The sequence below is a fragment of the Colossoma macropomum genome, unplaced genomic scaffold (genome assembly GCF_904425465.1).
Source record: "Colossoma macropomum unplaced genomic scaffold, Colossoma_macropomum, whole genome shotgun sequence".
Lineage (NCBI taxonomy): Eukaryota > Metazoa > Chordata > Actinopteri > Characiformes > Serrasalmidae > Colossoma > Colossoma macropomum.
Genome location: NW_023494787.1, coordinates 36,570,569 through 36,714,747, shown reverse-complemented (window position 1 = coordinate 36,714,747; position 144,179 = coordinate 36,570,569). Strand labels below are relative to the sequence as shown.

Genomic DNA, 144,179 nt, shown 5'->3' with positions numbered 1-144,179 from the left:
AGTATATGGAGAATACTAAAAGTACATTTTTGTTTTACGTATTTTATGGAAATGCACTTATATGTTTTTATAGTTTAAGAAAATGTATATTTTCAAAGTAGCACATTTTAAATTATGTTGTAGTGCAAGGAAACACACTTAAATAAATGCATTTCTTGACATACTGAAACATAACAGAAGAATAATTAACTGTCATCAACTTAAGTGAATTATTTAGGAAGTATATTTCACAGCAGTCACTTTTAAAGTATACTTCAGTACATTTTAGTTGCAATATAACTCAAATGAACTAGCAATCAAATATGGAAATTGGTACACTCAGGAGTATACATTTAAGACGTGTTTTAAGTGTAGTAGAGTTTGTGTCTCAAAACCTGCTTAAGTTAACTTCAGTGCAACATAAGTTGTTCCAGTTTAGAACAGAAAAGCACTTTTAGGTGCTACAGATATATTTCAGCATTGCTTATATAATAATTAAAGTAAGTTGTGTTTAGTTATTTCAAAATAGCATGTTTAAGTGTATACTTTATGTGTCAAAAAGTACACTTAAATACATTTTATTTTTTGGAATGTATTTAAATTATTCAGTAAGTTTGAAATATAATTAAAATACCTTTAAAAACATTTTAGTTGCAGTATTTACTCAGTAAGTAGCACTGAAGTGTACGGAGCCCTGCTAGTGACATCCCATATAAATAAAAACAATGCATGGCCACAACTTAATTATCTTGTTCCCATGCCTTACTAAGTTGTGGCCACGCCTTATTTTTATTTACACAGGAAGTGACCAGCGGGGCTCCATAGAAGTGTATCGGTACATCCAGTGGTATATTTATAATACATTCCAACAGTTATATCTACAAATTACATACTTATATGTAAAACTTAAATTGTTAATTCTCAAAAAAACACTCAGAGGCACAATGAAATGCATTTAATATACATTTGAGCATAGCTTAAATGCAATTTAAATACACTTAAGGTGTCATAAGTTGTTCCAAAATAATAAGTATATATTAAAGTACTTATAAAGTGTAAAAAAAAAAGTAAAAAGAATATGTACTTTTCATAGTTAAAGCACTTGGCCAAGATAAATTGTTTTTATCAACTTTCTTTGCTCCCAAGATGTTTGCACAGTGCTGCACTTTCCACTCTGGTTCTCCAGCCCTTCCACGGGGTGGCAACAATCATAAGAAGTGCATTTCTGTCACCTTTGTTCATTTAAAGTATGAACACAGACAAAAACATCCAACACATAAAGGACAATTTTGTCAATTGCAATGAAATAAATAAATAAATAGGCCACGTTTACTCTGCCTTTCTGGCGTTATGACAGTTTTAGGGTGACAGTGTTTAACTTTGTCAGCTTGCGTATTGCTCCAGCTCCCTCTCTCATTACCCTGACATCTCTCTTTGTTTTCACTTGTTACGTGGCTGTGATCTTTTGTTTCGCCTCCTTCTCTAACCTCGAATCACAGGCAGAATTTGACTCTTATTGTTTTGTGTCACTCTTTTTCTTGCCTGGTCTAAAATGATTTTTCTCTCACTGTACAGTTTATCTTAGATGTTTTTACTTTGATCCCTGAATGTTTCTTCTGTCAGTGATGGTGGTCTTCTGTGCTAGTCTTTTTGTTTTTTATTACACTGTCTGTGACATTGACCTTGAGTGCTCTCAGAGCATTGTACTTGGTTTTCTGAAAATTGCTCCAATTTGACTGAAGTGTTGTTTTTTTCTTCGGCTTTTCTTCCTGGACTTTGACTGTTTGCTTTTCTGTGGCTTCGACAATGCTGAGCCTGGATATGTCCATTGATTTCCTGCAATGTGTGAAACTGTCTGCCTGCCTGGTTTTTGCTGTCAGTCATTATATGTCTATAGTAATTTTGGACATTAGACAGATGTTGGGTTACGCTGTGTATCCTTGTTGTGAAGGTGTGTCTGGAATGAAAGTACATCATTCTATCTCTCTCTCTATTTTTCAGGATGAGAAGAATCAGGTTCTCACCACCAACATTTGGCTGAACATGGTAAGCCTAAGCTTTGACCTTAATGTTTACACCTTATGCATGTGTGAATTACATTATTCTAGAGAAACTTAGAGTTGTTCACATTGGTGGTGATAGGAACCTGACATCTGAAGAGTTTAATGCTTCTAAAAGCTCCCTCAGAGAAAGTTATTACATGAAATGGTCAAGAATATACTGCCTGATGGCTGAGACATTGTTTTAGGTTAGTTTTGAGGTAAGAGTTTGTCCTAAAACCCTTTAAATGTATGTTAAAGGGGTACATGCAGGGCATTGTAAGGCAAAATGAAGAGTTCATTTGCAAAAAACGATAAGCACCATTCTTTAAAAAAACGAGCTGACGGTCGTGAGTTATTCTTAACATACAGCACATTCTGAACCCTGAATACATTCTGTCACAAAAGCCATTATTGTCCATTGTTGAGGCATTGCAAGTTCTTGTTTTATGGCAGAAACAGTCAAACGTCAGCGCTGTTCTTAAGCAGAACCCAATAAATCTTGTCAGTGAATCAGTGTGCAGTATTTGGGTCAGGTGACTCAACACTGCTGCGAGCTGTTTTAGGCAAAAACTCAATTGGCTTCCTTCTCCCTACAAAGTGCAGTACGTAGGTCTGAAATAAACAGCTGAACCGGACATAAAGTGCAAAATTTTATATATATATATATATATGTATAAGTGTGTATGTGTATATATGTCTATATCTATATGTGTGTGTGTGTGTGTGTGTATATATATATATATATATATATATATATATATATATATATATATATATTTATCAGTAGTTCAGACTTCGCATAATGGTGACGAATGTGGCTCTATAGCCTTAACGGATTCTGAACATTGTCATAATAGGCTGTATTATGAACGTAGTGATTTTATTCTGTAATAATAGGTTTAGGTAAGTGTTAAACTTCCTGTATATATATTTTTGGGGTTAGGAGGCAGTACAGTATTATTGGCAGGTGGACATTGTTGAGATAACACAGAGGGGTATATGAGTGGGTTACTAATCAGCGTGGTGCCCAGTTGAATGATGAAGAGCACTGAATGCCCTAGTAAAAATGTTTTATTGGACGATTAGCGTTCCTGTTCAGATATTCCAATATTATTAATGACAAAATAGCCTCATAGGTTTTTACCTTTCTAATGCAGAAATTTTGGTTTAATAACCATTTTACAGCATTTGTTGAATTCTATTTCTTAGGTTTTTATCATATTGACTTTAATTTTTTTGTCATTCGTTCATTTACTGTGCAAAAGTCAGAGACCACTCTTCATTGATTTAATTTCCAGTCAAAAACAACTAAATATAATATCTTTTTGCAGTATTTAGTGTGTCCACCCTTTGTCTTCATTACAGCTTCATTACTATTCTTTTAGGGAGACTTGCTTTTAGTTTTTCAAATAAATCTGCTGGGATATTTTTCCACTCCAAAGTTCAGTCTCAGAAGTTGGTTGCATTTTCTGCTTCTTACAATACAAGTAATCCCAAAAAACATTCAGTGATGTTGAGGTCTGGACTATGTGGTGGACTGTGAAATGTTTTCACAGTGGAAGGATGGAAAGAAACACCTGTGATTTTTTTCAGATCTGAAGTAAGAGTGGAGCTTGATTTTGTCCTCTCTCTCAAAGACGAAAGTACTGTTTAATTGATGGTGACAGTTTGGTGGTCTAAGCGCTCTTGCATGGTTGTTAGGAGTCTCTTTTTTTCTATATATTTCAATTATTTTTTGAACTACAGTTTTGGAAACCCCTGCGGTTGACATGCCATTTTAATTGGAAATTAATTAAATGAAGTGTGGTATCTGACTTTTGCAAAGTACTGTGTCTTTTAAATAGTAGTTTTTAAATAGTAAATTGTTGATCTACTGTGCATATAGTGTTTCCAGTTCTTAAATCAAATCAGGTGAATAGATGAACCTTATCATGTGCAATTAGCCTTTGTAGTTCTCATGCAAATGTTTCTAACAAAGCTACTGTCAGTTTGCCAGTCGATTTTATGTTTGGCAAAGTGCCAGTCATGTTTTGCAGGAAGTGTTAATGGCACTAAATGAATATAAATATCAGTTATAGTAAGCTTTCCTTGTAATTTGCAGCTTTTGTTTTTCTCTCTTTGTTTTTCTTTGGAATCAGTTTTTAGCATAACTAGCATGTCTGTCTGTGGTTGCAGCGGTGGTATGACCACTATCTACAGTGGAACCAATCAGAATATCCAGGAGTGAAGAACCTTAGATTCACCACCGACCAGATCTGGACACCAGACATCCTCCTCTATAACAGGTAACAAATGCACACACAAAAATCTCTAAGGAGGAATATACACCCACATGATTTCAGGATAACATTCCTCAAATTATTATTTACATCAGTTTATTATAAGTGGAGCTGGAATTCTTTGGAAGCTGGTTGTATTATAGTCCCTGTTTTCACACAATTACAGTATATTCCATGATTACAGCTAACCTTACTCCTGCAAGGGGAAATTAATGAAAGCTGTAAAGTTACTCAAGACCCTTTTGGTTGCAGCATCGCTAATGACGCACAGTCATTTAGATCTCTGACTGTAAAGAATGCTGAAAACGGGAGTGTAGCTGTGTGTGGACTGCAGTGTCTCAGCGCTAATGCAAACTGCAAAGCTAAACAGATGAACAGCCACAGATCAATGGGCCACAAATTTCGCCTTTGGGTAATACAGTTGTAGTGAAAACCATGGCTGTTCGGAAGTCGATTAACTGACTTTGCACTGGAGCTTCTCTTTTTTATCTTTTTGTTGAAAGATTCTGTGCATTCTGGGAGGGTTGAGAAATGGGAACAGTTGAATGAGAAAGTTCAGAGTTCAAAGTCTGCGGTGGGCAGAAAAATGACCAAGATCAGTCTTTTCAATGTGGTGAATGAACACAATAAACCAGCAGCTGTCAATATCCACGAGGGCACACAATGCTTTCAGAATTATTGACACCTTCGATAAAGATGAGCAGAAAAAGCTATAATAAAAGCAATGACAAAAGTTAAAGAAAAGAATACAATAAACCAACAACTCTCATAATCTATAAGGACATGCAGTGTCCCCTAAAATTTGTTTAAGATGAGAAAAAAAGCCATTGGAAAAACAAAGTGCTTTTGAGTGAAACGTTTAATTTTTGTATGTTTTTTCTTTTAGTATTTTTTTGCATAAATGAGGTCTCTGTTCCTGAAGGGCACTGTATAGAAATTTTACTGCCAGTACTACAGCACTGCCAAAACTGTAATGTCTTCCTCATTGCTACAGTTGATTAGATTAGACTTAAGACTTAAAAACACTCAAACATTTTTTCCTCTGAAAATGTACTTATAATACAAACCTCAGTTTCAACAAAGTTGGGACAGTATGTAAGATGCAATGATTTGTAAATCCACTTTTACCTGTGTTTAAATCATTTTTACCTTATTAAACATTTTTTATCTATTTTACCTCATCTACTACATTGTTTCTGTAAGTGTGCTCTCATTCTGAAATTGATGCTTGCAACATGTTCCAGAAAACAATTTAAGAATAGGAACGTTGTGAATTTGGTCAAAAAACATCTTAAACAGGTGGTACAATCATGCTTGGGTATAAAGGAACATCTAGGAAAGGCCTAGTCTTTTATGAGCAAGGATGTTTTGAGGCTCACCACTTCTGGCAAAAAATGCATCAACAGTTAAAGAACAACGTTCCTCAGTGAACGATTGTTTTCTATGTTTTTCACCGTTATCATTACACACCATTCATTGCTGCATGTTTAGACTGTACTAAGCACAGCGGAACCCGTGTGTCAGCAAGACCCAGAAATGCCTCCAACTTCTCTGGGCTCAAGCTCATCTGAATTGGACTGATGCTCAGTGGAAACATGCACTGTAGTGTAATAAGTCAACCTTTCAGATTGTTATTGGAAGTCATGGTCTGTGGGCCAAAGGACCATCCAGAATGTTACTAGTGTAAAGTTCCAAGGCCAGATTATGGTATGGGGGTGTAATAGTGTCCATGACATGGATAGCTTGCATATCTGTGAAGCCAATACTAATGCTAAAGGACTGTTCCAACTTTGGAACTGAGGGTTAGTGCATTTGCTTCAGTACCTGCTCATTGGTTTCTGTTATAAATGCCTTTTAAGTCAGGTACAGGACATGTTGAAATTATTGTCTGTCATAACTGAGTAAATGTAGATGGAGCAGACTTTAAAAACACTGGCATATTTCTGTATTTGACAGAGAGTAAGTTTGGCAGTGCTGCTGTTGTACTAATGGCTCTATTGCTGTAACAACTAGCACGTATTTTCTCACAAATTAGACACAGAATTTGATCTAACCTTTGCCACTCTGCTTGGAATGTTTATCCATCAGACTCTGTGTTCTCTCTTTTCTCACAGTGCTGATGACGAGTTTGACTCCACCTTTAAGACAAACGTACTAGTGAACTCCAGTGGCTACTGCAGCTACCTGCCTCCAGGTCAGTTCACGTCTACTGTGTGCAAGTGCAAACATACTGAAGCCATAGACTGTAAGGCAGCACAATACATAGTTTGTTAATTGTTATCGCAGTCTTGGCCTTTGTTACAGTTGGCTACAATATGAAAATGAGCCCACTAACCAACAGGTATCTCTTATTGTGTGATCTGACCAAACTGACCAATTACAGATTTTCACAGATGAGTTTCTATGGGTTTTTGTTGGAAGAATCAAGATAGTCAATAAATATTAAATAATTTTAGGCAAAGGTTTTCACTATTGTGTTTTTAAAATATTGTAAGTTATATTAGGAGGTGTGTAGAGTAGCTTAAACTCAGGCTCCAGTAAAAGTATTGTTACTTCTGTGTAATAATGATTTAAGTAAAAGTAAAACTGCATTTCCAAAAAACAAGTAGAAGTAAAAGTACAAAATCATCAGGCCAAAACGCTACCAATAGAATGTTTCTTATAGAACTACAGGAGAACTTCTTAGTACCTCCAGCATCTACTAGCATAGGAACCAAAGTTTGTATGGCACCATTATTTAGTTTTGGTGCAGGAGAAAGAAAAAACAAACTTCATTTTCAATCTAAGTCAATGTAATCAGACTTTTTTTCCAGGTAATTTTGTGCCATTTCTTTTGGTCCATTCATCATGATCACAATATGTAGCAGTCGCCAAAATGAAACGTTGTGCAGCCCTAATAGATAGTGTGGTAAAGTTCTCTAAGGACAGATTCAGAGATCTGAGCACTTAAACATCTGCAGCATTTATGGTGTATAAAATAAAGATGTTGAGATGATCCATTGGGCATAAATTACTGATATCTCCATTGCATAAGATACAGTGGCAGAGATAGGGACAAATTAAATATTACTGTAATGCATAAAGACGCAGTGTGGAAGTTAGACATCTGTAGTTTGGTGGAAATCTGAGCCTTTATGCAGGGCAACTGTGGTGCTTACATGCAAACTGAAGAGTATTTATAAAGAAGTGTTTATGTAATTCCTGCACAGTGTGCAGTGTGTTAGGAGCAGTTCAGATTGCAGAAAGCTGAGATTCATAAACATCAGTGTTTTATTGAGTGTGTTTTTCAGAGTTTCTTTCTTTATCGAGCCTGTGGTTTGTAGATCTATTGATGGATGCTGCAGCGTTATGTGTGTCTACAGTTAAATACAGAAAGTAAATCAATAGAAAATACACAGCTAGCTTTGTGTTTAAGAGCTGAACTGGCGTTGTATTTTAAAAGCAACAAATACCCATACATTGTGCACAATATATATTTGATTATTATTCAAGTTTATGCTAAAGCTTACTGCAGGGTTTAATTATGGGATTGTGACATGTAAAGAGCAAAGATGAGCTTAATGATCTAAACCAAACAGGGATTAAAAATGTGTGAAACATCTATTGGTGCATTGAAATTCATATTCCACACCTACTGAAGCAAAAACAGTAGTTGCTCTAGGCACCCACAGTCCAGCATCACATCATTAAAAAGCAAACCAGCTTAAAATAAACTCTCTCTCTCTCCTTCTCTCTCACTCACTCACTCACACACTCACACAACACACACATAGTTCAATACTGAAAAGCAAAGGATCTTTAAATAAACTCATGAACGCACACACAACCAACTCAGCATTGCAAGTAAAACATCTTTAAATAAACTCACACAGCCCCTCAGTCACACATGCTCAGACACACATGCTCACTAGATTGAGGAAATCTTCACTATCGCTTGTTTTGAAGCTCAAATGGATTTTATTATTTTTTTTGGAGCTTTATGCCTCTCATTCATATGAAAGGCCACAACCATGCAGACCCTCAGTGCCAAGCAAATCAAATGCCCTTTTGAAGTGAAGTCAAAGACCCATGGCAGACACACACACACACACACACACACACACATGTATGTATACACACATTTTGATGTACAATTACTGTTTATTTGCTGAATGTAAAATATTAGAAAAAAATAAAACATAAATTGTAGCATAACCCTATCAAAACTTTACCAAATGTTTCACTAGTGACAGTTTTAGCTCTTTTTGAGAATAATTCAAAAACGCTACCCTGTACATGACTAGAAAATGCAGCTTTGAACAGTTGTACACACATAAAATCAGAATATTTTTCATTAAAACACAAAAAAGTTTTCTTAATTCCAGGAAATGTGTTTCAGTAGTGACAGTTTGTAATGTTACACGCTTTTCAGACTTTGGGACATATTTACTTCCAAACAATGAAATCCAACTGCTCACCATATGGCCATGAGCAAAATGATGCAGTCTCACTTCATGCTTTAAACTGCAAGGGTGTAGCTAAAATAAGGCTCCGCCTCTGGACTAAAGTTCTTGTGTTTTGATAATGACATGAAAACGTGTGGCAATATTTTTGATTTAAAGATTTTAAAAAGATTTTATTTAAGAATTAAAGAGAAATCTGTATCTGAAAAAAATTAAAACCACTTTAAAAATTCAACAAGATATTTCTACAAACAACATTGCAAAAAAATGTAAAAATGTAAGTATTAATTTTACAAGTTATAATTTTGATGTTAGGCTTTTGGACAGCCACTTCTCAATAGAACATTCCCTATAAATGATGATTTTGTATATATTTAGCTTTTTGTCATCTCTATTTATGTCTTGGGTTTATATAGATCATTATATAATACTTGAAAATATATAAGAAACATCTCATGTTTGAATACCTAATTATATTTTAATAGTCCTTTCCTGTATGACCTGTCTACCTTTACAATAGCTGTGTATGTAACAAAATAAAGTGTAACATTAAAATGATTTTAACCAACCTTTTTCCATTTTGTCAAGAGCTTTGAGCACTGCAGTCTGTGTTAAAAGAAATGTCTCTTTGAATTAATACATTATAGAAATATTTTATTTAGTAGGAATGACAGTCAGCTGTACTTACACTGACTGGGCACTTCATTAAGTACATCTCCCTGTTTCTACACTATTTGTCCTTTTTATTAGGCTGATTTATCATACAGGTGCACTTTGCACTCTACAATTACAGACTGTAGTCCACCTGTTTCTCTGCATACTTTGTTGGCCCCCTTTTACCCTCTTCTTCAATGGCCAGGACCCCCACAGGACCACCACAGAGCAGGTTTCTTTTGGGTGGTGGATCATTCTCAACACTACAGTGTTGTTGGAGTTTTTAAACACTGTGTCCACTCGCTGTCCAGTTTATTAGACACTCCTACCTTGTTGGTCCACCTTGTAGATGTAAAGTCAGAGAAAGTAGATCTGTAACTACACAGTTTGTGTCTTCCTCTAATCCTTCATCAGTGGTCACAGGACTCTGATGGCTGGATGTTTTTGGTTTGTGGACTATTCTCAGTCCAGCAGCGGCATTGAGGTGCTTAAACACTCCAGCAGCACTGCTGTGTCTGATCTACTCGTACCAGTGCAACACACACAAACACATCACCACAACGTCAGTGCCACTGAAGTGCTGAGATTATCCACCACCCAAATAATGCCTGCTCTGTGGTGGTCCTGACCATTGAAGGGTAAAAGGGGGCTAACAAAGTATGCAGAGAAACAGAGAGACTCTGTAATTGTAGAACTGCAGTGGACAATGAGTATATATATATATATATATAAAGTATATATGTAATATGTATATATGTAAAACTTAACAAATTTTAAAACAAAAATACTGTTTATTTGCTGAATTTAAAATATTAGAATACGTGTGTGTGTGTGTGAGAGACCAGGAGATGGAGAGAGAGAAGAATCCTCTTATGCTTAATTCAGCCTTCATGTTTATTCATTAAGGGGGGAGGGGTATAAACAAAGTTTTTCCTAATGCGATGATCTGGTCTGGTGCCAAAGACTGACTCTCTCTCTCTTGCTCAGATCCAAAATTAGGGCTGCTTCTTTATATTTATTTATTTATAATTTATTCTATAACAAGTTTATGGGCTGTTGGGCTGAACACACACTGTGTTTGATCCCGAATCCGCATTTGGTAGTTTTTTATATCAGCTAATGTGATCAGATGCAGCAAGGTCAGGCACTCTGAATGTTTTTAACTCTGATCTTGGTCTTAGTCTGCATCTTTTTTTATTGTACAGCAGCCATCATCATCATCATCAGCCACATCACCCCCTTCTGCCTATAGATGCTTCTCTGTCCAAACGAAGAAGAATAGCCTGCTGACAGTGAACATGCCAGGATGCCTGGTTTTATTTCATTTTATCGTATTTTATGTGTATTTCTTTTATATACAGCCTGCGTGAGTGCTTCACACTTGCATGGATTGATATCTCTATGGCTTTGTTTTTGTTTTTTAATGTTTTATTTTTGTTGTTGTTTTTGAACTGCTCAGACAAATGAAAGTTTTCTTATATTTGCAATGCGTAGTTGCACACTTTGCGTCATCTTAGCTTTTTATTTCTTCTCTCTGGCGATGTAGCCTACTTAGTCTGTCTTGAAGGTGGCAGGAACAAAAAATATATGTTCTAGTGACAGATACCTCAGTATTAGAGATCAGAGACATTCTGTAAAACACTGTGTCCTCTGTGTTTCATCAGGGGCCGTTTTTTTCCCTCCACTATGCTGCCGTTCTGCTCTCTCACACAGCTGCTTTTCTCTTTGCCCTCATGCCTGCCCGCCCACTCCAGCTGCTTCCCCCTGGAGGAATCCATTTGGGCTGAGAGCGCAGCGGTGCTACTAGCTTGCTAGCTTTTGTCATTGATTAGGCTCTGATTTTGAGACACACGGTTTCCCCAAGGGCGGAATCAATCGCTAGCTGCAAAAATTCCACAAAATGTAGACGGGCTTTGCGGCTTTGCGGCTCTGAGGCTTTGAGGCTCGGCAGGGAACAACTGTGGCTAAATCTTGAAGTATTGATTGGGATCAAAAAAGCCTTTTCTACATGTTAAGAAAGCCCTAATTGCACCAGGATGAGGGACATGCTGTGTGCCAATCTGAAAGCAGAGGAGCCTGAACAGAGCTAGAGAGAGGGCCTGGGATTATAAGGGCTGTCACTAGTCTTCTGAAATGTGGTGACAGTTCTAGGGGTCTCTAGTTTTAGGGGAATACAAAAGGAAGTATGATACTTCATATCATAAAAATCATGCAATATTCATAAAAGTAGTTTCAATTTCTCAATGCATGACCCCTCCTCCCCTCTGCAGATTTAACAGATGACAGAACTTGATGAATGTGAGTATGAGGCTCAAAACTGTGAAAGAAATATAAAAGAAGAAGGAGAGGGATACTAGGGAGCAGTTCAGGGGTCCAGGTTATAACTTCCTTCTTTTTAATGAAGGTGAGTTTGTCAAGTATATGAGTGAAAGCCTGAAACATTAGCCCTCTGGCTGTGCAGGAACTGTAGCTAACATTAGCTAGCTAGTTATCTGCGCTCCTGAGCTTGCACTCTCAGGTTTATCATTACTGGGGTGCTTCTCATATCTGTAATTGTGCTGTTCCCTTTTCTTGCCTCTTTTCCTCGAGTCTTAGTTCCTCTTTCTAAAGGACAGGAGAAAGCAGGCTTTCTGCCCTTCCATTTCCCTGGGTTGTCCAGGTTTTTGGTTGCCTGTCCAGGAAAAAAGGGATTGTATTCCTAGACACAAAGCAAAATGTGCTGCACAGCAAATAAAGTCACTGTGGTGCTGATTACGATGCCAGTGTCTTTTTAACACTGCGGTATTTTCACTGGTGTCCTATGCAAGAGCCAATCAAAATCTACATGTAAATGAGGTTAAACACATCAAAGACCCATGGCAAGTGAAGCTCCACTTGGCTGCCAAAATGAATCTGATGAAAGAAATAAAAACAAAGAGATAAAGAAAAACAAAATTCTCAGAAACGGAGCTACAAACATTAAGGGAAGAAGCACTGGCAAATAAGAATGAACTGTTTTCTATGGATCCTTTTAACTGTGCATCAGAAAATGTTGTTGATATTAGAAAAAAGATGATGTATAGAAAAGTGATTATAGCTTCTTGAAGTCCAACTTTTAATTGTAGGAGTTATATTTCAGCATGTAAGATTTCATTTCTCATTGGTAAGAATTCAAGCCTTTTACCACCTCATTACAATTGCAGTAACAGTTTTTACTGACATGAAATAAACTTTAATATATGGTATTTTTTTCCATACAGTTAAAAATTGAATTGACATACTGAAAATCTGGCCAAACCAATTTAGCTTCCTATCTTGATCTCAGGAACTTAACTTGCAAAATTAAATGTGAAAATTGAAAAACAGAATTAAAAGCTAAAACTACTTGCAATAAAATCAATTCAAACATGTAATTAGAATTTCAAGTTACTCTTCAAATTATTTTTTGCTTATTTGGATTACAAGATCAAACCCACTTTCCAAACACAGGAGGGAGATTCGCCAAACACTGAATTTGTTGCTGGAATAAAAGGGTCACTTAAAGTACAGTGCCAGTTAAATCTGCCAAATCTGAAATCCCACTCATGCAAGTCTTCTTCTTCCTCATCTACAACAGCAGTTAAAAGGTTTACCGGGGAAGATTATTGGTGGTTTGCAGGATCGTGTCATGTTATGAATCACTACCGTCGCATGTAAATGAGATAAAAGTGTGGTTGTGCCTCCCATCGCACAAGCAGTAAAACACGCCGGTAATCCTCGTTTATGAATGAGCGCAATGCTAATTACTTAACGTCACGCTAAATCTGGCCATGTGTTTTATGAATTTGACCCAAAATGTTCAGGAAAACAAGCATTTTCGTAAATTAGTATTAGTAAATAGTATTAGTAAAGTAACTGAAAAGATTCTGGGCTGACCTTTCACATGAGCATCTCTGTTTGAAATTCAACCACCCACAGTTTAATTAACTTTCATAAACTTTTCACACTCCCATTAACTGGAAGCCTCATTGCTAATCGGTTCCTTTGAGCTCATTTAAAGAGCTTATACGTCCTTAAAGATTGTGAATTTCGATCGATTTCCCAGTCATGGGCTGGAGGACGTAAGACAGAGCAATCAAGGTGTCATTAGTTTGAGAGTTTGAGATCCACCCCTGGTCTACTGCTGGTTCCTATGTCCAGACTGACATCAATGGGGGGAAGAGCATTGAGCACTGTGCCCCCCAGACTTTATTTAAAGTGGCATCCATCAAGATCTCCATCGCTTCTTCTTTCTCCCACTGAAGATTCATTTTTTAAACATACTTTCTCTCTCAAAATGTTCATGTTTTTTCCTACTCTCTTTCACCTTTTTCCCTCTCAGTTGTAATAGGAAAGGGACCCTGAGTGTGAAAAAGATGCAATAAAATTGAGCAATTAATTATTATTAAATGTCCCTCTGAATTTGGGTTTCATATTATGGTCAAAATGAGATGAAGAAATGGCGCAGTTCATCACAAGAAGCTAAACACCTAAGTGGAGATTTATAGTTAGGTGTTAATCCAGGAGTGCTTAACACAGCTACTATTAGTTTGGCGTCAGACTCAGAGGACATTAGCACACGCCTCCGCTTGGTATTTTATTGTTTGCAATGGTCTTATTTCCACTTTACAGTCAAATGGATCAAAGGGCCATACTGTGCCACTCTGTGTTGTTGCAGACTTGTGAAACTGAGTACGGTTTCTTTTTCCCTCTGCTGTTCTCCGTGCTGCTAAGTTAGTGCCAGCAAATACTGAAAACTACACATGAGTGGCTCAGCAATGGCTAACAGGCTCAGTGGTAAAGAACACGTTTTATTCCGGCTGTCACGCTCCAGTCACTCGATTTTGTGATGTTATAGTCCCCATATGTCAAACATGCGAAATTATTTTAATCTCTATTAATATTAGCCTGTTTCATCATGAGCTGCACTTCAACCTCCACATATTCATGTAATATTTCAAGATTTTCTACAAGTGCCTATATTTTGCTGTCGCAATTTTGGCATATTTTGAATAAACAACAGCCAGTACAGGTCATAGCAAAATGTTATTTAAAAAAAAAAAAACGTTTTCATTTTTAATATGGCCCTTTTAATGGTTCAGTTTGAGACCTCTGCTCTAAATGGGTGTTATTTGAGCATCAGTTAGCTGGAACTGTACTGCGGTGGGTGGAACTTTTAGCTTGCTAACTAATGTTACACTAGTGATATCCTAGCCCAGCAAGCTACAGCTTAAAACATGACAGAAGAGTTTTTATTGTCTACACTTGTAACAGCAAAGCAGACGGAATCAAACCTGTACTGTGGTGTTTGAATCTGTAGGCCACTAGATAAGTTAACTAGGCTAGAGGACCCGGTTAGCATTAGCCTAGCTAGGAGGCTACAGATGCATACATGGCTTTATGTCCCTCCAACACCAGTCGCTCGCCTCCTAAGGTTTAAGTCAGTATCATATAAAGTTATGTCAGTAAAGCTTCTGTTATTCAGAATTGAGCCTCCTCAGTAGTGAGAACAGCTAGTAGCATGCTACTAAGCTAATTTAACCAGCTCCTGTCTCATAGAAAGAAGTGCTGTTTAACATTTAGCAGATGTTGCTAGATTAATAGTTTGACATTTATTGAATGGATCATGAATCATGTAAGCTTTGATTTATTTGATCACTGTGTGAGGGAACTGAACTTATTTAATTGTTTTTCACTTTCAGCAAGGCCCAATACTGATGTAAATGTAGCATCGGTTAATGAATAACTACACCATTGCATTGTCCCACTAAACAGTTCTGTGGCCCTGAGCACAGTTAGCAAACTGTGTTGAGAAAACTGTGCTGAGCACGGTTTGTAAGCGTTCCATGGCAAACTGTATGCATGTGGAAATGCCACTAGAACAGTTACTGTGATGAGGACCACTCTGCCCTACAGTGAAAAAGAGGCCATTCTCAAGACTATCATAAACAATAGTAGCAGAATATCTGCTACCACTTTACAATAAGGCAACCCTTATAAGGGTTTATGAATTGTTTAAAAAAGTTTATTAATTAGGTCATAAGCACATTATTATAACACATAAATTATTATTTCATGCAAATAAGAAGGGCATTTTATTTATATTTATTGAACTTCTGATAAAAGCTTTCTCTGATAATAAGTTGCTGCTGTGAGGCCAAGGTAGCATCCAGGTGCTTTAATTTCTCTGCCCTCTGGTTCTGAATGTTTATTATAAGACACATGCTTTGTTTCATGATGATTTTTGATGTTAAATTCATTTTGATGTTTGATGTTAAATTCATTACAGTCTCTCGACTTATGAGACGCATGCATTTGCTATGACTCTTGATGAAGAAGCTTTCTGATTCCCATCTCTCTTGAAATCTCACTGTCAACTGCACGTTTTGGCTGTAGTCATGACTAAATGTCAGTCAATAAATTAATTTACTGGTCTGTAAGAAAGCTCTCAAATTTCAGCTAACTTTGTTAACACGGCATGGTTTCAGTTTACATTACAGTTGTCATCATCAAGAAATCAAAAATTGCAGCACATTAGCTGGTGGGCCATGTATAATGCATTCAAAGTCTGAAGCTGCTGACCAATTAAAATCTGTCTATAGCCCAGGGGCCAGACTTTGGATGCTCCTGATCTAGACTGTTAAACATGAGCTCTTGCTGGTTACTGATCATACTTCTTCTCCATCAGTCAGCATTAAACTTGTCAGCTTCATCACATATTCATATTAATCACATATAGCATCTCACTGTTGCCTTTTTATATGTGTAATAATGTTTTTTTTTATTTTTAGGTGTTTATAACATAAGTAATAAAACTAGTTATAAACCATTCATAAACCCTTTATAAGGGCAGTTTTGATGTACAGTAGTACTGAATATCTTTCGTTTTTACTTACAGTGTGCTATCATGAATATAGAGATAGTGGATGGAATTGAAAACTATATAATTTATTTGCTGTGATTTTGCTGCCTTAAATCTGCAGTGCAAAAGTTTCAAATCAGTTGCTGTATTAACAGTTTTTAATATTATATACGCAATAATAAATATACAGTGTGGTTTCAAACATTGCAGACTATTTCCTAAAAGGTATTTTAGATGTTTTTGTCAATATTTCAGGAATTCTGTGAGCAGAGAAGTTATTAAATGGTAAATAATATACTGTAACGAACTGTTAATATTTTTTGCCTTTAGATTAGATCTTAATGTTGAATTCTGGACATTATTTTCATGAATCATTCTATACATTTATTTGCAAGCAAACTGGTTTATATCATTGAAAACATTGATTTCAAATGGTGGTGTATGAGTATAGACTTTATATAGACTTTTTAAAGAGGGTGGGTGGCTTCCTTGCTACGCCCCTGTGAGGGAACATAATGATGCAGAGCAATCTGAAGGCATATCATACAGATGTTGGTGAGATTTCAATCTGAGCGCTAGTGTTTTGCTATCTTCAGATGGGGACTTGAGGAAATGTGATATTCACAGTTCATTTCCCTCGGAGCAATCACAAAAACTGTGGCGAGAGTACGTACGCCGTTCTGTGAAAGGAGGCAATGGCTTGGCTAACATTTACCTTCAGCAATAGTATTCTCTTCTTTCAGCATGGGAAATAGAGCCAATGAGGCTTTCAGCACAAAAAACAATCTAACAATGCAGGGGGAAAAACAACAAAATAAACATACAGATGAAACAAAGGCAAAAAAATATTTTGTTGAGCCAGTTTGATCCACATCAATCAAATCCAAAGCTCAGAAAGCAGAACAAGATCAATATTATCATGTTGTTCGATGGTTGCGATCAATGTTCCTCTTATTCTGAACTGTGATTTGTGAAGAGTTTGGAGCATATTTAACCTTTAATATGGAGCAGAGATGAGAGGGGCTGTCAGTGTTGTATGCCAAAGAAGGGATCAGAGGTTCAACACAGGGGTGAATTATTCAGGAGCCTTCTGGAGCTGTCCAGGCCTGTTTGGGGACTGCGCTGGTTGGAAGGAAACCATAGTGAGAAAGAGCTGGCCTGGAAACATATTTTATTGTCTGCGCAAAGTGAGGGGACTTCTTTTTTGTTTTTCTGAACTGTGGAACGAGGGCTTGGTGGGCTACGGTCTCCAACTTTGAGACTGGACAGGACAAGTTTATTTATATAGTATATTATATATACAAAGGCAAAAAGGAGTTTCCAAAAGGAAAAATAAAGACAAAGTGCTTAAGAGTGAAAAACAATAAAAATAAAGTGCTAAAAAGATGGAGTGCAGTAGCTTAAAGAAATAGAACAGATAATGGAAAAGACGCACTGAGGGCCTAAAAGCAAAATATGATACAAAAAAGGAAATTAAAAACAAACTGCTTAAGTGCTCTTAAAGTGAGCTAAATAAAGATAAATTGCAGAAAGAATAAAGTGCATGTCTTGAGCTCAATATGTTTTTAACCCTTTAAATGGTCAGGGCCCACCAGCAAGTTTTATTATACACTTCTGTAACCTAAGAATAGCTGAGCCAGTTTGCACTGAAGTCTCTGTAGTTACTGAATAAATACGATGTAATAATCCTGGAATGTGAGTGAGTTAATTTTGATTTTAAAATCACTACATTTGTTACAAAGATCTTCTGGCAGTTAGTTCCAGTTCTGTGCAGCAGCTAAATGTTGCTTCTCCATGTTCAGTTTGGACTATAGGCTCTACTAGTTGTCCTGTGTCCATGGATCTAAGAGATCTACTCAGTTGAACTGGATTAGTTTTACTAAGGTGCTGTAATTTGACTGATTACTGACAAGATCTGTGGCAAATCTGCAGTGTGTTTAGTTTACGAGTCTGCTAAGTAATAATTCTGGAGCGAATTACTTTCTATTATTTATCAAACCCAGATTGGTTTCAGTAATAGTAGTCCTGTTCAAATTAACCTCACAGCTTTATCATTAAGTTTAAAACAGGACTACTGTAATCTACATTTTTGTTGAAGGCCTAATTAGAAGGAAATGGAAAATTAAATATCTTAAATTGCCTCTCAAAAGGCAGTGCTGTTTTGTGGGCCAGTATTTAGCTAAGATAAATGAGCCCACTTTACCATCCTAATTGTTCTATCTGACACTGAGGAAGTTTTTGTTGTTTGTTTGGACTAATTTTAATCTTAAAGTTGCAGGAAACTTAAACTTGTATGGTATTGAAATTGAGCAGTATATTAAACTTTCAGCAAAGTATGCAAGTATAATAAAGCATGGTTTAAAAAACAAAGATTAGGCAAATCTATAACTATCCATAACTGCTGTTGAGCGTTATTCTTATATTCTAATGAGCGCACTTGATTGACAGCCCTCAGTCCAACACTCCCAGCCTGCTATACCACTGAAACAGATCTAAACACAACATGAGTAGGGAGAAATGAGTGAAGTGGGCTCTACATTTAACATCTTAAAGAGGATTTTTTTTTTAAAAAAAACCGCATAATTCTGCATAATTCAAACACTGAGATGTAAACAAGGTCAGTCAGAGTAGTTTGATGTGAGATGGTTCATTGCAGAGAAACTTACAGTTTTTTTTTTTACAGTGGTGGTGATAGGAACCAGGCATCACCATGTCTACAGCAAAGATATAGCCATTTTATTAACTATACAAAATCTCCAGTGAAGCTACACATGTCTTCTGAGTTCTCATATATAATGTTGAAAAGAAAGAGAGAAAAAATAAGGGACTATTTTGTCTTACAACACCCTGCATGTACCCCTGGATTTAAAAAAAAAATAATGTAAAGATCTCTCAAAAGTGAATGTCCCGGCTGTGACGGTTCAATCCAGGCTATCTGGGGTAATTTTGTGAGATTACACACATACATTATCCCATACGACTCCGCCAGTCATTCAGTCACTGACTCAGTCATTCAATCACTAACTTGAATCAATCAGTGAGTCATGAACTCCAGTCTTCCTGGAATGTTTTTTAAAGTAAGGGGCACATTAACCCTCCTAGGGTGTCCCATGCCGTATACAACTTGAAACACCTCTTCTTACTTTATGTTTAATGTTTTAAATGTCCAGAAGCTGCCAGCAGGTCCACACTTCTATTTCATACTTCTATAACCTAATAACTCAGCCAGTTCACATTGCAGTCCATGTACTTACAGGATAATAGACCCTAGGATGTGATAAACCAGGGATATTAAGGAATTAATTATTTCTTATTGCACTTGAAAAGAAGTGTAGATTCTAAACTTTCAGACACTGCATTCCAAAGCCTCGGCTGCAGCCCAAATAGGCTGCATTCTCAGCCACTCTGTCATAGTAGGCTGTTCCAAAGTGAAGGACCCTTTGTATACAGCCTAGAAATACAGCCTACAGAGTGTTTTCAGAATGATTTCAAGGACACAACAGATGTATCCTTCCAAGCCTGTGGTTACTAACAGTTCTCTGACGACATGAAGGAAATAAAAAGCAGCACCACGAAAATGGTGGAAAACTGAGCCATTGGAGCATGTATTAAAATGTAAGTTGTTCACGTACTTGAATTTGTCTTCGTTACCTTATAAAGTGTAAAATGACTGATTAAAGCATTCGTCCATATATCGTATTTTATTTAGAAGTATTTGGGTACACGTAGTTTATTGTACTACATAAGAACATCTCTATTTTCGTTAAGAAATAAATAAGCAACAAACACAAGGCAACAGACTCCATTTTCTCTCACCAGTTCCCTCACGAGTTTCGCGCTGCTCTGGTGACGTCACCACACAGCCTCGTTAGACTTTTCCATTTGTGTGACCAATAGGCTACTAAGGAGGAGTCTTCATAGGACAGTCCTACCAAGGCCCCTCACTACCAATGCCGCAGCCTAGGCTTTGGAACGCAGCTTGTGTCACATTTGTGCTTGCAAGATTTATGATGATTTGAATTTGATTAAAAGTTATTCTTATGCAGAAAGAAAAACAATCCTTTACATTATTGCCATGGTTTAACATCAAAACAAATGGAAAAAAGATGGATTTACAGATTTTAACCTGTTCACACTGAATGGAAATCAAATAAAATTTCAGTTATTACCTTACTAGCTATGTATATATTTACACATTTGCATAATTACATTTCTATAATTACATAATGCTTATATATAACAAAATGATAATGTCTCTAGACGTCTGAGACTTTGAATCAAAGGTTTTAGTGAAGAATTGACAGAAATGATTTGTGTGCCCATTCTAGTCCTGTGATCGTGCATGAAGATACAAAGATCAAATGGTAATTTATGCATTTTGGCTTCTTAGATGAAAAGCAAACAGTTCTATTTTCCCTGATTTGTAAGAATAGCCAATACTTTACTATACAATTCACTATTGTGAGAAACTGTCATCCAGAATTAGGACTTTTTTCCCCTCGACATATTCTATAGAAGCCATGTGTTATACTTAAGAGCTACTTAGTCACAATAAAACTTATGACTTTCTGTCTCATAATGATAACTTTCTATCTTAAAATAATAAGATCTCATAATATAAGGCCGTCAAAATTATTCAAAGAAACATTCTTAAAAAAAACAAACCTTTTTTTCAAAGACACATTAGGTGTAGCATATTTTGAGGAAACACCATAGAATAGCACATAAAAACATGACGTACGTGCTGCATTCAGTGTTGACAGGCAGCCTGGACAGTTTTCTTTGTAGTGTCAGATGAAAAGCTGCATTTCTGTAAGGATCTCAATGTATCTGTGAGTTGTAATCTCCTCAGCGCACATGTCTGAATGATAGCTTTCTGTTGATCCAGCTGGACAGTTTTCTTTTATGAGTAAATACGCTGAAAAGATGTTCAGGTTCTGTTCTATTTATTGACATGAAAGGTAGTGAAATTCCTGCTGCTGCTGGCCACGCAGTAGCCTATTATCTCTGGTCATTTAGAGAATGCTCTCATTTCGCCACAAACACCTAAACACATAGATGGATGTTTCCCCGACGACATTGGTTTTCATGCCGCTGGCGCAAAGAAACAGAAAAGTGTGGTCATTTCAGAAAAGAGCACCTGTATACAAGATCTTATTTCATATTACAGCTTATTTAGCATAAGCGATATGTAGATTGTATGGTTTCTCATTCAGAGACATTTTCATTTCCTGTCTTTCCTCTCTGTTGGCCAGCCAGCAAGGAGGTGAAAGGAAAGCTGGTGAAGTAGATATTAGTCCAGCTATCTTAGCCTCCATGAAGACATCTGGATCTGATACACTTTTTCAGTGGAATTGAGTGGAAATGAATCTGACTGATGGAGGTCAGCATGAATACGAGAAGAAGGGCTTCTTGAAAGTCGTAGCATTTCACGCTAGCATTTTCAGAGGGAATCTGCGCTTCACACAAGTGGACATCTGCTTTCAGATACATTCTTTTATGAGGAACTGCATGAGAAAATGAAAAAGTTGGAGAAAATTAGTGAAAATTATTTGGACATTGAAATGGGAATTCTGCATACATCAGTTGTAGAAATGTAACACAGTCATTCTGGTGGTTTAATTGTGGTTCATTGTCTTTACAGGAACCAGAGGTCTTGATGTTTACAATGCAATAAGAGCCATTTTAATTGCTATCCAAAATAACTAGTGAACCTACCCGTGCTGTTTTGTCTTATAATGCCCTTCATGTACCTCTCTGCAATTAAGTTCTTTATGTTTTTTAAATACAAATATCTCAAAACTTTCAGACAAAACAGTATATCAGGCATCAGGCAGCATATTCTAACTATTTCACATAATAAGTTCCTGTGAAGACATCAAACTCTTCAGACGTCTGGTTCCTATCACCACCACTGTGTACAACTCGGTAAGTTTCTCTAGAACGGAACATTTCACACCAAACCACTCTGAATGACTTTGTTTATGTTAATGATATAATTATGCAGAAAATTTGAAATATCAGTGGAAATCCTTGTATTTGTGTTTGATTGAATACTCTTTGCATTTCTGCAGAAACTAATGTTTCAGCTGTAAATTGATTCTTTGCTAATCCTGTTCAACTTGAAATGTCAGGGCTGTGTGGTGGCCTCAGAATGCCTCCTCTCTTCAGTGCTGGTTTGTTTTCCTTTATACCGGGATGCTGTTTCAGCTTTTTGATGATTAAGAGTTTTTTAATCAGTGAAACTGCTGCGAGTCTTAAAAGCTTGTTGTTAATCATCAAAACAGCAATGATCCTTATGAAACCTTTAAAATGAAACTTGAGTGTTGTTTGTCGGCCGTGTTTGATATTTAGTCACAGTGCCTTATTGAGCTGGGTTGTTGGCTTTAGTCATCTATTTGATTAAGTCATCATGTGTGTGTGACAGTGTGTGAGTAACCCATAAAGCTCACTTTCTCATCTGAGGGTCACGTTCTCTGTGCTCTGGTGGTGGTGTGATGGAAAGAGTTGTACTTTATTTCTTTGAGCTCAAAATGACTTGCACTTTGTGGGAGCACTTGGTTGGATTCACTTCACATTGTAATGAATTGCTCATATGCAAACACTGAGTCAGCTTCTTGAAAGCTTTTTTAATAAAACAAATGTTTAAGAGAGACACACTATATGGCTAAAAATGTGGACACTTGATTATCACACTTGTATGAGCTTATTGGACATTCCATTCCAAAACCGTGGGCATTAATAGAGAGTTGCCCCCTCTGCCCAGAGTTGTGGCTGTAACAGCCTCGATTCTTACGAGAAGACTTTCGACAAGATTTTGGACTGTCTGTGGAAATTTTATCCTTTTAGCCAAAAGAGCATTTGTGAGGTCTGGCACTGACATAGAAGTCCTGGCTCACAATCAGCATTCCAATTCATCCCAAAGGTGTTCAGTGGGGTTGAGGTCAGCGTTCTATGCAGGCCACTGGAGTTCCTCTACACCAAACTCTTCAAACCATGTCTTTATGGACCTCGCTTTGTGCACAGGGGCACAGTCATGCTGAAACAGGAAAGGGCGTTCTGCAAACTGTTGCCACGCAGTTGGAAGCACATAATAGTCTAAAATGGAAACTCATGGCTGGCGCAGTCTACCACTTTGTGGCTGAGCTGTTGTTGCTCCTAGACACCTTCATTTCACAATAATAGTGCATACAATAGCACATTCCTGGGGCAGAGCTAGCAGGAGGAAATTTCACAACTGATTTGTGGCGAAGGTGCTATGACAGTGCCATGTTTAAAGTCACTGAGCTCTTCAGTACAATCCAGTCTGTTTATGGAGATTGCATGGTTGTGTGCTTGATTTTATACTCCTCTTAGCAATAAGTGTGGCTGAAATACCTGAACTCAATAATTAGTAGGAGTGTCCACATACTTTTGGCCATATAGTGCACTTTAAGCTGCAGTTCATAAGAAAACATGCTAACATTTGGGGTCCGTGTTTTTTGGGCCACATATGAATGTCATACGCACAGGCTCAAAAAGAAGTCCGGCTTGATCAATGTTTAATTTCAGGTTTCAGCCATACATGTAAAAACATGTGGAAAAAACACTTCTTTACTTAATTTCTACTTGTGTCCCTATGGGGTTTCAGTAGTTTTTAGTACTAAGCAAACAGCGATTCACTTAAACATTTCTTCAGCCGTTCTAGATTAAACACAGAGATTTTAAGCTTCTAAAAGACATTCCATGAAGCTTGTGTCAGACATATTAGTGAGTTCTGGTATAAAGATGCTGCCGCTGTTTTCCGTTTCTAACAACTCATTCATTAGGCTGCAGCTCACATTCACTGTCAGTGATGTATCTGGGACTTTCACAAGGCCTAGAGTGACATTTTTACTCACAAAATTGGTCCTGTGTATTGGAACTCAACATTTGATTGGTTGATTCTTCTATCACTTTATAATTATGCTGATAGGTAATTTAATGCATTAGCACTTCTCTTCAGCTCTTGAAGTTCTAACCAGTAGGAAAGGTCACCACAATACAGTCATCCATGGTCATGTCATGGTTCCGGAAGATGGAACCGTGATCCCCCCCCTCACCCCAAACCCCAACCCATTGCCACTGCTGCTAGTGCAGCTTGTTGAGCTCTCATTACATTGCTAATGTAACAAAACTCATTTTTCATTTCACAGTTAACACTATAACACATTTAAATCATTCAATTATTATTCTGTTTGAAGTTATGGCAAGCTGTATACCATGTTCTTCTCTTTAGTGTTCCAAATTGTTGGTGATTTAATAAAACCCAGAATTTATTCCCTGTTTCTTCCTCATTTGCCACCCACCCCCCCTAAAACAAACAAAACAGAAGAAAAAAATGAGGTATGAACTGAACCATGGCTCAAAAATTGAAGTCTGAACCAAACCGCAGATTTGGAGAGATAATTTTGCAGTGGGCGTTTGAAAAATGTAACCCATTTGTTTCCATGCAGAACTTAACAATGAAACAAGAGCAGTACTGAAATACTTGCAGTTTAAATACAAGCATGCTTCTATTGAATTAAAAAAAGAACTAAAGTTACAGACTTGTATTTTTAAGTTAGGCCTTCTCTAAGCACCCTGAGGGGCTTTGATTTTTGGCCTCCAAAGACCCTTGTGCCCTGGGGCTTCAGAAGACTGTGATCCATCGTATATAGTCACACCTGGCCTAGTTTCAAAGACGTTTGATGATGGCTAATCACATGTCTGCATTGCTACAATAGTTCCTCACTCTCAATTACATAACATACATACTAGTATTTACCAAATTCATGGTGGTTACTGAATTAGAAGTCTTAAAATGAATAACTAAATGAAAAACATAGGATTCAAAGGGTTAAATATTAGTCCATGTCTCACCTATTTTATAATCATTTTTAGGTATCTTCATGAGCACCTGTAATGTGGACGTCCGCTGGTTTCCCTTCGACATCCAGAAGTGTGAGCTGAAATTCGGCTCGTGGACGTTTGACGGTTGGCTGCTGGACCTCCAGATGAGTGAGGCCGATATCTCCGGCTACATGCCCAATGGAGAGTGGGACCTCGTGGGTGAGTGGAGATGGAGAATGCTTTTTATCACTGAATACAAAATGTTCCGTCTAGAGGCAGGCTCAGAGACATGTTATGGTTGCACTCACTGGTGGAAATTGGAGATCAATACACCTCAACGATGAAACAACTCATTGAACAATGTCTCAACATAAAATCCATGTTTACTCAGTTGTTGAGCTGTTTACTTGATTGGAAAGTTATTATCTCAGCTCATTTGAGATTTTAGCTCTGACGGCTTAAAGACTTTTGATTTGCAGTACTTGGGCCAAGCTGGTACGAAAACTTTGTGGCCAATACTGATTTCAAGAAGTTACCAATTTAAATAACATACTGTCAGTCAATAGTTTTACATTTATACACATTTACATAAGATTTTGGACTTGATTTTTATTTTTACATTTATTTAACCAGCATAGTCACAATGAGATTAAAAAAATCTCTTTTAAAAGTGAACCTTGGTCCTGATATACTCTGATAAAATATGTATTTATATTTTATACTCCAAAATTTTTAGTTAAATAGTACTTTACTGACAGATATGCTTGTCAGTTCTCAGTGATCACACTTCTGAAAATCAAACAAACCCAGAATTCTTTGTGGTTTTGGTTTCTGTTAATTGTGTCTTATTTTTTGTTAGTTGTCTTCATAAATGTTAGGATACATTTTACACTTTTTGTTATTCTGACCATGATGGTGTTTTTATTCACTTGTTCAGCCTGTATTGCAGTGATATCATTAAAGACAAATTCTCTACAATTGATGTAAAACATGAAAACATGAACATCAATTGACATTGATAAAAATAGTCATGGTGGTTTGATCTGAAATGCTTCATTTTAGAGAAACTTGATGACTCAGATGTCTTTACAGTGGTGGTGATACGAACCTTGGGTGGCAATGTCTACAACACAAATACAGTCATTTCATTCACGATCAAAAATGACTAGTGACAAGAATTTTTGGACACAATTGGGCCTCACCACAACATATATGTATCCCTCTGCCATGACTGAGTTAAATAAATATATGTTTTAGGCCAAAACCTTCTCAAACCTATTGTAAAACAATATCTAAGGTATCAGGTGTATAAACCTTGTTAAAGTTTCAAAACGTAGCATTCACTCTTCAGTCCATACAGTCTACATAAGGTAACTAAACTGCACAGATAGTCTGTTTTGGTTGTTTTCGTGATGTCACGAAAACCAACACATTTATATACATCCACTTATTCAGCCTACAGCAGTTTAGCTCCGCCCATTCACACTGAAGTTATAAGGAGTGTTTCAGTACAGACTGATTTTTTTTAAATTAGGCACAATACTGGACAGCCAATCAGAATTGAGGTCATTTACATGTATCAGTCTTAAAAGCACAGTAACAAAAACTGGCTGTTTAATTCTAAGGGATAAAGAGTTTGGAAAATGGTCATGTAAAGTGAATAAACTGATTTTGCTATGTAAACCCAGAGGGAAAGAAAATAAAATACAAGAAAATTGTTGGTTATTGGCCCCTTATTCAGGGGGTGACTTTGCTCGGGGCTCCCAAGTTGCCCAACTGTTATTATTACTGATATTATTAGGTAGTCTAGGATGTTGCAGGAATGCCACAATGACAGTTAATTAGCTGTGATTATATGTAATATATTTGCCAATATAGTAATAAATAAAACCATCACCAACATCTACCTATAACAATACATCTATCAAGCTTTAATTTCCAGGCAACACTGTCAACTAGACATGTTGCAAAAATACAGCGCTTTGGTTTTATTACTGTGAATCATGTCTTGCTTTCCCAGTGCAGAGTCTGCTCAACCAATCAGTCTTGCTTCACACAGTTTTACTGTAACGCTGTACTGATTCAGTGCAGAACTAATGAAAGCAGCAATCGAGACTAAGCTGCATGCAAAATATGTTAAATATTTTTTTGTGTTTGCAATTTGTCTGAAATATTCTCAGCTCAGTTTTGCCTGAGGCATGTGCTTATGGTTCATGATATCCTGAGACATTAATTGACCCAGATATGTTTGTGTGTGGGTGTTAGAGACTTTTACAGTCCCCAGCACTTATGTTGTTTGACTCAGCTCATTGTTATTTTATTAATAATGTATTTAAGCAGGTTTAGTGGGACCTGATCAAAAGAATGAATGTGCCACAAGCCGTTCCCCCTGGAGTAAGCACAAATGTCGTGAGCCGTTTCCACTGGAGTAAGCACAAACGCATCGAGTATGACACCTGACTGAGGCTCCGCTGAGAATAGAGGATGCTCCTGCAAAGCAAAGGCTTCTTCCATACAGCACATAAAACCATCTGATCCACCCCATTACATTTAAGCCCACAATCATTCCTGCTGTATCTGATCTGCCAGGGGCCAATTTGATTATGTTCAATTGAATTAAGAGGCTAAGTGGAAGTCGATGAGGAAAAAACTCAAATACTGCACATCTCTGTCTCTCTTCTCATCTGCTAATCCAGTGTTTCCTAAAGCCCATCCTGGAGGCCCATCTGCACTTGAGGCGCATCATTAGCTTGTTATCAAATTATCAAAACATGAAACTTTGTGGCGCAGGTGGGTCTCAGGGACATATGTTGGGAAACACTGTGCTAATCCTTTTGTTGTATCATTCTTCAGTTCTTTTCTATGCTTTCATTTGACAAGCCAGCTGCCTTCTGTTATTGTCATCCCTCACTGAGCCTTCAGTTCCTTTGCTGCTTTCACCTCTTTTCCTGCCCTCACTTCTTAGCTAAATGTTAAAAATCCTATTTTCCCTTTAGTCCCCCCCTTTTTAGCCTCCTTCCACCATGATACGCTTGAGAAATTAGCAGTTGTTGAGGATTCGGCTCACAGGGCCATGGAAAATACCTCAGGGTGTAGTTCTACTTCTGGCTATAGAAAAGAGTCAAGATCAATGGTGCGCCTGTTAAGCTGAGAGGTCTGAGGGGACGTGAACAATTTAAGACCATCCATGGAGCAACACTAAGGCAGAACTCTGTGGGTATATAGACGACTACTCTGGAAGCAATCTAGGCTTCCACTGTGAGGCAAACCTGTCTTGTTTCCAGTAGAGTCTCACAATTATAAAATCAGTTTCACATACAAATTTAATAGTACTCTATAAGCCTATTTACACTTATAATTTTATAGATAACAACATTACAAATCAATATTTGCCATCTTAGCTCTGTTTGATGAATTGTAAGATATAGTTAGTTAATACAGCAGTTTTATGGCTTTGGTTTCAATGCACATTGTGGCACAAGTTAGAAAAACTGCTGTAGCTTTCTCAATATTTTTAATTGTTTTGAATAAAACAGCTTGAAATCGAAATTGTCCGTAGGCAGAGCTGTCTGTAGGGGTTGTGTTTATGTGCAGTGTGAGCACCCACGTTGTAGCATATCAGTTTTGGACAGTTTGACCAAATCATAGGTTTTGGCTGTACATGCTGTGCTATTCAATTGTGCAGTGTGAGTTCTCACCAAAGAACAAGATTTCTAAAATCACACAGTGTATGCCTGGCTTCATACTTGACCTTTATGGGTATACAATGGAAATACCAAGAATGTAATCTGCAGATTTTTGCTCCAAACATGTAATCAAATAATTTTTCCGCCATTCTGTGAGAAAAATAACATGAGGCACTCATGCTGTATTTGAATGCTTCTGCTACACTCAGACTCACCGTATTCCGCTGCGCTGCATCCTTCTGCTTGACATTGGTGGGCATTTCTATATTGTTTCTGTTAGTGAAATGAAGGAACCGTATGGAACATATCTGGGACAGCAGAACAGTCTCATAGGCTTTTTGCTGTTTTTTAATTGTTTTAATGTTACATAGAAGCTTACAGTGAGAGAAAAATATCATTCCTTATGTGCTATTATAATTTTCAGAATTCATCAGTCATCCACACGAGCTACTAGCAAGTAACCTTAGCACAGAGGCGCAGCCAAGGGGTGGCCAGTGCCTTCCTGGAATGAAGCATGGCCACTCTAGTTATGGAAACTGAGACAGTCAGCCAAAGCTCTTTTTTTTCTTAGCCGTGTGCCACCCCAGTAAGATTTCTGGGTCTTTCCTGGCCACTACATTCTAAATGTTCTGGCTGTTCTTCTACCATATTGCTCTGTATGATTCTAATTTTACCTTCCTGCTGTGTAAACTATGTAAATTACATCCAGTCAAACGTCTTTCCTTCATATTTTCACTGTCAGCAAGTATTTATAAATCCAGGACTTTTCTTCATGGTGAACCATCATGGAAAAAAGAAGAAGTCCCCTCTCTGCCTTCGGAGGATGGTTTATTTGTGCCATTTGTGATGAAGACTAGTCTACCCTTGCCCAATTGGCTAAATGCAATGCAGAGGATGGGCTTCTTTGCATTAAGTTGAAATTTTCTGAACTTTTTAGAGGCAGATTTTGCTGTGCTCTGCACCTGTCATGCATCATGTGGATCCAGTAGACCTCTCCATGGAATGAATAGGATGTGGCAATGCAAATTTGCGAATGGACGTGTAGACATAAGAATAGAAATGCCAGTCTGGCCTATTAAAGACCAGTTTCTTTAATGTTGCAGCCTTTGCTAACAGAAAGTAGTGGAAAGTGCTACTATGTTTCATTGAATACACACTGTGTGAGCTTAAAAAAAAGCCTAATGAAAATCAGCCAAAAACCAGCTTTCAGCCAGTTTGACTGCAGAGAATTCAGAATCTGACTTCTCTAACCTCTTCTCTAAACCTCTACTGGCCACATAATTCTTCATAAGACAGATACAAATCCGATTAGCATCTGTGCTGCTTTTCTCGCCTTACATGCAAATCTGCCAAATTCTCTTCTGGAATCTCTTGAGATGATGCCATGCCAAGACTGTGTTCCATGCAGTCATGTATTATACAAGAACTAAATGAAGGAACTGACTCCATTTGTTATGATGCTAACGGTTTAAAGGAGCAGTAGTTTTGTTCACAGTTAATTTTTACTAACAATGTAGTTTTACTTGGGAAGTTTGAAGATTACATATTGGGCATGAAGATACCGGTACATTTGATCAGCTGTGATGCATTTCAAACCACCCCCTGAAATGTAAATGTGACCTCTTTTTCTTTTGATCTTGTTTGTTATGAATTCAGTGACATTGTCCTTGCTAGTAACCACAGCTACAACATCTTGCCATGAATGTCAAGTTGATGTTTCAGCAGCTTTTCTCTGCTCCTTATCTTCAGGTGTGCCTGGCTCAAGGAACGAGATTTTCTATGACTGCTGTAAAGAGCCGTACCCAGACGTGACGTTCGTGGTGACCATCCGCAGACGAACGCTTTACTACGCCCTGAACCTCCTCATTCCCTGCGTGCTCCTCTCCTCTATGACCCTGCTTATCTTCCTGCTGCCTGCTGATTCTGGCGAAAAAATCTCACTGGGTAAGAGAAAGAAGAGAGGTTTAGAATTCTAACAGTGCTTTGCTCTATGACATGTTTGATGCTGTGATATTTATAAAGGTCCACTTTATGCAGTGACCAAAACAAATCAGAACTACTGTACTGTGCAAAAGTCAGGGACCCCCCTTCATTTATTTAATTTCCAGTCAAAACACCCATTAAGTACAAGGCGTTCATTTTTCAGGAGATATTTCTGAGAAAATTAGATACAAAATAATCCACTTGCAAGAGGGACATCAAAGGAAAATGAGTGCAAAAACATAACTTTGATATAAAAATGAAATCATGATGTTGCATTAACTTTTAACTTTTCATAATGTCAGTCAAAAAAAGTTAAAAATAGAAATAATGAATAGATATGGCTTAGAATTAGTTACTCTATATATTCTGTATATGCAAAGAACTTTGTTCTCTTTTTATGGATTGAAATTTAATACATACTTTTGTGCATTTTTGCATTTGCCTTTTTGGAATTTTGAACCAGTCTGTTCCACACTTAACATTATTTTTTCATACATATGACACCATTTAATTGCTTATACTGCTGGTAAACAGATGTAGCATAATCCTGAGCTCTAACAGTGCCAAAAATGGCACATGCTTTCAAAGAAGTGATGCTGAAAAGAGCCCCAGTATTAGAGAGATTTACAGTACTGTGCAAAAGCCAGAAACCACCCTTCATTGATTTATTTTCCAGTTTAAATTACAATTATTCAGGTTATTCCTTTTTTAGTGAAATAAATTAGTTCAAAAAATGATTAACAAATCAAACAACGCTAGACCATCAGATAAACAGTACTTAGCTTTTATCTTTGAGAGAGAGGAGAAAAGCAAGCTCCACTCTCAGTCCACAGGTGTTTCTGTCCATCCTTCTGCTGTGAGAAGACAACTGAACACTATGAAAAGGATGTGTAGCTGTTAAGAAGCCATTACTGAGAAAAGGTAATAGACAAAAAAGATGAAAACTTGCAAATCAAACAGAGAAGCTGCTGGTGTTCTCAGGACAATGGACAGATCACTCTAGAGTCCAGACCTCAACATCACTGAATATGTTTGAGATTATTTGATCATGAGAAGCAGAGAATGCAACCAACGTCTAAGGCTGAACTTGGAAAAACTTTGCAATAAAGGTAAAGGGTGGACACTAAATGCTGTATAATGTTTATTCAAATATATATTTTGCTGAAGATAAAAAGTATATAGCATGCACTGTTTTGACTGGAAATAAGTAAACTGTGGTAGGGAGGGGGTCTGACTTTGACGCAGTACTGTATATCTAAAATCTTTGGATGCTTTGTTTAATTGTTTAATTATACATATATGCTTATACTTATATCTGAAATTGATATAAGACTAAGACCATCATTAAATGTCCAAAAAACAGCTTAAACAGGTGGTGCAATCATACTTCTGTATGAAAAAGGAACATTCAGGAAAGGCTTAGTCCTTTATAGCCTGAATATTTTTTAACCAGCCCTGAATCTTGTAGTTCTCATCATCCATGGTTTCATTCATGGTCGCATTCACCCACTCCTCAAACTGACACACATACCCTTTTTAAGTTAAAACTTCAAAACAGTTTTCAGAGTGTGCATAAAAAAAAATACTTATTTGAAAACCAGCCCAACGCAAGCTTAATGTTGTATATGAAAAACATTTGTTAGAGACTTTCGGCTTCAGATCTTAACAATGTCTAACAATGTTTATCAGAATACAAAATTATACAGATGAAATGCTCTGTTTTAGTGTGATGTTTTATATTTAGAGTTTTGTTTAGGCAATATTTGTTCACTCTCAACTACATAACTTACCTAGAGGTCATTACCAAATAATTAACGGTGGTTACTCAACAGTATGTCTTAAAATGAGTAAATGAAGAAGACGGTCGCAGACGGTCCACTTTATGCAGTAACCAGAAGAGTGCTTTAGGGATCAAAACGTTTTTATATTCTTCAAAATAACCTCATCTTTCCCATTCTCTCAAGAAGCTTAATGAGAAGCCACAGTGCTTTTCCAACAGTCTTGAATAAGTTGGCTTTATACACAGCATGAGAGGTGAATGGAAATCTTGTTATAATAATAATAATCATAATAATAATAATAAAAATAAAAATACTCAATGAAATAGCAAAAATCATATTAATAAATACAAAGAAGAATGTGAAATAAATATATTAAAATATATTATAATTATTAGACAGTAATAATAGTAAAATACATACACATATTATATAATATACACATATTATATTATACCTGAAGTTAAGTGCAGTAATCAGCACACCATTCATTACAGTTAGAGTCCTGTAATTATAGTAATCTGCATACTCTGTTGTCTCAGTGAAGGACGAGCAAGTGCTGTGCACTATGAAGTCATTTAACAACCTTTTACAACCCTGTAAAAAAAGCAGCATAATACCTTCCATTCTTGCTGTCCAGCATGCTGTGCTGGTCCATGCTGTTTTGTTTAGCTTGGAAGTAACAATGTGCTTTATGCTACTGATGACCATTGTTAGTTTGCACTTTTGCACATACAGTAAACAGACAATGGACACAATAAAGAATTCTATTAAACAATATTTGAGGGGTGGGCCATTTGGTCAGATTCTGATGAAGAGGCAGTCTTACCTCAAATTAAGAACCTGTTGTTTCCTATTTTTGGAATTATAGGAAGTTTTTCATTCTTGAACTGTGACCCGTGAACAGCTAAACAACCTGGAATTAGACAGAAATGAACAGAAAACAAATTCTGCAAAACAAGATGGGCTGTGAAATGCTGTTATAGAATGTCATTCAGGTTAATGTGGTGAATATTGTAAAAACTGAGCTGAACCTGATATTGTCCGTATCGCAAAAGGCCACTGCTTTTTTGACAGAAGGAATTACCAGTTTTAAAACACATCTGATAAAATGTTCGGCGCTTCTTTGATTATATTTTTTCTTTTTTGGGCAGAACTGTTGTAGATAAGCAATACAGAGTGTGTTCTCATGAATAACATCATGACTTGTGATTTGGTTGCTGGCACAAGCCAAATGCGAGTGCTGTAGCTCAACACAATTGTGATGTTATTCATGATAACACATTCTCTTCTCGTGCTGTATTGTCTAAAAATTTTATGGTATGGAATACAAATGCACTATGATTTCCAATACATGTTGAGTTTAAGGAGCTGTTTAAGGTCTAGATTATGGGGCCCAAATCTAGTCCTGGTGATGCACTTCTGTTGAAAGTTCAGTTCCAACACTAATATAACACACCTCATACAGTCAAGGCCTTCAGGAGGTCATTAACATTACAGTCAGGTGTGTTGGAGCTAAATTGTCCAAGGTGGTAGATGACCGGTACAGGGCCTGGGCACTGCTTTACATCAAATTATCTTTAAGATTATGAAACATACAATCAGACTTGATCCAACCTTCGACTGGTACTGTTTTGTATATTAGTGTCATTAAGAAAGTGTTCCGCATACAGACCCTCTCAAACTAATCAAGTCTCTTGCTCAGCTGTAGAATCTGTTCTCCTTGCTCAAAAACAGTACTCATTATAATACTGGCCCTTCGCCAGCATCTACCTCCTACTGTAGCATATTGACTTTTCTGCATGCCACAAAATGAAATCAATTCAGTGACAGATTTCTTTCTGCTGCACGGAAAACTAAAGCTAAACACACAGGTGGTAATTATCTTGCCATATCTATAAATAGAGAAATCAACATATATATGAGCGAGCCTTTACAAAACAGTGAAAGACTGCTTCCTTTAGTAGACAAAAAGACAGTTTGGAATAAAAGTTGGGATCAGAACTGACATGAGCATTAACTCCAATGATCCTGTTTAACAGCCTCTACATCATATGCTGTGCAATCTGAGTCAACTAAGGTCGTCTGCATACCCTCCAAGCTCCCCACAACAAACACAGGGCTCAACATGTCTGTCTCAGTCAAATTAGGACTGACACTTAGCCTGAGATAGGGACAGCTCTTCTCCAGCTTTAGCTGCCCTTTTGATCACCCCCACAGCAATGTTCTGTCCTCTGTGAACAATGCCTTTCAGAACTTTTGTGGCATCTGTCCAACGATTGTGATCTACTGCATGATTCATTTTGGTGCCACTGCAGCCGCACTGTGCAGCTCCATTAAAGCCTGTTCCAGCAGTTATTCCACCATCCCACACACACACTCACACAGACATATAGATATATACATGTGTGTGTGAGGATGTATATATATTCAATATATATTCAAACTGACTGGCCAAGCCAGATATTGGATGATAAATACACTTAATACTGGTCTACCATGAGGAGAGGTTGGAAAAGGGTTAAGTGAAAACATTAACACACCTAAAATCACTTATTGTATGAATATTATTCTAATAGAAGTGGTTTTTCTGAACAGTTAAACAGATAAATAGTATATTTAAGTGTACTTTTCTCAGATTCCTCATTTTTATATTTTTAGTGCACAATTTCTGTTTATTTGCTGAGTTTAACATATGGGAAAAAATAAAACATAAAAAACTAAAAATGTGCCATAAGTTTTACACAATCCACATTTTTATTGTTTTTTTCCCAATATGTTAAATTAAGCAAATAAACAGGAATTGTGCATTAAAATGTGCTGAAGTCTGTTGTCTGTAGAGGATGTGTTCACTTATCACTAGGAAAATCAGCAAAACATGCCATTTAACCAGGTGCACCCAAACTTTTGCAGGGGACCAACAGCATATTAGATTTATTGGTTCTTCATGAACTTCATCAGGATACCATAAACTTCAAAACTGTTTTCACTCTAATCCTCCCACTGAAGCGGTGCTACATCTAGAAATAAACACTGAGGCAGAGACTCCATACTCACTCTTATGCTGTATAGTAACCTATAAAAACCAGCAAAAATGCATCAAAGTCTGAATAAAAAAACTTTCCGGTAGGTCTAAAAGCTTGATATGATTGCCCAATCAAAAAGCCTGAAAGCTGAGTGTAAATATATCCAACACACTCTTTTATGAAGGATCTTTTATTAAGCAAAGTTACTGAATTGAATATTTATTCATTTGGAAAAACATCTGTGGAAAAACTTGCCGTACTCCTTGGCAGTACAAACGCTGCAGGCTATGTGTGAATGGCCAACATGTGCAAGCTGTAGCAGTCATGCTGCTGCATCGCTGTCACACAGAGGCAGTCCATGTAAAACAGGCCTAGGCTTACTGCTGTCAGAGCAGGCAGCTTTCTCCTGCTGGTGGTATTTAGCATGATAAACAAAAGTTTCGATTTTTTAAAGTAGGGTTGAGTAGGGCACAACACATTTTTGTTTTTGCTGAATACATTTAAATATATTTCAGCAAGATTCCGTTTTTTATACAAGCGACCTACAAATCTCACTTTTTCTGTAGCACCTGCCGTTTATGAACAATTCAGCTGAAAGAGGCAGGAGTGCAAACTTTACAACTTACCCCATAGCATAACAGAGTTAACTGTAATGGACTGATAGCTCTTTTGGTGCCAAGATTTTGAACTGTGATGTGCTTTTCCACTGCGAACACACTGGGTCTCGGCCAGCAAAATCAGTGCCATTTCAACCCCAAAGTTTTGCTGGTCTGGAACCAAGGAAACTGTGACGCAAGTGGCAGTAGGGCGTGGCACTGCCATCACCATGTAAAGTTGATGACACCACCATTTTCCAAAAAAACAGAACAATGATGAACGAAAACAGTGAAAGCAGCAGTGAAATGAATCATCAGTGGTCTGCAGAAAAAACCAATGCATTACTTGAGATTTGGTCTTCACAAGAAATACAAGACAAGCTGGAAAGCTCTCAAAGGAAAGCTAAGGTGTACATAGAAATAGGAGGAGATGCTTAAAGCCAGATTCAGCAGAATATCACAGCAAATTATGAACAAACTGAAAAGGCTTAAAAAGGAGTCTACTTCTGTTTCAGTACAAGGGAATGCCCACAGCCAGATATGTAATGGTTTGGCTCTCAAACCAATGAAAACGTGGAACCAGCACCAGCTCTGGCACAAGCACCAGCACTTTGTTAGTGGAAAAGAGGTATAAGTGTCTAAATGTAACAGTTACTAATAAGTCTGTAAATCGAGGCAAAATGAACGAAATTCAGTCTAGTTGTATTTTGCTTGAATTTTGCTTTCCAACCTGAATAGATGAAAGTATGTTTACCAGAATAAATATGATTTGAACACAAAGTAAAACTGCAAATATCAGACACCTATAGCATGTTTTTGATTAGTCTGTGCATAAAACGTTTCAAAAAATGCTGCTTTGAATTTACTTGGGAGATGCAAAAGTTTGGGCGCCCAGTCCAATGACATTTATTCATTGTCTACACTCTCAGAAAAAAAGGTCTGAAACTGTCACTGGGGCAGTACCCCTCTTGACACTAGCATTATACCCTTAAGGTTACATCTCAGTACCTTTAGTCAGGGAACATAATTGTACCATAATCTATTTCAATTATATTTTCTAAGTTGTACTGACTCCACACACCCCGTCTCGTCTCCAGACTTTTTATTTTGTTATTCTGTTTTAAAACATTAGGTTATGAAAACATACAAATATGTACTTTTCACCTGAGAAAACCTATTTAAGGTACACAATTGGACCTTGAAATCACTGTTGTACCTATGGGGGAACATTTACATTGTTTGTAACTGGATAAACGAAAAACGTACCTGCATGTACCTGTAACCTTTATTTCTAACAGTGTTAGTGGAATTATGTACACATCCTCTACAGAGAACACACTTCTGCACATTTAATACACAATTACTGTTTATTTGCTGAAGTTAACATATTGTAGAGGAAAAAGAAAAGCTAAAATATTGCCTGTGTACTTAATTTCACTAAGAAAATCAACAAAACGTCGCTTGACCAGGATGTTCACACTTTTGCAGACGACTGTATCTTGTTGTTTATTTTAGAAGACTTTCTTGTAACATTGTAACATTGTTTGTACATGGTACAAAATCAATCTTCAGGGCAAATCTCAAGAAATATCTGTCTGATTACTGTCAAAATTAGCAGATGTGGTTACTATGGCAATATGCAAAGATGGCCAAAAGCAGTTATACGAACTTGTTCTTGTTCTAGAAACCTGTATAACTACGTACACCGATCAGGTATAACATTATGAGCACCTCCTTGTTTCTACACTCATTGTCCATTTTATCAGCTCCACTTACTATATAGGTGCACTTTGTAGTTCTACAATTACAGACTGTAGTCCATCTGTTTCTCTGCATACTTTGTTAGCCCCCTTTTACCCTGTTCTTCAGTGGTCAGGATGGACCCATGGATCCTCACAGAGCAGGTACTATTTGGGTGGTGGATCATTTTCAGCACTGCAGTAACACTGACGTGGTGGTGGTGTGTAAGTGTGTGTTGGGCTGGTCTGAGTGCATCAGACACAGCAGTGCTGCTGGAGGTTTTAAACACCTCAGTGTCACTGCTGGACACCCATCCTCTGAAATTAATAACTAATTCTAAGTGTAGGTATTTGGACAAAAGCAGAGCTGTATGCTTATTAAGTTGAATGGGATATTTTCCAAACATTCTGTAAAGCTTGTCTGACCTCACAGCAGTTGCTATGAAATAACATATCACTGCTAATAGTGAGGGAATGGAAATAATCGAGTGGGTGGAGAAGAGTGGGTGGAGGTGTAGCAGCAGGCTGGCCCTTCCTCAAACACTTTCAGTATACAAAGAAACAAAGACACGGTCAGGAAAAGTGAGAAACGGGAAGAGAATTAAGTAAAATAAAAGTGTAAGAAGCTAAAAGGCTATTGTGGAATAGCAGTAGAAGAGCAAGAAAGAGTGCGAGAGGGTGACGGCGGGGAGGAGAGCAAGAAGTGAATTTTTTCAAAGGGTTATGCAGAAATTAAAAGAACGAGTTGGTGGTGTTTTTGGAAGGAAAACTAGGAATGGTTTGGGGAACTGGGGACTCCAAGAAAGGTGCTTTGCTTTAGACCCATATGGGTAATTAATCTATTGATGTAATTAAACAAAATCAATGGACGAGAGAGGGGGAGAGAGAGCGACGGGAGACCTTTTCCACATTGGCTTTCCAGGAACAACGTCAGGCCCCACATACCTTAAGTGCGATGTGAAAAGCCAAATTTTTTTCTTTTGCAATCTGAATATGTAGCAACACAGAGATTCTTCCACATATAGTACTACAATACCATGACCTTCATTCGTTTAATTTCCAGTCAAAGCTGCCACTCTGAACCAGTTTTTCAATTTTCAGGAGATATTTCTGAGGAGATCAGATGGAAACAGGAGAAATTAGGAAAATAAGTGACACATAATGAGAGTTTCCAAAACTGGAGTTCAAAAAATGATTAACAGACACAGAGAAAACGAGTGCATTTACATGCACTTAATAATCTGATAGCTGCAGAAAATCACTCTGTCAATAATTCGTTCAGTATGCGCTACATAAACTTTGATAATCAATCAGATAATGGGAAACTCCAGATCTACATGAGTAAGACAATGATTGGATTTCTGCTCTGCAACCAGCCAATAAACTCACAGAATAAGATGTGACGTACCCTCAAACATTATGCTGTGACCTTTTTTTAAGCACTGAGTGACTTTAGCGAAATCTGAATATACATTATCTATAAGATGACAAAAATTCAAATTCTTCATTTCACCAAACATAGTTTTTTAAAATCGCTCCAAAAGTGATTTGTTGCCATCTCATAGGCGCTTGTTAAATGCTGCTGGCTACTTCTGGGACAGCGGTCTGTTTTCATATATATGCAGACTGAGAAAGAAACCAGTGTAAGAGTATACATGTGCTGAAAATCCAGCTCTCTTTATTGGATTTGTTAATTGGATTTCTTGGCCTTAATTCTATCTAAGAAATAGGGGTATGCTGTATATGTGACCCCTTGAATATCAGATGACTGCCAAAATCTGATAATGATTGGATTTACTAAGTGCATGTAAACACACTCAATGGGACTCACCAAAACTGTCCCCATCTGATAAACAGACTTAAAGCTTTCATCTTTGGGAGAGATTCAAGCTGTACTCTGCCTTCACATCTAAAAAGGCTACAAGTGTCCATCCTTCCCCTGTGAGAAGTCAAGTCAGTGCGATGAGTCTGAAAGGATATGCAGCTGTCAAGAAGCTGTTACTGAAGGAAAGAAATAGATGAAAAAAAATAATGCAAATCAAGTAAAGAAGCTGCTGGTGTTCTCAGAACAAGGGGCTGACACACCCAAGAGTCCAGACTAGAAAAAAGTGAAAGTTTGCATGGATTTTTTTTCCCTTGGAAATCCTTGACCTACCAGACTCTAGGTGAACAGACTGACCCTTGTTTAAATACGAATCATAACAGTTTTTGGTACATAAAAACAAACAAATATTGTAAGCGGACTTCAAATTTAGAATTAAGCTGCTTTCGTTATTATGAGTCCAGACCTCAACATCACTGAATGCGTTTGGGATTATTTGGATCCAGAGAAGCAGAAAATACAACCAACTTCTATGACTGACCTTTGTGTGGAGAAATATCCCAGCAGATTTCTTAGAAAAACTGAAACCAAGCCTGCTGAGTAGAACAGAAGCTGTACTACAAGTAAAGAGTGAACACAGTTGTTGAGGCTTCTGCGTTCATTTTCTGTTAAATATGTTTTCTTTTTTTTCCTGACACTAAAAACAAATACCTTGTACTTAACGGCCGTTTTAACAGGAAATTAAATAAATGCAGGTCATTGACTTTTCTCACAGATTAAGCACTGCATGAAAAGCCTCTTAACATCTGGAAGTGTAGCAAAGCACAAAATCTTGCATATAAACACATCCACTTTTCTTGTTCAGCCTCAGGCGCTGTTTACTGTTTTCTTTAGGTGGCTGAAACTGGACAGTTACTGATATGCCTCCCATTTTTTCAGGGTTCATTTATTAATAGCTGTTTCTTAAAGGCGCATCCATCTTACCTATCGATCCCAGCGAGTGATGGCGCTTGTGACAGGTATTTTATTGGACATCTGTTATGCCAGCAGAGCACTTCTTGAAAATTGAGCTAAAAGAACAAATAAATAAATAAAAATCACAAGAGCCTACAGAAGAAGATTTAGGGGGATTTAGTGAGAAATGGAGATGGATGGATGGACGAGAGCGGTGGGAGGAAGAGGAGTGGAAGAGACGGAGAGCAGAGCGAGAGGGAGGGAGAGGAGGACATGAACAGGAGTAAAGTGTGATTGGAAAAGACAAATGGCTCAATGTAATTCCCCTTATGTATCGCTCCATCAAGCTACGATGCACAGGCCAATCAGATCCAATCAAATTCGGTCCCATACGAATCCATCCAAGCATTGGGTTCCACTTGTTTTTAAAGTGACAGCGCCGGTCAGTCGGGTTAGTTCCTAACAGAAGATACTAAACCCCAATTAGGGTTCATTTTCGCCTCAGTGGATTCTGCCAAACATGTTTTATCTCTTTCCATCTCTCTCTACAGGTATTACCGTCCTCCTCTCGCTAACAGTCTTCATGTTGTTGGTGGCAGAAATTATGCCTGCGACCTCTGACTCCATTCCACTCATAGGTAAGTGTGTGTGCGTGTGTGCTTGAGTGTTTAGACCTTCTAAATAAGGCACACATTTATATTCATTCACGGTGCAAAACAACGATTTGTATGCATGGTGTACCTGTGCAGTTTGAGCCTTCACATCAGTACTTCCTAGAGTAGCCCTGTCCTGCTCAATTAGGAGTTCTCTTTTAGGGCTGCAAAAAAATGAATATTCAATTATTCATGCAAATCAATCAACTAATAATTGATTAATCAGCTTAAGTGTGTCTGAAAGGATTGATAGCTGTTGAGAAGCCGTTACTGAGAAAAGTATACAAAGAACAAAAAAGACCTTTTGCAAACCAAACAAAGAAGCTGCTGGTTTTCTCAGAACAATGGACTGACCACCCCAGACCTCATTGGCTTAGATGTGGCCTCTAAATGTGATGTAACAATAAAATGTTTGGCAATATTCTAACAAACTGAGCAGCTGTTCTTGCTGTTCACCAAGACCTAATTTGCCACCATGGAAAAAATGTGATGCTTTGTTTAAGCTTGCCTATAAACAGTAATAAGCGATAGCTAAGAATAAGTGATACAATAATAGAATTGAATAGTAAATATGTCAATTAATGTTATAGCTCATCAGGCTGCAGCATCATTTAACTAGTGTAATGTGCTAGTCCACACGCTATCAGTGGACAGGTTTCCAGGACAAGCAGATGGCTTTTTTTTCACATGAAATTTGTGTACAAAATGAGTTGTATTTGAAGCTAATTAACCAGCGCTTGAGTAGTTGCATGTGTAATGTATCTATCACTGTGACAGCATGAGCTCCCAAATGTTCAACAGCTTTTTGAAGTAGCTGCTAAAAACGAACAGAAACTAACTAACATTAATAATGTATGATGAGCTTTAGTAATGAATTGCCTACAATGTCAACTGCGCATACTCAGGGAGAAGTTTGGTTCGTCAGAACATTGGCATGGAAGGAAAGCTTTTAGTTTATAAGCTTAAGGTTGGCTCCCTATTCACCAACTTCTTATTCAGATCTTCTATTCCACTTCAAATGTTGCACCATTTATGGTTGAATGTAAAATTTAAATAACTTCAGCTGTATCCATTTATTCACCGTTCTCCTGCTTCAGAATCAACACCTGCATATTTTTTACGGTGGTTGAAAGTAGCGTTATGCTTCCGTTGAAAGTTGGACTTATATTGTGTGTGACTATCCTTTATTTTAAGAAAATGCTCCTAGGCTTCTTTTTAACCTTCAGCCATAATTGTTCTTTTTCTTACACTATCTGACAATATAAGTTAACTGGTATTCTCTTCAGGTTAAGTCATTAACTCACTCTAGGTTGTGTGTCACTTTGAAAATGTAATAGAAAATCAATAATGGAAATATTTGCAGATGATTTCTTGTTGTCAACATTATCGATATTGTCAAATAATTGTTTCAGTCCTATTCTCTATGCTCTAACACCAGAGCCAGCTCTAGACTATAGGACCCCTTGGCAAAATTTTACTTTAGAGCCCCCCAAGTGAACCTGACCAACTCATCTTAGTATTTGTTTACTTAATCGGTTATTTGAATAAGGCAGTGTTGAAATAGAGTGAACATCATCGCTTATGGTAGGTGCACAAAACAATAACAACAAATATATTTCTGTTGTTATTATTGCATATTACATATTTTATATAACAAATGTATATTAAGTTTTAATTATGTATATCTACCATTATGAATAGAGCAGACTAAATAAACTGTCTTAGCACAATAACAGTTACACTCCAGATACCCAAACCGAGTCCGATGAGGCCTGCCAAAATATTGAGTTTCAGGTTTTCATGTGCAGCATCTGTCTCAGGTCGGGCTCAGGTTTGTTTTCTGATTTTTTTATGTTCTCTTCCACTTTTTCTGTCTCATGTGGATGCATGGTCTCTCTCTCTCTTTCACTCTCTCTCTTTTAATGTTAGCTGTATCTGAAATGGCTCCGGAGTTTGAGAAGAGGGTGAACGTGCCCCTGAATGAAACCATCGATGATGAGAGGGGTGTTTTTGGATGGTGAAAAGGTCACAGAGGATTGTACAAAATTGGTTCTCTAAAGCAGCAGTTTTTTGGTATAAGGCCCTGTTTGTGGATAGATAGTGCCACTGTGTACCCCTGCCTTTGTCCTCCCGTTACCATGGTTATTAATTAGACTATTACACTAAACAAACCAGGACCATGTCTTACCAGAACCTTGTCTGTTTTGCAAGCTTACTCCACAGCTATTGCTGACCTGGTATGAAGTTGTTTCTATGACATTTCAGATGACTTTAATGACACTGGATGGCCGCAAATTGTGATTGGTTGGCGTGCATGTTCAATTTTAATCATTTTTAAGTACCACTTTTTAGATATGGCTGCAGCAGATTTAATAAACTGACAAATTAAAAATGGAGATACAACTTCTACATTTTTGGTGGTCTTTTTGCAGCCACGGCCCCCAGTTTAAGTACCGCTGCTCTAAAGAACCATCCACTAAAAGGTTGAAAAGTGGTTCTTCCATGGCATTGTGCAAAGGGTCCTTTTTGGGATCTTTATCTTTGAGAGCACAGAGCAGTCATACTCTACATGTGCCTATCAGTTCTCTTCATACATTAAGAGAGTGGGGGGTGTAACTTGAATCAGTGACATTGATTGGTATTATGGCTAGTTGCAACCAAATCAACGTATCCAATAAGAAAATCATTTACTCTTTTCATCAATCTGTGATGTGGAGCCCTCCTGCAATTCAGAGACCTTTAGCTATTGCCTCTTCCCCCTATAGCTGATAACACACTCAATTTAACTCAGGAAGGGCTTGTTAACCTTGTCTTTGTCCCCTTTTAACTCCTTAAATCTGCTCCCAGACTTGTATTCAGAGTAAGGCATGTCAGCCTTTTAGCTTAAGTTATGTTGCTAACTGAGAAATCTTTCTTTGTGAAGCCAAAAATATGTGGACATCCTTCCTATTTATTGGGTTTAGATGTTTTAGGCACATCCTAGGAGGTATATGAAATCAAGCCCATAGTGTTCCAATCTTTATAGACAAACATTGGCTGTAGAATGGGTCGTACTGAATAACTCAGTGTCTTAAAATGTGGCACTGTCATAGGATGCCTTTGCTACAAGTCAGTACATAAAATTTCTGCCCTGCTAGATCTGCGCTGGTCAACTGTAAGTGCTATTATTGTGAAATATGAGCATCCAGGAGCAGCACAAGCTTAGCCATGAAGCAGTAGACCACGCAAACTCAGAGCGGGACCAGAGCTGAAGCACACAGCCTGGAAAGGTTGCCTGTTGTCTGTAGCATCATTCACAGTTCTAAACTGCCTCTGAAAGCAACATCAGCCCAAGAACTGTGCACCAGGAGCTTCATGAAATGGGTTTCCATGAGGTCACTATGCACAATGCCAAGCGTTGGCTGGAGTGATGTAAGGCACTCCGCCACTGGACTCTGGAGCAGTAGAAATGTTTTCTTCAGTGTAATGAATCACACTTCACTGTCTGACAGTCTAATGAATGAATCTGGGTTTGGCGGATGCCAAGGAGAATGCTACTTACCGGAATGCATAGTGTCAACAGTAGAGTTTGGTGGAGGAGGGATAATGGACCAGGGCTGTTTTTCAGCATCTGGGCTCGGCCCCTTAGTTCCAGTGAAGGGTAGTGTTAATGCTGCAGCATGCAAAGATATTTTACACAATAATATGCTTTCAGTATTGTGGCAACAGTAGGGGGTTTGAGGAAGGTCCTTTCCTGTTTCAGCATGACTGTGCCTCTGTGCCCTGACCTCAACCCTACTGAACACATTTGGAATGAATTGGAACATCGAATGTGATCCTGGCCTTCTCATTCAACACAAGTCCTGACAGAATGAGCATACATTTCCAGAGACACACTCCAAAATCTTGTAGAATATCTTCCCAAAAGAGTGGAGGCTGTCATAGCTGCAACAGGGTGTTTGATCCCAGGTTTTTGGAATGAGATGTCCAGCAAGCTCATATAGGTGTGATGGTGAAGTGTCCACATACTTTTGGCCATATAGTGTACCTCTACGCACTGAGAAACCCTGTTTTAGATGCTATGTGACACTTTCAGTTGATGTAGTCCTCATTTAGAGTCCACTTAATTAATTGACAGCACGGTTGTTCTGAATTATGGGGTTATGAATGTAGATGTTAAAGGTTTGGCCTGAAAGCACTGCAGGCTGTTCCTTTTCACAACGAACTGAACTTCATTTTGTGCAAAAGCCAAACGGCTGTGGTCTCGCCCTGGCGACCAGACCATCTGCTTGTCTTCTAAATGTAATTGGCTGAATAAATTTTGGAACAGAAATAAAGTCAGTTCAGTGGGAACGAATGGGCGAACAGAAAAAAACGTAGAGGCGAGGATGAGCTAGTGAAACCAAGGCCTTTTGTCAGCCCCCCAAATCCCCATTTTTCTTTTCTCCCTCATTTATGGCCTGCAGAAAAGCGCAGAGTCATGATCTGTGGGGATATATAGCAACTGTTGGCATGTGTCTGGTTATGAATGGCTCACTAGCTCTCTTCCTCCCTTCTTGTCACTCCTTCTCTTCCCCTAACTGCTTGCTTATGACTCATTCCTCTTTCCTGCATACTGCTCCTTCTCGCTCTCACATACTCTCCTCATTGCTCACTCTCTCTCTCTCTCTCTCTTTCTCCTTATTGCATTTTTTGTAAGCCGATCTTTATTGTTTTTGCAGGGTGGAGAGAAGCCATTGTACTAAGAGACTGATATATTAAAGGTTAATGCATTCTCTTTTTCCTCTTTCTCTCCTCTGCTCTTTCTCTCTCTCAGGGCAGTACTTTGCTAGTATAATGATCATCGTTGGAATGTCAGTCATAGCGACGGTGGTTGTGCTACAGTATCATCATCATGACCCAAATGGAGGAAACATGCCCAAATGGGTAGGTCTCTTTAAGCACGTGCTAATATGGAAGTTGTGAGCAGTTACAAAGACCGATAATTTACATCTTACTTACAAACAATTTCAACACTGTAATTCATATATGAAGTGCACTATCAAAAAAATTACATATTAAGCATTGATTGATTTTGCAAGACATTTAAAGCTACAGCTATCGAACTGTCATATAATGAGTCTATCACTAAAGAAAACCCATCAGTCAGTCAGGATGGAATGAAGCACTACATTCAGTAAATGCAGTGTTTAAAGGAAAGAGGCAAAACAACTTAAAATGGTATAGGTGTGATGTAGTTTTTATAGCAATGTTTGCTTGCGCATTGGATAATTTAATTAATAGCTTATTCATTTGAAGTGTTAGTAAGTTACATTCCTTTCAAACTTACCAAAATACCTGGATTAGTAATTGTGCTAGCTAGCATACTTCCTATCCTAATGACAAACTAACCAACCTTTAAACACCACATTTACTTTGTGTAACGCTTCAGTTCTGTCCTTTAGATTGAAGGTTCTTCTGTAAAACCAGACAGTCTGTTAACCTGGACTTTTAGTAGAGTTTTTTTGTACACTGCAGTGCCTACAGCTAATAATGATACTAAACTAAAATTCTTTACTAAAGACTTAAAGAACTTAATTTGTTATTTCTGAAAATCTCTGCTTTTTAGTGTACCCAGCATCTATGAGCTTCAGAAATGATGTTTTTGGGTCCATTCCTCTCTTTTTGGGCTAAATTTGGTCTAAAATAAAATAATAAACCCCAAAAAAAGAGGTAAGTACAAATGTAGTACAAAGCCGTACAGATGCTGTCATCATAATGAAATTAAACATAAAAAGGAATTAATAGCTAGATATTAATGACTAAAATGTAAAAAGTACATCCCTTTTCTCACAAATATACTTGAGATAAAGTAAAAGTATCAATATCTGAAAAAATTCAGGAAAGTATAAATCCACCAAAATCTTACTTGAGTAAAAGTAACTGAGTAATTATAACTAGTTATTGCCCATCTCCACTGTGTTCTCTACTGTGCTGTGCGTTTCAGCAAGCTGAAAAGAATGCACGTGTCCAGAAATGTTGACTGCATGCGTGTTGGTGCATGAGCAAGCTCAAAATGAGGTGCTCAAGGTGCAAAAATTTAATTATCAGTTATAATTCTAATATTAGATTGATAATAATAATTAAAGAAACAATATGTGATATTTTTGCTGTACTAAATCATAATATGACAACGATATGTTCTTTAGAGATTAAGGAAACATGCTAAGTTGAACTACTGGCTTCTTCGTCAACAGTGCTACAGCCAGTATGTTCTCCTTTGAACTTTCTGTTCCCGGAGCGGAAAGTCTGTTTGTGTTTTGGCCTGTGATCACGCCCACTGACAATTTCCCCAGTACCGTTTCGACACCCCAGGGTGGCAGATTTGAAACCAATTGGCAGGCGAACACAGCGTACTGCAGCCATGGAAGCAAGCAAACGAACTGGATTCCGACCTAAAAAGCCTCTGCATCCTTCTAAAAAGCTCCATGGCCGGAGATGTAGTAAAACGCAAGTAAATATTGGTGCTGCATTTGAAAGACGAAGACAGCTTAGAGCCCAGAAAGACTTTTTGAATGCTGATTTTGCTGATTTTCTCCTGAACAGGTAAGCATTGAGCCTCAGTTAAGGTTAGCGAACCTTAACTAATTTCTCATGGCTGCTAGTAGGGATGAGCATTTTAAGTCATTTTAACATTTGAGTACTTACATTCATACTCTGTGGTCTGTGTGTGACTTCAGGGATGCTGAAGTTGGCTTCCTATTTGCCAGCTTCTTGGCCTCTTTCAGATTTTCCCGTTCCACCTTAAATGGTACCTCAGGCATCAGAATGTAACTGTGGCATCATTTAAGGTGGAACGGGGAAATTCAAACAAAAAGTTGGCAAATAAGAAGCTGACTTCAGCTTCCTCAAGGCAGCGAGTATTTTCAGAGCCGCTGGCTTTTGTGGCTTAACTTAGGCTACTGTACATAGCCCACCATGCACCTAGCTGACACTGACAGAGTTATAAAAATTCACATTAGCTGGTTTATATTATGCAAACAATAAAAAACATAGCAAACATATACATTAATATATCAACTTAGAGTGTATGACTTCTCATCGCTTGCCATTATCAGAGCTTAATGTTATCAAAGTTACGCTCAAAGTAACGTTGCACTCGTTCATGTATGTTCATTGTCCTCAACCTGGTAACCTGCGTGAGCTTCGAGTCTGGGGAGGAAGAGGCTGGGGCAGACAAATAATATATATTGGCTAATGATATAATGCACCCCTTGTTTTTTATCTCTCCTTTTACTTGCACACATATACACATACTTTGTACATATTTTGTTAATTTTCAAAGTGAAAATAATTCAATATCCTCTGAAAAGAACACACTTCTGCACACTTAAATACACAATAACTGTTTATTTGCTGTATTTAGCCTATGGGAAAACAGTAAAACATAAAATTTGGCCTGTGCAAAAGTTATGGCTTTAGATAGATTTTATGTTTTTTTTTTCCAATTTTCAAACTTAACAAAAAAATAGTGCACTAAATTTGCAGAAAATGCCAGATTTAATTGAGTAGATAATGATCCCTGTAGATACTGTGGTACGTCTGTATAAATGCACATCCATTACTGCGGATGTTTGTGTCTCAACTCCTCAAGGTAAATTATTTCTTACTTCTTGTCTTGCTGTATTGATAGGTGCCATTAAGTTACCTGGGTCACTAATAATATGGATCGGCCTTGCCAGCGTGGTACGAATGAGTAAATGGAGTACAGATGGACCTGGATCTGCAATCTATCTGTTCTGATGAATGGCCTTACTTTGGCATTCTGCTGGCCAATTAGCAATTCAGCCGATGTTTTAATCGAACCTTGCCTGCTCATAATGCCAACTTCACCAGAAACCACCCAGTAATGAGCACGCTCATTCAGTCTGCAAAGACTAATATCAACCATTGGCTGCCACTGCAGATGTGTTGTGACCTTAGAATCACAATAGGGGGAAAATGTCTATGATTATTCACAGACAGGCAGCTTGTTTACAAAGGAAGTGCCATATTGGCTGGCTCAATGCTAATTTTTTCATTCATCAGTATCAATGTGGGCTAATGACAACGCATTAGGATAAAAGCACTCAGCTATTCGTGATGGCAATGTTAAGGTTGTTTTAGGTCATTTTTGAATGACTGTGTATTTTTGGAATTGGTGCGTTTAAATTTAAATATGTAATGATGTTATAAATGTGTGATTAAAAAATGCCTCGGAAATGAATAATTACAGAGCACACGCCGTTTTTGCATTACTAATATGGAAAAATTAGGAAAGCATTATTCTGAGTGTTTGTGCTTAGTCGCACTAACGCACCCCCTCCCCACACAAACGGTGGGTTAGTCACTCTCTGTCCCAGCCGTCTCTATGGTAATCTAGGTCATGAGGTTCTGATCAGGACCAGGTTTCTAAAAACGTCTTTGCGCAAAGATCGTTTGTGTGCTGCCAGAGGAAATCGTTCTGAGCACCCTCTCAAACAATGATAGTTTTAGAGGCAGTGCAGCACCATGAATGCAAAACAAGGCTTGTCAAAGATAGTATGCCGCCATATTCACATTCATTATCTGGAGAACTTAACAAAATATTTAACATGCATAATATATTTGCTAGCAATTCATTCTCCACCAAGTATGCATAGTTAATGTAGTGTTGATTACGCTTCTGTTGAATAGCTATAGAAATAATGAGACAGATAAATAATGACCAAGGGGATTTCGACAGAACACAGCACTGCCCTCAAGATGTAACGATGGGAAACCCAAGGTTAGGCTGTTTGCGTGTGTTGTAAGAGATCAGCTGCAACTGCATGTAAAGGTATGAAGTGAATGTATGAAGTGCAAGTGCAGTCTAGTCTCACTCAGTCTGAGTGGCAGGAACCTTGGATTTAAAGTACTGTACAACAATCAGAGACCATTATGTAATTTCCATTCAAAACAGCAATTAAATAGAGGTTATTATGAGTTAATTCTGAGGAAAAGAAAGTAAGTGGAAAAACAGAAGTTTCTATAACTACTGCTCAAAACATTTTTTATAATATATACTCCTAAGAACCGTGCAAGACCTGGTGGACCACCAAAACTGTCACCATCAGATAAACAGTACATTCATCTTTGAGAGGGAGGAGACAATCAATCTCCACTCTTGTTTCAGATCTGAAAAAAATCCACAGGTGTTTCTGTCCATCCTTCCACTGTGAGAAGACAACTCAACACTATGAGTCTGAAAGGATGAGTAGCTGTTAAGAAGCTGTTACTTGGATCATTAGAACCATAAAATGCAACCAACTTCTATGACTGAACTTTGAAGGGGGTGTGGAAAAATATCCTTGCTGATTTCTTTGAAAACTAAAAGCAAGTCTCCTGAAAAGCATGGAAGCTATAATAAAAGCAAATTGACACAAAATACTTATAATAGAGGTCAATGGGAAACCCATTTCTACTGGGCGGTTTGGGCCTAATTGGGAATGCCACCGTTGTTTTTTTTAAATTTCTGCAAAATTCAGTCGTTGAGATGAGATGACTGTTTACGTCTTAACTTGTTAATTATTCAGAAATTTTGAAAAATCAGTGGAATTGATCTATTATTAAGTGGAATTTATCCTGGTTAATCCGACCCCAAGCCTTGACTAATTTTTAACAATGACAGCATGGATACTTTGGTTCTTCATTGTTCACATTGATGATTTATCTAATGACATGAGAAACAAGGTCTTGCCTCAAAGAAAGATATTGTGCTGTATTGACTAATTGGAAACAGATGTAGGCACAAAAAGCTGATGAGCAGAACCACGTATTATCTTGGAAATGTACGAGTAGCTATGTAAAAAAAGGTTTGTCTCCTTAGCCAGCGCTTTTGTCTGTTGGTGACAGCAGTGGCACCTTCGCTGAGCATATCATTATGGTTTATGCCTTCCCTTGGGCTGGCTTCCGGAGAACAAGACAATAATGCTGTTCTGTCACTTCTTTCTTTCTGCCTCAAAGCCCTCTGTCCCCTACAACCACCCTGTATGTCTATCTTTTTAAAATAGCTTTCTGCCTTGCACATGTCGTGCCTTAGCCAATAAACAAAGGCATTTTTGCATACATTTGCTTCAAATATTTGTCAACATTAATCCTGCTTTTGATAAGGCAGTGCTTATCTACAGCAGTTCTTGGCTGGTGAAATGACTGCCTCCTCTGTCTAACCCTCTATATAGCCTTTCTATCGATTATATCACACAGACTGAACACACTGAAATGCTGCCGTGGGAGTAGGTGAAGCGCAGTAATTTCAGAGCTATAATGAGGCGAGATTTACTGCCTCGTTCCTTTGCATGTACTGCACACACCCAGTCATTCCCCATCTACTCAATTCCACTGTGAAATTATACCAAATCCATGCGGAACTCATGAAGGCTTGGACTTGTGAGACAAGCCTTCAGCTATCCTAATAGCATATTTAATTTAGAATTTTTTCTGCATGACAGTCTACAATTGCTTTTTTCCACCAGTAGTCTATTTCAATATCACTGAAATAAGAAAAGCATTTTGGGGGGGTTTATTTATTTCCTTTTTCATTGTTTGAAAATGCGCACTGCCCGTTACATGTTAACATTGCATCATGAGTGGGTCAACAGAAAATTTGAAAGATAAATATTTTCAGTCACATTAGTACATATAAAGTCTTTGGAGATACAAGGTTTTCCTATGGCAGCAAGAAGTTTTATACTGGTCATTAGTTTAATAACCAGTCAAGTGGCTGGCTGTTGTGCAATAATTATGCCTAACTGTAACTATAATACAGACACTATTATCAGTATCAACTGTACTACCTCTGCCTTTTTGCACAGACTAGACTTTTAATACTTACATATTATCGCTGTCTTCAGAAAAATAACTTTATAAGAGAAGGAAAAACATTCTTAACTTTTAACTTTTGTAAGGTAATGTAACAAGACTTTGGTCCAAAATCATTTTCAATTGGTCTGTTCAGCATGAATTATTAACAAAGTATAGCTGCTGTCATTTTAACGTTGTGTAAAATTATAAAAATCAACAAAAATTGAGATATACTTTGTGAAATACTCTTTGTACTGCTGTATTGCTGTTGTGGTAGTATAGATAATATGTATGTGGTTTTAAATGACCCAGAACATTGGAAAATCTCAATTGTCTTTGTGGTTTTGAAATAAGAGATTGATGCTTTATTTCAAATTTGCTTTAAATGTGCAGCATGCTCCGCAGTCAATACACTTCATATAAGGAAAGTAACCTGGAAGTAACCTTCAGCCTAGTGAAGTTTATCCTTGTCATTCAGGTGGAAGTGATAAGGAGTGTTGTTAGCAGTGGTGGATGATGATGGGGAAAATGATTAAACGTTGTGCTGTTCCTGGCTGTCAGGAAGCATATATATCATTGTGGCCTTCCATAGGATCCAGATATCCCATCACAGAGCACTTTAGTCCAAACATAACAACTTGTTCATTACATTTTCACTGAATGAGGCATAATACACAGCAGCCAATTAGAACAGAGTTTATTTAAAGGAACAGTAACAAGACCAGCATGTTTAATTCTCTTTGATAAACAGAGGGTGGAAATGTTACAACAATAATAAAATACCAGAAAAATGAAGTTTGTCAACATTTTTTGCTCCTGCAGTTTCGTATTGTTGTGTGTGCCACGCATGTTGTATGAATTAAAAGCTTTTTGTTACATCATTCTGGTATAATGACTGAAAAATAAAATTGAATATGTTTGTTTCTTGCATTTTCTCTCTTCCTTTCTCAGGTCCAGCTCGTGTTGCTCCAGTGGGTGGCCTGGTTCTTGCGAATGAAGCGGCCTGGCGAAGGCGAGGATCCCGAGCGTCCTCCCTGCGCTCCTCACCTCCGCCGCTGCTCCTCAGGCTCTCAGAGCGGCAGCCTCCCCAACGCTGGAGGTTCAGCCTCGGCCGACCTACACCATCACCACCATCACCCACCTACCACCCTTCACCCGCTTCACCCCCAGAGCCTGCTTCACGCGGCAGCTGCTGCAGGCCACCCCAACCACCTGCACTCGCAAAGCAACAGCGCCAACAACAATGGCAACCTGCTCTACATTGGCTTCTCCAGCCTGGATGAGGCTTCACCGCCACCCCTCCTGGCAGAGTCCGTCCAGAGGAACAGCATGCAGGGCGGCACCCGTCCTGCTGTGGTGTCGCCCCCAGCTGTGCCATCCTCCAGCCCGCCCCCGCATCTCCCTTCGCAGTTCTGCAGCCCCCCGCCCCCTCCCACGCCGAACGTGGAAGCCCCCGGGTGTCCCAGCACAGTGTCGGGTGGCGGGGGAGGCTGCTCATGCTCAGGAGCCAGTGGAGGAGGTGATCCGCAGCTCCAGGTGATCCTGGATGAGGTGCGCTACATCGCTGACCGCTTCCGCGCACAGGACGAGAGCGAGAGCGTGGCGGAGCAGTGGAAGTTTGCTGCAGCTGTCATTGACCGCCTCTGCCTGGTGGCATTTAGTGTCTTCAACATCATCTGCACCATCTCCATTCTCATGTCGGCACCCAACTTTGTGGAGGCTGTGTCCAAGGACTTCATCTGACGAGTCGTGTTTAATCGGAGAGAACCCAAAATTGTGGATGCATGAAGGTCTGACTGGAACTGGGAGATCTTTCACTCTCCCAAACTGTTTATCAAGGACCTTCATGTCAGATGTTTATAAATTGTGGATGAAGACTGGACCATGCCATATAACTAGAAGAAGAAGGTATGTTGGGGAACATTGATTTTTCAGGCGCTCTCAGTTATGCCAGACTTTGGTGGGGGATAGTGGAGAAGGAACACCTCACTGGACAAGGCTGTGGAGTGAAGAGCATGTGGAGTCTCCCTAATTGGCCAAGCATTCTAGATTCAAGTTAGGCTAAAGGATAGAAAACACACAAAAGACACACAATTGACCTCAAAACTGTGGCAATGGCATCTAGTCAGACGTTAACCCCAGAGATAGGGGAAGACAATTTAATTTCAAAGGATGTAACTGTGGCATTTGTCTGTTATGTTCTCTTAGAGCAGTACAAAGTCGGTCTGAAATGTCAAAATATATTTTGAGAATGTGTGCGTCTGGGTGAGCGTGTTGTTCTGAATGGCAAAAAAATAGAGCTGGTTGGAGGTGAAAGAGAAGTTCAGGAAGTCTGTCTATGAAGAGGCGGAGTGGGCGGTATCGACTGAAGGCAGAAATTTTTGTTACAGAAGAAGAGGAGGGTGAGTTTTTTTTCCCCCTAAAATATCGACAGCACACAGTGGAGAGTGGGCAGGCTGTATCTTCACTTGAGCGAGGGATAATAGATTAATGCAGACGTTGGGAGAGAAAGAAAGACAGATCTACTGAGATAGAGATGGATAGAGAAAGTAAGACATCACAGCAGAAAGAGAAGAGGGGAGGACAAGGACAAAGAGTGAGAGCTAAAGAAAAGAAAGATAAGGCAAGGAACGATAGGGAGTAAATGGAGGAGATGGGTTATGGTCAGGCAGGAAAGTGAGACTGATAGAAAGAAAAAGAAAGAAGGAAGGATGAGCAGAGTTAGATAAATAACACAGTTAGAAGAGAGCGAGACTCAACAACACTTTACTGGCAAGGGAGGAAATGACCTCGCCGCTGGACAGAGATAAAATAGTGCGTCGCATCCCGAAGCCTAGTGCAGAGACATCACTCGTTTAGAAAACGAAAGAACAGTACAGCCTCACTCAGAGCAGAGAAGAGAGATAGATGAAACTAGAGATGGAGAACTAGAACGAATCCCTTGAGTTTGTGATGGAGCAGTGGCACCGAGACAGTAAAGACACCTTCAAAATCCTCCAGACTTTCTCCTTTCTTTCCCTCTTTTCTCCTTATAGCAGAAGGCAACAGACAATAGAGAGTAGCTGCAGCAGGAAAAGCAGAGTGGCTGCAGAACCCACCCACCGTCATTTTCCAATCCTGGACCAAACGGAGCATTTCTAGCATTCACATTTAGCTGATGCTGTTGCCCAAAGCAACACGCTTGAAGCTGCTGCAGGGACAGTCCCTCTGGGAAGAAGTGCCTCGCTCAAAGGCACTATAGCGGTAGCCATGAGCAGGAATCAAACCCACGAGCCACAGCCAAGTACACCAACAACCTGGCAACTACCACACAGTGTGAACATGGATGGCTTTTGATATTCCAGTTTTGATGTCTCCTTTGACCTCTGTCTGTTTCCTCCTAGGGCCCACATCATGAAAATGACCGAATTCTCCTTAACATTTTTTTTAAATAAAAGAGTTTGATGGAGTATGTGAACATTGTGCCATTTGCTCTCGAGTCCACATGTATAAAAACAGTCCACTTTGAATTTGTGATGATCGTGATGTCTGTATTTGAACAGGCTATAGCAGAAGCAAGAAGTGGACTGCTTTTTAAATGTGGTGTTTCACTTGTGAAGGGGTCAGCCAATCAGAACTTGCACGTATCATATAGATAAACATATAGGTTGGAGCCAAACTCTTTAGGAAAGTACAGTACTGTGCAGAAGTCAGAGACCACCCTTTAACTATTGAATTTCCAGTCAAAACAGCTGTTAAGTACTAATTCATAAGGTATTCATTTTTCACAGCATATTTAACTGAAAACTACACAGAAGCCTCAACAACTAAATATAATTTAAAATGGTTCGTTATTTAGTGTATGTGCACTCTTTGCCTTTATTACAGCTTCATAGAGATTTGCTTGCAGTTTTCTTGTAGTTCAGTTGTAGAAGTTGGTATATTTTCTGCTTCTCGCAATCCAAGTAATCCCAAACACGTTCAGTGATGTTGAGGTCATAAAGGTCCAGTAACAAAAGCAGCACGATTGATTCTAAGGGATAAAAAGAGTCCACTTATAACATTTAGGTGGTTTCATGTAGCAAAAAGAGCCATAATTCATGTTTACATGAGGGTCATTCCGTTCACCTAGGTCACATTATGGATTTCCATGAAAAAAATACATGCAAATTTCACGTTTTATGCTTTTTTTTTAATTCATGAAGCTATACAGAATTTCAGATCTGTGCTCCAGATCTGGGTATAAACACAACACTTAAGTTTACGACTTAACATTTAATCAGAACATTTAATCCTTCTTGTTTTGGCCAGTGCTCAAAAAAGTGCTCACAAAATCTTAAAAAACTGGTAATATTCCCCTCATTTTTATTACACTATGAAAAAGTCATTTCTGCATGTAGTACCTGAAAGTTTAAAATGACTGTAAAACCAAAGATCATTTTCAGAGAACATTTTTACCCTATATTTTCTCAAAAGCAGTCTAGTCATTTTATTACATGTATATTTTCTCTGAGTGTATATATTCATTTCTGTTTGGGATTTAAAGAGGAAGGTGATTTTGACGCTTGATAGTTGTCAAAAATTAATAAAAAATTGATCACACAAAAAAAACTTTACCGGACTAAAGACAGTTATGTTTCATTAACATGTAAAATATGTTAATGGTTTAATCATTTTTTAAAATGCATAATTTAAAGAAATAGTAAGACAGTAAATAGAAAGGCCTGGCTATCTAAATGAACATATAAAATGCTTCTGAAAATCTGTATCCTTTTTTTCCTACGTTTCCTGATGATGGGGGACTATTTTAAACAGAATCTCTTGCCAAGTCATTAAATTAAACTGGTTTACCTACATCGTAGCTACAGACAATATTTTAAAAAATGATGACAAATGTCAAAAGACACTTTTTACATTATCCAGACTTAGAAATGTCAAGCTTGTGATGCCACTTTGAACTCATGGTGATGTTTATTATTTAATAATCCATGGGTTTGTTATAGATGTGCAAATACTAGTAGGCAAAAAATATTTTGAAGACTGAAATAATAAATTCAAAGATGATAGATTTCACACGCTGACATTAAAAAGGTAATCTCCCCCTGAAGTAGAGTGACCTGTTGTAGGATTTTAGATAAAATTAAATATTATTCATAGACTGTTTATATCTAGTTAATCTCTCAGCTCAGTTCAGCCATTATGTAAGCAGTTCAAGTCAATATTCAAAATGTGATTTAGAACTCGCTGGGGCAAATGTTAAAAATTCATAACTAAAAAAATATTTGGAGTAGCTTTGAGCTTTTACATTGCTGCATGTATTAAATAGAAGGTTCTTCTTGCATTTTTTTCATGGAGATCCATAAATTGACATGCAGTTGGTCAGTTGGTGTGGAATAGCCCTTGTGTAAAATGAATTACGACTGTTTTTGGTGAGTAAAACCACACAAACGTTATAAGTGAGCTTCAGTCCTGGAAAAAAATTACATAAAATACAAGACAATTGTTTTTATTTTAAAAAACCTTTTAACAATTATTAGTTAACAAAGCCACTGTTTAATTTAGGGGTAAAAGCTCAATCACTCACATGCAAGAACTTTAAGCTCCCTTGCTACAGTTTGTAGTCTGGTTTTACGTAGTTTGATCTTATCCAGCCTTGTTCAGTGATAGTTATGTATGTGATGAAGAGCAGAACTGGAGGTTTGGACTCAATGGGAACATCACTGTATAGGGTTTACCCCTATAATGTGCTGGAATGGAAATTTTGATTGGATGTGACGGTGAGTGAGATCACATAGATCTCATTGCTGACTGAGGTTGTTACCATTTACTCTTTCTTTCGACAAATTGCTGTTAAGGGTGCCTTGAACAGACCTCTGTTTTCACAGTCATACAGAGAATTGGTTACAACAAATGAAATTCCCAGTGTTTTAATGTCTTAGATCCACTGTCTTTGTTATTTTTGCCTAATTTCAGTAGAAACCTGCCATTTGTCAAATGACATCTTGTGGAAACTGAGTCAAGTATCTGAATTCTCAAAGGGTTTCCTGCCCTTGTGCTGGGGGTAAGATCCAGACCAGCTGAGAGGTGTTCTGTTGAGTTGTAGCATCATATAGTCATTTGATCCTGTCCCTTGGATGGACAGATCTAATTTCAAGAAGACTCTGAGATGAGGTTTATCTTTTAATCAGTTATGAGTTTAAATTAGAGCAATATTTCTTTTATGAGTTTTGGGCAAAACTTCCCCCCAAAACCACACACGCACTATTGAACATTCCCTATGGCTTCATGTGGCCGTGCTGACAAATCTAACGTTATTGATGAAACAATGTACTGTTACTGTTGCTGTCAACTTGCTCAACCTCGAAAAACTACACTAGGCCCACCAGAGGTGCTTATCACTGACAGCGTAGGGCTGTGAACCTGCAGCTGTCTTCACTTCAGAATAAGTGAGATTCTCATCTGGCAGTAATTGTGGTACTATATTAAAGTCTCATAGCAGAGACGGTAAATCCGACTGCACAGTTGACAGCTCTGTCAATGAGAGTCCTTGGAGGATGTCAAAGGAAGGTTTTTGTAAGTGGGAATTCTGTTTAAGGCTGGTATCAACAGTCTAAAACCAATGGTCAAGGCATCTTAGACTTAGACGCAGGTTACAACTAGATAGTAACTCATAAGTTATTAATTTTTCAGTGTAAGAAAAAAGCTGAAAATATATTTAACATGAAGTTATTCAGAAGCTTCAACAACTAAATATAATTTAGTTGAGTGTTTTATCTGGTCTTTATTACAGCTTCATACAGATTTGCTTTTGGTTTTTCAAAGAAATCTGCAGGGATATTTTTCCACAACTCCGAAGTTCAGTCTTAGAAGTTGGTTGCATTTCCTGCTTCTTATGATCCATGTAATCCCAAAACGTTACTGATGTTGAGGTCTGGACTCTGGGGTGGCCATTTCTTGTTATGAGAACACCAGCAGCTTCTTTGTTTGATTTTCCAAATGTTATTTTTTGTATCTGTTTCCTTTTCTCAGTCAAACATTTTAACAGCTTCACATCCTTTCAGATTCATAGTGTTGAGATGTCATCTCACAGCGGAAGGATGGACAGAAACACCTGTAGATTTTTCAGATCTGAAGTAAGAATGGAGCTTGATTTTCTCTCTCAAAGATGAAAGCTACCAGGTCTTGCACAGTTGTTAAGGGTCCCATTTTCTTGGTTATCTTCTATTCATTTTTTGAACTCCGGTTTTAGAAACTCCTGTTTTTTCACATACTTTGCTTTGACTTTCTTCTTCATTATACAACTGGACTGTCTTATATCCTAAAAAAGTGATTAACTCGTACTTAATGGCGATTCAACTGGAAATTAAAAGAATGAATGTTGGTCTCTGACTTCTGCACAGTGCTGTAGATCTCCAGGTGGAGGATTGGTGACTGCTGGGGTACATGACAGTGTTTAAGAAGTAACACAAGCCTCCAACCCTGCGTTTAATAGAAGATCTTTATATCAAGCCGAGACGTGAGCAATATGGCAATAATGTCACTCAATGACTTTGATAAACAATACACACTACATATCAGTATATTTAGAGGTTTGATAGGTTGAAACTGTTTTAAAAAAAAAACCAGAAACACGACATTTCATAGAATACTGTCAAAAACCTCAACTACACTGTCAATGAAAAGGTGCTGTGCAGGTACATTTTTCGTTCATCAAGGTACAAACAATGTAAATGTACTTCAAAGGTACAACAGTGGTTTTAAGACCCAGTTGTGTACCTTAAACAAGTTTTTCACATACATATTCATACCTTTTCATAACCTAATGTTTTACAACAGAACATTAAACTAAAAAGGCTGGAGATGAGATGGAGTGTGTGGAGTCAATACAACTTAGAAAATGTAATTTCAATGGAATACGGTACAATTACTTTCCCTAACTAAAGGTACTGAAGACGTACCCTTAAGGGCACCACACCAGGAACAGTTTAATACATTTTTTCTATAAGTGTACAATGAATTTTGTTCAATGTTTTACACACTGTGCTACAGTAACTGTGCTTAAACAGGACTATTTATGCTCTGTTTGTAATAAAACATGTCAGTGTCAAGTACTGACCATATGTTCCATCTGCTCAGAAAGAACACACTGTGTGGTAATTTATCACAATAATGGTAATATACCATCATATTGCCCATCCCTGTTCCAGCCTTGCACATGGCATTTGTCAAGCCAGATTTTGTGAGATCAGCTTGTTGATTCCTTGCTTCTCTCGAACCCCTTACCGTGCAGTTTCTCCTGCACCCATCTTTAGCCTTAATGGCCGAGGCAGTGACAGGAGGTGATTTTCATTCATTCTGTCTCCCTCTCTTCCTCTCTCACTCTCTCTTTAACCCCTCCAACCCCCCCACCCCATAGACCACGCAGACAAAGGCACACTCCGTTTCCTTACCCTTAAATAAAGTATTCTTTTCTAATATGCTGTCTTCTGCGCTCATCTGATGAGTGACTGCGGTGTGGAAACAGTGGAGAAATGATGGGGGCAAGGACGAACAACAGTAGGATGGAGAGCAAGAGGATGAGACAGGGAAGGAAAGAACGCTGGAGAGTGCAGAGAGAGGAAAAGAGTGTGAGAGGGGAAATGCTGACGCGCGCTCAGGGCCGGACAGGGTTTTAATTGATCGCTCGTTCAGGAAGGAGAGAGAGAGAAGGCAAATGGGATTGTGGTGGGGGGTGTATGAATGAGGGGAGGGAGGAGGTGGGGGAGGGGCAGTCTCTTCGCCTCAGGCTGGATTTATGGGAGAGAGAAGTGGAGAGCTTTAAACAGACCGGCCAAAGGCTGCTTTTGGCACCGCCGGATTACAGAATAAACTCCGACTGCAGCAGCAGGACGTCCAGAATCAGAGATACTAATGAAGCAGAAGAGGGTGATTAGCTCTGCTGTGATAGTAACACTTCAACAGAACAGCTAGAGTGTCTCTTTAAATATCTGTGTGTATTTTTATCAGCTTTGTGAGTCATAGCAGTCTACACACACTTGACAATCTGCGCTTGTGTGTGTGTGTAGTCAAGCTGCACTACACATATTCAGTGTGTGTCTGCTCTGTTCACACTTAGTATGAACAGTGGGGAATCATCAGGGTCTCCTACCCAGATAGCAGACAGTTCTGGGCCGATTCTGGCTTTCCTACACTAGCATTGGTTGACTTCCAGTGAGATGTTAGGCATGCAGGCCAAAATATTTCCAGATTCTAGACAACTTCATACAGTTTTGCCTCGTGTCTATAACTGTGTACCAATTCTGCAGTGAATGCTGTTGACCAACAATGTAGCTGGGCCAGATTTGGGGCCCATCCATTAGTTCTACTTACTTTACAGGCTGTGGGCTGTATACTGGGCCAGAACAAATACGAGAATGTGGACCACAAGTGGGCCAGACAAATTTTGGTAACTGGCTAGGCCAGTTGTCGGCAACACGTGGCTCCAGAGCCACATGCGGCTCTTTTACTGCCCTGTTGCAGCTCAACAGCAGAATTAGATTTGCAGGTAAAAATAAAATACTCCTCCTTTGCAGTAAAAAAAGCTCTGCTGATCGTTCTAACACAGTTTTAATAATAAATGGTCTTAATTAATGGAGTTAATGTATAACTTATAATTCACCTCTTAACCCCTGAAGATTGGCATGCAGACTGCTGGTCACCATGGAAATGCCTAGCTAGTAGCTTATGAAAAGGCAAAGAGAAAGAATTAAGTCAAACATCGATAATTTGGAGACAAATAGACTTATTTGCATTTATAAGTTGGTTTCTTGATACATTTAATCTGCAACAAGAAACTGCCAAAAATTCACAAAGCTGAAGTCATCTTCTCATTCACCAGCTTCTCGTACAAATTTTCCTGTTCCACCTGAAAAGGTGCAACAGTTAGCTACATTGTGGCGCCTCAGGCACCATTTAAGGTGGAATGGGAAAATTAAGCTGGAGTGACTTCAGCCTCTTGAAAGTTTAATGTTGAGAGACATTTTACAAGAAATTCCATTTTTGAGGAAATGTTTCCTGCTGGCGATGTGAGAAAAGCGGCGATAGTTGAACTAAAGCTTAAAGCAGAGCAAAGCAAGTCTGCGTTTTCATTTATATTTTTAGTCTATACCAGTACATCAGCACATACTGAGACATATTTACAGCCAAGATGGTGGACATACAATGTTGTGGCTCCTAACGTGGTTTGATTTTTGTTGAAAGGACAAAATGGCTCTTCCTAACATTTGGGTTGCTGACCCCATTCTAGGCCTTCAGGGAAGGCCTAAGAATGTCTGTGAAATAATGTCTTTAGTTTTAGTTCATTTTTGTTTGATATAATCATCATACCTGTTGTAGTAAAGCCCCTATCAACCTTTACTGTTAAATTGTGTGTGAACAGTAAAGATTTGCTGCAGAATAAATATTTACCAGTGTTATATTCAAGAAACATACATATAAACTGATAAATTGTAACAGTAGATAAGAGCTCCAAAAATTCTGAACTGCTGTCTGTTCATAAGTGTATCAGATCGCAAAGTGATTGACAGAGGCGTCTCTCTGGGAACGTAAACAACCCAATGCAAGTAGCAGTAGTGAGTGACACCGCCAGCGATGATAGAGAGGTACACACAACAGGATGGATTGGTGTCGCTCAGCATTATGTATTTGATTGTGAAGAGCAAGACCCCGCCCTCTGCAGGAAAAGAGACCACTTCACTCAGCCAGTATCTGAATGGTGAGTAAAAAGTACAAAATGGAGAACAAGCTGTCTGTCATTTTAGAGATCTAGTTACATTTTGCAGATAATGTTGAAGAACTTTTATCTTATGACAAGTAAATTTTATATCATGTCTGATATTTAAATACTCAGCATTAACATTATATCCATAACATAGCTACCTAGCTAACTGTTAGGCTATGCTCCTGAAACTGAGGTCACACTGGGCTGTTGTTAGTAACCTCCATGAAGCTTTGAGAATCCGGGCCCAGGAGCTAAACTGAAGGTCTAATGTGTCAAATTAGTCACCAGCATAAGTGACAGTGGAATCAAGCGGCCAAAATATTTTCATGTGAATTGCCATTAGCACTAACATATTACTAAAATCCCATAAGGGTTCCAGCAAAAATTTGCATTATCGTAGAGATGTTCTTGTCGAATATTTGACTGTTGATCTGTGGCAAGAACTGGAGATCTGGATATCAGAGCAAGAGCTCTGACAATCATAGTTTGCCACTGAGTGTTAACATCTGTCAGATCACAACTGGACTTACAGCCCTTTACACCTGACACTTATCAAATATGTCTCCAGTGATTGCTGATCAAATGCTGTGACTAGGGGAAATTTGCCTCACACCTTTACCATGAGTCCTTGCTTGTGTACATGTACAGGCTGTTACAAATGTCTAGATCGCAAGAACTGTAAAAGTAACATAAAAAAGCAGGAGAGGAAGCTACACAGCTGTTTTTGTCTCCGCTGTGATGCAACTGATTAGACAGTCCTTTGTAGCTGTCGTGGACACACTGGGACATTTTAACATTTACACTACACATGTTATGTGGTTACATGCGTCCCTGACCACCTCTGAAAGTGGCTGGAGTAATTGGATCACAACAGAGATGCGTCTCTGAGATGCATTAGACACTTTTCACATCTCTACAGCTTTGTCTACTTATGATCACCCAGGAAGTTTGTTCCTTAACATGTCTAAACATGGTGTCTTTAATGTGTGTACACTCCCTGGTCACTTTATTAGGTTGCTTGTGTCTGCATTTGTTGTCTGTTTCATTTATCATACAGGAGCACTTTGTAGTTCTACAATTACAGACTGTAGTCCATCTGTTTCTCTGCATACATTGTTAGCCCCCTTTTACCCTGTCCAAGTGCACCTGTATGGTGTACCTAATAAAGTGGCCACTGGTCGTACATCAAGCTTTTCTACACACATTCTGTGTGTCTGTGTAGTAAAGCTCTTACTACACGTTTTGAGTGTGTGGATGTGTGTTTTACTGCCACATGTACCAGCCATGTGATTCTCTCTGGATGTGCGGTGTCATCATGTTCTCTCTTTCACGGAAAGAAAACAGCAAGAAGGGCTGACGTGAGAATGATCGCAATAAACAGGACAGGAGATATGCTGCAAAAAAATCAAGGAAAACATCATAAATCTAGCTGATACATGAAAAATTTCTCATTGTGATGTCAGAATATTATATGATTATTTAATTAGTTTTAAATGTTTTTACTTGCTTTAAGTAATCCTATCCAGTAAAAGTGGCAAATAACTGCACTTGTTTCGGTAAATAATGCTTAAAACAAGCTAATTTCTCTGCACATACAATGATTTAAAGTTTAAAACAGAGGGCCCACTGCATGGAAAACTACAGCAGCTTAGCTCCACTGATTCACACTTAAGTTATAAAGAGTGTTTCAGACTGCTTTTTTAATGAGGGCAGCCAAACAGAGAACAAAGGCACAGTAACAAAAACAGCCTGTTTAATTGTAAGGCTGCATTCACATGTTGGTGGTGGATGGATGACGATAAAGTGGATATTCTACTGCTTTCAACTGAGCCATGATGGAAAATGGTGCCACTGCCAGCGGCGTCGTTTTGCAGACGTTTTGAAGCTTTTTCCCAACTTTTGCCATTGACCTTAGCATTGAGTTCCAGATGAGCCCAGTATTACACGGCAAAAATCGAAAGAGTAGACAGTGTCCTGCCTTTTTCCACTTTAAATAAACATCTACATGCTAAAGCTCTCTACAGATAATCTTACAATTTTGCAGGTTACCCTGTTACCATGCCAATGTTTGCAAGCCTTCAGCCACCATCAGTCGCATACAGCTAAGACCCTTTTTTCCACACAAACATGAACGCAGCATAAGAGATAGAGAGGTTTGAAACATTATAAATCTGTATAATATGGAAATAAAATGCAAGTAAAGATGTCTAGAAATAGGTCAAATAATCCTAGAGTTATCAGTTACAGTATTTCAGTATTACAGTTCTTCATTTCACTTGCCAAGACAGCATTTTTGCAGTGTATGCTGCAGATCGTGTGTGTGTGGCCAGGAATAGTTAGGAGTGTGTGAGACAGTATGTGAATGTGTGGGCAGGGGGTAGAGAGAGAGAGAGAGAGAGAGAGAGAGAGAGAGAGAGAGAGAGAGAAAAAGAGAGAGAAAAAGAGAGAGAGAGGGAGAATGTCAGCACGGTTGGCTGGTTAGTGATAGAGACCCCTCTACTGTATGTGTCTGTTAACAGTGTGTGACTTGAATCAATTGACACAACCTTCTGGTGTCTTTCTGTCTCAGTTAATGAGACTCACTCTCACTCTCTCTCTCTCGTCTGCAGTACAATCCTGAGCTAGGCGATTGAGCTCTGGTCATGTGGAACACACTCCAGCCTGCTTAAGTGTGTGTGAACGGCTCTCGTTTCTAGAGACACACACATACACACTCGTGTCCTGTCAAACCAATCCCACAACATCCCACTCATTCTCCCACTTTAGGCTCCTAAAATACTCACTCAGAACAGCTTACAGACGTTTATGTTTATCTTTTTTTTGTTTTCCAGTCTCTCTCTCTCTCTCTCTCTCTCTCTCTCTGTGTGACTTCACGCCATCTGTGATTTTGAAGCTGCTATTCCCCTGAACATGATACGGCTGCTGTACGGCCTGCGATCAATGGCTTTTAATTACCGGGGTAAGATCGGCCCAGTCGATAATAATGACAAGAACGGGAGGGAGAGAGAGAGAGAAAGAGAGGGAGAGAGAGAGAGAAAGAGAGTGAGTGAGCAGAAAGCAGAGGTGAGGGCTGTTGAAGGAAGGAGGAAAATGAGTGAGAGGGAGGAATGTGCTCTGTGAATATGAGATCAAGAGGAGAACAGCAAACGAGAGACACAGGATACAGGCAGTGAGGTCAGAGAGGTTCCTCTGAAGAGAGAGAGAAGGAAGGTAGAAAAGAGAAGAGTGAAGAAAAGAAGTGAACGAGGCAGAGAGACTGAAGGAAGCAATGAAGGTGACAAGAGAAGAGAAGAGAAGAGAAAAGAGAGAGAGAGAGAGAGAGAGAGAGAGAGAGAGAGAGAGAGAGAGAGAGAGAGTTGTGATTGATATCTGCTCTGTCCTGGGGGAGCTCTCGTTAATGCTGATTGAAGCTCACTAAGTCACCTCCACTCTACTGCTGTGATCACACTCAGCCTACTGGACAGTAGCCCACACACACACACACAAACACACACACACACACACACCCACACACACACGTTTGTCCTACTTGTGAGGACTTGTGTTGTGAGGATTTCTATTGATTTCTGTATTCCTGTAATCAATAAATACTACAACTAAACCCCAACCTTAATCTCAGTATCCAAAATCTTTCTGCTATTTTATTTTTTCAAAATAACAATAATAATTATAATAATAATATTTTTTTTCTGGTGAAAACAGCAGGTGCTCAAGTGAGGACCAGCAAAATGTCTGGTAGATGAGTTACATCTACATATCTTCTATATAGCACCAAAAAGGGCTATTCTATTGTTTCAAGCTTGACATTGTAACAGTAGAAGAACCCTTATTGTTGCTGTATAGAACCATTTACAACACGTTCTCCATCAATCTGAAGAACACTAACCATGCAAAGAACCCTTTAATCATTAAAAGGGTTCTTTGAGTGTTCATGGTTCTACATAGAACCATTTTCTTTACTAAAGAACCCTTAAAGAACAATCTTTTTTAAAAAGTGTAGAGGAAGATCATTACAGTTGTTGAAAAAAATGGATGATGTTGGTTGAAGACTTTCCATCTCAGGGAATGGAACTAGCCTAGTTCTGCTTGTATTTTAGGGACACGTCCCCAAAGCGGCCAACGGTTGGCAAGAGAAGCGATTGACTTCACTCTGTGTTGCACTGCTGATGTTGTTCAAGCTTCAGTCCAACTAAAGTTCTGATTTACACCGTTCATCACATTCACCATCTCTAAATCCAAACCAAGAAGCTTTTATCTCCTGATTTTGGAAGGTCTGTGAGTTCAAACCTCATCAGCAGCTCACCGTGCTGCAGGTAATGGAGAATGCATTTAGGAACAGCCAGGACTAAAGAACATATTCTCGAAGATCCTAGAACATTTTTAGAACACTGTTTGGCTGGACAGCACACTGTATGTAATGTATGTAATCACTTTTTTGTGACTGTATGGAAATGAGATGATCAGCATCTTTACATACATACATACATACATACATACATCATCTAAACCGCTTATCCTTCTGGGTCACGGTGGGGTGCTGGAGCCTATCCCAGCTGTCATTGAGCGGAAGGCAGGATACACCCTGGACAGGTCGCCAGTCCATTGCAGGGCAGCATCTTTACATTTATATATTTGTTTATGTATTTATTAGTTATTCTTACAATTACAGATTGAAAATGTTTCAGATTATCCCACTTTTGCTTATTCTTTACATTCTTGAAAGTGTGGTGTATATTTTGCATTCGCTTAGTTTCATTTTCTCATGTAAACACTAAAAAAATAATAAAGCTATTAATGCTAAATCTATAAGAAGTGTCTTTTCATTGTTTCTAGTCTGCATATCTGCATGTTCTTTAGTCTAAATCCAGCAGCAAACTCACTGAGACAACCACATTCTCAGTTTCTCTCTGCAGTGTGGAATACCCGATCTGTTGTAGACATTCATATGATAGCTGTGTTTGGTATTTGATGTGAATATTTCATTTTTAGGACTATGTTCATTGTTTTGTAGCCAGAGGTTTATTTTTGCTCTCAATACTGGAGAAGTTGCTAAATGTGTGAGTGTTCAGAGAAAGTGTATGAGAGCATTTGAGAGCAGAGACACTGCGTCCTGTAATGTAAGTGATCAAGAAAAACTCTAATTACCGCCAATGACAATTGAATCCCCAACAGGGCAGTTGAGGACAAGGACAGAAAATGATTAGGAGCTGGGGGCACAGTGATAACTCAGCAGCCATTCATACTGTCAATAAGCACATTCTAGTGCTTAACGTCCTCCTGCTGAGATGAAAGCCTCATCTGGATGCCCAAGCACATCTCCCACAAACCTCTTATACGCAGGTAGCTTCTAACACACAATCCCAGCACAATGTCCTGTTCTGTTTCTGGAAAATGTAATCCATCTTAGACCTACTGAATTCCATCTTGAACTCATGTCTAACATCCTATCTACACTCCTGGGCAAAAAATAGGCCCAAAAATGGCAAAACATTAAGCTTTTAATGGCCTTAACAGCAAATCATTAACCAAATAGATAAAGTAACTTAGTGTAGGATATTTTTAGCTTTGATTTCTGTAAATCTTTTAAGACTTGTGGGTAAAGAGGGAATATTCCTCTACGCAGCACTGATGGCTTCAAACAGTTGAAAAACACTGCTGAGCTAGTTTGTGTTTAATATGAGACCAAATATTCTCTATAGGGTTTTAATCTGGGCTCAGACCAGGCTAAAACCATTCGTAAAAACCATTATATTTTGGGTTTGGCCCATTATTCTTGCCCAGGAGTGTATGTCTGGCATAATCCTTCCACAATCTGGTGTCGACCAGAGGAGGATGCCTTGAACAAAGACTGTATAGCGCTGTCAAGCCCTTCACTCACAATTTTCAGTCCTGGTTCCTATCATGGTTTCCTCCTCAGGCTTTTAGGGAGTTTTCCTGTCACTGTTCCCCTTAGGCTTGCTTGACAGGGCTTTAGACCTGGATATCTGTAAAGCTGCTTTGCAACAATATCTGCTAGAAGCACTATATGATAAACTGAATTGACTATACCCGCCCTCTATGCCTCACTGATCTCACAACCTTCAAGAGCAACCTGCTGATTTTTACCTTTTAAAGCTGCAGGAGGTAATCCATAGAAAAATTACTTTTTGTCGTATGTGCTAAAACGGTCAGACAGTAGCACATGAGAAGACAGATAATCTGTGGAAAAAAAATCAGGCTCCTCTGGCTTCACCTAGTGCTCTTAACACCATTTGCAAGAATCGACTATGACTGAATCAAAACAACTAATCAGAGCCAGGAGGAGTGTCTGACGGAGTGTCAGTCACTGTTCATACACATGGCAGCCCCCTACCCTGCACTCCATCTCTGCCCTCACATGCTCTTACATGGTCGAGCTCAATATCTTCAATGAGCGGCTTTAGGAAATGCAAAGCAATGGTGGATAAACAACCACCAACAAGTAAAAAACTTTTCCAACAACAGTGTAAATGACAAAGACATGTAAACCGAAGACGACACTGGTGCATGTTCTTACCGGTGTGTCCATGCTGTTTACCTGGCCTCTAATTTTGCCATGGCTGCTAGCCTACAGGTGTACATCCGCATCCTCTGTGATGAGGGTCTTTGGAGACAGTGCAGCAGAGAGGGGGGTGCGGCTTTAAGCACCTTAAACAGACGACCTCTTGACCTGTTCAGGCTCAACTTTTCCACCAGGTGTTTTTGGTGCTCTTTCCATCACTGGTTCATAGTCTTTGCTTGGTCTTGATCTGCACACAGTATGTACTCAAGGTGGACTCTTTACTCTTTGCCAGGCTTTTAGAGAGTTTTTCTCTCCTGACATTGTTGCCTTCAGTTTGCTCCTCAGGGTTTTAGACCTGGATTTCTGTAATGCAGCTTTAAGCAAGATGTGTTACAAGCTCTATATACTGAATTGAATTGGCCACACCCACCCTCCTCACCTCTCTGATCTCACAACCTTCAACAGCAACCCACTAATTTCCACCTTTCAACTGGTTTTCACGACAAGACAGGCCACCTTGAGCAGATGACCTCTGAACTGTTCAGGCTCAAATTCTCCACCAGTCATTTTAGAAACTCTTTCTTTTGCTTTCCACCACTGCTTCATACTTTTTTGACCAAGTTGCTTCCTTAGGTGTTTACAGTTCTCATGACTCCTTGAGGATCAAGCAGCAACTTCGGCAGCCCTGAGGATTTCTAGATCACCGCCTAACTCCCATGTGTCACACAAGGCCTGTGGGCCAGATTAGGCCCATGACACAATACTACCTGGCCTGAAAAAATTTCTATTAATATTAGCCCGTTTCACAATGTGCTGCACTTCAGTCCCCAGTATGGACTGCAGCATAACATCTTCTGACTCTCTTACCCCAACAACAATCTATATGGGAAAGCGGTTACACCTCAGTTCTACACAATTCCACACCAGTCATATCACCACTAGCTGCATTTCAGCTGCAGTTCAACTAATATAAACACCCAACATTAGCTTAGCAGCTTGGAAATTGAGCCCTAGTATTAATGAACTTGCAGCAAAGATACTGTATACTGCTGAAGTTTCTGCGTATTTTGAATAAACAGTGGTCAGTTTGGGTTATAGCACAACATTAATTAAAACTGATTTTTTTTTCTCTGACCCGTGGATTTGTTGAGATTTTTTAACATGGCCCCTTTAGTGGTTGAGTTTAACACCCCCGTCTAACTCATTGAGTGCTGACCTTCTCAGACATACCACACCGACATCAAGAAACGAAAGGAAAGTAAAACAATATAGTATATTGATTATGCTGTAGTTCTTTATGGGGTTGGTTGGTATGCATTTTAGGATTAAACAGCTGACAAACAACAAGGTAAGTGTGCTGTAAATCATCAATCTTGCTGTAGTGCAATAAGAATTATACTAAAAAATTGTTCTGTTCAAAACAATGAATGTGATTAGAGGGAAATTCAAAAGAAAAAGAAAAATGAAAATATTTAAATATGTTTACTGTCATTTTCACTGAACTGGTTGCAATGGACGTTGGAACACCTATTAGCTACCTTATCTCATCTTCAGTCGCATCACAAACAGAAGAAGTGCTACTCTTCCTCCTGCAATGACTGTGGCTGCTTCTGAAACTAACAGTGTGTATTGTACAAGTTAGCCACTGGGCTGAGGCTAACTTTGTTAGGTTATGATCACAGAACCACTGTCTGTTACATTAACTAAAAATGCTTATTTGTTGCATTTAATTAAATCTAGGGCTTCCGTAACAGTGATTGCAACTAGATGCTCTCTACAGCCAACAATGTAGAAGTTACACAGCCAATGTGCATCCCAGAGGATCAAATCATTTTTGTTTTTGAGGCCGGGGGGCTCATCTTCTGTTTTTGCTCAATTCACCACTGATAAGGTCTTTAGGCCAGAGGCTGAATGTCAAAGTCAAAACTTATGAAAACAGAAGTCGTCAGTGGTCAAGATATCAAGATACTCATACAAAAGTTTTATGTTTAATTTATTTGTCTCCACTGAAAGACAAATGTCCTCCCCACCAAAAAAAAAGACAACTTCATTGTGTTTGATGTCTCACTGGTATCAGCCATGCTTTCATGATCAGGTGGGCATCAATTCAAATGCAGATCAAGACTATGGTCTTGGGATTATTTCTTGCATGTCTTGACTTTGAAAGTGACAATCGGAAAAGTCAGACTTGACATCAGGCGGTCATTTAGTGGGGCAACAACCCACCAATCAATCATCACGCCACATTACTTTTTAAATACATGCTTCTATAACAGCAGGAGGCAAAAATCAGTCAGAATAAAAATAAACAGCTGCTAATGATTGACTGAGTATTAAAAGCTACATCTATAAACATAAGAGCGTTTGAAAGCATCACTCTGTATTGGGTGCATTACAGCGATGTGTTGTGAGAGGACACATTAGCATATTTCCTAAATGGGTAGACCTTTAGTGATCTGCTGTATTTTGATAAATTTGCACAACAGAGCAATCATGTACAAATGTAGCTACTGATCTTGTTATATTATCAATAGATAAGTGACTCACCTGAAAAAAGATTGCACTCATATGCACACTTGCACTCCTCCTCTACCACTTAAACACCTCTTACACACAGAAGCACAGCTCTTTCACCCACTTTCCCTCTCTTGCACCACTCAGAGCTCTGATGGAAAGTGGACGAACACTCCACTGGATTGACCTCTACTGATCTGGTCGTTGTGTCTCAGTACCATATTGATTCAGTCTGACCTGAAGGCGCACACGCGGCCTTCGCTGACGTTTTATCACTCCCTCAGTCCCCCTTAAACGCTATTATAAATACGTAACTATTTATGTAAACTGAGTCCAGAATATACTGGAGCCATACAGTTTACAAGTGCTCGAAAGTCGGATACTTAAATGACTTGGGTTAACATAGTGTTGCAGTTCTGTTTTGAAATCTCTGCTTAATAAGTCCTCATTAAGAATCTAATAACACTACCACTTTGCAAGTCAATCCAATTCTCCTGAGGCAATAGAAGAAAGGAAGTGACCTTTAAAGGGTATCGCTGGTGTATAACATGTTTCATTTTGGGAACCTTAACTGAACTTCATTGAAACATTGATAAAATCTTCCAGAACTTTTCTCTACAAAGCCTTCTCAGGTTGTGACATTAAACACGAAACAGATTTATCTTCTGGTATTTCAGAAAGACTCATGAAATTCATTGTTTAGTCTTGAAAATCCAACCAATTGTACATCATTAGTGAGCCCACAGTCACTGGAAGATAGGCTGAGTAGGGGCTGTGGTGGTGGTAGTGGTGGTGTCTTCAAATTCATCAGACAGGAAGGCCATTATGATACTTCAATAACAGCAAATAATATACACAGCGCCAGCACTAACCCTTTGGGCCCTCCAATTTTGCAAGATGATATATTATAAAATTAATGGCTAACGAATAACAGTGACTAACACAAGCTGTCTAAAATATATTTATAACTGGTTAAATGTGTATAGTTGATAGTTGATGACAGAATGCTTGTTTAGTCTAAATTACAGTAAATTAAAGTTACAGTTTAAATTACAAATAACCTTCTCAGCATTCTGGATCCAGGACTCCGTCTCATGATGCAGTATTATTACCCAGCTAACTTTAAGCTTCGTTGGATCTAGCCCTGGTGGCAGTCGCAGTCTGAGTTTCTAAACCTGGATTGATCACAGTCTGAGCATCTAAACCTGGAATAATCACACTCTGAGTATCCAAACCTGGATTAATCAGCCTGAGTATTTAAACCTGGTTTAATCAACCTGAGTACTTAAACCTGGTTTAATCGTAGTCTGAGTATCTAAACCTGGAATAATCACTTTTAGTATTAAAACGTGGATTAATCACAGTTTTAATATTAAAACCTGGATTAATCAATCTGAGTATTTAAACCTGGCTTAATTGCAGTCTGAGTATTTAAATCTGGATTAATCACAGCAAGAGTATCCACTTGCTCTACATTAATTACAAAGTTACACAAAAGCCCCCAAAACTAATGAAATCAAATCTATCAGTAATTAATTTGTCTACACTTTATGTTTGTGCAGCATTCCCCCACTTTAACTCTTCAATCCTTTCAAACACAAGCTGTTCCCAAAGGAGTCCCTAACATTATGTTGCCCTTCAAATAGACATAACACATCTCAGCTGCCTTGCACATTTCTTTCTCCTGTGCATCTGAAATGACTGGAGATTTCTGAGGAGATTAGCTGTAAAATAACACACTTGCATAAAGAAAAAGGAAACCCAAAGGAAAACAGGAGCTTCCAAAACTCCTGTTAAAAGCTTCAGAGAAAATGGGAGTGCAAGACCTGGTAAATCACCAAATCTGTCACCATCAGACAAACAGTACTTACAGCTTTCATCTTTGAGAGAGAGGAAAAAAAATCAAGCTCCACTCTTCAGATCCAAAAAATCCACAGGTGTTTCTGTCCATCCTTCCACTGTGAGAAGACAACTCAACACTATGGGTCTGAAAGGATGTGTAGCTGTCAAGAAGCTCTTACTGAGAAAAGAAAACAGATAAAAAAAATTTGTAAAGCAAATAATGAAGCTGTTCGACTTCTCACATAGATGGTCTGACCACCCCGGAGTCCAGACCCCAACATCACTAAATGTGTTTGGGGTTCCTTGGATCGTGAAAAGCAGAAAATGCAGCCAAAGTCGTCTAAGACTAAACTATGGAAGTGTGAAAACAGCTGTATAATTTTAGGCTTTTGTGACTTAATTCTGTGTAAAATCCTTATTTTCTGCTTTTTTCCTGCTGCTGGAAAATTAATAACTTGCACTTAATAGCCGTTTTGAGTGAATATATGAAGGGTGGTCTTTGACTTTTGGACAGCACTATATGTCTGACACAGTCTATTAGTCCACCAGATTATTTTTCTTAGTTTTACATGCATTTTTGTTTTTCATATATTTTTTTATTTTTTACATTATTCACTGCTTTCCTCGCTGATGGTTCCTCCAAGAGCCTCTGTTTGAATTGAATTGTATCTTATGATCACGTGAAGTCACACATACCAAGAACACGCCTTAGGATGCCTTAAGAGAGACAATGTACTATTGATTAATCCATATATGGAGCTTGGAGAAGAACTACTGATCAATTTAGTGGCTGAGGTCATCTGAGCTACAGTCAGTAGGATGGTGTTTTGTGAACCGTTCAGATACAGCTAGTTTGCCTAGAGCAGACTTGCTAATTTACCGTATATGACACATGCTCTGTTTTTTCCCGACTGCAGAGTTCTGCAACGTTTTTCCGAACACAGCCGTGCTCTCAGTCAGCGAGCTCAGTTGTGTTACATAAGCTATCTGCAACCTTGATTTCGGTGCAGTGTTGGAGGTTGTTATTGAAAGAGTAGAGTTTATGAACAGAGCCGTTTGCGACTGCTTATTGGGAACCGACTTCCACAATGGTGCCTGCGCAATCCAGGATTGTACAGCATTTCATCATACCTGGCCATATTGAAGGGAAACTTCAAAGCTGCGCACAAATACTGCAAAAAGAGAGCGTCCTTTTCAAGGAAAGCACTTTGCAACCTCCAGACGCATTTAACCCGAGTTCAAAGTGAGAAAATCTATTTTAAAAACACCCACAATCTTTTATCCAGGGTTGGAAGTCGTCAAGAACAGCATGATTGAGAATGACAAATACTTGTGCTCCCAGTTTGGGTTTGTGATTCTTATTTGACACACATTCCCAATTTTATAGAACAGACGCAACTAACGTTCTGCATAACTCTCCTCCTAGTGCTACTATACTGTTATAGGCCTCTAAAGTTGCTCTCTGTTCTGTGTGTGGAGTCATGCTCATTCGGAATTCGGGGCCTAAGCTGAATTCTGAAAATACAAATATCGCTACATACAAGCTAATATTGCTGTGCACTGAACTATCATAACAAGACTGACAACCTCACCAAAATAAGCCAACATCATTTCAGTGCACAGGAGTGTTAGCTTGCATGTATCCCTTTCCATATCACAACTCCTTAACAACAAGAAAAAAATGACTTTGGGGCATTTTAGTTTACAACAGTGATTTTCAAACTCAGAGAAAAGTGACTTAGACCAGGCATGACGCCAACTACAGATAGACGCATGACTTCAGAGGTTATTTATGGGTCATCCTCCATTAGGAGTGGGAATTCAGGTGGATACATTTTTTAAAAAAATCAATTCTTTCATCCCAAAACTAAATAATCTTAATATGTCCATTAACATCTCCTATGAACATATATGCCAAAAGCAGAGCTTAATTCCAAACATATTTACACGTCACTGGTGTTATATGAATATGGTGTGACGCCAGTGACTGTGACGCCAGAGACATTCTGGTTAAAATTGAGGATTTTGGGTAAATTGGCGGTCAGGTAACCTTGTGCAACTATTTAAAATCAGTAATAAAAACAATATATGGCATTATTTTGACAAAATATTAATTACTCCGAATTTAAATCACATAACACCAGTGACACACAGAAGTTATGTGCTGCCTGATAAACAAAATTATTAATAAATGAATGAAATACAGTGCGTAATTATGGATGCGCCTTCTCATGCCTTGAGATGCTTCCTCTCTGATGAGCCTTGACCCAAAGAAGCAATTGAATAGAGTTGAAAATACTGTGTTAAAATGTAAAATAAGAGTCCTGACAACACCAGTGACCAAAATGTGTGACAAATGAATTTTTAAAATAAAATACATATTGAAATGTAGTATTATGTTGATGATATAAAAAGTAAACCTGAATCTTTTTTTATACAAATTCCTATGTTAAACCTCTTAAAAATATGGTTTCTCGAATGTTGAACACTGGTTTTGTGACGAGCTGTTTTACATATGCAGGGCGACTATGAAACAAAAAAAAAAAGAAAAATCAGAGAAATCATGACGAAAAAATATTATTTAATCAGGGGGGCAACTGTGTAAATGTATCTACCAACTATTGGAGCTGTGCCTAATATTTTAAGCATCTTTTTTTAGCCCTGCAACCCTTGTGACATGGTTTCCCACTCCAAATGGAGAATGACCCTTATGACAGAGTTTAGCTGCTGTTCATCGTGATTTTATGACGGGACCACTGAGATCTTTTCACAATTCACAACTAACAATTAAAATATGAAATATCATTGCTAAAGAAAATTCCTGAAGAAAATGCAGGGTGATTGCGCAGCTTAAGCAGTTGCTAGATGGTTGCTAGGATGCTGCTAATGGTTACTATGGCATTTTAGGTGGTTCCTAAGGTGTTGATAACCATTTGTTATGGTGTCCCAGTTGGTTGCTAGGTGGTTGCTAGGGTTTTGCTAGGTTGCTGCTGTGGTACCCTACGAGGTATTGGTAACGGACTTGTATCATTATGATAAGTTGGGTGCACAAACATCCCCCTCACTCATTCATTCCTACTGGATGATTGTACGAAAACCGTATGTCTGATCAAAAAGCTGTGCACCATTCCCGATCAGACCAACATTCCGGAGCTGGAACGCTGTCAATATCTCAAACACTGTGGGACGAGTTAGTGGAAAGAAAAATGGGAGAAAAATGATAATAATAATAATGCTAATAATACTACTACTACTAATAATAACAATAATAACAACATACCATTGGAGAACAATAATTAGACTGGCAAATTTTAGTTATCAGAATTATAAGCCCATTAAAATCATTATTGACCACAATATTTTCAAATGAATCAGGCCCTAATTGTGAAGTTAATCATGTGAGGTTTTTGCTAATGAGACAATTACAAACTGATTTAAGGTTTTACTTTTTCCTTTACAGTGAAATTACACAGAGAACTGTTAGCAATTCTATGTCAAACCTTAAGCTTGTCATTTCTGAAGTGTTCAAAGTCTCCACTTTGATAAACTGCATTGTTAACGGAGGTTGACTGCTAATGAGATGACCGATTTGATCAAAAGATTAACCGCCTTACATACTAAGGCTTATTATTCAGTAACTACAGGGACTTCCATGCAAACTGGCTGAGCTATTCTTAGTTCTTAGTGTCTAATACATCTTTGGGCCCACTACCGGCCCTGGTCATTTAACGGGTTAACTGAACTGTGAAAGTGCCTAAAACTTGGCTCCGTTTTCTCCACATGCTGACCTTCTCTTTGGCCAAAGGATGCAAATCTTTTTTTTAATCAGCCACTTGCCCAGATTGAAATTAATGACTGCTGTCAGTGGAATATGTATTACATTAAGCCCTGCAGTTATGCACTGCTTTCTCAACTATACCTCTTTTCCCTCCTCTGAGAGTTCCGGAAGTTGAAAAATATTGATGGGTAGTGATAGCAGTTCCAAGCAACAGGACCTCCGGATTAACCTGTGCCAACACTGCACCAAGTTCAGTTACAAGACGCCGCAAAAAACAAGGGAAAAACTGACAAGCACTTCGTTAAGTAGGAGAATGAACTCTACCCAACAATCTCTCTCAGCCTCAGAAGCCAATAACCAGAAAGGTGGGATTTTATTCAGGACTTGAAATAAATATTTTGGGTTGTGCACTTACCAAACACAAACCACACAGAGCCTCTTGTGGTCAGCAAGTATGCTGAGAATTATCTCTTGTTCCCTTCCTCTTCACCAGATGTCCACCCACTGGTGTGCATAAGTAGAATGTTGGACTGTATCCAATGCTCTGCAGGGGTCCTGCTGCAATACATGCACATCCCAGCATCCTGTGGTTAGAAATTTTACAGGATTAATTTAGTCCTGCCATAAGCAGCTGATGAAATGCAGGTTGACGTGTGAATGTTGGGTAGAGTGTGGATATCTTTCCACTTTTTCTAATGCTACTACTGCGTTCAGTTACTGCCATAAGAGTGTAATCATGAAGTATGGCGATGAATCCAGATGGTATGGGACTCCATCTATAGTTATGGGTGCAGCTGTGGAGTTTGGCAGCTGGAGCTCTGCTGGCAGCCCACAGGAGCAAGTAGACGATGCAATGCCGTTCCAGCCACTGCACCCTCTAGCACAGCGTTTAACCATGTCATTTGCTGCTGCAGGAGCGCTGAACTGACGCTAAGCCTGTGCTCACACTCTCCATTTACAGAAGAGTGTGTGTGTGTGTGTGTGTGTGTGTGTGTGTGTGTGTGTGTGTGTGTGTCTCAGCCCTTCAGGATAAAATGTTAAGTATGCCAGGTAATAGGAGCCACAGGGCCTTCTCCATGTGGACAAAATGGCAAAAACAAAATAAAACCATACTAAACAAACAAATAAACAAACAAAAAACCCATCACACTCCCTCAACTGTTAAATCTCCAGTACTGTGCAGAAGCCAGAGACCCTTTCATTTATCTAATTTTCACTCTAAACAGCCATTAACTCGTTTGTTTTTCAGCTTCAGGGAAAAAAAAAAAACACAGAAGCCTTGACAACCAAATATCCAGTCTGTCAATGTTAATGCACGTTTTGCCTTTATTACAGCTTCTATTCTTTTCAGGAGACTTGCTTTCCATTTTTCAAAGAAATCTACAGGGATAGTTTTCCACACCTCCAAAGTTCAATCTTTGAAGTTGGTTGCATTTTTGTTTCTCCCAAAGACAAATTTAGACTCATCAGTCTATAAAACCTTATTCCACATCTCAGATGTGCAGTTTGTGTTCTAGTGCAAATTTTCTTTATCTTCTGGCTATTTTCTTTTCTCAGTAACAGCTTCTTGACAGCTACACATCCTTTCAGACTCATAGTGTTGAGTGAGTACATATCAGTACTCTGACCTTGAACAGTAAGTATCCATCCAAAAAGCGAACCATAAACAAAATAAAGAAAAATATTCTTCATCAATAGATAATTTTATTTAAAATATTATGTTACAATGTTTTATTCTACATGACATTTCCAAAGTTCAGCTTTCACTTGTACTGGTTAGTTGAAATCCATGTTTTAGATATAAAACTATCGTTTACGAATATCAATTGTTAATTTATATCATTAAGCTATATGAAATAAAGCATCACTGCTTGTCATCGATTCCATTTATAAATTAAATCCTTTCCCACCCACACCGGCCCATGACCTAAAAGAGCCTTATTTCAGTAGGCTATACTATCGTAAATAGACTTCATTTAATACCCTTGATTTAGCAGGAAAATATATATATATAAATTAACAATTTCAGTCAGAGGCTACAGTGAATGCTTTGTCAAAACGACATATAAGCAATACATTTACAAGTAAACTGTCGAACAAGGACAAACGCATTTTTGGACTCAACCAGCTCATCACTTAAAACTCTCGAACAGATTTTCCGAAAGACTTGAGCAAAGAAATAAAATCTTGTGTTAAAAGGCTATGAATTAGCAGAATTAGCTTGTTTTTGTTCATTATAATTCTTCATAACAGCTCATCTTGGTCATAAAGGTGTGTATTTCAAGTTCTCTATTTCAGCTGCAGGAGTGAAGCTACTTCATAGTCTTCAAAGTGGGAAAAGACAAAGTAAAAAAAAAAAAAACCCGAACACCACTCGCCTTGCAAATACATTCCGGTACATTCATATTCTTAGACATTTCGGACAAGAAAGTAACACTGACCACAGAAACTAACAGTTCTCATAGCGCTGGTTAACATTACGACACAGTTGCACACGTCTGTTTTTGTAGTTTTTTTTTTTTGTGTTTGTTTTTGGACACTTTAAAATGATAACGTCTGTGTTCTTACGAAATTATGACCACCGACTACAGACACAGCACACCCTTGAGGCAAAAAAGCCCTACTCGCTCTTCTTTTGAGTTACAATAAAAAAATAAAATTAAAAAACGACAACAACATGAACAGGTCTTTGCACTGAATTCTTATCACTGAATGTTTGTGACTCAGCAGTACACACTAATGGAGTTAGTCAGGTTTGTAAATACACAGAGCGCAAAAAAAAGCATGTGTGATATTACGCTGCCAAGGCAACAGCAGGATCTTCTCTGACCCTCCCCACACCGGTCCCCAACCCCACACACACATACATACACATACACACACACACGCACACGCACACACACACAAACACGTACAGCTGATAGGGCTGAATTATCAAGGAACTATTAAGGTTTTTTCACATGGATCGAGTATTCCCTTTAATTTATTAAAAGAATTATGGAGCACACTCACACTCTAAAAGAAAGAGAGAGAGAGAGAGAGAGAGAGAGAGAGAAGGAATGAGGGAGGGAGAGAGAAAAAGACCAAAAGAGTAAAAGAAAGATTGAAAGACACTGATAGAGAGACACACCAAGACAGAGTGAAAGAAAGAACAAAAGAGAGAGAGGGAAAGAAAGAAAGAGAGAAAGAAAGAAAGAAAGAAAGAGAGAAAGAAAGAAAGAAAGAAAGAAAGAAATATAACAACATGTTCATAAACGCCCAGACATCAATTTGTGTTCTGAGGAGGTTCAGACAGCTTCCTGTTCAGCTGAACAGAGTAAAGTTAACATTAATAAAACAGAGCTGGTATATCTTTAACATCCTGCTTTCCTCTTGCTCTCTCCATCCTCCCGCTTAATAGACGAGATGCAGTGCTATGCTCAGAGGGCAAATTACAGAGCCCCAGGGAGTCATTGCTCTGAAGAGCCTGGAAGACCTTTTAACTGTTCAATACAGTTAAAACTCTCTCTCTCTGTCTCACACACACATACACAAAACTGCTCCCTTTTTAAACTGCTAAACATGACCCAATCGCAAACACAAAATTGTTCTCTCCATCTCCCTCCGTTAGACTTTAGATGTGTAAGAAAACTCATTTGTATGTGGTGCTGCTGCCCCCTACAGGAAGACTACAGAACTGCACCTGAACATTAAATGACAACTCCCCACTGCTGACCATCTAAACAACCACTGTGCTACCGAATCCTACCGTTTTATTGCCGGCATTCAAAATTTACAATACCCTCTGCATGGAGTGACATTCACACACCTCATCTGCTTCCCCTTAGGAGCAGACACACACACACACACACACACACACACACACACACACACACACACACACACTCCTCTTACGGTAACTCTCCCATGGTTCAATCTCAGAAGCCTCTAAAGCAGTCTTGCACCTAACCAAAATTTGTTGTCCTTATTGCAAATGGCTGTTACTGAAAATTAACCGAGCGCCTCACAAAAAGAAAGCTAACAAGCACCTTTCCAAGTATTTTCCGACAAGTTTAGCCTGTGTTAGAGTGTTTTAGCCAGCGATGCTAAATCATTAACTACAGTGATGCTATTAAGCGCCTTTGTTCAGAAGAACATGTCTGAATCTAAGAGGACCACTAAGACAAGGTTAAACCTCAAAAATGCTTCAGTGAGCACCAGTCCAGCATTTTCAAAGCTCCATGAGTTTAAATGCTTCCGATCATAGTGTTAATAATCAGTTACTAACTTATACCCCCGTGCCTCAACTCAACAGTTTTAGCCACCCAGCGTTTCTCTTAAATAGCTCCAAAATCCAAACACACGTGCTGGCTCTGATCAGTCACATTAATGTAGTGCCATCAGCAACCAATTAAAAAGTGGTTGCTGGTCACTACACTGTGATGGTGACGAAGCGCCTTTTCTTCGACCGATGGTGGCTCATGCTGCGGTAGCGTCGCCCAACAGGAGAGCAAGAGCCTACTTCAACACCCAATGGTGCTGGAGCCCTCAGGCTGTCCTCTGCATTTCTGCATTTACCGGGTGATGAGGTGAATGTATCTACTGATGACATGAGCGCAGATCCTTTTGATGCTGTCCATTTGTAGCGAATTTGCCTCTAGCTTAGCTATGAGTCTGTGTCGCCATGGTAATAAGGGTTATTCTGAGTTGCCAAGGTGACGTGGCAGGCCTATGGAAACCCCCAGCAGCTGAAAGGAAGCCGTTTGTCCTCGTAGTAACATGGTTGTTATGGCATGGCCGGGGTGTTGCCGTGGTAACATGGTAATTAGGATGGTTTGCTCTACTGTCATGGTACAGCTCAGTTTATGGTGATCTCCAGAGGCCAGGAGAGGGATCCTTAAGAGGTGGCTATCTCGCCCCCTAGGTGGCGCCATCCCTTTTGTTGCTCCAGCGGAGAGAGGTACTCTGAAATGAAAAACATGAAATAAACCTCTTTTAGATGGTTGTCATTACGAGAAGTTTTTCATCCACATAAACAGGTTTATAAGGGCTTAATAATAATAATAATAATAATAATAATAATAATGACGTAAGATGGACTATATATAGTTCTATATATTTCTAACTCTAACTCTGTTGAAGTACAAAAGCATAGTTTCTATTAAGGCTGCAGATTTGTCCATAATAGAAATTATTATCAAAATATAACATAACAGCAAGGATAACTCAAAGCACTTCTACCACTGATATTTAAGTACATTTAAAAGCAAATCCTTCTGGATGTTTGTACTGAAGCACAAAGGGAAATTTTACTATTCCTGAAGTAATCTTTTACCAAGAGTATTTCTAGTATTCTACAGAAACACATTTCTATTTATATGTATGCGCACATATAGGGACATGTGTATGAAAATCATTTTGAGTTTGAGGAAATCAATATCTTCCATGTACCTGATATATGATGTTAACCTTATAAGTTACATTACCTTTGAAAACTGTAGGACAAAATGTTGTAACATACAAAAATCAGGCCATGACAAAAATATTACATGCCATTTAAGCACAATAACCAGTCTCATATTGGCTGTTATGTTAACAGAGATTCAGATGAGGCACAAAATGCACCCAATAAGAAAAAAATAGCTGAAGCTCTTGACTGTGTTGTTTGGAAGCATCATGGCCATATCATTAACATTTTAGGACACAACGCTAAATAAAAACAAAAAAAACTGCTTGCTTAATCAGTGTTCACTCTTAAGGAAGGTGAATATCAGTTTTTGTACTTCATATTTCTCCCAGTGGTCCACTTATGACATTTGTGTGTTTAAATACCAAAAAACATAATTCATTTTACCATAACATTTCCATCCTTTCTTTATCCCTTAAACAGGCTATTTTTGTTACTATGCCTTTAAGACTGATATATGCAAAAGAGCTCTGGTCTGATTGGCTACACTGTACTGTGCCTCATGCAAAAAGCAGTTCTGCCTGAAACACACTGTGTAACTTCAGCGTGAATGGGTAAGGCTAACCTGCCATAGGCTAAAAAGGTGGATTTATGTAAATGCATTGGCTTTCGTGACATCACGGAAACAAATCGAAACAGACTGTTTCTGCAGCTCTTCCCACGTATGGGCTGCACAGACTGTAGAGTAAATTGCATCTTTTGAATCTTTTGCAGTATTTATGTGCTGCATCAAACTCTTATTTCAAAAGTGAGAAAAATGTTCCAAGATATTGGACTTTTAAAATATGCAAATAAACTGAAGAAACATGTGCCACATTCTGAATAATGATTTTCAAGTTTTGGTTAATAGTTTACTTTCAATTAGGGCCATTATTAGAAGCATAAAAGTATTTGACTAAAAGTTCTAATCTAAGAAACAGAATGGTGACGTGAGGAAGTGTTCATCTGCATACTGAGGAAGTGTGAGTTTCATTTGAGAAGACCTTGTTCTCTCTAAAACAGAAATCACACGAAAACATGTGACAGAGCTGATACTTCGCCTCTAGTGAACTTCTTTGTCTGTGTTTGTGCTTCTACATGCACACTTTCACAGTATGAAAGAAATGCAGTGTGTAGCCCTTAAGAGTTTGAGAAGCATGCATGTGTGTAGAACGTTTAACTTGGCAGAAACGTACCATTGTTGCTGCAGTTCTTGTTGTCCTTGTCTGAAGCCTCCTCTTCCACCTTACACATTTCAGAGAGAAACAGAAGAAGTTAAACAAATGATAAGGATGCTCCAAGACTGTGAAAGTGCATTATATAGAGGCTCACCTCTTTTCGCCACTTGAGCTCACAGAAAATCCTCTCAAAGCACTCATGCATGTAGTTAAACTGAGAAGAGAAAAAAAACAGAGTTAATAGTAATGGCTTTCAATTAGACATACAATGAATTATTTGGTAGTAGAAGCTGTTACTTCATGACCTAAACAGTCCACTACATAGGTAGCAGGGAGTCATGTGAGATTCAGTTTTGATGTATTTACTATTATTTTAATTTAAGAAATAAAATACATAAATAAATGCTTAAAAAGAAACCTTTTCTATGGGCTTTTGACTGATGATGTGGCTCACAAAATAAAAGTATTCTGCATTTCTCTGGGTGGTTAAGTCTCCCACACAATACACAGCTTTAAATGTCAGTCAAGGAGAGGGCTCGTGTGCACATGTATGTATGTACACAAGGAGCACTTACATAAGGAGTGAAGATTTTGACCCAGCGAGGTTTTTTCTCCCCTCTTGCATACTCAAAGCAAAACGCCATGCCCTCCTCATCAGTGTCCCACCTCTGCATCTCCGGCCATTCGAAGGCTATAACCTGATTCTGTAGAATTTTAAGAATTCCACACAAACACATACACACAAAATAGATTTTAAGGGTTAAGAACATGGACATAAACCTAAATACACTTAATGCTGAAGCCTCAAAATATGTTTGTGAAGGTGTATTAAGAACCCTCAAAAATGCCCAAGCACACAGACCTCCAGTGTGCCATCTTCAGTGCAAGCGTGCAGTTTGAAGTGGTGGATACTGATGGCGGTGATCACGTGACCTTTCCTCCGCGAATCACATGAGCAGTGAGGGAACATGACTTCATTATAGCCCTCGCACGTGCGCAGCAGACTCAGGTACTGAGAGGAAAAAAAAGCAGAATAGCATATCAAGTCTTCTTGGTGCAACTTCAATTTGAGTTACTTAATTTTTTTTTATTAAAAAAAACAACCGCAGTGACACTGACGTTGTGGTGGTGGGTTTGTGTGTGTTGCGCTGGTACGAGTGGACTAGACACAGCGGTGCTGCTGGGGTTTTTAAACACTGTGTCCACTCACTGTCCACTCTATTAGATACTTCTTCCTTGTTGGTCCACCTTGTAGATGTAAAGTCAGATACAACAGTTTATCTGTTGTTACACAGTTTGTGCTAGTCATCCTCTAGTCCAGGGGTCGGCCATCCAAATGTTAAGCAGAGCCCTTTTGTCCTTTCAATAAAAATTAAACCATTTTGGGAGCCACAACATTTTATGTCCATTTCACCATCCTGGCTGTAAATATGTCTCCGTATGTGCCAATGTACTGGTAAAATATTATATAAACGAAAATGCAGACTTACTTTGCTCTGCTTTAAGCATTAACTCAGATATAGCTGCTTTTCTTGCATATTCGGCAGGAAACTCTTCCGCAAAAGTAGAACAGTTTCTTGTAAAATGTCGCTCATGATACGCTTTTTACGAGGCTTTAGTCAGCTTCTCATTCACCAGCTTCTTGTTCGGATTTTCCCATTCCACCACAAATGGCGCCAGAATGCAACTGCTACACCATTTAAGGTGGAACGGGAGAATTTGAACAAGAAACTGACTTAAGCTTCACAACTTTTTAGTGGTTGACAGCTTCACCTTGCAGATCAAGTGGGAAACCAGCTGAGTGCTTATAAACACAAATAAGTCCATTCTGCTCCAAATTATCGTTCGTCTTAAATCTTTCTTTTTGCCTTTTCGTTAGCTAGTCTGCATTGTCTGCATTGCTGTGGTGATCAACAGTCTGCGCGCCAACCTCCAGGGTAAAAGGCCGGTGAATTAGCAGTTATGCATTAACTCTGGCACTTTATTTATATATATAAATATTTGCATAAATACACTATACTGCCAAAAGTATTCGCTTGTCTGCGTTCACACGCATATGAACTTGAGTGACGTCCCATTCTTAATCCATAGGGTTTAATATGATGTCGGCCCACCCATTGCAGCTATAACAGCTTCAACTCTTCTGGGAAGGCTTTCCACAAGGTTTAGGAGTGTGTTTATGGGAATTTTTGACCATTCTTCCAGAAGCGCATTTGTGAGGTCAGACACTGATGTTGGACGAGAAGGCCCGGCTCGCAGTCTCCGCTCTAATTCATCCCAAAGGTGTTCTATCGGGTTGAGGTCAGGACTGTGCAGGCCAGTCAAGTTCTTCCACACCAAACTTGCTCATCCATGTCTTTATGGACCTTGCTTTGTACACTGGTGCGCAGTATGTTGGAACAGGAAGGGGCCATCCTCAAACTGTTCCCACAAAGAAATTGTCCAAAATCTCTTGGTCTGCTGAAGCATTAAGAGTTCCATTCACTGGAACTAAGTGGCGGCGCTTTACACCACTGCATTCGACGCTTTGCATTGCCCTTGGTGATATAAGGCTTGGATGCAGCTGCTCAGCCACGGAAACCCATTCCATGAAGCTCTCTACTCACAGTTCTTGAGCTAATCTGAAGGCCACATGAAATTTGGAGGTCTGTAGCGATTGACTGTGCAGAAAGTTGGCGACCTCTGCACACTATGAGCCTCAGCATCCGCTGACCCCGCTCTGTCATTTTACGTGGCCTACCACTTTGTGGCTGAGCTGCTGTTGTCCCCAATTGCTTCCACTTTGTTATAATACCACAGACAATTGACTGGAATATTTAGTAGCGAGGAAATTTCACGACTGGACCTGTTGCACAGGTGGCATCCTATCACAGTACCACGCTGGAATTCACTGAGCTCCTGAGAGCGACCCATTCTTTCACAAATGTTTGTAGAAGCAGTCTGCGTGCCTAGGTGCTTGGTTTTATACACCTGTGGCCATGGAAGTGTTTGGAACACCTGAATTCAATGATTTAGATGGGTGAGTGAATACTTTTGGCAATATAGTGTACATATACATACATATATACATATACACACACACACACACACATACACACACATATATATATATATATATATATATATATATATATATATGCAATGCATAATGTCACTTACAACAACAACAACAACAATGACAACGTCATCGGTATCTGCTATTACTGGCCAACTGATATTTAGGGCAGTCTGATTTGAGATCGACATCTCTACCCAAACCCCCCAGCAACAGAGCTTAATGGCAGTCCAGTAGGACAAAGGTCTTCTTGGGATAGCAGAGAAGGTGGGGATAGTAGGGCAGAACAGGAAGAAGAGGGAACAGAGAGGGAAGAGACTTACTGTGGCCATCTTTCTCTGCTCTGCTAGCTTCTGAAGTTGATAGGACTTATCCTCCGCTTTGATGAATCCCTTCTTCACATCATCCTGGGCCTGGGACAAAGAGGAACAGAAACGGAATAAGAAGGGAATGAAAAGAAGAAACGAGAACAAGGGGTGGGAGGCAGATTAAAAAAAAAAAAAAGCTAGCATCTGCGGTCTTACGGACCTACAGACTTGTGCACAGCTTTACCCTTTTGTCAATAAACTATTTTACCTCGTTTTTAATGTTGTGAATGCAAATACGTATTTTGTAAAGAAAATTCCTGTGATCAAGAAAAATAGGAAAAAAAAATCTAAAAACAGCTTGCCATGGTAATTTGAATTTCAGCATGTCAATTTAATTTTTAATTGTAATAAAAAAAAATACGTGTTAAACTTTGAAAACATTTGAAAAAAGGCTATTATATTATTATTATTATCAACATTCTTCTTCTTCTTATTATTATTATTAATAATATGAAGGAATTATTTCATTGAGAAATCAAATTTTACACATTAAGATGTAAATCCTACAATAAAAAGTTGTTTTTTACAATTTAGTAAAAGTTAAGTAAAAACATTTTCTGATAAAGAAATTTTATTCCTTGATTTAAAACAATGTACTATTAATTGTCAGCGCTTCTTCCCTTAAAATTCGTAGCTTCTTTTTTCATTTCTTTAGTTTTGTTTCCAGACATTGGTGAAAAGCTGCATCAAAAGACACCGGCACGGTAATCACTGGCATGGTCATTTTATGAATAGCTCTTATTTACCTTGATGATGGTGCGCTGTTACCACCAAGTTTTATGAATCTGGCCCAATGTTTATACTAGAAATATGTTTTGATATTGCTGGCACAAACTCTTAATTTTGGCCACAAGATTCATTGGCTTGGTGGCCTGAATGGCCCCAGTGCAATTTTTTTTTTTTTCACCTACCCTTGGAAATTAATATCATATTGTATATGATATACCTCAGATTACAAGATCAGCAACCCTGAGCTGCTAGGGACAGTGCTGAATGAACTCTGAACTGATCTGGTGTCCAACTCGTCGGCGACCGAGGCATAATCTAATCTGGGATCAGTGAAACTGACCTGGTGGAAGCAGTAGTGCAGAGCCAAGGGGTTATCCCGCAGCAGCTCGTGCTCCTGGGTACTGAAGAGCCACTTGCGCAGGGCCAGGCAGGTCCCCGGCACTGCAGAGGTGTAGTTCTGCACGTACAGCTTATGAGGGAACTCATTGGGAGCCAACTTACGAACTGAAAGAAACCGAAAAAGATTCAGGAAAATCAGCAAGTAAACTAAACAGAACCAAAACCATAAAGTCCATGTGACTCAGCATGTTATCACAACACTAACTTCTGCCCAAAGCCTTTCTACGTCCCAGAGTTAGGGATGAGATTGCTGAAACGTTAATATATGGGTCATTCCATACCAACTCGCATAGCCCTCCCAGTTCAAGTCACGGATTTTCTTAAAAAAAATAATTATGTGAAAACTTCTATTAAATTCATGGGACCTTTAAAAATAATAATCGCTCTACTCACAAAAGCCACACCACTGTCGGATGTCCTCATACCTAACAACCCACCCTTGGCATAAGACAACACGGTGCACCATGACCATTACAATGGTACTCAGCAATACTAACATCATCAAAAACAAAGATGCATTCATGAGCACTTCGGGCAGTGGTGAGGCTTAGAGTGCACATACAAAGAATTACAAAAATGAAAAGGGCCAAACTTTAAAAATTCATAACTTAAAAGCACTTGGAGTAGAGCTGTAGGATTTCCCTCTTATGATTCTAGGAGGACTGAAGTCATGGCTCAGCAGGTCCATATGGTACCACAGAGCTTTTCAAATAATCAGGCAAAGATTATGGAAAAAACATGATGGAAACACTCTACGCTGCCCCTGTTGATTCAAAATCAGTTGTGTAAGCACTTTTAAAGTGAGATCAAGGTGTTGTATTTGACATTCAAAACTGAGCAGAAACCTTACTAAAGGCCTCTGCAGACTCACTTCCTCTCTGAGCAGCAGTTTCTGTGTGTGTAGGACTGAAAGTTACTGTATATATATATATATATATCCGTCCTCCAGCTGAATCAGGAAACCACAAAAATACCACACTTGACTTGCACAAAAACACAAGAATTCTTAGGCACCTATTTAAAATGTTTAAAAGCATTTATCTTGACAGCAATTGTTTTTGCTTGTAAAAACACCACAACATTTTATCAACAATTTAATTAATTTATTTATTTATTTTATTGATTGATTTTTTTTTTTAACATGATATCTTGTGGGCTGGTAAGAACACAGGTTTGATTCCAGACTTCTCCAGTTAGGAAGGGTTATTTTAAAAATGTATTCTGGTACAGATTACCTATTAAAAATATTATCCAAAACCTAATCTAAAGGCTTACTATGTTAAAGTAATGCAATCTGAATTACTTTCTGTGATGTTTGGATAACTTTTATCAAGTCATATAAAGACAAGTTGAAGAAATTTTTCCACTTAGCACAAGACAAACAGGAGAGCTGCACTGAAGCAATATGAAAAAATATAGGTGACTTGACTGTCTGCTTTACAGCAATCAAAAGGTCAATCTGGTAGAAATCTTCTTTGATGCCACCAAAAATTATCATCTGTGTTCAATCCGCTAAAATGTCTATATTGGTTTATAAGGCTTCATATTAATGCACCACGCTTGGATTTTGATCGTGATGTCATTTGTAGACAGTCTCTTAGCTCTCAGCAGTGATGGCAGTGTACAGAAATCAACAGGTTCTCAAAGTTTACAAAGGCATTAATTTCACATATTACAAATTAACTAAGTTGTCGTAGTTGCAAATAATGATAATTCACATATATTAACATTTTGCACACACCGTTCTTAAACTACTGAAGAAAGAAATACATGTGAAAATGAAACCGACTTTACTGCTAACAAGATTCTTTTCATGTTTCACTATCCTGGTCCACACTCTTCTTCTTAGTTAGCATTAATATTAGCTCACTTCAGCACGTTAACAAAAGTCTGATTTGTAGCTAGTCAAACAGTATAATTTTAGGGAGCAGCAAGCAAGAATAAAAAAAGTATCTTCTGGAAAAAACTGCAGATTGTAGTCCTGCCAGTGAAAATACTTACAAAAATGTCTATAGATTAGCTGAATAAAAGGCAGCGAACTGCTGCTTGTAAAGGAAGTTCTTCATTAGATTTTTCTGCTGGCGGCAGCCCCGAGCCCATCTTCCCAAAACAGGGAAACTCGTCAAACCTACGCAACTCGTGACATTTTCTCGTTCAAAGCAGCAAATTTCGATGAAAGACGATGAGTTTGCATGTATGTGTTTTGAAAGTAATCCTGCTAGCAAATCACCTACAAACTTTAAAATGCCCGTGTTTTAGCAACACCTTCCAAAGCGTCACTTGGTGAGTGAAGCGTTTCACCTGTAATGAAAACGTAGCATTAACTTGTGCGTGGCTACTACAGATTTTGAAAATATACAAATAAAACAAAATAAAAATACTGATCCAGCTCTTTCATTTTTATTGAATTAGCATTTTGGAATTTTAGCAGTTCCAAACAACTCTGACATCTGGGAATGCTGCACCCGCTTCACCACCCCCTCTTTTCATGTCCCTGGACTTAATCAACTGCATTGACGCTGTAAATATGATGATTTGTTGTTAGGGAAAATGGACTGGTTAGTTTAATCGATGTGCTGATAAAGATTATGTATAGATTAACTGATTACTAAGTAATCAATAGCAGCAGCCTTAGCAAAGACTATACATAGATCAGGGTTGGCAGATAGACATATATTAAGCATATAAGAGTAATATCTGAGGTTAACAAGCTCCCAACCCTAACACTTCCTGTCAAAAAGGAGGGGCCTTCACACAGTAATACAAGTAATACTACACTAATAATGCTACTTGCATTGCTCTGCTTTTCACTGCAATCTCTCTTTCTGCTGCTAATAGTCATACCTCTGTCCTGTGCCATAAGCTTAACAGCCATAACAATCCCTAACAGATCTCTATTTGTAGGAAATACAGAACATCTTTAATACAGTGTTTATAAAGTGGATGGAATTCCACATTCCACAGTTATGTCAGCAGGAATGTAGCTCTTGCCAGCTTTATTTGGGAGAGTCTGATGGTAAACTAAGAAGCGTACAAATGAGGTCTGGTGAGTACCTGGAACATTTCACAGGAGACTTGGCAGAAAAGCACAAGGGTGTGGACAGACCCAGAGCAGGGTCATTAAATTGGACGCAGCTGTAACATAAGGCGTCCATATTTGGGTATATTTTTACTAGCTTAGCATTAATTTAGGGTTCCAGTGTATTACTTTAAGCCGAGTCACATGTGGCGTATTATTTTAAGCTGAATCAATTTATACGTCTAGCAAAGCTAAGCAAAAGACGTGAACTTGTCTAGATGCCTTTGCTAGACTATGTGAATGAAGCAGAGTTTGAGAAAGAGGGAGGGGATAGGTGGTTAAACTTCACAGGACACAACAGATGGTTTCAGTACATCAAAATGCCTCCTAAATTTGGAGTGAGTATGACACCACTGGGATTGCATGTATACCGTTACTGATAAGTTGAGAGCGGCGTACAAAATTACTAAATCAGCAGTAATGAAGCTCCATCTGGACCCATCAAGAGGACTTTGTCAGGATTTCAGCTTGGCAGTAAAATAGAGAAAGCTGCACAATATGGATGTATAATGCAATGTGCGATAAAGTTTTGCAAAGATATGAGAAGCAACAGATTAAAATGTGTTTCAGGGTGTGCAACAGGTACAGACCTTCATTTTTGCTGTATAATTAAACCAAAGCAATTTCAACTATCATTTCAAAGTGTAAAATAAAATCAAAATACTAATAGCTACTTACAGCACAACTACAAGCATATTTTTGTACAAGGCTGTTAGAAAAATAGTCTGCTTTCCCTGAATTTTTTCCTACACAGTCTAACAAAAACAAATATATCACTTCTCAAAAAGCTCTACATGGTGATTCAGATTTGCTGTGACAGAAGGCAGCACTGCCTCTCAGGTTATTGCCTTAACAGGTTACTGGTTAAAGGGGAATTGCACCAATTCTCTGCCTAATTAAATGGATAATACATTAACTAAGTCATTAGGAGTGGTTTGATGTGAAATGCCCTAATGGAATCAAAATTGCGCACAGTAGTGGTGATAGGAACCAGACGTCATGGTGAAAACGCCAAGCAGAAAAAAATACCAAATTATTATGAATATGCTGCCTAATGCCTGAGACAATGTCTTATGATTGTTTCGTATTTTAAAATGGATTTTTAATATTCATTCATGATGGAGAGGTACATGCAGGGTAAGGTAAAACAGTCCCCCAAAGAAGATTTTCAGATTTACTACTGAAAATTTCACCACTATCACCATTACTAACATTACATATCAAAACTCAGAAGACATGAGTAGGTTCACTGTTTGTTTTAGACAGTAAAAAAAAATGGCTATAGCTGCCATCATGTCGTAAGTTTCTTTACAATGAACCATTTCACATCAAACCACTCTGAATTACTTTTACATAACTACAATTGACTATTAAGAATTGAGCATAGCTGTTCCAGCTATGCAGAGATATCACAGGTTTGAAGAGGCATATTTGGCAGCTGATAATAATGGTGGATGAAGATGACAGTTTGGATATTAAAGTTTGCCATTAAACTTTCACATCTCTGAAATCAGGGCTGAAGTGCAGCATTTTTAGAGCTAGGTGCTTCTGGACTTTGATTAGCTTTTAAAATTGAATCTTTTTACTTAACCTGACTTAATTAAAAAATTAAAGCAGTGAAGTAAAAGTGAACAAAAAAAATAAACAAGTAAAAGCAAATGTACTATGATTTAATTCCACTCAAAAAACAGTGTCACAGTAAACTGTACACTAGTTCTGTAATTACAGTAAATGTAATCTTTTCCAAATATGGAAATGTGAAATTGGATTCAACCAAATAAAAAATAACAAACAGTAAACTGTGGCCTTTTTGGTATTAGATAAGCCCAAGCCTCCAGTCCTAAAAAGTCCTTATCACTTAAAGCAACATAAATGCCTGCACTTTCTGAAGTTTAGTCATCACTGGTCACGCATTTAACAGCCCACCCTTTAAAATGGGAACGCCAGCCACATCAATCAAGATGTTGGCTGTGGGTGTCAGTTGTTGTGACTGGTCCTGCTCATGTAATGACAATCCTTTATTAGTTTGTTAATTTGTTGTTATATGAAAAATACACAGGTATCTGTTGTACTGGCCAAGCAATACAACTGCCTCTACATATGATGACAAACTGTTTTGGCTTTAACTTCTGGCTTTTGTTTTTTCACATTTTACCTGAGTGAGATGACCTTCTGGCCATACTGGCCTTAAGCTCCACAAAAATCTGGTACTCCATGTTAAACGTGCAGGTGCACTGGTATAGGGATTGTGGACTGATGTCGATGTTTAAAATGTTACATTTTTACAGACACCTGTCTACTTGATTATGTTGAAACATAACATTAGCAGAGGGTTATAAATGCAGTAAAAGGAAACAAAAATAGGATACTAGCCCTTCATACTCTTTCTCAAGCTGCTTGTGCTTTTTAGAAAGACAGCTCATTCACATCTCTGTTTCTCATCCCTCCTGTCTGTCTATTTTCCGCAAAGACTTCAATGGGGGATACTTCTATTTTTAAATATTTTAAACTAAAACAACCAAACTTGCTGTTGGGGTTCTGAGTACTAGAGCTAAGTGCTTCTGCTTTTCAGACTTCCTCATCCCTCCACCTCAACACCTTCTTGCTCTCACAGTTTACAAGCTAGAGCCACCGAAGTTGTTATACCGTTGCTAAAGTAAGTCTATCCTTATTCCCATATATACCACTCACCCCTTTAACCTTTTCTTTTTTTATTCTTTCTGTCCATACAAATCCTTTGATTTTGATACTCCTTGAGCCACCAAACTTGGGACACTGTGTTGGGTACAACTGGTATCCAAAGTATACAAGTGCATTTCATACTGCCAGTACTCATCTACAGTACACACACACACACACACAAGGATATCCTGAAACTGGGGCATTCTGAGCTGTGTGTTCTGTTTTTGAGCTATGTTTCTAGATGTTAACATAATGTCAGTGCCTTAAGCCAAACTGCTGCATATATTTTGGCTGAGTTTGCTCCAGTTTTAAGATAAATAGGTCAGACTTGCCTCATGGCCTTTTATAATCCCCCCTCATTCATCAAGGTCACAGGATGCAGGCTTTCTACTTAAACCAAGAGTTAAGAAATCTACAGCAGTTCAAAGAGTGTTTGCCTGCAGACTCCAAAAACTTAAAATAATCTCTCAAATAGTATTGGGAACCCAGACACTTAAAACTATTTAACTGCTTTTAATTGAAGGCTTCTTTTCTTCCTCTGCAAGGACTTGAAACCATTTTCTTGCAAGTTTTCAATATCTCTTCATGTACTTTCTTATTTTGTCACTCCAATGGCGTCTGACACTATTTTATTGTGTAGTTCGTGTGTATGCCATGTATGCCATCCCTTTTGTTTTTCTCTATAAGGCTATGTTTTGGAATATAGCCTATGCAGGGTGCTATATTAATACTTAACTGAATTTGGTCCCTAGCAATTACATATTCATGGGTGACATAAAACAAAAAAAACAAAAACACTCATTCAAAAAACAATGTAAAGTACTGTGCAAAAGTCAGAAACTACTTTTCAGCCACTTAATAGTCCAGTCAAAAAGGTCCAAATTCATTAATTTTAAGTTATTAATTTTTCTGGAAATGAAAAAAACACCAGTTTTCAAACTAAAGTTCAAAAAATCATTAACAGAGAGAAAATGAGACTCCAAACAACCATGCAATACTTGGTAGACCATGAAAACTGCCACATTAGACAAACAGAACTTAAATCTTTTATTCTGTAAGTAGACAATAACACTGAGTCTGAAAGGATGTGCAGCTAATGTGATGCGTTCTCATTACCGAGAAAAGGAAACAGATAAAAAGAAGAACATTTGCAAAATCAGAACAATGTACTGGCTGCCTTGGTCTAGACCACAACATCACTAAATGTGTTTGGAATTGTTTGGATTGTAAAAAGGAAAAGAATGCAACCAACTCCTAAGACTGAACTCTGAAGGCATGGAAAAATATTTTCTTTGAAAAACTGAAAGATCTCATGAAAAAAAATGGGAGCTATAAAGCCAAAGGGTAGGCATGCAAAAAAATTTAGTTGTTGAAGTTCCTGTGTAATTTTCTGCTAGATATATGTTTTCTGAAACTGAAAAAAGTCACTGGCCATTTTCAGTGGAAATGAAATAAGCGAAGTGTGTTCTCTGACTTTTACACAACACTGTATAAATAAGTAAGATTGGTTAGCTCACCGAAGGAGTGGTTGATCACCTCAAAAAGGGCAAAGTAACTGGCCATGATGCTGTCCATTCCAACCTTTATGACTAGTGCCTGCAACAAAGGAACAATGTAAAACCTGATAGATAATCATATCAGTTCTACATAGCACACAGGAGGACCGGACAGACTTAGGCCCAATCCCATTTCTTCTTTTTACCCCTACCCCTTGCTTAAGCGTCACCTTAACCCCTTGGAACTGAGTTGCAAGAGGCTGTAATCTTGCTCTACGAAATGGGACAACCATAGAATTTAAAACAAAACAAAACAAAAAAAAAAAAACACTGCTTCATTAACAGACTACTAGCGGTTCTCTGTAGGTGACCCGGCCCGTCTTCAGTGATGGCAAAGAAGGAAAAAGTTCAGCAACCTCGCTGCTGGGCTTTGGTTACATTTAGGTCATCATATGCTTTCAAAGAGAGGGTTTAAGACAATTATTTATTATCGCCCACTGCTAATTCTTCGGTGATACGAAGATGAAGTCAGCTATTCACCAGCTTCTTGTTCGAACTTTCCTGTTCCACCTTACATGGTTCAGGTGTCAATACTACTGGACTATTTAAGGAAAAAGGGGTGAAATGGGATTGGGTCTTAAGCTCTATTCCTCTGACTAAGGTTTAAATGCCAGCTGTGTGAACAGTCTTACAATAAGACTTAACTGCAACAAACTGGAGAAAAATGAGAAGGAAATACAAGAAAGTGTCACGGTGTTGACCGTAGACAAACAGTACCCTTGGGATATAAGATTCTAGGTATCTTTAAGTAACCATATCTGGGAAATACAACACTGCTGAAGTAATATTCTCATAGAGGAGTACATGACAAAAGACACAAAAGAAGTAGAGTTTACCTGGTAAACTTGGTCAGTGGTGCTGTTCTTACGCACTTTCACAGAAATGGTGGTCTTATCAGGCAGTGCTATTCGCAACTCCACATCCGTTACACCATTATAGTTCTGAAACACACACCACACACCAGTTTTGTTGAGTTCAAGAACAGAAAGAGGCCAAGACAATACATTCACAAACATGTTCTCTCTCTCTCTCTCTCTCTCTGTTACCTCATCCGACTCAGACAGGAACTCTTGCATAATGTCACTCTCCCCGATGGCCCTTACTGAGCACACTAGGGAGAGAAATCAGAGTTCAGGAAACACAGCTCATGAAAATTTCCACACTGTTACCACACATCACACACTGTAAGTCTTCAACCACATTAATCTCAGAAGAATCAAATAAATACAGCAATACTGCAAAACATTTCCTTCCTTCACTGTTGCACCACTTTATAGGGGAGCAAGAGGATGCCACTCCATGTTACTATTTATTTCAACTTTCGATTCAACCACTATGTCAGTGTTTCTCTCTCTTGCTTTCACCTCTCTCCACGTACTCCTCCAATCCTCTCCTGCGGGCATCCAGCTGTTGCTCTGACAAGGAGAAGGGCCATTTTCCAGGTAGCTTGGGGAAGGAGTAGGTGGCAAACTCTCTTTTCAGGTTTTGGTGCAGGATTGCAAACTCCCGGTAGCGCTTCGAGCATAGCTGTCTGCCAGACATGTAGATGTTGTACACCTGAAAGGGAGAAAGGGTGAGAGGGAGAGGAAATAAAATTCTAATTTAAGCCAACTGCCAAATGGTACGGAGATCCGCAGACAGGTTTCATCTATTACAAGGATGCACTCTGGCCCTTACACTTATCTGTGATCTGTTAGTACTGTTATCTGTTAGTACAGGGAAACCTCTAAACTTTGCTGGACACCTGCCTTCCAGGACCGGAGTTGTGCACCCCAGATCTATCGCGATGGCCATCAAGTTTGACAATTAAAACGCCAGCTTTAAGATGCACAAAAGTAGTTAATGTTTGTCTCGTAGTCTGTGTTTTCTTTTGATGTACAGATACATTAACATGGCCTTAAATTATTTACTCTCTGTTCACATCAAAGTTATTCAAAATAAAAAAGACAAGTTAATATAGCCCAGCCTAACAGCTTTATGAAAATAACAGACTACAATGACATAACACAGAAATCTCTAGGCTGGCTTTACACAGCAAAACTTTCATGAAACTAAATTGCACTTTCGCTGTACAATGTAAAGCATATTGAAACTTAGTCACAACAACTGCAAGCATCTCAACTTTGTGAAACAAGTTTCTTGAAACAACTAATCAAATGGCAATAACAAATCACATGACCACAACAAACTACACAGTCTGAAACACTGAAACGTAGTTCAGACAAGAAAATATAGTCTGAATATAGTGTGTTGGGCAGCTGAAAAGGAAATCTTTCTGATCAGCTTTATGCAAGGCTACTAATTTTTTGTTCTGTCAATTTCCTGAGTCTTGACAACAAACGTGAGTTTCTCGAAGTTAACGTTTCTGTAAACAGCTGGCTTATGAAACCAGCTAATGGTAACAAATGTTTAAGATTTAGTTTCTCTTCTCTTGATGACCCCAAACTTTACACACAGCTTAGATTTATTTGGAGTGGAGATGGAGAGGTGATCCGCGACTGACCTGTGCTACTAGGACAGCACGAGTGAGACATAAAGCAGGCTATAACTATGATGGCTAGTGGAACATGACTTTTTTCATAGGCTTAACAAAGACAGATAGACAGATAGAAAAAAAGACAAATATAGATTAAAAAAAAAAAAGAATGGTAACAAAAGCAAGAAAAAAGACACAAAAATGACAAAAATGTAACAACTCACAGATGACTTTAAATGGAAAGAATACTATGGTACAGGGATGTGCACAGGTGCTCGAGTACTCAACTACCAGTTGAGGTGCCAGTATTCGAATATGGAAATCACTATTCGGGTGCTTGGCCTGTTTCATCACAGGACAGTACTGTAAAATGTTATGGCTTTGCTTGTATTTTTGAGAATCTTTATTATTAGAATGTAGAATATTACACTCCGTGCCTAAACATGGGAGTGTTGCCAAGGACATGATTGAGAAGACCGATATATCGCAGCTCTACTGCTAACTAGGCTAACTACACGAGCCAATGTTAGTTAAGTCGAACAACAAAACAGTCCTTTAACCTCTTAACACCAGAGCTAAAAGAGTAAGCCTTAATTTAACTTTGATCAAAGTACGTTTTTCCCCTTACCACAGTGAACCGGGTGTCCGTTCATTGACTCAAATATCAAATTAGTCAAAATATTAAAATGAGATAATATATCGAAGAAACTGAGCCGCTAATTCAGCTACCTAGTGTTGCACTGGAATGTGCTGAACTTTGTGTTTACATTGCTTTGTGTAACTGAAGTTGCATGCAATAACAATACGTAACAATAGTTTCACAGATGTGTTACTGTGTAATCCAGACATTTATGCACTGTGACAGCCCAATTTATGAAACCTACTGGGAAAAAAAAAAACCAAAAAAAAAAACTATGAAACCAATCCAAGAACAACATTAGCTTATACGTTTCTGACCAGAACATGCTTATTTGCTCCAGTTTAAACAGGCTTTTCTGTGCTATTACCACATTACTTGCCATGCTGAAAGGCTAAATGTTGATTCAGACTGCAAGTTTGGGTTAGGAGAAACCTCTGAGTCAGTAATAGTGGCATTTTTCTGTTATGTGCTCTGAAGGTGTGCTGGTGGCGCATATACACATATATTTCCGTGCTATGAACCATCATGGCAAAGTGGCTCATGTGCCCCCTCAATACTATCACCAATCAACAATGGCCAAGGGCCACAATAAGACACGGTATGTTGCACACGCTCTCACAACTTTCAGTGAACTTAAACTCTGCTTTTACTCCAAGCACAGTGCATTCTTAAAGATAATGGCTGTAAACAAGGGAGCTGAGAGTCAAGACTAAGCTCTAAGACCCAACAATTACATTACAGAGTTAAAAGGGCTTTTACAAAAGATTACCATGTTCATTCCCCGGTTGAATACACACTTACACACAGGCTATCAATCAATCTAATCAATGACTCACAGTTAACTCAGAGTTTGTATTTAACTAGCAACTCATTTTAGATGCAAACTAATTTCTAAGTAAAGCTTATACTAAGAACTTACCTGTACTCCTGCCCCCTCCAATGTTACAAAATGCCTTTTGGAACTACTGCAATTGTCTATAAACACTGAAGGAGCTGGAATATACATTTGTGTGTGAAAAAAATATTCACATTTTGTGTTGCACGTTATAAGTGTGGAACTCACCACAAATCTTTCCCCATGCTGCTCCACATGTTTGTAGGTGGGAATGGAGATGGGCACTGCCTGCTTATCACTGTAGTCATAATTGGGCGGAGCAGAGCCATCCTCTCCTGATTCCAGGCCGTCCACTTCTTGCGGTGGCACAGATAGTACGGCCAGCACCAGCTCCTTCTCTCCAGCTCGGATCAGATCCACCACCTGCTTATGAGTAGCACCTTCCACATTCACTCCATTCCTACAGAGAGGGAGGGAAGGAGGGAAAGAGAGATTCTCTTTAGCAGAAATCAGATACAGGCTCTTCACCCACAGAGGTATATGGACCATCTGATATTCATTCTACATCTAGAAGGCTGGAAGCATGGGAATTTTGTCAGTTATACACCAATCAGGCATAACATTATGACCACCTCCTTTCTACGCTCATTGTCCATTCTATTAGCTCCACTTACTATATAGGTGCACTTTGTACTTCTACAATTACAGACTGTAGTCCATCTGTTTCTCTGCATACTTTGTTAGCCCCCTTTTACCCTGTTCTTCAGTGGTCAGGACCCCCATGGACCCTCACACAGCAGGTACTATTTGGGTGGTGGATCATTCTCAGCACTGCAGTAACACTGACGTGGTGGTGGTGTGTTAGTGTGTGTTGTTGCTGGTCTGAGTGCATCAGACACAGCAGTGCTGCTTGAGTTTTTAAACACTGTCCACTCACTGTCCACTCTAATAGACACTCCTACCTTGTCAGTCCACCTTGTAGATGTAAAGTCAGAGACGATAGCTCATCTGTTGCTGCACAGTTTGTGATGGTCGTCCTCTAGTCCTTCATCAGTGGTCACAGGATGCTGTTGGCTGGATATTTTTGGTTGATGGGCTATTCTCAGTCCAGCAGTGACACTGAGGTTTTTAAAAACTCAAGCAGCACTGCTGTATCTGATCCACTCAGACCAGTGCAACACACACTAACACACGACCATCATGTCAGTGTTACTGCAGTGCTGAGAATGATCCACCACCCAAATAGTACCTGCTGTGTGAGGGTCCATAGGGGTTCTGACCACTGAAGAACCGGGTAAAAGGGGGCTAACAAAGTATGCAGAGAAAAAGATGGACTACAGTCTGTAATTGTAGAACTACAAAGTGCACCTATATAGTAAGTGGAGCTGATAAAATGGACAATGAGTGTAGAACCAAGGAGGTGGTCATATTGTTATGGCTGATTGGTGTACTCTGATTATTCGTAAGGCCAACTTCCATGCACAGTTTTTTATCAATTTGATGGGAAACAGACTTTTGTTCTTTACGCTAAATGTTAGCTAATCACCAGCATAAGGCAGCTGCCAGCTTTGCATACCCTGACCATGCATGAAAAATCATGAGCAGTGAGAAAGATGACAAGTTCAGAACAAATCCCTGTAGTGGGGTGCAACAGCATTATTCCTTCAGGTGAAACTTCAGGTGATTTTAATCACATTTAGATGAAATTCTGGTGAAACTCCAGTGTACCCCAGGCTAAAATACTGGGGCAATTGCTGTACAATTATGCAACTATAATTCAAAATGTGTACTGTTTTCAAAGCATTTAGATTTATTTGTTAAAAATGTATTACTTATCATACCAAGACCAAAAGACACACACAATTTGGCAGTCCCCACATTTATTATAAATTGACCTCGTTAAAAAATTCCCTGTCATTTTTGTTCTACTTGTTTCATAAGGCATTGAGTGCTTGGGCCCCAGTAGTTGCCACTAATTTGTAAACGGTCATTCAGCTTTTACAATGGCTCCAACAATCCACAAAAATTACTGGGCCTCATTCACCACTGTCTGAGTTTTTTTCTTAAATTTGTTCTCGAGAAAGGTCCTAAAAATAAGTCTACATCAGATTAATGATGTGTTCGTAAACCGCAGAACTGTTCACACCTTTGTGCTCTTGAGTGTGTGTAGATTCTGTTCTTACCTGAGAACAAATCCCAAATAAGAAAACATTGACAAACATTGTTTTAAGAAGAACTTTCTTCTTAATAACGTCTGATGAACGAGACCTAATGGGTTCTATATTAATTTCAGACAGAAACTAAATGGAAGCTGGTTGTCTCTTGGTTACCAACAACTATCACTTAAATATGTTAAACTTTTTTGCTCACCTGATACGAAACATGCAAAAATGAAACAAAACTCACTGCTAACTAAACATGGCTCTCTTTTAATGTTTCAGTAAAGTTACATTAGTTCAGATTGGCCAATAAAAATTAAATACTACATCTGCAGCTACTGTGATCTGCTGTTGTGCTTTGTTTGGGGAAGGGAAAGGGGTTCTCTGTCTGAATAATCTCCCCATCCCAAAATTAAAACTCTGAAAATCTACACGATTCAGGTGAATGGCATATTCAGCATTCAAAATGACACATTTTGCTGAACAGTGACAAGCTTGCATGTATGAATGATAATGCCATTCAGAAAAAGACACAGAACACAATTAATGGCATCCCATCTTTAGAATTTAAGATGTTTGTTTAATGGAGTTATGAGTTAGCAGCAAGTAAATGAGATCTCAGCTGCTAGCCACTTTATCAGTAATTCTCTGTTTTATTTTTTGTTGTATAAGCATCCTAACAATCACCTTTGCCTGTCAGTCAAATGGTCCCTTTCTGCCAAATCAAGTGGTTCTGGGCCACACTCAGTGACAAAACCCACCACACTCAGATGATAGTCAGAACTTTGGCTTGCTGACTTACATAAAACATCTTAATTTCACAGTAAGGTACACAAACCTTAATATTAACTACTATTTGACAACAGAAACTGAAGCTGCATTGTAAACTCAGCTGTAACTAGTGAACGACCAATATGAAAATTGTGTGGTTGATACAAATACCAATTTTAGAGGGCTAAACATTCTGGAAACGAATAACATCAGCCAACATAACTTAAGATTTATATTTCGTGGCTAAATGCTTTTAAAAAAGGTGATAATTATCAAAGTATTGATAGCAATATTATTATTAATATTATTATAGCCGTAACATTAGCCATTATCGGCCAACAAATATATAGGTCAGGCCCTAGTAGTAACTAATTTTCCCTTTTGTATGACCTGAGACGAACCATGTATTGGGATTAACCAAAAATGTTCACATGTGCATGCATGTATGCACATCCACACACGCACAGACGGACAGGTGTAGGTCAGAGCAGTGAAGCACATGCCATCTGTGCACTTTCCACCATTACTAATTCATTACAGAGAAACAGAGGGAGAGGGAAAGTGAGTGGATCCATTTGAGACGCAATCCAAACAATGAGAGTGCGCATGAAGAAGTGAACGAACGATCAACAGGACAGGCAAAACAGAACACATGCTGGAGACCTATATTATCACCTGACTTACATTTTCATTTTAAGCAGACTTACTGTGGCTGCATTATATAAATCCCATTATGCTACAAGCCTTTTTAGAAATAATGATACAGAGCTATTGGTTTAATAATAAACCCTTTGAATCTGAAAGGAAATAAAAATAAACAAGAAAGCCTGTTAAGGGTGGAGGAGTTCAGTATGATTCAGAAGCATCCACATGACTTGAACGCAGACTGTTCTGGGCACAGCTGAGGCAATATTACAGCTAGGCTAGGACTGCGCATCGTTATGCAAGAGAGTAAAAAGTCACATGATTGGCTGACAGCAAGAAGCCTCTATACAGAGTCACATACTAATGCTGTCTCAATTGTGAAGGCAAGAAAGAGAAGTGTGAAGTAAGGGCGACAAAACAGCGTCACCAATTTAATCTGATCAAAATACTGAGGCTAATGAATAACGACAAGTTTAATACAACATTCAAAATGACTTCCCTTCATCAAAGCTTTATCTTGCACAGTTCTCTAACTGAGGTTTTGGGGATGAGCCTGAATGTATTATTTTTTGCACCTGAAATGAAACTCTCTGAAATCTCCATGAAGTCTCTTAAAGAACCAGACTGGGTCTCTTAGATTTACATCACAAGCTCCTTATAACTGAAGAAGAAGCTGAATGGAAAATTAGCCAAAGTTTGCTTTTATAAAACCGACAAAAGTACACAGCACAGCTAAAAAGAGCAGTAGTGGTGGTCGTCTGACAAGAGGCTTAAATGTCGTATTCACTTTTGTCTATTTCTATAGATATACATACATAGTATGACTGGAATTTTTAAATTATGTAAAAAATGGCAAAAACTGAGATACACGGTTTTTGTGCAACAGCAGCACCATACATGTACAGAGGCCGACCAATACCTCGACTTGTTGGGGACTGAACTCATGATCTCTCACTGATAGAGAGAAGCCTTAGAAGTTTGTGCCACTGGAAAACAGCCCTGATTAACTGCATGAGAGCAATACGGGCTGAACTGGTGAACTGATACACAAAACACCATAATGGTTAAAACAAGAAAAACATATGAAATGTATCCAAACTAAGCCTGGGAACAGCATGTTATTACATACAAAAAAAATATGACGAGAATTAATGAAAAATAAAAAAGTAGCTCCACCTCTGACACTACGATATTAATGTTATTTAAGACTGTGGGTTCTTGCTGGGGTTTTTTTGAGACAAAGAACAAGTGTGACAATTGAAAACTGACATCCGTCAGTAAAGCATTGTTTATCTAAAAAGTATTAGAGCAGTGTTCCCCCACCCTACTCCTGGAGGCATACTGCCCTGCACATTTTAGTACTTTGCTGGCTTCAATATACCCACTTCAGATCAGCAAATCATTACTGAGCTCAAATCAGTTGTTAATTTGTTGAATCAGGTGTGTTGGGGGCAGGAAAAACACCAAAAAGTGCAATACTATGTGCCTCCAGGACCAGTGTTGGGAAACTACATTGGCCAATGTTATCAGTTATCAGAATTTTTAGCCCCTTGAAATTCAGTATCATATCTGTCAAGTCTAACTTCAGTGGCCTTGTAGAACCACCGCAAAACTAAAGATGGTAATTTGCCAAGTACAATGAGAAAACTGTGTAAATTTGATTCTGACCAAACTATTGCCCAAACACCAGTAGTAAGCAAACAGGAAAACTCTCAGCAATAACAGTCAGGTGTTCTAATAATAGTGCACAGTACATCACAGGGGCTTACGTAACTCACAGGCGGTCACTCAGAATTCCAACTATAGTCATAGGAAGGGAGGAGATGGGTTGGTTCCTCCACAATATAAAGCTGCCTTTTCCTGAACTGAGGTCCAGTTAGAAAGGGTTGTAAGATACAGTAGGGTGAAATTTGTCTGAGAACATATGGTCTGTTATCGTTTGTGATACTGACCAATAAGCCGTGTTCCGGGTTTTCTTCTTGTGTAACAATTCCCAAGAGATGTGACCTACCAAGCAGCCTAAAGCAAACAAACGTACATACACAAACACACACTACTGCACAAGTCTGCACGAATCAACCACGTTATTATGCTCACAAAAGAAAATACTTCCACAAACAACAGTTGTGATTACACGGCTGAGCTGAAGTCAGCGAATGGCGAATTTTGCTGTTGATCAGCAAAACAACAGGCACACCCTTTCTCTTTCATCTTTTTAATTTCGGTCCTGACTTACTGTGTATGTAAATTGACTAAACATCTTGTTATTTCTTTGATTAGGGAGCCCACACAATCAAACACAAACATAATCTCAGAGAAGATGAATGAACAAGGTCTTGATAAATGTAATGACCACAAATACCCATGAAATCTCATCTACCCTGGCGGCTCTCTGGTGAAGCCTACAAGTAGCAGTGACTGACTGGCCTGAGGGATTCACAGTGACATCCTATCAATCAGCCCACAGAACATCCTAGTCTGCATCTGTCCATCTATGGTGATATAGTCTCACCACTACATCTCAAAACAACATTAAGGCTAATAACATGCAGCCCAGTAGCAGCAGACTGACAAGAGTTCAGCCATTTCCCTGTGTGGCTTACAATGTCTTGAATAGATCCATTCAAGTTGAGGCAATCTTGCACACCATTAGCATACTATTACACAAACAACACCACAGTGGGAAGATGCCTAATTACATAATTCTTTGCACCCTGTTGGAAATGTGTGAGGCCGTCAGCATTCAACTCCACTCTCATGTTGTGTACACTTGTTGCAGTTAACCGCAGGTGATGGGTATTGAGGCACTCCAACCTAATTATCACTTGGAAAAAAAAAAAGCACTTCTGGGTTTGGTCAGACGAAACATAACGTAGAGTTAGTAGTTTGAGAGTTAAATTAGTATTAGTGGTCTGAAACTAACGGTTGCTTCAGAAAGAGGACCGTAGTATAGTAAACGGAGAATATTTAGGGGGGGGGGGGACTCCACAGTAATTCAATGTTTGAGGTGTAAACAAAGTCATACTGAGCGGTCTTGACGTGAAATGGTTCATGTAGAGAAATTTACAAACACAGATCTCTTTACAGTGGTGGTGATAGGAACCAGGGGTCACAATGTCTATAAATTTAGTAATTTTATTTTTACCCAAAATGATCAGTGTGGCTGTACATGCAATGTTGTTAATGGTAAATCATTCTATTTGGGTACTACTTTGCCTTAGAGCCCTGCATATGCCTCTCTGCAATGAACAGCGTGGAGAAGATGACATTTTAGGCCAAATACGTATCGTAAAACAATGTCTCAGGCTTCAGGTGCAATGATTCTAGCCATTTCATATAATAACTTCCTGTGATGTAGCTTTCAGTGGTTTCGGACATCTGGTTCCCATCACTACCACAACAGGTTTTGCATCAAACCCATTTTGAAATTTCTTACATCATAACCACACAATAATGCAGAAAAACAGTGAATTCCCCTTTGAGTAACTTAATACCTGCTTAAATGTCTGTATGTCTCTTGTATGAGTCACCTTATTTAGATTTTTATATAATAAAATGCACACAGCCACAAAAGCTAATATGATGTGATACATCGATTAAAAAAGCAAGCCACTTTAAAAGAAAAATCCTGGACACTGTAAACTTTATTAAATTTGAAAAGCAAAGATTTAGGTAACTATGTAGATACTCATTTGGTAAATCCTTTAAGACTGACAGCTGCATGAGGTAGAACCACAAAATGTCAACTGTGGTCTAGACAAAAAACCCACTATTAGGCTTCGGTGTTCACCTGCATTTCACTGGCTGGAAATGAGAGAAGAAGGAATAAAAGGGTACAGTCCATAATTTACTTCATTACAAGAGTGTTTTCACTATTAATTCCAACTGCTACACTGTCCCAGCACTACTAGAGGAGACTGTAGGTCACTTAGGTAAACATAAACATTGACATTTAACGTTAGCTGCCAAATGAAAGCTCAAATAAAGCCAAAGACCATCAGCAGAGCCACGGCAATCAAATATGTAAATGACCAACAGCGCTGTGGCTGTTAAATGTGCCAAACTAACCCGGTGTTGCATTATCATCAACCAAAGTGGCCACTATCGGGTAAAGCTAGAGAGGATATGCTAACTTAGCTTCAGGTTTGCTGAAGCCACTTAGCAAGCCAGCTAACGTTACGTTAACGTTATTCTCCGTTTACCAGCCTTCTAACTAGCAAACAAACAGCCGTGCAGGTGGTTACATTTTCGAAGGAGAATAAAACGTTAAAGCGTCGTAATGAGCAGCAGCAGTCAGAGCCACAGTTAGCGCAGTTAGCGAGCTGGCTAACAGTCTTAGCGTACAGCGGACTGCTCAGTGTTTATCCGTCAGTCAGGGTAGTTAACGTTAGCCCCGGAGCAATGAAGCCGTGACTGCGATCTAAAGCGGCACATGCGGCTGTGAAAAGACATGAAAAAAAAAGGCACTTACACCTCCAGAATCCGGTCTCCTTTGGAGATTCCTGCCCGGTCCGCCGCGCCCCCCGGTAACACGGCGCTGACGTGCTGGAGCGGCGCGTACAGCTCGCCGTTGATGCTCCGCAGCTGGCCGCCCTCGCTTACTTGGCCGCGGACGTTGAAGCCGTAGCCCGACTCTGACTTCACGATTCGGACGATACGCGGACCCGCCGTGGTTGTGGCCGAGCCTGTTGCGGGTCCGTTGCGGGGCGCCGCGCTGAGCGACGCCGGAGGAGCGGTCCGGACCTCGTCTCCCTCGGAGTCCGCCATCTTTTTCGACTGGCACGCGCGTTCAAAAACAAGCGCAGATAAACGCGCGAGCGGCGCTGTCGTCGCTCCTCGCAACCGTCACGAGACCCTTAGTGAGGCAGAAACCAGCCAGTGTTCAGCACGGCAGCGAGGGGAACTGAACGGCTCACAGACTGAAACACAGCACAGCCTCTCTCAGTTTAAAGGGGAATTCCACCTGTTTTTCTAAACTGCTGCTTAATTCGACCGTGGAGATGTAAACAAAGCCATTCAGAGCGGTTTGGTGTGAAATTGTACATTGTAGAGAAACTTACGACGTTTTCTTTTACAGCAGAGCTGACTGGAACCGGGCTGGTCATAGGAACAAACGTCTACAACGCAAATGTAGCCATTTTCTTTACTATCGAAAAACAATCAGGGAATCACCTGTGCTTTCAGTTTGAGATGTTGATAGTGGTATAAAAAGGTTTTCTTGAGGGAATTTTGCTTCACATGTACCTTTCTGCTATGAATGTACTTAAATGTTTGAGGCCAAACCCTTACCTCAAAACTATCATAGATCAGTCTCAGCCATCTACAATGCATTTGTTATCATTTCATGTAATAACTCTCTATGAGGGGGCTTTTAGAAGTATTCTACCAATTTTTCAAAATTTAGGAAACAAATTTCACAATCCAGTGGTCAAGATGTAAAGTATAATCCCACTGTTATTTTAAAATTTCTGCTTAATTCAGTGGTTGAGATGTAAACAAAGGCATTCAGAGTGGTTTGGTGTGAAATGCACTGTTCTAGAGAAACTTACTTACTTACTTACTTAGATTTCTTTACAGTGGTGGTGGAACCAAGGGTCTCGATGTCTACAACACAAATGTAATTATTTCATTTACTATCCAAAAGGAGCTTTTTGAGTTTTAGTATGTAATGTTAATATTGAGAAAATAGAAGGGAATCCAAAAAATTAATGTTTTCTTTGAGAACTGTTTTGCCGTACAGCACCCTGCATGCACCCCTCTGCAATGACTGGGTTTTAAAAATTGTGTTTTTGGTCAAATCCTTATAGCAAAACTACAGCATATTTGTAACCATTTAATGTAATAACTATGTGACATAGCTTTTATATAGTGCTGTGAAAAAGTATTTGCCCCTTTCCCAATATCTTCTATTTTTGCGTATTTGTCACACTAGAATATGTCAGATCATCAAACTACTTGTAATATTTGACAAAGATAATCCACGTAAACACAAAATGCTGTTTTTAAAGGATGATTGTATTTGTTGAAGGAAAAAATGCTGTTCCGCCCTATCTGGCCCTATGTGATAAAGTAATTGCCCTACTAAATCAATCAGTTAACCAAATTCAATTGACTGTTGGGTTCATTTTCACTGCCACACCCAGACATGGTTACTGCCAGACCTGTTGAGTCTAAACATGACTTAAATAGACCCTGTCTGGCAGTGTGAAGCAGACTAGAAGGTCTCAAAAAGCAGCACATGATGCCACATTCCAAAGAGATTCAAATGCAAATGCGAAACAAAGTCATTGAAATCCACCAGTCTGGAAAGGGTTACAGAGCCATTACTAAGACTCTTGGACTCCACAGTGAAAGCCATTATCCAAAAACTTGAAGTCAGCTATTCACTAGCTTCTTGTTCTAATTTTCCCATTCCACCTTAAATGGTACAGCAGTTACGTTCTGGCGCTTCAGGCGTCAATACTGCTGGACTATTTAAGGTGGAACGGGAAAGTTAGCTAGCTAGCTGCCGAGACATTAGCGTACTATTAGCAATTTTTTATGCTTGTTATGAAGAAAACAACCGTAATACATTGAAACGACATTAAACTAAGATAATACAATGGTTATCATAATTTGTTAACGGAGAAAACACTTAAATTTGTGGGTTTCTATGGTCACTGCACAGCCATCTTCCTGGTTTTTCTTTTTTTCTCATAACAGTCTGTTTAGAGTATGCCTCTTAAAAACCTCCGTTTGGAGGGCCATGTAGCCCTAACATTTCGCCCTACCCCTCTATCTCAACAAAAATTGGGACTCCCTACCCCTAGACGTGAACGCGCAGAACAGAGGGCCAAGGGCTAAGTGGTAAGGAATGAATTATGTAAAAACGTGAAAAAAAGTGCTAGAATTCCCCTTTAAAGTCTTCAGATGTCCGGTTCCTACAATTCTGTAAAAATTTCTCATTTCACTTTAAACCACTCTGAATAACTTTGTTTTCATATTAGCGAGTTAATTAAGGAGACAATTTTGAAAATTGGTGGAATTCTCCATTAAAGTGAACATCAGACCTCTACCTCACCACGCAGGATTTTTCTACTTTTGATAGAACAGAGTAAGATACAGATTTATAACAATTAAGGCCAGTTACATTAGTCATGTGTCAACTGGTCACATGTGGGCATGTGGGTTCTTGTTTAAATTTTTCCATTCCACCTTAAGTGGTGCCTCATGTGTCAGAACTGCTGCACCATTCAAGGTGGAATGGGAAGTTTAGCTAGCTAGCGAGACATCAGCATACTACTAGCGATTTTTTATGCCTGTTAAGAAGAAAAGGACCGTAATACATTGAAACAACATTAAACTAAATCAACTAATGCCTCTGAGAAACCTTCATTTGGAGGGCCATATAGCTCTAATATTTCGCCCTACCCCTAGGTGTGAACGTGCAAAACAGTGGGGTAAGGGCTAAGTGGTAGGGGCAAGGGGTGAAATGGGATTGGACCTTAGATTGGCTTGATGAATGGAATGAAGCTATGAGCCTTGTATCTGTGCAGTTAAATTTTCCCGATCTTTTTTTAAACAGTCAAAAAGACAAAATCTAATTTAATCTTATTTGGATTACTGGTGTAAAGTTCACATTACCCATATTCACAAACACTGAGGCCTCAGAAATAGCGACATTGAACCACTTTTAACTGTTTCCTATATTCTGGTGACTTTAATGTATGAATCCATAATATTCACCTAACAGCAAATGCATCATGAAATTAAAAAAGTGTTTCTACAATTTTTTTTTCAGGTTGTGTCAACAAAATAAAGCAATGGTAACCCCTGATATTTGTATACTGGGTGTTTTTTAGTTGTACTGCAGCCACACATTAGCACTACATGTTAATAAATAATATATGTCCTCTCATCCACACAAAAATACTGATAGGAGCATTATGCTATGTGACTCTACTAACTGGATAAAAAACCCATTCATCTAATGCACGTCCTCTGCTCCTTATATTCTTAAAGTAAGGCAAAATGCAATCACTCTCTTTGACTACATTAAAACAAAAGTGATATAGTGTCAGCATAGAAGAAGATGCGGACAACTTGGGCAAATGCTTTTATTTTGAACAGGCACTTCAACAGGCAGCAAGAAATGCCCAGACCAGCACTAGTGGGAGAGGGTAATGTGAGAGGACACAACATACAAAGAGGGTAGACTCTTCTCTCCTCAGACACAACTACTCTAACAACAACAACCTCAGTAACAAGAGCAACAATAACTGTCCTGTTTAAAACCGGAGTGTGGTGCTTCTCAAGAGGCACTTTGCATGGCCACACATTCTCAGGGCAGTGTGGCCTGTGGCAGACACAGTAAACAAGAAAGTCTTATTCTCAGCATGTCCAGTAAATAGGAACTTCTGTGAAGGACTTGAATGCTGTATTGACTTTGCCATTTTCCTGTATTGATCAAATTTGCATTAGCTGGCTAGCTTCATGCAGCATTAAAATTACATTCTAAAAGGGAAGACGTGTGAGCCAGAACACTGGATTAGGGCAATGAAAATCAGGAGTTGGCACCCTGGCCCTCATCTTCACCACTCCACCTTTATGTTCCCCCAAATCTGCCCCAGGTTTTAGTCAAGAAAGCCTTTATTTTTATTTTCGGCACTGTCACAGAGCATTTTTGCTTTTGCAGACCCCTAATTAACAAGCCTTGGGTGCCTGACAGGTAAAGCTTCCTAAGAAGTCTCCTAAGTGTAGAGGAATGAAGACTCAAAAAAAAGAATGCATCCTCCTTTGGACAACACCAACAGCGGAATATATGCTATTATGGACACATAGAACAAAGGCCAGTGACATAAGCCAGCAACCAAAGCTAAAAATGTGTTAAAATATTAGTGGGATTGTTGATTGAACTGGACATATATAAAACATGAGAACATGTTTAGAGGTTCATTATGAGCATTTGGCTTGGTTTAGAACATCAAAAAGTAGTTTAGTAGTTCATACTGATGTAAGCCTATATGGCTGCTCAGAAATCAAGAAAGTTGAGAGTTCTTGAAACTTGTAAACTGTTTATTAAAATTAATGGAGCTGTCGAGTCATCAAATAGCAGTCGAGCTAACACAACCCAACAAAGAGACAAAGCAGACTGTTGGGATATGTGTGGAGCACAGAGAACATATAGCAATAGTTAGGTGAATCAGATACACAATTTTTCTGTTACCTCAGATGTAGCCCATCTGCTCAGACATGGTCATGGTGGTCTGAAGTTTGCTTCTCTAGCTTTGCACTGGAGCTAAAAGGCTAATGTAGCTAACAAGTAATAGAAGTAATCCATGCCTCACTAATTTATCACCCAAACTACATGCATAAATCATTACACGTTTGCCTCAGAACACATTGAGTTGTCAAGTAATCTTAAATAGAGTTGATTATGTGGTTTCTGACACTCTGTGGCAAAGTACAGACAAAGTACAGACAAGATGGCACCTGCTGTGTGTAGCTGCAATATTTATTGTTTTCATTTCAGTTCATTTTTTAGATAACAGCGTGTTACATAGTGTCTGAAACGAAAAAAGTTAATTTAAGTGCTTGAAGGGGAACTCCACTGATTTTCCAGAATTTAAACTTGATTTTCTTTACGGTGGTGGGAATAGGAACTAGGGGTCAAGATGCCTACAATGCAAATATAACTATTATATAAACTACCCAAAATGAGCAGTGAAGCTATACGTGTCCTCTGAGTTTTTATATGTGATGTTAATGATAGCAAATAATAGTATTTTGCCTTGCATGTACCTCTGCGCCATGAATGGATTTAAAACTTTTTTTAATAGATTTAGGACAGTGTGTTCAGTGTATTCAGAGTATGTGTGTTGCGTATAGTAACAGGCAGCTCCAATACTATGGAGTAAAACCATTACAAGTCTCTAGTAATATTTTGTAATTAATGCAGGATTTAAATGGCTGATAATAGGCTTAATATGCTCAGACTTTGTGCTTCTAGTTAGAACTGTGGAACAAAAGACACTTTATAGGTGAAATGAAATTAGTAACTGAAGCATTATAAGACACTAAAGAACACACTATGTGGAATATATATGGTAATATGGGTTGCTTTTACTGACTCTTCGCAAAATCTCTGTGGCCTGGGAAGATTAAGTTTTTGTCGAAGATACACTGGTTCCGTACCAACAATGCAATGTACAGTACTGTGTAAAACTCAGAGACCACCCTTCATTTATTTAATTTCCAGTCAACATCACTATTAATTAGAGTTATGGAACCTCTACCTTCTCTCTACCTTCCGTTTCCAGTGACAAATTATTCGCAATCCCCACCACCAACCCATCTCCTCCCTGTTCCTCAGTCTTATGTCAGTCCTACCACAGTTAAAAAGGGGAGTCCAGCCTTCCAGCTCCAAACAAAAGCCCCCAATAATTGCAGCCCAAGTTCTCAGAGTTCTCTCCTCACCCCTCAATCAGCCACCTCTCACAGCACCACCGTTCATTATTTGTTATTAGCTAATACAAAGATATATTTCTGAGAAAATTAAAAATAAGATAATCGACTTGCATAAGGAAGGGTAAAGTCAAGGTAAAATAAGTGAAAATTGCTGTTTAGATATACAGATCTCTGGTCTCTCTAACACAGATCAGTGTACCCACAATGAGAAGGCTAGAACTACAAACTGAAAGCCTTTAGAGTTTTAACATCTGTCATTTCTGCTTATAGATAATCAATAAGTTGTACTCAATTGCCATTTTGACTGGAAATTAAGTAAATGAAGGTTGATCTCTGACTCTTGCATAGTAGCATAGCTCACAACATCTCAACTACTTTTTGAAAAAAAATCCGTGTTACATTTTACTGCATTATTAATATTATTATATAGCATTTATTCTGATGTTAGATGGGTTTTAAAAACAAAAACACATTTATTGTCCAGATGGGTGTAAACTCTGCTTATGTGACTTTTGCATAGGTCAGTATGCTTTTGCATGCAGTCAAGTGTAGGAACATTGCAAATAATTTGGAAATGGAATTTTTCTATTGCACCATTTGCAATACAACTTAGAACAGATGGAAGCGCAAGTGTTTCTTTTATTGAGTAAGACATTTCATTTCAAACTCTCTGTGGACTTGATGAAGTTTTTATCCACCAGACATAAGTTCAACACCGAAAGTGCAAGAAGGGCTCTCGAGCTGAACTCTGATGCCACCCTGTGGACATGTAGAAACTAACCCCTCCCTTCTCTCCATCCCGCCCCTCTCAGCTATGACCTACACAGGCAGGAGACATTTCTCTGTGACTCATCTGCTACAACACAAGACTAGGAAAGACTAATCCTTCACTAAACCTGCGTAGATAAAACGTAGCTGGTGGGTAGCAATTATGCCAAAAGAGATGTTTGCTGGATGTAAACATTTGCCTTTAATAAGACGCTGAGTTTTAAGACGCTAAAGATACTGACTGTACTTTTAAAGAGCAATTCCATCAGTTTTTCAAAACATGCAGAAATGTGCAAAATCTGCATAATTGACTTGCTGAGATGTAAACAAAGTAATTCAGAGTGGTTAAATGTGAAATGGTTCATTGTAGAGAAACCTACAGGAACCAGTGGCGATACGAACCAGGGGGCACAATGTCTACAACACAAATATAGCCATTTTATTTACTGTCCAAAGCGACCAGTGAACCTACATGCATCTCCTGAGCTTAATATGTAATGTTGATGGTAAAATACTGGATAATCTCAAGAAGTAAGTTTTCTTTGGGGCCTATTTTGCCTCACAACACCCTATATGTACCCCTCCACCATAAATGTCTTTTAAAAATACATTTTCGACCAAAATTCTACCTCAAATGAAACAATGTCTCAGGCATCAGGCAACGTATTCTTAACCATTTAACTGTGAATAACTTTGTTTCTCTAAAGCAGAACATTTTACATCAAACCAAACTCAGTAATGATTTTTGATTTTTGTTTACATCTTAAAGGGCACATATAATAATTTCTTCCCCTTGAGGTCCACTTGTAACATTTGAGTGATTTTATGTTCCAAAAATAATCATAATTCATTTTTACTTGATGACTTTCTAACTCCACTTTATCTCTTACAGTCAAACAGGCTGTTTTTGTTCAATGCCATATTTAAATGAGCTCTGTTACGATTGGCTGTCCTGCATTGTGACTGATTCAAAGGCACTCAGAAACAGCTCTGAAACGCTCCTTGTAACTTCAGTGTGAATGGGCAAAGCTAAAATGCTGACAGCTGAATAGGTGGATGTATGTAAATGAGTTGGTTCTTGAAGCTTAGCTTCTATATATGGGCTGTATGGACAGAGTCGTAAATGGTACGTTTTGAAACTTTCACAATGTGTACATACTACTTTAAAATAATTTATTTATAAAAAAAAATGTGGTCAATTTGTTTTTCCATGATTTGGGCCCTTCAACAGTTTAACTATGCAGAAATGTTGAAAATGAGAAATTCTAAAATTCCCCTTTAAACAGCTACACTTTCTTTTTTATAGTATGGTTTATGGGTAGAAAAATGACAGTGAGTGTGTAGTAAGCTTGTTAATGATTTACCAAACTGTAGGACAGTTATGTTAGCAAGATAACTTGAATGAACAGTCGCATTCTTTTCTACTGACTCAAACACCTATAATCAATAATGTACTTTTATTTAATACACTTTACTAGAGTATACTTTCTATTTACCATGCGGTTATCACAGATTACTTAGACATACTTTCATATTTTATAACATGACGGAGAAAGTTAATTTATTCCATGAACAGTACTGAGAAGCTGCTGCTGAGGTAGGGCAAAATGGGAAACTCTACGGCTTGCACGATTTCTGTGCTCTGTGGATTTCCTCTGGTCTCCGCCCGAAAACAACCAGGGGTCACTGAGCAACCTTGTGTTTGCATGGCAACCAGTAACAGAGACTGACCGCAATGAGGGGCCACACCCACTTACACAAGGCGGGCAGAGAGAGAAGGAAAAACTATGACAAAGCTGGAAAAAACGGGGATACAACATTGTGTCATTCCTTAGCACCACCGCTCAAAATAAACAGTGAATAATCACTGTTTTTTCAGTGCCTTGTGATTAAAGCACCACTCCTTCTAGGCCTCAAGTCTGTAGTGCTTGTAGGGTTTAGAACATACTGAAGATTCAGCACTGAGGTGTTAGGATGTAGTTCATTTACAGCACAATGGCTAAATGAAAATACACACACACACATCTTACACACACACACACACACACACACATATATATATATATACATACATATATATATATATATATATATATATACATACATATATATATATATATACGTGCATATACATATATATCTGAGAAGGTTAGCTGTGACTTAAAGGGGAACTCCACTGACTTTCCAAAAATGTCTGCATTATTCACTTGTTGACATGTAAACAGAGTTATTAAGATTGGAATCCACCGTTCTAGAGCAACCTATCGACTCAGATTTCTTTAGAGTGGTGGCGATAGGAACCTGGGATGTCTACAGCGTAAATATATTGTATTAACTATCAAAAACCTCTGGCAACCCATTACATCTTCTGAGTTTTTATATGAAATGTTAGGTAATAGTTAATTTTAATAGTCAATAAATAGAAGTAAATCAAAATACATTTTAGGCCAAAAGCTGTCCCAAAACAACTGTAAAACAATCAGACATCTCAGGCATCAGACAGTGTGTAACCATTTCATGTAATAACTCTTAAGCTTTTAGGTTAAACTCTTCAGACGTCTGGTTCCTATCACCACCACTGTGAACAATTCTGACATGTAGAACAGAGCATTTTACATCAAACCACTCTGAATGACTTTATTTACACCTCGACCATCCAATTAAGCAGAACATTTGAAATAACAGCATTATTACACTTTAAACTGTGTTCAAAAACCCAACCCACAGGCCAAGGAAACTGAAGTGCTGTTCTGAGCTGTAAAACAAAGTATGCAGGGCAAAGAGCAGAATGTCATAAACAGGCATGTCGTACTGGACTTTTACCCCAAAGACTGTGCATTGAGTCAAACCACCAAATGGGTCTGTGAACATATCATTCACCCTTTTTCTTGATTTTGCTTTCTTTTATTCATACAAACAACACATACAACGCTTATTTCCAGTTTCAAAGGAATTGGTACAATCTGTATTTTTAAAAGACAACATGATTATCATGTCAACTTTTACAATAAAAAAAAAAAAATTCTTGTTGCGCTCCTCATTTTCGGGCTGCCATCTTCTTCAAGTGCAACTGATAACACTGCTCGCAGGCGATGGACAGCCCCACCACTAAAGACACAAACTCCTCAAAGCTCACTTCTCCATCTCGGTTTGTGTCCAGGTCCTTCATGATCTTGTCCACTGTGAAAGGGTCCTTCTGAGACTGCAGGATGAGAGAAAGAGAGTGAGTATAAAGATGTATAAGGAGAATCTACCAACCAAACCTCAATTTCACATTCTCAGAGCTTTAGAATTGGAGTTACATAGTAACTACTTATATTTACTTAGTAAGATAGACGTAAGCAAAAAATCTGATGAATTTGTGTTTGAGTATTTTTTTTTTTCCTGATGATCACGTCTGCTCAATTATATTTGTGAGGAGAGTAATCTACTTTTTACTCAGTTACTTTTCACAGTTACTGAGTCCTTTTTGTCAGAGGTAGGGAACTGTTTTCATGAAGGGCTGCATTCCTGCACAGTTTGGTCATTTTCCTGCTTAAACACACCTGATTCAACTCAGCAGTTAATTACCAGGTTTAGTTGAGAAATCAGTAAACTGTGCTGGACTCAGGTCCTCTGCTCCACATCCCTGCTTTTTGCATCCAATTTCAATCTGTTCTGTTTGTGAACAGCACCTGGGCTGCTGCCCACACCTCTCATTTTCGAGCTTTAGCATTTTATTTTAGACATGAAGGATCACAAAAAGAGATAAATAACACCTTCAATTATGCTAATTATGCTTCTTGTTGTTTTTGGTACTTGAGTCATTATTTCAATAAATCACCAATAATTGAGTACAAACGTAGACTTCCACCTATGCATAACTGAAGACTTATCATGGGAGAATTTAACCAAACTGTATTTAAAAACGATGACTTGGTAATGAAGGAACCTCAAGATTTAAAACACTCTGCGAGTAGCAATAGCAATATATACAAACATCAACTGTACAACAATGAAAACTCTCACAGACTCTCCATCCTGGATCTGTTCTGGCTCTTTCCATCCATCATTACCAGCACCTGTGTCCTGTTTATTCACATTACTTTCACCTGTGTCTAGTTTCCTCTTCTTTTTATTGTTTCTTTGTAAAGTATTGTAGGTGTTTGTGCTGCAACCATGGAGCCTGAATGTGTTTCCTAAGTACCTTGTTCCTGAGTTCTGCTATTTGTTTTTCCCTGTTTCTCTAGTTTCCACGTTTCTAGATTAATCCTGTGGTTTGGACATTTGTCGTCTGTTTCCACACTCTTTATTACACATCTGTCTACTTTAGCACATCTGCCAGCTCCCTTTATTATGACCATGATCACTGGATTGGCCCAAAGAGATTCGTTCTTACATCTGTCTACTCATCAGTTCCAAAACTTAACTCTATTTCACAGTCTGAAAAAAAAATTCTAGGTTCTCAGAATAGCCTAAAACTCATCTCTCTGCTCTGCACTGCCCTTATGGTCATTATATATTGTTTATGCAGGTACATTTTCTGCATATTATAATACTGTAGGATTTGCACAATAACTGCACAATCTTACTGTACAGCTGCTATTTTTATCTACTATCTCTACTTATGTATGTGCATGTGTGTGCAAGTTGCATTCAATGTGTGTACTTAGTGTATTCTATGTTTATTGAAGCTGCAATATGTATAGAAGTCAACTGTGTTGGATGTGGTGTGTCGTGAGCAAACATCAAGACAAATTCACCTTGAGGAAGTTGGAGAGTTCGTTTTCCATCAGTTCTCTGAGCTCTCTGCGGCTGAGAGTGTTGCTGTTTCCCTCTCTGGCAGCATATCGGTGGAAAACCATGATGAGAGACTCCATGGCCTTTTCTAGTTCTGACGGCATGGCTGTTGTAGTTCAACACTGAATGTGAGAGAAAGAGAGGGAGAGAGAAAAAAAGAGAGACTCCAAACTTAGTTAAACAGTAGTAACCAATACATATACATTGCAGTGATCTGGTCACTGGTGAATATGAACTATTGAAGAAAATGATGTCATCAAAACTATCATTCAATGCTCTCGAAGTTTATGTGAGAAATTCATCAGGGGGTTGTTCCCTTTTTCCCGGGAGTGTGTGCCACTCTCCACATGAATAAAGCAGTTTTTTGTGCTGGAATGACTGTGGGCTCATTTGATGAGTAATGCCCACAAGAATAAACATGGAAACTGACATACACACATTCAAACAAGCAAGAACACACACACTCACACACAGCCAGTCGCATTAGCAGATCTACAATTAAAAAGTTGAGAGAAGAGATGAAGTTCGGCAAGTGGAAAACAGAAAGAAAGCGTCCAACTGCAGAATGTAATGGTAGTGAGTGCTCGTCCAACTAATTATGAATGACTGGAAAAACAGAGGACATACTTTGGAAAATGAGAGAGGGAAAAGAAGTGGGAGAGAGGATGGAGACGGCCCTGCATAGTACAACATTTTTTTTTGGAACTGACCCAAGATAAGCCACTCCCTAACAATATCTGAAGATGAAGGAGACCAAAGAAATGCTTTTGCAAGCCTGAATACAGAAGACAAGATAGATAGATAGATAGATAGATAGATAGACTGAAAGACAGACAGACAGAGAGATGCAGAGCAAGACAGGTTCAGAGTATATGTGTAGTCGCTAAAATAGCCTTTAATCCAAAATCTCAGACAACTCAAATTAATAACTAGAACATTTCTTACTAATTTATTATTATTATTATTATTACTTTTATTATTATTTATTATTAAAAGTTTCTTCAATTATTCTTTAACAATGGTTATACATGTAGAACCGTGACAACTCAATGTTAAACAGCTCTTAGCATGATAAAACGGTTCTTCTCTAAGATGGAATACCTGTTGTATATACTTCTTTGGAGAACCTTTATAAATGGTTCTAAATGTCACCAGAAAGTGTTCTGCTAAGTCACAGAACCTTTTTGGTACTATACAGAAACCATTTTTGCTAAGGGTGTTGGGGTTCTGTACTCAGAATAAAACAATAAAACCTACATTCATAAACGAACTGACTGAAGCTGCTCTGCTCGACTAGCACGGCTAACCGTCGTACAGACCTAATTAACTTAGAGCAGCGCTGATTCACGCAGTCCAAGTAAATTATAACCAAACTAGCTAAAAGGCTGAATACAGGTTAGAGAACAGAGCAGTGATATTGGTACAATAATATAGCACACTTTTAGCATTTAGCATGTTTAGACGCCAAAGCAGAAGCTAAAACATATAAAACAGAACTCTTATCTTACCGAGCAGCTGAGTGAGAGAGAGAGAGAGAGAGCAGGTAGCGGAGAGCTGGGCGCTGTCAGAGAAGTGCAGAGTTTAAGACTTCACTCAGACTTTCTACCCAGACTCCACCCTTCCGAGAGAGAGAGAGAGAGAGAGAGAGAGAGAGAGAGAGAGAGAGAGAGAGAGAGAGAGACTGACTTATCAGAGTTGAGCAATGTGCTGATGATGACGGTATCCATGGTAACGCCGAAAAGAGTGAGTGAGTTTGTCATTACTACTAAGTAATGGAAAGATGTTATGACGTGAAAGTGAGACATGAACACACATTACACATGAAACAGGGCACTGAGTAAGCTGAGTAGACTTAGATGAAGGTCTGTGTTCACCTTGATTCACCTGTTTACTGCACTACACTGTCTTGCAGAGGTGGGCAATGTGGCAAACATGTAACATTAACACATTTGAGCGAATCAGTAAATCCAGTTAAACAGGACTAACTGTGCTCTTGTAAAGAAACATATGGTTAGTCAGTGCTCTTGAGTTACTGATGATTTCCACAAGCATATTGTGACATAACATGACTCAATTTATCATTATAATGAAGAATATTGTCATATTGCCCACCCCTGCTATCTAGACCAGGGCTGCCCAAAGTGTGGCCAAATCAAACGGCCTGACGGGCCATCTTTGGGCAGATATTTTGATCAGAAGGTTACCCTAAATTCACCCCTCACCAAAGAAAACATTTTTATACTACTATAGCTTATTCTATTCTTATTTTGCTTCTTATTCTTTTTCTTATTTTAAGTACTTTAATAACCAAACCTAGTCTAATGTTAAAAAATATATTTTTTGGCCCCCCCAAGTCAGCAAGTTTGTGCCCCCCAATCTAGTCGAACAGTGGGCCTCATTCCTCAAGAAATTTCTTCCTAAAACCCACTTGCGCAGTTTTCACTAAGATTTTGACATTCACCAGTGTTTTCTTATTTGGGATTTGTTCTCAGGTAAGAACAGAATCTACACACACTCAAGAGCACAAAGGTGTGAACAGTTCTGTGGTAGAAGAACACGTCATGAATCTGATGTAGACTTTTTCTCAGGACTTTTCTCAAGAACACATTTAAGAAAAAACTTAAGAAGATATTGGTGAATGAGGCCCATTGTGTTCAAAATGGTTGACTCATTTAGCCCCACTTACAACATATCTAGAAAAATCTGTGTGCATCATTATGTGGGGAATCAGCCAACGAGACAAGATGATAATTTCAGACGCCCTGTTCTAAGATGTGCTGATGGAAGGAAAAAGACATAATTCTTGTTTTAATCTTTGATCAAAAAATAGTGTCTTTTGCCCATTTCAAAAATGTCCTCTGATTTTTTTTGTTACTGCACCCCAGCAGACAGGGGAAAAATATTGACCAATAATATCATGTTTCACCTCCCCCTCCCATCCATCATCGAGCAAAAATGCTCAGCTACCTTAGAGACCGTGCCAGTACTGTGTATTTCTCACAGAGCAGAAGGAAAACGTTTTATAAATTTATATTGACTTTAAGTGTGTTTAAAACCAAGTCCTTTTTGTACTACTGAGGTGGAAATATAAATAGAGGACAAATGAATGAATATCCATGGCAACCATCACTGAGTTAAATAGGCCTTTACTGCAACCTGGCAACACAAAATCTAAAAAGAAGCCATAAAGGCTTTTTAACTCACTGAAAAGTGCCATGGATTTTCTCTTTTTCACAAGCTTTTGATCCTCAATCCATAGAGCACCTTCAATATTTGTATATTCATCTACCAGTCGCACTCTGTATGTTTGTACTTAAAAAAATAGAGTATTTTCACTTGTAGTATAATACTAATTTACCAAGAGTATTTATAATTTCACTCAAGCGCAGAGGTTTTGTCATTTGTTCACAACTGTCTGAAACATAGAACTGAATTCTGTTCATTTTTTTATACTGCTAAACAGGTAAAGAGCTGGCGCCCTCTGCTGGGCAATAGAGGATCCGTGTATCTTCTGTTCATTTGATTTTCATTTTGAAATCCAGTATTGAAAACTGGGAAATGGGTCAATTCTCGTTTTTGGTTCGGTTATTGTCAGTGGAAAAATCAAGAAACAACGTATAACTCATAAAATCAAATAACAAACAAACAGAAACAGAATAAAGAGTCATTCATGCACACTTAAAAATTACCATTACTTTAAGCGGAAGTAAAGTGCAGAGCGCAGAAGCTCAGGCCTGTTGTTCTGACATATTGGTAGACTTTATTGTGTTTTGTGTAGGTGTTTGTATATTTGACGTGCACAGCTGTGCTCTACCTGCAAACCAATGAAATAATATGATAAAGAGACTCCCGTACTGCACTCCCGCCACTTAACGCGAGGGCTTCATACTCCCCAGTTCACGTTACGAAGTATTCTGTCGGTGTTGTGTCGAACTCATACCCCTCTTGGCGTGCACGCGCGTCACGCAGGCATATGGACAATAGATTACAGTCGATTTCGGTTGCTTCTGTGTGTAAATAACAGTTAATCCTGACTTTTCGTTAACAGTACAACAGGACCTAAAGCCAAACACAGAGTCTCACAGTGAGAGTTTAGTTTAATAGGCCTCATGAAGACGTTGGTTGTTGGTGCAGCACGCGGGGGATTCAATGTTTTTTAGTAATAATGATCAGTACTGAGCGTCTTGGAGAAGAAGGAGAGACTGTGATTCTGCTACGAGAAGTTCTCTTTGTTTACATCAGCAGAAAGGGCTCATACAGAGCAGCCCGTTAGCAGAGAAGGTTACCTCCGCTTAACCCAACTGACTAAACCTAGGAACAGCTCCAGGGGAGGCTAGAGGGTGCTGAAGCCCCCCTGAAAATCGTTCAGCATCCCTGTTAGCACCCCCGAAAAACGTTCATTTACCGCCATTAAACGACCTAATTTTTGTTTTAACTTTCACTAGCCCATCATGGTATAAAAGCCAGATCTGTCACTCACTCATATTCTTGATAAAACATATTATCACACTTATTATATTTAAAAATAAAGACGTGCACTGTCTGCATGTAGCTTGTTCAGCCAGAGGAATGAAAATAAACCTCACTCCATCTCTACTTTTGCTTCTGCCTCAGTTTTGTTTACTTTCTAGACCAGATGGCGGCAAAAGTGAGAGTGGAGAGTGGAACCAACCGAACCAAATTAAAAACACATACAGTCACAGTACACTTTCGGATTACACTCACAGTAACCCAAACTATGGTTCGGACTTTAGCAAATGAAACAGCCATAATACAGAATCTTCTCCACACTGAATTCAAAATTTTGGTTAATGATTCGCTGTTAAAACTACTAAAAGCTTAATGTCTAATGTCTTTTTTGCACAGGAGTGTATGTAGTGCATACTGGAAGAGCAATAAAGAGAATCTTGTTATCTTTTTACATTCTTCAGTCAGCTTAAAGATTTCTGCGTAAGTTAATTGTCAAGATGCAAGTACGGTCATTCGGGGTGGTTTGGTGTGAAATGTTCTGGAGAAACTTGCCGAGTGAGGTTTTTTTACACTGGTGGTGATAGGAACTAGAAGTGCCTCTAAAAAGCTACTTCAAAGATAGAAGTTGTTATGAATACATTGCCTGATGCCCGAGACACTGTGTTATGATAGTTTTTCGATAACTTTTGATCTAATATTATATATATCAAGCTCAAGTCCGCTTCGCTGGCATTTGAATTTTCCGTTCCACCTTAAATGGTGCTGCAGTTACACTGAGGTGCCTTAAACGTAGAATGAATTTCCAAATTGGCGAATACAAAGCCAACATCAGCTTACCTCAATAAATGCATTACTTAACCCCAGTAAATGCATTAATTTACCTCAATAAATGATCTTTAATCAACAAATACCTCAAACTCTCGCCTGGAGATGTTTACAGAGCAGCTAACCAGCAGTACAGCGAAGCAGCTGTTAATCTCGTCTCACCGGTTGATCTAACATCGCGTCCCAAATCACACACTTCTGTAATTTACCTACTACACTGATGAGTGCACTTCTAACGGTGTATGCATTATTTTTGCATACTATTTAGTGTGCTAGTATGCGGTTTGGGACGTGAAAGCGGGAAATCTCAGCTGTTTAGATTTTAGCTTTCACTTGCTATCGCTATAGCAACAAATAAAGTAGTCAAATAAAATCAAGGCAACACACTCAAATATATCAGTTAATAAGCTTTAAAAATGAGATTTAAAAATGTTTTTTAAAATGTTTCCCTGCTTTTGCTGGATCGGTTATGGCTTTGTTATCTCATTACAAACCGCCACAGCACCGCTACGTGAACTTGGAAGTTGCCAACAGAAATGGTTGCAGCGCGATTATGACGTCATCGGAATACGAACGATCGCGTCACTCGTCCATGCTGACGTCACAGTAGGGCACGCGAGGGTATATATGTGAGCTTCATTAGGGAAGAAATGACTTTTGGATTTTCATCCGATCAGTGAAGTTCTTTGGGAGTATTACACAGTTTTTTGCGCAAAGTCTTTTTACAGACTCGTTTTTCTTCTTTCATCTTGTAATTTGCCTTCTTTCAGCATTCTTTTTTAACACCTCATTTTGAGTTTGTTACTTTCCATCTATTGTCATTTCTGAGGTTATGAAGGAGGACAACTATCAGAGGAGGAGTAAAAGGACCACCCTAATGGAGAAACGACAGGTTCTACAGCCTCTCACAGTGAGACGAGAACCCTGTGACGTCACTAGTAGAAAGGGCAGTGGTTCCTTTTCTGGAGAGATCCACACCTCAGCTCAGTGTCCACACACTCATCTGACCCCACCTGCTGGTCCAAAGCCCCAGAGGCCCGTGTCACAGAGGAGACGTGGAGCCTTAATGAAAGCACTTGAGAAGGTAGTGCTGGAAGATGAAAATGAAAACACAGAGCTCAAAAAAGACATCCCAGCAGAAGATGAAGCTCAGACTGGACAGCAAAAAGAAGTGCAGAACAAAGATCAAGAACAGGAGATACATGAGCACGTTGAGGACTCCTCTCAGGATGATGATAGTGCTCGTGAACCTGATGCTGCTCCTTCAGTAAATGAGCAGGACGTCCCTGCATTCCATCTGTGCCAGAGAAGGAGATCTAAGGCGGAGCTCTGTGAGACACTTGGGGTCAAGTCGTACTTCTTTCGTGTGCGAGTGCGTGTGTCCATCTCGCCTGACCTGTCTGAAGTAGAGGAGGACGATGAAGACGACTGAGAGTCATAGCAGCAGAATGAAGACTCTAATGATGAAGATCATCACCCTCAGGACGACGCGAGCCAAGTATAAGACACTACCTTCCATCATGATGTCTAACAACTATAGACCAGCAGTACCCAGTAAAAAATAATAAATAAATATATATATAAATAACTAATGCATTACATTATGAAGTCTCTTTTATAAGTCTGTTTCTTAGTATAAAGGAAGTGAGAGTATTAAGGATTATAATTATGCTTTTAATTGTAATTATTATAATTATGGTCCAGGTTTCACTCTCGGGTGGCACGGTGGCGCAGTGGGTAGCGCTGTTGCCTCACAGCAAGAATGGCCTGGGTTCGATTCCTGGCCGGGCGACCAGGGTCATTTCTGTGTGGAGTTTGCCTGTTCTCCCCGTGTCTGCGTGGGTTTCCTCCGGGTACTCTGGTTTCCTCCCACAGTCCAAAGACATGCAGTCAGGCCAATTTGGACATGCAAAATTGCCCCTAGGTGTGATTGTGTATGTCTGTCTGTCCTGCGATGGACTGGCGACCTGTCCAGGGTGTATCCTGCCTTCCGCCCAATGACAGCTGGGATAGGCTCCAGCACCCCACCGTGACCCAGAAGGATAAGCGGTTTAGATGATGTATGTATGTTTCAATAGAGCAATGAAGACCCGTGCAGTTTGTTACACTGAACATTAGGTTTTAAATGAAAGACGTTAAAAACGTGGATTTTAAATGCTCTAACTTACTCTCAAGTAGCCTCTCACAAAATATGGACACACAATCTTTCAAGACACACATGTTCACATTCAACACACACACACACACACACACACACATTCAACATACACTTTCTACCTACACTTGTGTGTGAATGAGTGAGTGAGCCTTTACATGGCATGATACAGTACATATTGGCTTAATGCATGAAAATGCACATTATTTTCTTAAAACTGTGGCAGACAGTGATGCTGTGAGTGGTATTGTTCTGTTTGCCTTATACGACTAAGTACTGAGGAAGAACTAGTTAGTTTTCATGCATTGTTTGGATTTTCTGCTATGCTGTGGCTGAATTAATGAGAATGCTAATCTGAACAAATGTGCTTTTAATTGAGCTACATGTGATTAATAAAAAGAGAGGTCTAGACATATAAAGGAATAGGAAGTGAAGGAAAATAGTTGACATGTATATATAATTTGTATTAAATTATAGTATGAATTATAATGTGATAATAAAATGAGGCCCAGTGTCATTAAAAGAAATGGGCTGGATCTGAACCTGTGTTGGACAATTTGGGATGGACTCGGCTTCTGTGATTGGCCCGTCTGACTCGGGCTGGATCTGGACAGACTCAAATTGAGCCGATTACTTTTTGCAGGGCGAGTAGGAATATGCCTGGAGATGGGTTGAGTGTATTATGCTAGCTGAGTTACTATCTTGTCATTCACATCAACAGCAGCCTATTGTTATTTTTCCATCTCCTTTCCGGTGATGCAAATAGCAGCCTTGGGAGACCATTCCCTTCTTTTATATGTAATACAAACGAGGAGCCTTCATAGGACAGCCCACCGAGGACCCTCATTTCTCAGCTGCAGCCTGGCGTTTGGAACACAGTTATAGAGTCAGTAAATTAAAAAATAATTATAACTCTGTAAACACCAGTTCGGTTAACGTAAGTACATCTTTATAGATAACTGTATGTAATACAGTTTGTGATACAGCAATATATTAATAATAACACTCCAAGACACTGAGACACATACAGGCACAGATTTTTAACTGCTAAGTATTTGTGTGTCTTTCCTACACACAACTAGCTGTCTTTCCAGGAGACAGTTGAAATTAACAGTGCACTCACTGTCTCAGGTTTCTGTGTATGCGACACTTGTTGTGTGTGTGTGTCCAACATTAATTCTGAAAAGGGCACTGGGTACAATACAGGTTGAACCTGTACAGCTGTGCATTGTCTCCAGCCGTCATCATCAAAGAGAACTGTGACCTCTAATGGCCAAATGTAGTAAATGCCAGAATGCATGGTATATGGAAAAGACAGTGAAGACCACTATGATCTCACAGCTTTTTTTGGTCATTGTTATGTGCTAAAATGATTGATTTTGTAGCAGCTTTTCAGAAAATTTGGCTAATATTTGCATTTTTTAGGGTGAGAGGGGAGTAGAGATTTCAGTGATGTAAAGAAACTAATTGTCTGCTAAATAAGCTCAATATTTCTACAGTCAAAGAAGTAAAATAAAGTGGGCAGGCAGAACATTCTATAGCACTAAATAATGAAAATATATTATTTATAATGAAGTTCTTTTGGAATTTTTTTTATTTATCTGAGCAAAACCAATCTGTGTTGTATATAATTGGAGCTTGGAGTAGATTTAGGACGTCTAATAGTGACACACTGAAATGAAAATCCTTGGTCATAACAGAAACTGAAATTCTGGACACACTGGGTCAAAAACCAAAAACAAAAAAGAAACAAAACAAAACAAAAAACGCTGAAAAAAATTTAAAACAGTTTCCATAAAATAAACTTACTTACTGGATGTGCCATAAATGGATAAATTGGATAAATGGATTTAGCCTCTCTGGGGAACAGTTTCCTGCTGATATACAGACTGGTCTTGTCTTCTTCTTCGCCTTGTAATAACACAGCACCTAGTCCATTGCCAGATGTGTCAGCCTGCACAATAAAGGGCTGTGCAAAATTAGGACTTTCAAGTCCCAGGATGCTACCCTGCATTCAGCCCATTTTACTCTCTGGGGTTTGTCTTTTTTGGTAAGGTCAGTCTGGACTGCTGCATGGCTGGAAAAATTGGGTATAAATCATCTATAGCAACCAGCAAGGCTTAAAAAGGATCTTACTCTCCTTTTAGAAATGGGTGCTGGACAAGCTCTGACCGCCTCAATTTTGTCCACTTGAGGACGTATCACTCCGCCTCCAAGGATGTAGCCCACTTTAGTGGAGACCACTTTAGTCAGGTTGCAGTTGGCTGGGTTTGCCGTCAGTCCTGCATCAACGATTTTCTGGAGTCTCCAGATGCTGCAGATGTTCCTGCCACGTTGATCTATAGATGACCATGTCATTGATGTAAGTCCTCCGTACCCTTCAAGACCTCATTCTTTAGCCTCTGGAATGTTGCAGTGGCTCCACATAAGCCAAAAGGCATAGTCAGAAAATGATATAATCCACTAGGCACTCTAAATGCTATCATTTCTCTAGCTTCTTGGCTCAATGGTACCGACTAGTACCCTTTGCTCATATCCTACATGGATAAAAACTTTGCTTTCCCCAGCCTCTCTATCAGTTCATCTGCACGCAGCATTGGGTATGGGTCAAAGGCTGACACTGCATTTAACTTCTAAAGTCTACGCAAAAACGTAGCCTCCATTCTTTTGCTGTCTTGTCATACTATCCTTTTTGCTTGGCTTGAGCTTTTTGCCTGTTTGTGTGGACCATTTCTGTGAGATAGCTCAGCTTGTTTCTCATCTTGAGTACATGAGGAAGGACATTCAGTTTCTCTGTTGGTTTTTCTCCCTCCCATGCCTCCTTCAACGTATCAAGCAGGCCTCTCACTTGTCTTCCGTACAGGAGCTGAAGAAGTGCAGTGTTGGTGGACCTCACAGACTGGAGTTATGAAACACCGTCATATAGTATTTTGCTGGGGAGCAAATGTTGCAATGATAAAGTGGATGGTGTTCATCAGTCTGTGCTTCCCACAAACATCCATTAACTTTTTCATGCATGACAACTGAAGCTATCAGAGTTGCAAAGCAAAAACTGCAAGATATAATGACCTAAGAGGATACTAACATTGTGTATGCCCTTTAGATGTTTCGTCGCTCCTTTCAGAGTCCACTTATTAACCTTCATATTGCATTCATAAATGCAGGAATAAAAAGCATCTCATATTTTTTACAAGTATGATTTTTAACTACACAACATATACGTTAATTTAGGCACATCTTAGTCAATGTTTATCAGCAGTTCTTCTGTCACTATAAACCACAACTTCTACTACTACTACAATGACGACTAGTACTACTACTAATTAAAATATTAGTAATAGTAGTATAACTACATTCCATTATGTTCCACTAATGAATACATTACATTACAGTTCCAGTTTTTTTCTAACGTGCTGTATGTGCTGCTATGTCATGAATGAATCCACAAAGGCAGATTTAACTAACTGCTGGTCTAAATTAAAACAATAGCTACGCTGGGTGTCGCAAATATGCACCATTAATACTGCATCAGGTTTTTGTTCGAGTGGCTCCTCATGAATGCAGTGCCCTGTTTTCCTTTTTAGCAATGTAAGCATATTCTATCATTCTAATACCTGCTCTGTGGTCATGACCATCGAAGAGGTAAAAGGGGGCTAAATATCATGTAGAGAAACAGATGGACTACCATCTATATTTGTAAAGCTACAAAGTTCACCTGTATGGTACATGTAGCTGATAAAATGGACAAAGAGTGCAGATATAAGGAAGGTGTACCTAATGAAGTGACCAGTCAGTATATATTTCACTAATCAAATTGCACAGGTGTTTTTACACTCGTTTAGCACCAAATCTCTCATGCTTCTTTTGTTTTTGTCTTTTAATTCAAGCTTTATTTTTGCCTGTATTATCACTGCATTAGTATTAGTGCTTGATATTTTCAGCAGCCTATGTCACAATGTCACCTGTCACAATGGTGTCAATGGTAACTTGCAACTGAAAGCCATTTGAATTCCATTAAAGATCCTGTGAGATTGTAATGTGAAGCAGGGCCTTTTACTACATTAGCCACTGTATGTGATGAACATACTTGAAACATGAGTGATTTGGGCGAGTTCACTGAGTTAATGGTCGCTGATAAAACTGTGGTCAAACAAGAACCCTGTTATGCAAGCCAGAGTTCAAGCAGCAAGCCGGAGCTTGAGGGTACAGAAAAGCATGCGCTGCCCTGTTCGCTGAAGACTGCATGGGATGCTGAGGAAAATGAGGACTGTGAGCGAAGCAGCATTATCAGCTCCTCCAATAGCACCGACACTTTCCCGTTTGCCATCTACCCTCGCTGTGAAGAGCTCATTCGCCAAGAACGTGTCCCTCCGCTTGAGAAATATCCGTCATTTCCCTCCTTTCAAAACGCTAGATGTGCCAGATCTGTTCTGTCTGGAAGTTTGAAACAGACCCAGCTCTCAAAGCTGGTTACTAACAAGGTTAGGATGCAGCCTGTGGTGAAATATGAGCAAAAGGAAACCACGACATCTGAGAAAGAAGGTCCAAAGAAGAAGGCCTCTATGTGGAAACAGCTTCAGGCATATTTTAGCAGGCTAAAGGCTCAAGCCAGAAGTGCTCCAAAAGGGTAAGTATCAGATTTGATACTCACATTAGTGAAGATTTTTGCGCTTTGGTATTTTTGGGTAACAGTAGTTTTTCGTAGGCCTATTTTATCATTATTGCAAAAGCATTGAGGGTCTATATCACGTTGCAGGCAGGGTTCAAAGTGAAGGGGGTCTGTGGAGTCCTGGAGTAAAGGGGGTCCCCATAAGATTGACAAAATTAAACTTAGGGGGTCCCCTATCCCTGCTGAAAAAAACGTACTGTCTAGCGTACCAAGCCACATCACTGAAGGAGCTTAAAGCTCAAGCACATCTCAAACTCTGTATAAAGCACATCTATACCACATAGTATGTGTCGCAGTGAGAGCACCAATAACTTTTTTTTACACTTTTTGTCATATAAACGTATAAATGTAATAGAATAAATATAATTTATGAATGTATCACATTTAGTATCAGCTGACTAACTCGCTGTTTTTAGCTAATAGATCTGAGGTGAAAAAGACTGAGCCGTAATGTCAACTGAAGTAACAGACCATTAGCATTTGTCTGTTTATCTAAAAGACTTTCTCAGTATAGAATCCAAGCTATGTGTGATCTACTATGGCTTTTTATGGTCTCTTTCTGGGTTTAATTTGACGCAGTAACAGCAAAATAATGAGTGGCGTGCAGAGAAACCGAACAGTGCTGGGAGTTTAAGGCCGAATGTCTGTATCAGTATGCATACCTTCATTAAAACAAGGGTTTCATATTTTTGGAAAAATAATTTTAAAATCATTTATATGGATATAGATATGAATGTAAATGACTTCTACCTAGTAATACTAGTGAAAACACTATGGGGTAAACCTCACAAAAATACATTGTGTAAGTATTATGCATCAATACAGGCCACCTTATAGTCAGATTTTCCACCAGGGGACCCTCCAAGATCTCTGTCACAATTCAAACCCTGATTGCAGGCAAATGTAAGAGCTATGGGAAAATGGTGATGTTAAGAACCTGCTATGTGAAAGAATTTTGATGGTAAGTGTTGTTATTTAATTTCCTATTTTTCTCCACAGGACCGTGACAGAAGTATGATCTGCTGCTTCCCATAATCATCTACTATGTGCTCATTTTCATTAAAGAACCAGTCAGACTGAGTTGTCAAAATTACAGCAAGTCTCTTGTCTACTTTTGTCGTAGTGATGGCCCAGTTTACCTCAAAACAAAAAACATTAAGCAAAACAGTGTAAAAATATAATGACTGGAGTGAAAAGGTTAATAACAGGAGAAAGAGAAAGTTCTGCTTTAAATCCGCTTCATACATATTTTTTAGCAGCTACTGTAAGTTGCCATTAGGAAAGTGGTGAAAGATAAGACTTTTCTACTCTATACCGAAGATACCCATACTATCAATCTCACAAGAACCAGAGAGCAGAAATGAGAAATAGTTAAAAGAGAAAATGTTGAGACATCACCGTGCTGACGTAACTTACCTAAGATATGTTGCTGCATGTCTTACTGTCAGATTTTTCTGTGAATGATGATGATTGTGCAACATGCTGATGCACCTTCAATGTGATGAATAAGCTACATCACTGAGTTGTTTGGAAGTGATACAGCATGAGTAACATAAAAATTTACTTTGAGAGCTACTTAAGGGGATAATTCAGTGGTTGAGATGTAAACAGCTTCATTCAGAGTGGTTTAAAGTGAAATTGATTGTTGTAGAGAAACTTACTGACTGATGGGGGTTCGGATGTCTACAATGTAATATAGCCTTTTTATTTTCTTTTCAAATCCACCAGTTAACCTACATGTATTTTCTGAGTTTTTATATGTAATAATAATAATAATAATAATAATAATAATAATAAAACATTACATTATATGTAATGATGATGAAGAAATACATTTTACATCTGATACACAGCACTGTCGTCAGAAGTCTGTCCCTGTGCTTATGATCGTTTTTTTTTTCTTTTTCGGAAGACAAGTGAAGCATTTAGAGTTCAAGTTCGCCTCCATAAGCTGAGAACAAGTGAAGCATCAACAGAATCAATGGGCCCTCGCTCAGCACTTAAACTCTTACTGGAGAAACTTACCAGGCAAACTGACCATTTTCCTCATGATAGCAAAACAAAAGAAACAGCTTTCTCTGTTTGACTGATTTTACCAGCTTCTGCAGGTAAAACAAGCACAACATTCACCATGAGGCTGAAGTTGACTTGTTATTCACCAACTTCGTACTGGAATTTGTCATTCCACGTTAAATGGTGTGGCAGTTAGGCGCTGGTGTTGTATCCAATTCACTTCCCCCTCAAATTCATGTTCCCTTTGACGAATCAGGTCTTCAGGCACACGCATTCACTGAACAACGCCAAGCAACACTAGAACTACGGAAAGCGAAAAGGTTCAAAAAAAGATTGAACGGCCACGTGTTCACCCAATCCCCAATATAAATTCACCCAAGATAACATGGCATAATTGAAATTCCGTTATAAATGTTATTTTCAATTTGAATCAACAGTAAACAATCATACTGATAAATACTTTTTGTACTGTTCGTCGCCGACTGGGTGAATACAGCTGATGTACAAACCTTTTTGGAACCTTTTCAATTACGATAGTTCCAGTGTTGCTTGGTGCTGTTATCTGTTCAGTGAATGTGCGCGTCCGCAGACCTGTCATTTGTCAAAGGGAACGTGAATTTGAGGGGGAACTGAATCGGATACAACACCGGAACTGCTGCACCATTTAAGGTGGAACAGAAAATTTGAGTAAGAAGCTGTATTTTTTCTGATCATTTTGTTGTCTTTTCTGTCAACTTTGTTCAATTCAGTCGTTTTGGTTTCTGTTGTCGTCTACATTCAGTTCAAACTAGCAGTTGTTTTTAGTTGGCTGAGCTAGTTTTAGTGCTGAGCTAGTTTTTATTTTAATCCTATGTACCCAATGTTCCCAAAAATATGCATTTTTTTTATTTATTTTATTTTATTTATTTATATTTAATAGTACTTTTTCAAATTCTTTTCATGTGTAGTGGCACTTTTCTTTGTGTATACAGTATATCTGTAATGGTTTTCTGTCTACCATAGATTTTGTATTAAAAAATAATAATAATAATAATAATAATAATAATAATAACGTACAGCCATACACTGCTAACATGCTGTCATTAAAAGGCTACAGTACTATTACCATTATTCAGTGTTATGGCCTTGAATTAGCTGAAGACTGCAGACCGACTTGTTTAAGACTCGAAGATTAGGACTATTGACTTGCGACTTGAGACTCGCCTGTACTGATTTGGTACTTGAAACGAGACTCGACTATCTTGACTTGGGACTTGACTCAGGAATTAAGTGTCAAGACTTGAGACTTACTTGTTACTTGCAACTTACTGACTCATTCCCACCTCTGACCCTGACTGAGGAAGATCATAGAGTTGCAGCCTTTGAATGCATGAACAACAGCCATAACTGATTAAGATTATACTTACAACACACAAAACCTCTAAGATGTGAATCAGTCTTTGGGATAACAGTGTTAGCATTTAACCTCCAAGAGAGTCGATTAAACCTGGGATAACCAACACACTGATGCCTCATACTTTTCCAGCACCTTAAGCTATTCTTAGCTATTCAAAGTTATTTTTCAAAGCACAGAAAAACCTCTAAGTTATTAATCAGTCCTTGGGATAACAGTGCTAGCATTCAGCCTCCAAGAGAGCTGACTGACAGAAGAGGAAATATCAGATATAATTGGTTATCTGGACCTTTGATGTAACTGGACCTTCAGAAGTTTTAGTTGAACACTTTGTTATAGACATAGTAACCTTAGTCATTATTACCTTAATGTGACTCAAACAGAGTGGCATTGTCAAAACTCAGCACAGGCTATATTTACATTTATCAAAGAGCAAAATGAAAGTTTCTTGCTTGAGGTTGATTTGCTTACTTACTTGGTCTACTTTATAAAGTTCTGCACTGGTTTCAAGTGATGGTTCTTCAAACAATAACTTTTGATATGTCAAACTATCTCATATAACCAACAAGAGTTAAACAGCAAATAAAATGCACCTTTTTTGTGCTAATGGTGAAGTCTAACACACAGACGAATCCAAATCTGACACTTGAATGACACTTGAATGATTCAATTAATGCCTTATTAATTGAAAATAAATTCTTGAGATTCTGAGATATTCCAATGAAATTGTGATCGCAGGCATGAGATAAAGGTAAGTTTTTATACAACAGTTCTGCAAAATAAAGAAAACATAATGCAAAAGAAGCCTCAAATGTGCTTTAATATAGGCAATTCCTTCCGCCAAAAAGTAGTACCTTTTTTCTATACAGATAAAGCCATAAAACTGTCTTAATATCAGGTTCAGCTCACCTTTTTTAAATACGTGCAAGATTAACATTTATCTGACAATCATTTGATTAAAGTGTTTCTCAGCCCACATTGCTTGCTGAATTGTATTCTTTTTATTTCTGGCTAATTTCAGTTTGTCCAGTTATTCCGTCACAACTGCCAATCAAAAAGCTGTCCTAGTTTGGAATTTGATGTTTGCCTGCTGTCACACTCTTCACAATGGGCATCAAGACAAATATTATCACGTGAAAAAGGAAAAAGAAAAGAAGACAGACGGGCATATGTGAGAATGATAGCAGCTGCAGAGTGTTCAGTAAAAACCACTAAATAGTTTGTTTGTGTCCTGTCATTTACTCAGCAACACCACAAAACTATTTAATGTCTCCATTTTCTGTTTTTACATGTGCTATCATTCTCAACAAAAACTCAGAAAACACATGTAGGTTCACTGGTGGTTTTGAATAGAAAATAAAAAGGCCATTTTACATTGTAGACATCAGGGCCCCTGATTCCTATCATCACCACTGTAAAGAAATCTGTCAGTAAGTTTCTCTACAACAATCAATTTCACTTTAAACCACTCTGAATGAAGCTGTTTACATCTCAACCACTGAATTATCCCCTTAGGTAGCTCTCAAAGTCAATTTTTATGTATGCTGTATCACTTCCAAACAACTCAGTGATGTAGCTTAATCATCAAACTGAAGGCACATCAGCATTCGAGACATGTTGCACAATCATTATCATTCACAGAAAAATCTGACGGTAAGACATGTAGTAACATATCTTAGGTAAGTTATGTCAGCACGGTGATGTCTCAACATTTTCTCTTTTAACTATTTCTCATTTCTGCTCTCTGGTTCTTGTGAGAGCGAAAGTATGGATTTCTTCAGTATATAGTAGAAAAGTCTTATTTTTCTGTTCCTTTCACCAATTTCCTAATGCCAACTTCTGTGTTACAGTAGCTGCTAAATAATATGTATGAAGCAGATTTAAAGCAGAACTTTCTTTCTCTTTCTCCTGTTATTAACCTTTTCACTCCAGTCATTATACTTTTACACTGTTTTGCTTAACGTTATTTGTTTTGAGGTAAACTGGGCCATCACTGTAGATAAAAGTAGACAAGAGACTTGCTGTAATTTTGACAACTCAGTCTGACTGGTTCTTTAATGAAAATGAGCACATAGTAGATGATTATGGGAAGCAGCAGATCATACTTCTGTCACGGTCCTGTGGAGAAAAATAGGAAATTAAATAACAACACTTACCATCAAAATTCTTTCACATAGCAGGTTCTTAACATCGCCGTTTTCCCATAGCTCTTACATTTGCCTGCAATCAGGGTTTGAATTGTGACAGAGATCTTGGAGGGTCCCCTGGTGGAAAATCTGACTATAAGGTGACCTGTATTGATGTTTAATACTTACACAATATATTTTTGTGAGGTTTACCCCATAGTGTTTTCACTAGTATTACTAGGTAGAAGTCATTTACATTCATATCTAGATCCATATAAATGATTTTAAAATGATTTTTCAGTTAAGGCCATGACGCGTCCAAAAATTCAAAACCATTGTTTTTAATAAAGGTATGCATACTGATACAGACATTCGGCCTTCAACTCCCAGCACTGTTCGGTTTCTCTGTGCGCCACTCATTATTTTGCTGCTATGTTAAATTAAACCCAGAAAGAGACCATAAAAAGCCATAGTAGATCACACATAGCTTAGATCCTATACTGAGAAAGTCTTTTAGATAAACAGACAAATGCTAATGGTCTGTTACTTCAGTTGACATTACACCCTAGTCTTTTTCACCTCAGATCTATTAGCTAAAAACAGCAAGTTAGTCAGCTGATACTAAATGCAATACATTCATAAATTATATTTATTCCATTAACTTTATTTATAAATTTATATGAAAAAAGTGTGAAAAAATGCTGGCTATTGGTGTTCTCACTGCGACACATACTATGCGATATAGCTGTGCTTTATACAGAGTTTGAGATGTGCTTGAGCTTTAAGCTTCTTCTGTGATGTGGCTTGGTACACTAGATGGTACAGTTATGTTATTTATTCAGTCTGGGCAATGTTGGATAACAACGATGAATCTAATCTTGAACTCAAAAATAAAGAAGAAATAAAGCTGGTTAGCTTGAGCGAGGGCTTTTATTTTAGTTTAAACTCAGCAGGGATAGGACCCCCTAAGTTCAATTCTGTCACTCTTATGAGGGGGTCCCTTTACTCCAGGACTCCACAGACCCCCTTCACTTTGAACCCTGCTTGCAATATGATATGGACCCTCACTGTTTGTGCAATAATGGTAAAATAGGGCAATGAAAAACTATTGTTACTCAAAAATACCAAAGTGCAAAATTCATCACTAATGTGAGTATCAAATCTATACTAACATTAGTGATTACTTACCCTTTTGGAGCACTTCTGGCTTGAGCCTTTAGCCTGCTAAAATATGCCTGAAGCTGTTTCCACATAGAGGCCTTCTTCTTTGGACCTTCGTCCTCAGGTATGGTGGTCTCCTTTTGCTCATATTTCATGACAGGCTGCATGCTAACCTTGTTAGTAACCAGCTTTGAGAGCATTTGCCCCTCCTCAGGAATACTGGAAAGGGTCTGTTTTGAACTTTCAGACAGAACAGATCTGGCACATCTGGCATTTTCAAAGGAGGGAAATGATGGATATTTCTCAAGCGGAGGGACATGTTCTTGGCGAATGAGCTCTTCACAGCGAGGGTAGATGGCAAAGGGGAAAGTGTCGGTGCTACTGCAGGAGCTGATAATGCTGCTTCGCTCACAGTCCTCATTTTCCTCAGCATCCCATGCAGTCTTCAGCAAACAGGGCAGCGCATGCTTTTCTGTACCCTCAAGCTCCGGCTTGCTGCTTAAACTCTGGCTTGCATAACAGGGTTCTTGTTTGATCGCAGCTTTATCAGTGACCACTACCTCAGTGAACTCGCCCAAATCACTCATGTTTCAAGTATGTTCATCACATACAGTGGCTAATGTAGTAAAAGGCCCTGCTTCGCATTAAAATCTCACAGGATCTTCAATGGAATTCAAATGGCTTTCAGTTGCAAGTTACCATTGACACCATTGTGACAGGTGACATTGTGACATAGGCTGCTGAAAATATCAAGCACTAATACTAATGCAGTGATAATACAGGCAAAAATAAAGCTTGATTTAAAAGACAAAAACAAAATAAGCATAAGAAATTTCTGCTAAACGAGTGTAAAAACACCTGTGCAATTTGATTAGTGAAATATACTTTGTAGCCCTACAAATACAAAATACAGATGGTAGTTCATCTGTTTCTCCACATGATTTTTAGCCCCTTTTAACCTGTTCTTCAATGGTCATGACCACTACAGAGCAGGTATTAGAATGATAGAATATGCTTACATTGCTAAAAAGGAAAACAGGGCACTGCATTCAAGAGGAGCCACTCGAACAAAAACCTGATGCAGTATTAATGGTGCACATTTGCTACATCTAGCTTAGCTATTATTCTAATTTAGACCACTAGTTAGTTAAATCTGCCTTTGTGGATTCATTCATGACATAGCAGCACATACAGCATGTTAGAAAAAACTTTGGAACTGTAATGTAATGTATTCATTAGTGGAACATAATGGAATGTAGTTATACTACTATTACTAATATTTTAATTAGTAGTAGTACTAGTCGTCATTGTAGTAGTAGTAGAAGTTGTGGTTTATGGTGACAGAACAGCTGCTGATAAACATTGACTAAGATGTGCCTAAATTAGCGTATATGTTGTGTAGTTAAAAATCACGCTTGTAAAAAATATGAGACCCTTTTTTTCATGCATTTATGAATGCAGTGGGGAGGTTAGTAAGTTTGTACTGGACTCTGAATGGAGCAATGAAACAACTAAAGGGCATAAGCACACAATGTTATTATCCTTTTGGGTCATTATGTCTCTCAGTTTTTGGCTTCAGTTGTCATGCATAATGAAAAAGTTAATGGATGTCTGTGGGAAGCACAGACTGATGAGCACCAGCCACTTTATTACTACAACATTTGCTCCCCAGCAAAATGCTATGTGATGGTGTTTCATAACTCCGGTCTGTGAGGTCCACCAACACTGCACTTACTCATGTTTTCCATGCAGCTGTGTTGAGTCATATAATTCATGTCTTTGGACTGAACGAAATATGTTAGACTCTATTGATATGGCAGATGGCTGCATCCAAAAACTGCATACTTTTATACTAAAGAGCATGTCAAATTAGCACACCACCATTAGCAGTACGCTAATTTGTATAGTTTGTATAGTATAGTACAGCATTGTGTTGTTTATATTGTTAATGTTGTTGCTGTGTTAGTCTAAGATGTGTGTATGTAACACTCTCACTGGTATGGAGAAATCAACTTTGGTCATGTTTGCTAGGTTTGAAACAAGGAGGATAGAAAGAAAGAGACGTGACAAAGGCTTGGAAGAAAATAACAAAAATGAATATATTGCTAGCTCAACAGCCATATACAAAACAAGGAAACAAATAGTTACACACAGAAAAAAAAAGAAATAAAAGAAAATGGGCCCCCCCCCAAAAAAACTTAAGAGCTCTTCAGGATCACTGTCTCTGAATTAAAATCTGAAGCTCAAGTCTGTTATGCTGCTTTTATGTGAATATGCGTATATGTAGTTTCTTTTCTTTTCTTTGGGATGAATCTCAGTGCAGTTCGTAAGAAAAAGCGTATCTGTTTCTCCTGTTCTGTACCTGCCCGTGAAGGAACAACATGCAAGGCAGACGGCTTTCAACATGTGGTCCTGGCTCGCCGTTCTGGTCACACTCACAGTCTGACGCGCGTTCGTGCTTGAAGGATCCAAGCTCAATGCAAGAAAAAAAACAATCTACATAAAAAAATACAACCATTACTTCTCAACATCTCAACAAGTAATTCTTATGTAGATGCATTACAGAAGATTCTGGGAATAGTAAACATTTTGCTTCTATAGAGTGAAAAAATGCTTTACTTATTGAACGTTCTACTATGAACATCTTACGAATTCCTTCAATATCAACTCTAAATACCTTACAGCTGAAAATCTTCAATTCCTGTAGTAAATTCGTATGTTAGATTTACAGTACAGACAAATTTAACTATGTAGTTAGCTCTTAACAAAGCTGAGCGCTAGCATTCTGCTTTCCAAAGAATACTTATAAAAACATCAACCTGAAATTCATTTACAAAACCAAAACATAGTGCAATCACAACTCCAACTGGCTTTCTTTCTTTATTTCATTCTTTCTAATAATAAACCATTTGAACAGTTTTCACCCTACTCTTTAATAGTCAGCAGCATAACATGCTAACTCACTAGCATGATGAATCCAAAGCTGACATTTTTAATGTTTATTTGTGTCTTTTGTATAAAACAACGTCCTGCCCTCGGATGTTGTATGGGGTGTATTTTAAATGTCACACAGGCACATCTCTTGACCAAAATATAAACGTACACGCTGAGAAGCGGCTAGCAACGGTTGCTAAACAGTGATTGGAGGGCTGAGGAAAATGGGAAGAAATGGGATAGCCCCTTCTATGGCAGTGAATGTACTGGCACTTCGAAGAACTCATGGCGGAGACAGCACTGCAAGGCTCAATGGCTAAGAAGCCAGCCAGAGAGAGAAGCCAGTGAAAGCTGTGGAAGCACCACGGTTGAGCATGTGTGCTGAGCAGAGCTCAGTCTCAGCATGGAAACACCACAGTGAACAGCACACTGTTGCATGGCAGAGGAGCATGAGGGGACCCTGTGTCGGACAATGATACAAGCCTGAGTCGGTGGGGAAATGGAATCTGGCCAGGAGGATTGGCAGCAGCTGTGGACTTTGGGCCGAGCGCAGCACAAACGGCAGACGGCTCATTGCACTCAGTGAAACAGGTTCGTTCATATCCCTACTATGACTAGGTGTGCACACAACTGAGAAAGGCACATCAGATGGCTTGAAGGTGACCTTCGTTCAGTTCAGGTCAGTCACCAGTGGTGGAGACATGGCAGAGAGCTGGGTCTCCAGCGTGCATGAGTGGCTCCCTCACCAGCGTCTGTGAAACAGCAAGGAAAGCAGAGGGCGGCTAAGAGAAGGGACGTTGCTGCTGCCGCTGTCCCTGGTAGGGCCAGAGTTGACACAGTGTGCTATAAGGAGTCCTGCTGTGCCGCGGAGGCAAGGACGCTGCCCCAAGTGAGGACTGGGGGGTGCTTGCCGCTAAGAAGTGAGTGCCCCGTTGTTCTTGGGCTGGCCAGGACCGTGTGCCCCAGGGACCTGGCTCCGGCTGTGTGGGTCACCAGGACGGCTGAACTTTGAGGAGGGGACTATATGGCGGCTGCCCCTTGCTCTGATTTGCTGAAGGGGCTCTAGAGGCGTGGTATGCAAAGCTGTGCACGCACGCCCCACTCCCCTACGCCAAAGAATATTTATTGTTGTTGTTTATGTTGTTCTGTTAGTCTAGAGTGGGTTGTGTCTACCATGGAGAGGAGTGCTATAGCTAGAGGTGACCCTTCCCACTGTTCTGCTGTTTTTCATGGCCCTTTTCTGCCTTTCTCGTGTCTCCTTTTTCGCCATGACACTACAGCATATTGTTTTGAACACGGCCAATTTGATTTAGTGTCAGACCTTTAGCACTGACTTTTTGGAAGTAATCGGAACAATTAATTCTCCGTTCTATCTATGTTGGATGCTATGGTAACAATGTATGGGTGGCTACACTGCCTAGCAATGTGCACTGCAAGTGACAGAAAGAAATCTGAAATTTGAACATTTGATCAAAGTATTTAAACTTTTAGATGTCTTATTATTAATTACTGCTGTCTGCTTAAATATTGTTCTGAGATATACCAGAGATGTATTATTAATATGTGATAATGTTCAGATCAAAAGCGAAAAAAAAAGAACTGACTTCATGAAAAAAAATCTGATTCTAACTGTATATGCCAAGATTTAGGCATCATGTGTGCAAATGTTAAATTAATGTCCAGCGCGCAGGCGCACTAGTGCAGTTGGACCGTACATAGGGCTGGCTAGTCATGAAAAATTCAGTTTAATGAACCGAATCTTTCAAATGGATCCAACATGTGATTCATCGATTTGTTGATTCGCAAGTTACGTAAACTTTATTGCACATCTATATATAACGATGATTGATTCTACTATTAACTGGGAATCAGACTCGGAATGCACAAAAGACAAACACAATTAAAAAAGGAAGTCGGTTACAGTCTATAAAAAGAGTAAAGAAGCGGATTCAGAGAAGTTGTTCTTAAAGTGTTACAATGTGGAATCTTGTATTTTTATTTTTTACTTATCTTAAAACTTGGAGGAATTCTATTTTAAACCTTCAGCCTCTACCACGGATGTAAACATTGAAGAGATGCTACTAACAGTCCGATTCAGTACTCGTGAATCGGTCTTACCGACTCATTAAAGAGTGCCGGTTCAGAAGAACGACTCGCTCACGACTGTCATTCGTCTGTGCTCTCTGTGGCTTTAACGTCCACTTCATATTAAGGGTGTTGGGCTGCACAGAGCGCTACACTCTCCTCCCATGATGGCGCTGTGAAAGCGTACAGTACACTGCAGGCTACAAGAAGAGGACTGGACATCTATCAGCCCGCCATGGACGTCCTGGCTCGTTTAAGTGTAAGTGAATGCATGTTATGATACAGACTGTCTCTCTAGCTGTGTAAACCGGATTATTTAGAAATGTATGAGACATTTAAGGTTCATTTCAGCTCTGAAAATTTCACTATGCCTGGTTGCTGGTGGAAAAGCTGGATTGCTTTTCCTTTTTTACCTTAACATATTTTATAGTATCTATAATGGGTTTATGAATTTGGTCATATAAGATGACAAATGGGGCTGAAATTATGTTTATTGTATCTGCATGCGATATAAAACAGGCTTTTGGGTGTAAACTGTAGAAGCCGGCAACGAACATGGTTGGTTTTTCATAAGCCACCCTTCGTGCTTTCTTTTTCTTTATATCCTAATATTACAAACCGTTTTTTTCACATAATAAACATGAACATTATCTTTACACGACATTCATCCAGTAGCCAGTGAGCGGACAGGCTAGTGCCACAGCTGACGTGTCGTAAAACATCATGTCCTTGGTTCGGCTGGGCGTCAGTGGTGCTTTTACCCCGAATATAAGCCTTAAATCTGTTTTAAAAGCTGTTCTGTCCGT

At 38.7% G+C, this 144,179-nt stretch overlaps 4 protein-coding genes across 4 annotated transcripts in view; 2 read left to right on the top strand and 2 right to left on the bottom strand.

Annotated features, from left to right (window-relative positions):
* The window catches only part of chrna11 (cholinergic receptor, nicotinic, alpha 11), a 64,381-nt gene extending 8,831 nt beyond the window's left edge, over positions 1-55,550 (top strand). Inside the window, exons 3-10 of the mRNA XM_036567176.1 lie at positions 1,981-2,025; positions 4,197-4,306; positions 6,415-6,494; positions 25,157-25,324; positions 30,541-30,735; positions 41,241-41,327; positions 46,138-46,247; positions 53,112-55,550. Of these exons, the coding sequence (XP_036423069.1) occupies positions 1,981-2,025; positions 4,197-4,306; positions 6,415-6,494; positions 25,157-25,324; positions 30,541-30,735; positions 41,241-41,327; positions 46,138-46,247; positions 53,112-53,903 (1,587 nt within the window). The 3' untranslated portion in view covers positions 53,904-55,550. The remainder of the gene's footprint in view (positions 1-1,980; positions 2,026-4,196; positions 4,307-6,414; positions 6,495-25,156; positions 25,325-30,540; positions 30,736-41,240; positions 41,328-46,137; positions 46,248-53,111) is intronic.
* Positions 55,551-80,019: 24,469 nt separating this feature from the next.
* snx27a (sorting nexin 27a) lies at positions 80,020-108,331 on the bottom strand. The gene is made up of 13 exons (XM_036567175.1): positions 108,021-108,331; positions 100,203-100,434; positions 97,388-97,580; positions 97,070-97,134; positions 96,860-96,964; positions 95,985-96,063; positions 88,648-88,811; positions 87,534-87,623; positions 85,018-85,167; positions 84,731-84,859; positions 84,310-84,369; positions 84,174-84,222; positions 80,020-82,496 (listed from the first exon to the last, which is right to left on the bottom strand). The coding sequence occupies exons 1-13, from the start codon at positions 108,314-108,316 to the stop codon at positions 82,429-82,431; spliced, it is 1,680 nt and encodes a 559-aa protein (XP_036423068.1). The 5' UTR covers positions 108,317-108,331; the 3' UTR covers positions 80,020-82,428.
* A 9,292-nt stretch (positions 108,332-117,623) lies between these two features.
* On the bottom strand, positions 117,624-121,167 carry s100a10a (S100 calcium binding protein A10a). Its single transcript, XM_036567174.1, has 3 exons — positions 121,051-121,167; positions 119,506-119,664; positions 117,624-117,965 (listed from the first exon to the last, which is right to left on the bottom strand). Exons 2-3 carry the CDS (start codon positions 119,644-119,646, stop codon positions 117,801-117,803), a joined length of 306 nt encoding a protein of 101 aa, XP_036423067.1. The 5' UTR covers positions 119,647-119,664; positions 121,051-121,167; the 3' UTR covers positions 117,624-117,800.
* A 22,409-nt stretch (positions 121,168-143,576) lies between these two features.
* trim46b (tripartite motif containing 46b) overlaps positions 143,577-144,179 on the top strand; it is a 15,340-nt gene continuing 14,737 nt past the window's right edge. The window contains exon 1 of the mRNA XM_036567173.1: positions 143,577-143,632. Within this exon, the coding sequence (XP_036423066.1) occupies positions 143,609-143,632 (24 nt within the window). The 5' untranslated portion in view covers positions 143,577-143,608. The remainder of the gene's footprint in view (positions 143,633-144,179) is intronic.

Coding starts and splice junctions, on each gene's coding strand:
- snx27a (XM_036567175.1), bottom strand. CDS start 108,316: ATGGCGGACTCCGAGGGAGACGAGGTCCGGACCGCTCCTCCGGCGTCG. Junction 96,965..97,069: donor TCCTGTCTGAGTCGGATGAG/GTAACAGAGAGA, acceptor TGTGTGTTTCAG/AACTATAATGGTGTAACGGA. Junction 84,370..84,730: donor TCAAAATCTTCACTCCTTAT/GTAAGTGCTCCT, acceptor TTCTCTTCTCAG/TTTAACTACATGCATGAGTG.
- s100a10a (XM_036567174.1), bottom strand. CDS start 119,646: ATGCCGTCAGAACTAGAAAAGGCCATGGAGTCTCTCATCATGGTTTTC. Junction 117,966..119,505: donor AACTCTCCAACTTCCTCAAG/GTGAATTTGTCT, acceptor CTCATCCTGCAG/TCTCAGAAGGACCCTTTCAC.